This window comes from Myiozetetes cayanensis, unplaced genomic scaffold, assembly GCF_022539395.1.
Source record: "Myiozetetes cayanensis isolate MyiCay16 unplaced genomic scaffold, myiCay2020 scf5-8, whole genome shotgun sequence".
In the NCBI taxonomy this organism is placed as follows: Eukaryota; Metazoa; Chordata; class Aves; order Passeriformes; family Tyrannidae; genus Myiozetetes; species Myiozetetes cayanensis.
The window spans coordinates 88,857,838-89,002,016 of NW_026087742.1; the positions used below are offsets into that span (position 1 = coordinate 88,857,838).

At 39.9% G+C, this 144,179-nt stretch overlaps 1 protein-coding gene across 3 annotated transcripts; it reads left to right on the forward strand.

Moving 5' to 3' along the window:
* The first annotated feature begins 29,375 nt into the window (after positions 1–29,375).
* On the forward strand, positions 29,376–112,903 carry NCK2 (NCK adaptor protein 2). 3 transcript variants are annotated; one of them, XM_050333843.1, is made up of 6 exons: positions 29,376–29,664; positions 43,635–43,779; positions 61,221–61,292; positions 80,108–80,349; positions 100,712–101,433; positions 110,467–112,903. In XM_050333843.1, the coding sequence occupies exons 4-6, from the start codon at positions 80,124–80,126 to the stop codon at positions 110,659–110,661; spliced, it is 1,143 nt and encodes a 380-aa protein (XP_050189800.1). In that variant the 5' UTR covers positions 29,376–29,664; positions 43,635–43,779; positions 61,221–61,292; positions 80,108–80,123; the 3' UTR covers positions 110,662–112,903. The 3 variants fall into 3 exon arrangements, with proteins under 3 accessions (XP_050189800.1, XP_050189799.1, XP_050189801.1); XM_050333842.1 differs by lacking the exon at positions 43,635–43,779; XM_050333844.1 differs by lacking the exons at positions 29,376–29,664; positions 43,635–43,779 and adding an exon at positions 48,112–48,286.
* The last annotated feature ends 31,276 nt before the right edge of the window (positions 112,904–144,179 follow it).

Genomic DNA, 144,179 nt, shown 5'->3' on the forward strand with positions numbered 1-144,179 from the left:
TAAAGGTAGAGAAAACAGGGAAACTTTGTTAGGAAGCATTTCCTAATACAACTATGACCAGAGAAATCCTCGTGTAGATGTGAAATAAAGCCAAGCACCTGGAGGCAAAAGATGAGTGGAGGACAAATATGGGGCTATTGCAAGGCACCTTCATGCCACCTCTTGAATCACAGCAGTGTCCTTAGGGGTTACATCAGCAAATATGTCTATGTGCTTGCAAGCTCAGTTGGCAATTTAGAGCAACTCTGCAAGCTTGCTTCCAACCCAAACTCATAGATATTGGATGCTAAAGCCTGTCACATTAAATGTGTTTCTGGATGTTCTGTCCACAACGTGACCCGAAGCATTTTCTTCAGAGCGGCTGATACATTTCAGCTTGATGCTGTAGCGCTCAGTGCCGTGCTTGATTGAACAACTTGTCTCCACTATTAAAATGCAGAGAGAACTTAGACAAGCATTTAGAAGCTTTGCCATTAAATAGTTTTCTTGTCAATTGATTTATCTGGTAGGGGAAAGACAACTACTGGATCCATCAATTGCCAGCAAAAAAACTAGGAATGGGTCTTAGTCAATTAAGTGGGTAAGTATTCCTTGACAGCTCCCTTTGGGAGATGGTTCGTTTGGGGCCTGTCTATTCAGCAGGATTAGCAACTTCAAGCACCGTAAAGCTGACCTTAAAAAAAGGTGAGCTCACATCTGCAATATGTCAGTGGAGTACCACTGTGCGAAGGAGTAGCACAAATCGCCTCTACTTCCCTGCTGAGGACCAAAAAACCTTTTTTTATTCCTTTTTTCCTTCTCCCAAGAGTTTCCCACAGCCTTTGAGTGGTTTAATTGTTTCTGAAGCCTCAGTCTTTTCCCTTTCTGTTGGTTTTTTATTGTCATACATTTCGTGAGTTATGCCATTCATCTCAAACCCTGGTAGCTCTTGCTGCTCCCTGAGTGCCATGCCTTGGAGGAGCAGCAGCACATGTGGTCAGGGTGGTGCACTGAGATGGAATTGGGCACATACAGACAGCTCACTGAGTTGAAATTACTCTTCTCATTGCTGAATGAACAAAAATGACCACACACACAGTGCAAGGAGAACACCTGCTTACCTACAGCTGTGTCACACACCTTACCCAGCCATTCCCACTCCTGATATGAGTTTAAGCTTTCACTGTATACTGGTTTTTTGTACCAGCTATTCCAGATGTCCCAGGACACTTCTATGTTACCAAAACCTGATGTGGTTGTCACAGATACATCCCTGTCCCTGAAGAATGCTGCTTCTTGGGAAGCTGTTTCCATCTCCATCAGTTTTAGAAATTGCTTGTCCTGACCTTTTCTAATGGTTGTTGCTAGCAATGCTGCTAATGACCCCTCCTCAACAAAGGCTCCTAGCTCAAGAGAGGAGTACATATCTTTCACTCATTTTACATATAAAACTCCCTAAAAGTTTCTCTGTCTCTTCACTACTGAGTACCAACAACTTGGTTTCTTCATGGAATTAGCTTCTGCAGATGTTTGCAGAGTGTGTTCAGAAAAAGCCAAGTGCTGAGCAGGACTCCCTGATGCACAAATGCTTGTGGTAATATTGTCAACTCTGTCACTTTAAAGAGCTTGCTAAAATCCATTTTGCTTCTACTGCGTGAAAGTAGAGTAATTCTCCCTGCCTGAGCTACGCCCTAAATGCTCTCAGTGCACCACTACACTAATTATTACACTTTAGAAATAAAGCAGCAGAGAGTTGGATACTATACTTTAGACAAAAATCCCTGTTGAGATTGAGCCACATAATGGGAACAGCAAAATTTAAAACGCTCCCACTTTTTCAAAGCTACAAATTAGTACAAAAACTTAAATGAAGATCAATCTTATTTAGAGATGTTAAAGCTTGAGAAATCATATTTGCCACCCTCACAATCAGTTTGAGTTTCAATTAAGTAGAACCGAATCACCCAAGTATTTATTTCCATTACAGATTGAGTTCAGGTTGTAAGGTTTACATGTTCAGTTTTATTTTTCTTATGTTTTGCACTGATTCATTCTCTAGAATAATAAAAGTCTAAGAAAATAGCGTTCACACTGGATGTACTGCAATAAATTAAAGCTCTGATGTCCATAAATACAAGGAAATAGTTTGGAAAAGAAATTATCTCTGTCCTAAATTAAAACTAGATTGATAATGAAAGTTCAGATGTCTTCACTTAACGATATTGTCACAGATACCAAAGGATGTGCTTGGCCACTAATTACAGCATCGAGTTTACAGAGAGTCTGTGTGGTGCTGAGAAATGCAATGGTCACTCTGTGGAAGAAATCACTGTTGATTTACCTTTGCATTTATAGAAACTGATACCAACAAACAAAGCAAAATGCAGAATGCTTTACTGCAATCAGCAGTAAATTTGTTGCAACAATTGCAATAAATCCCCTTTCAGTTAGAGTAGCATCTTTTGACGTGTTTTTACCTCTTGCATAGCACAGCATGGCCATGTTCCAGCAGTGGGACTCCCTCAGCAATACCTGGAAGGGAGCAGCAGCTGCCAGGTGGCTGCAGCTCAAGGGATAGCTTGGCTCTCTCCCACACTGCACCTGGGGTGCTGCCAGAAGGGTCCTTCCTACCCCTTGAGGCACAGCAGGCTTTGCCCAGCATGGAAAGCTTTGCTGTGCCTCTGTTATGGACTGTCCTTTTCAGAAAGTCTCAGGTTTTAGGCTTTTCAGCTTTCCTGAGGGTAAGATTTTTTGATTTTTTGTTATTATTATTATTTTTATTATTTTTTTAATAGAAAAGAAAAGCTCAGTAGCACTGCAGTCCTCAGTCAGGAGCTCTGTTGGATGTGATTGCATCCTCTGCTTAGGGATGCCCAGAAGCCCAGTCACTGGATGCCACTGGAAGTAGAAAGTGGTCAGGCTGGGCTCAAAGTCTGAACTACAAACACTAGTGCCCCATTTTCTGCTTCCTGCTGTTGGAATGTGGATGAAGAGTGGCTTGTCACGTTTTCACCCATGGGGAGAAGTCCCCAGAGTGAACCCAGGAAAGGCAGCACCCCAGCGAGGCACTGGCTGTCAAAACCACATCAGCCCTCAAGACCCATCTCCCAGGAGCTGCAGATCCTGGTTGCTGGCAGCAGAGGACCCCCAGGGAGGCTCAGTCACAGAAACAGAAATGTTCCTGCTTCTCATTGAATGTAAAATAATTGCCTGAATCCATGTGAGGAAATCCTCTCCCTGGAGCAGCTTCGGGGATATGACAGAAGGCATGATCCACTTCTGCCAAATATAAAGCAATTTATCCTTCTTTTTGCTGTAGAAAGCCCTGAATTTCTTTCAAGACGTGACAGTGGTGTATATTAGGACATGACGAGGAAAGAAATTGCAAGAAATTGTCTGGGGTGGTTTAGTGTTTCTTTGGGTTTTTTTGGGCCACCGCGGGGCATTTTCTGTCTGCAGGGTTGTGTCAGCGATTTCAGTGACTTTATCCCCACTCTGCCGTTGTTGTTGCTGTTGGTACTGTAAATCTGCCCATAAGGTGCTGCTTGCAAAAGCAGCATATAAAGTAGAAGTTTGTCCTTTGTATTTCGAGCAAACCAGAGGCAGAAATTACATAAGCTGACTCTCCAGTTCTGTCAGACAGTCGGGAGTCTGCTTTGTTGATTTCCTCCATCTGCAAAAATTTTGATGTTGGGATAGTATCTGTATAACACATACATATGCACACATATATGTGCATTGATACAAGTATGTATGAAAATATGTATTTAGACATATATGTGTGTGTACATCTGTATGTGTATCCTCTGTGTGTGTATATTTATATATATATATATATATGAGGCAGAGGTTTCAGATATAGGACTATGTACCTATAATTATCTAGACTTCTTCAGTGAAACTCATTGTACACATTATAATCTTTATTACAGAAAGAATGACTGGGAGTGTATTTTACGTCTCTTTTTCCCCCTCTTTAATTTCTATCTTGTTTCATTTTTGTGCTTTTTTTCCTTCTTTTCCTCTCATTTTTTTCCCCCTTACTGTCTGAACATACTGGATAATAAGTAGAGACTACCTTTGCAGCAATGATTTCATGAGATCTACTTAGGGACAACAAAAATCTTTTGAGTATTTGTATGCAATAGAGATGCATTTGAATATGTACTCTGTGTCTGTCACTAGGAGTGCTCATCCCATGTCTCAGCAGTTTAATGCTTACATGATGTGCTATGGCAGTGTGGTGTGTAAGCACATGTAGAAACATACAGCTGAAAAGAATGGTGAAAATCATACAAATATTTTTTAGCATATTTAAAGTTAATGCATACAACTCAACACCAGCATGTTTTCATATGGGCATATGTGCTTTGTTCCTGCATGTATCAGCCAGACTTCCTATGAGTGCATGTGTGTGGGAGGAAAGGACATCATTATGGATTTGCATAACATCCTGCATGAAAGTAGAGTGAAACTGAAAACATGGAGGAAATTATAGAATCTATTTTTAAAGTCTACATTACTGCAAATGTTGCTTCATCAAGTTCTTATCATTGCTGATTAATTATGTAGAATGAATGAAGATGAGTTCTCACCTTATCTTCCGTCTCTGCATTGGAGAAGAAATTTAATCAGGGTGTTTTGGGACACTCACAATGAGGCATCAGCAAACAATGGAGTTAGTACCACAACCTTATTTTTTTGTCCTCTGGACGTTCTACAGATACGGGTATCTCTCCTCATGCATGAGATTATTGATCTCCACGGTGGCAATGAAAGATGAAAAGGTTAAATTTTAAATGTGAACAGTAAGGACCACTTGCTACTACAACGGTTGATATGTAGGAGACATGTGCCCTTGCCTTTTGTGAATATCTCAGTTATATCAGCAATGTTGATATACTGTGGGAAGATCTTGCTTTCCTTTCTTTTCGTCTTCATACCGCTTCTATCCAGCTCTTCTAGAACAAAACTGCTATTAGTTTTGAGAGCTCCCTGCCTCTTCATTTTCTTCTTTTCAAGCATGGGAGGCCCTTGTATTAAGCCACCTGAAGCACAGTCCCTGGCTGTGTTGGAGGTGTGTGCTTTACTGCATGGGTCCTGGAGGTGGGAACCCATCTGGAGGGCAACCCCGCCACACACACTGCAGCACCCCAGCCTCTTCTTGCAGCCCCAAGGTGGTGTCAGAAGGTGCCAGTACAAGAGAGCCGCTATGGCTGTTATTGAAGATGGGCAGTGTGGCTGCTGTCTGTGTGGGTCCAGGCTCAGCTGCAGGAGGCAGAGGTGGGACAGAGGACACTTACGTAGTTGAGTGCAATCAGATGAGGAAAAAGGGTAGCAGGGTATGGGGAGTTAGGTTATTTTATTATGGAAAATGAAGAATGGTACTGGGGATGAGAGCCTGGCAAGAGTATCTGAGCAATCCCAGTACTGAAAACCCCACAGATTGAGAATACAGGGACCGGGGTGCACCCCACCCTAATGTCTGTGCTATGGCAATTACAGCTACCACAATTACCAAGGCACTTCTGAGTTGCAGACCCAGCTGCTTCATGTTTCATATAACAGAGTGCCTCGATGTTGTCAGTCATCTTAACTTTCATGGGAACTTCCTAATAGCTGTCTTAAAACCTCACTTTTAGAGTCATTCTGTCACACAAAAATTCCTTCCTTCCTTCTTTCCTTTCTTCCTTCCTTCCAAGTTCAAGTAAGCAAACTCAAAAAGGCATTGTACAGGAGACTGCCACCAATAAGCAGAAGTTTTGCATTAGAAGTTTAGAACAGCAGGTAAGAGGTACAGAAGAACATCTGTAAAGTGTTAAGAAAACTAGTCACTACGATGCAGTGGTGTACATCAATAAACAACCCAATCAATGTGAGTTTCTAAGAAAGCTCTAAGAAACCACAATTGCAGCATGTCTGTCTACATTCCCACTACTCCCCACCCCTGAAAGATACAACAAAATAGAGGAAGTCTGTCTTTAAAAATCCTTCTTGTCAGGCCCTGCCCAAGTCCCTGAAAAGAGATAAAATTAGCAAGAAAACAGAATAAGTGAAGGGCAGTCAAAGGGGTATCAGGAAAGATGAGTGCTGTGCTAAAGAGGATGCAGATCCCCTTTTAAAGTAGGAAGTGAAATAAATTGTTACAAAATGGGAATGATGCAGAACTATATTTAAACCTTATTTCATGTAAAGAAAAATGAAGATGTAGTGCTGGTAATTAGGAAGCATTGACAACACTTTAGCTGTTGATAAAAAAAACCTTTGAGACAATATTTTGTAAATTAGCTACCCTGAATAAATTAATCCATAATATTGAAGGGATTAATATTGAATTGCATATTAATTCTCATGTCTCAGAGAAATGGAAAAACATGTTAAGATGGGGAAAGAATACAAGGGAAGACTCCGCTTGCTGACTTAAGACATCCATAAGCAGGGATGCATCTACAAATGATGGAGGTATCAAATGTCCCATTACATTTGGTGGCAATTTAGGACTTTGTTCAGTGCTTCACACATAGGCATGGCCTGATGTCCCTGGGGGATAGCAGACATGCACTGGGAACTGACAGTTGTATCACTGGAACTACAAGAAACCCACATCTCTCTGGAGCATAGGACTGGAGGCCAGGCAAGACAGGATGGGCCTTGGGCATCTCAAAATCCACCAGGCACTGATGGTTAACAGCCAAATCAGGAGCTGGGAGCAGGAGGTAGCTCCAGCTTAAGGCACCAAGTGCCCATCTCTATAATTAAGCTAGATGTAGGCCTCCTACTACATTCCTCCAGTGCAAAATAGTTCATTATAGTTATTGGCAACTAAAGATCTTGTCAGCTAATCCAAGGTATAGTACTTCGAGCAAAAGACACAGCAGACAGTGCCAGCCCAGCGGCTGGGCTGTGTGATACATGGTTACCTTCATTATCCTGGTCTAACTTCAGGCCTCTCCTTCAGAGAGGTTTATGACAGAGCAAGCTCCCTCTCCATAGCTAACAATGAGAGAGAGGCATGGAGGTGCAATCCCCCTTGGTCCAAAGCCAACCTTTAAAATAGAAGGGCTTCCCTTTCTCAAGTGCTTGTTTCTCCTGAGAGAGAGATTTTTCTCAGTGTTTAGAGCAACAAAGCCAGCTTCCTGCTGGTGTATGAGAAAGGAAAGCAGTTCCTTTTCTTCTCTGTGGCGTTTGGAAGTGATTTCTCCTGAAGATGCTAGCAGGGCTCATTGTAAATGGCAAAATCAAAGAAGAATGGTAACGCATTTCAGTTTCATCCCTGGTGAGTTGGCAGCCATGCTGAACAGAGGCCTTATGTCCCTTCCCTGCAGAGCTGGGTCCCCCACTGTCTCTGCCCCAGCTACAGCTCAGCCTGAGACTCAGAGTCCCAAGTGAAGAGGCATTCATACCCCACATGGTGCATGTGGGTCCCTGGTAACGATGCAACACCCAGGATGAGACTTACCACCTGAGTCACAGTGACAGGAACCAGGCTCAGGAAATGAGTCAATCGCTCGCCTTCACCCTCTGTAGCTTGTGCGGGTCTCATTAGTAGAGGTAGATTTTTTTAAAAATAAACCTTGCTTCCATCTGTAAATGCATCATCACTTAACACCACGGCATAGCAGACATGGCCCGTGCTTTCCTCCGCTTGCTGTCTTCTTGGGGTGAAACAAATCGCAGCTCTTTCTGGGTAAGGGCTGACAGAACACAGTCAGATTGGGTTGTCAGTCAGGAAAATGTGGGTTGGTTTTTCAGAAGGGAAGTGGAGAATACTTCCTGCTGACAGTTCTGTGCCCTCACAAAATACGGCATTGCATCTCTACCACTCCCACCCCTGAGGAGGGTAAATAAAATGTCAAGGAGGGGGAGGGGATTCCTCCAAGATATACACTTGATTCAACTGGAAGAGATTCAATTTGCAGAGATTAAGGTGAACATTAGAGCAGAAATTCCATATGGATGACGTGTACGAAATTACAGAGACCAATTTTGAAAACTGTGCTTCTTAAGCACTGAGGGGAACAACAGTACATTGTAAGGCACAGGATCTCTCACAGGTAACAGCTGCATTACAGTGATGTAGTATTCACACTATAGTTTAACATGAATCACAATGCTGACTGATGCATAAATACCATATTATTTTATATAGGCTATATATGCACTGTGTTTATGACATTATTTTTATCTGTCCCTATAATGCAGGTTTAAAACTTCCCTGAGCTAGTCCCTAGGAGTTATGTGCAGTACTGGGTAAAATCCTCATAAAGTTTAATATAAACAGTACTCAAGAAATGTACTAATTAATTTTATTTTTTGTTTTGCATTAGGGAGTAAATAAAATTCAGAAGTTCCTATTTACAGTGAGCACAGGTCTATTTTCAAATGTTTTTGGACTATAATGCAGTACTTCTAAATGCAACTCGGGAATTCCAGTAGTTATCTGATAAGTGACACAGACTAGGGTTAAGAATGTGACCATCCACTATGAATAGTTCCCACTTACAGCTTTAGTATGTGTATTTATAGAACTCCTTGTTTTAGGCTTAATGAATTTAGTGGTGGTATTACTGGAATTTTTTCTTCCTGGGCCCATTTTCCTTTTATAAAACAGCAGAGACTGCTGTCTACTTGGAGTCTGACAACAGACAGTATTCAACATTTATTGAGTTTACACCTAAAAATGAAGAAAGAGCGAGTTAGGTATCTATAGATCTAAGTATTTGCATGTCCATTTGCTAGCTGAACATTCAATAACAGAAGTTGCACAAACAAATTAGGCATACAGCTATACAAACCTAGTTTGAAAAACTGGGCCATGCGTGGGTGTGTGCATCTAAATATTTTACAAGCTGAACAATCACCCTGGAGAATTTTAGGTTAGAGATAGATAAATGATATGTCCATCCAAATTTACATCTAAGCAAAGATTCAAAGATGAATATGCATAAAATCTTTCAATTATCAGATTTGCAGGCATTCTAGATGTCCTTCCTGCAGGGCAGTGCTAGGAAGAGCTCTGTGCTTTTGAGATTTGGTTACATGACACAAAATTAGCAATAAGACTACTACTGGAGTCCAGGTTAGCTAAAAATATTTCCAATAATCTATTTCATTGCTGTAGTATAGCAGATGTTAACAATATTAACAGTGACACAGGCACTCAAAGAGGTAAAACAATGGAATGACTGGGAAAGTGAGAGGCCCAGCCCTGCCATTCAGCCGTGGTGGGAAAGACTCACTGACACGCTCAGGAATTTTGGAGGGTTTTGCTGTTCCTTCCACAGCATTACTTCAGTTCAGCCCACAGGTCTCTGTGCAGTGCCTGGAGCCCAGTGATGTGGGGCTTCCTGTGGATGGGCAGTCTAGAGCCTTGACTCTGTATCTCAAACTGCCTAGGAGCACGTAGCAACATCTTGTCCATGGTATCATCCACATTCTGGCATGGCTGGGCTTTGACTCCTCTCAGTGGCTTTACCTCCTCCTTGCTGAGGGCACAGCTCCAGCAAAGAGAGCAATGAGCCACTGCTTCACTCTCCTGAAGCGACCCTGCCAAACCAATTTCTTTCTGATTCCAGGACCTGCTTTTTGTGTTTGATGTTGTAATCACAGAATCTGAGGTACAGACCCTTGAAGTGAGTTGTCAAAGGCAAGCCTACAGCAAGTCATCAGCAGAATTTGTGGATTTGGATACAGACACTGTATCCAAATGTATGTAGACAGGCTGTTTAAGTCTTGCTGTTTAAGGGTGCTCTCAGGATTTCCCAGGTGACTAATCTTACCTTCTGGCACCAAAGGCTTCCCTGCTGTGCTTAGTCCTCATAGCCTGTACTACAAGGCTTGTATCCCTTTTCCACTTAATTATCACTGGTATTGAAACACTCCCTTTTAATTAATGGGAGGGTTGATGATCTCATATGTTTATCTGTTAGCAGTTTTGTTACTTTTTAATAACAAGAAGCCTACAATGACACAAACCCACCACATCAAACAATGGCAGCTGGTTGTCACCTTCAAGTGGTAGAGAGGGCTGTGGTTTGGGGAAATCCCCACCATTTAGGGCCATGTTCTTCCACGTGGTGTTTGGTGTACACCACCACCTAACAACTGCTCTGAGAGGTCCAGCAAGTCTCTTTGAAGGACAGGCAATGGAAGGGGAAAAAGTAAGTCAATAACAATAAAGTAGCAGCCTTTTGTGTGACACCTACAAATGAGCAATCCTCATTCCTAGGATGCAGGCAGATTCATTCTTGCAGCTGGATGGTTTGTCAAAAATTATTATTTTCTCTTCTTCCCTTCAATGAAGATATTTCTATTTTGTGTGCTGACTTGAAGAAGCATCCCAGAAATATATTTCCATTTCAGTTTCTGCTCATTTTTATCAGGATTGGGATACAAGTGAGGAGTGAAGAAGGAAAAGACAAGACAAACAACTCCCCATGTGTATTTCCTGATAGCACTGCCTGAACTGGTATACATCAAGAAACACAGAAGACAGAGCACACCCCACTTGGTTCCAAACTATTTGCCTTACCACTCTTCCAGCAGCATTTGCCAGCATTACATTTCTCTGCCCAGAAAGTCCCTGAACCACTAAGCCACATGATCTGCTTTCAGTGGGCCCTACAGGCAGCACCTGTGTGTGTACCTCTCCTCCTCCTTCCCCTGCCCTGAGATGCTGAGCATTGGTGCTCGTGGGGCGTGGGGCCCTACAGGACAGGTGCTGCAGAGGACGGTCAGCCCACTTTAGGGCATGGGAGGAATGCAGACTGTCCAGAGAAGATCCCTCCTCAACAGATTTCAGAAAGTATTTTTTCTTCATCAGTAAACAAACAATGAGTCATTGGCTGTCGCATGGGAGAAAATTAGATTACAAAGAATGTATAAGTAAATAAATTAGTTCCTGTTAGTCATGGCAACAGCTCAGTGTTTCCACCCAAATGTTTTATTCCAATTCATCTTTCTGCCTTTATTTCTGTAATATTTTACCCTTGTACTTTGGGGAACAAAATACAGTTCTTGTGTTAGACTATATTTGAAGATGAAGTCTTTATTTTTTGACATTTATGTCCGGAGATGGAGCTGTGGGAGAAGAAACAGATCTCTACCCTCCTTTGCTCTGATAGTGTTGCAGGTCTTGTGTATGGCATTTATCACAACCTGCAAAAGGAGCTCTTACCATACAGACATCTGTTGCTCATCTCCCTGCCCCAAATGTGGTGCATTATGCTTTATCTGTTTTACAGATGCCATCCAGAAGAAGAGCTCTGGAGGTTTGCTGACCTCTGTCCCCAGGCATTGGTGCCATAATATTGAAGCCCAAAGAACCAAGTCTCTCTGGGGAAATTGTCTATTTAGAAACATGTTTCTGCTCCAGTCCTTTCCCTTACATCTGAATGTTAGAGCAGTTGATGAAAATTTTTATGTTTTTCCTAGATCCTGCAGATATGGAAATCTTACAGAAGAGCTGTGTTTTCATCCTTGGTTTTAATTCTGTTCTTTCAAAACTCTTGTTTTGCTAATTGCTACTGAATTGTCTAAAAATTATATAAGATGGTTTAAATGTGTATATTCCTTAGAACTCCTATAGCCTCAGTCCATGCCAAAAGTGTGCCCTCCAAAGTAGAGGAAGCTGGAAATTTTTGGAGTCACATCTTGATTTAAATGTCACAGTTCTCATCTATAGGCACAAATGGATATTACCTTTTTCACTAAGATATGAAAAAGAGTTCAGAAACTCTTCCAGAGAACTGAATTATTTAAGTATTACCATTATTCACAGATTTCCCCAAAACTATTTTCCCACTGGTGTTGCCCCTTATTATGAGAGGTAGGAGGAATTTAAGGAGGTGGCACAAGCACCTTTTCTAATACACTCTTCAATCTTTGCAACTAAGAAAATTATTTCTTTTAAAATAATATCAAAAAGCATTACCCGTCTCCCTGACTACAACTGGTTTTATATCTGCATGGTGCTGTTACATATATCTGTTCTAAATGTAAAATTCATTTCTGCTACTCCAAGCTATAAAGGTGATGGCATTTGCTTGGTCAGGAGGACAACAGAAGTTTTCCCACAGCCAGCATTACCAATATAAATCTCTTCATGCTGTAAATCACAGAATTGCAGAATATGCTGGGCTGGAAGAGACCTGCAAGGATCATCAAGTCCAACTCCTGGCCCTGCGCAGGACCATCCCCAAGAGTCACACCATGTGCCTGAGCATCTAAACGCTTCTTGAACTCTGTCAGGCTTGATGCTGTGACCACTTCCCTGGGGAGCCTGTTCCAGTGCCCAAACATCCTCTGGGTGAAGAACTTGTCTCTAATATCCAACCTAAACCTCCCCTGACACAGCTTCAGACCATTCCCTCGGGTTTTGTCACTGGTCACCACAAATTAGCACCTGCCCCTCCTCTTCCCCTCACGAGGAAGTTGTAGACTACAACAGGTCTCCTCTCAGTCTCCTCCAGGCTGAACACACCAAGTGGCCTCAGCTGTTCCTCATACGGCTTCCCCTCAAGGCCCTTCATCATCTTCATTGCCCTCCTTCGGACATTCTCTAATGGCTTAATGTCTTTCTTATATTGTAGTGCCTAAAACTGCCATGATATTCAAGGTGAGGCAGCACCAGTGCAAAGCAGAATGAGACAATCATCTCCTTCGACCAGTGGGTGATGCTTTGCCTGATGCCTCCCATGACATGGTAAATGAATCATTTTGATTTGGATTGAATTTTCAGGTCAGTGGACCAAAAATGTACATTCCCCTTTAGTTCTGCTGTATTTCCTATATCTTCAATGACAACACTTTATTGAGACTATTGTCTTTAATTACCCAGCAGAGATGATGCATGAAGGAAGGAGAGAGAGAAAAGCAGTGGGGAAGGGAATTTAGCCCCTGTATGACCAACAGGTGTTGCAAAGTTTGTGAATGCATCAGGTAGATGGCCTGGAGCCATCTCTCCCCTACTGTTTAAGCAACGATTCTTATTTCTGGTTTTGCAAACATGTTTGAGCTGCAATAAATTTAAACTGCTCTGTCAAATTCTCAAGGCTCTCAAAACTTGGAGGTAATGTTAGTAAAAATTTAAAATAGGGGACATCACAGATTATTCATGCAGTCAACTTAAAAGGCTGTGGGATTTGTTCCAGTACAGCAGAGAACTTTCATTATCGATGGTAGTAATAATTGTAAGCTGAGGTCTGTCATTCAGTTTATGGTAGTCTTAATTTATGATGGAAGACTTTCTTTTTAACAATAAAAGTGGGGTGATAGCAAAATTCTGTTAAAGGTAATTAACTCCACAGATGCAGGACTGAAAGCTGCTCCAATGAGTGAAAAAAACCCCAAATAAATCTATACAGATGATGGGTTTTATTCTCTTTCTTCCCAGCAGGTTAACTTTAAAGTATCTTTTTTTAATTGACACTCTTAATGAAACAACTGAAATACTACAAAACTGTGTTTAGTTCTGCTTATTGTTGATGTCAAGGACATTTCTACACAAAATCTGAACAAGAACAGGTCAGGCGGAGCAATGTGTGGGTGAAAGCACTTCCTCTATGCAAAGTATAGTAAGGCAGACTGTATGTAAACAAGTACTGATTCATGGTCTTGTCTTTGAATGAAAGGAGTAAATTTGTTTCTAAATTCTCCATCTTCATTTCCTAGTGGAGAATTGATTCTTGGATGCTGGACTGAATAAATCACAGTTTGTGTTTTGCTGTTTGGGTTTTTGCTTCTATTTAGGTGCTTTTTTTCTTTCAAGGATGGAAAGTAGATCCTTATGAACCTCACAGAGAAAAAAAATAATTAATTTCTTTCAACACAATCCATCTGATTTGAGCTGTTCATTTAAGAGAGAAAAGTGAGGTCGAAAACCAACTCTCCGAAGGCCAGCTCTGGTAGAACAAGAAGGTAAGAATTTACCCACCTCAACCTGTCAAGGGCTGATGTTAATAATCCCTATGCTACTGTTTAACATTTATGTAAGGTTAGCAATTAAAAGATGGGTATTTTCATTTGTTTAGATTACAGGTAAGGTAAGAAATTGAGGGCTGAGTTTATTTTTTTCAATACTTTTGAGACATTAAAAACACGTTAAGCACAAGAATTTTAATTCTTATTTTATGAATGTAAAAGTATTTATATTTTCTTGTTGAGACAGTGGGTGGGAGCAGTGGAATCAGGAGCTTTGTGTTGAATTTCCTCTGTGATAATGAATTCCTTTTGATGAAAGGCAAGACTCCTAACAGCTGCATGCTGTAATTTCTTTGCCCTAAATGTAGCTGTATATAAAGTATACCTGCCTCATGGGATATTTCAGCAATGGAGAGAACTGCATATATTGAAAGTACGACATAATGCCAGTGTAGCTGATACTTATGTTGATACTTTACAGCCTAAATGTCTGAAACACTTTTCTCCTTACCTCGTTAGTATCTTTACTGCTTGCATGTGGCCTGACCAGGCAGAAACAATTAGACAATGACAAGGAAAGAGGCAGAGGTGTTTATAGTCAAGTCACCAAAAAGTTCTGAGATTTTTTTATTTATATATTTGAAATAATTTGCAGCCAGAGCTGGAGGGGGAGATTTGGGTTTGGCTGGTTGGTTTGTTTGTTTGTTTTTAAGATTCTAGTATTTTCAAACATTTAAAAGGGTTTTGTGGTTCTCAACTATTGTTAGCTCAGGACAATACATAATATGTAAATGTACCGGCTATTTCCTGAGATTCTTGGGAAGTCACAACATAGGTAAATGTTATTATCAGAGTCACACTGGACATGTAAAAACTAGTGTGTCACAGAGTATTTATTTAGGTAAGAAAAGTTTATGCAGCTTATGGAAGAAATACTCTGTGAGCAAATTCAATTTCAGTAGCTTTTTTATCTCATTTCCTTAGTTCCTCAGTCATCCCCTGAGCTCAACTCTTTCTTTAGGAACTTTGAGTGAGCAGGGAAAAATGTATTGAATTTAATGGTTGGCTTGGGAAAGTCTTCCTCAAAGGACTGTTTGTCCATTTTAACTGGCTGTCTACTGCATTGGTTTTATTTTGTTTTACTGACTATAAGGACGTGAGTACTTACATTTACTCTCTTTCTCAAAATATTGTGGTTTGGCTGAGCGGTTTAGACTAAACTGAAGAGTTACATCAGTACTAGAGAGGATGGTTTATTTTGGTCTTTCTACCTGTATGTTTTCAAACTCCACTTGTGCTGTAAGCATTGGACTGTGTGTGGGAGCAGCGCTACAGTGGGAGGATGCACAGGACCCCTCACCACCCATTCCTACACACACACACACACAGGGAAGTGTTTTGCCCAAATGCTCTGCTCTGTTGCAGAAGGGAATTTGGAGATGGGAGCAAGGACAGGGACCCCTGTGCTTGCTGAGCTGGGAAAGGTGGATTTCACAGGGACCTAGTACCACATCCCTCACAAGCACTGTGCAATTTAGTTGTAGGCAAGGCAGGATGACCACACTGTGATCTGCACTAATAGCATCATTTGGACTGAGCCAGAGTACAGACGGTAGTCAAAGTCAACCAGGGCTGTCCCTACAGTTGCCATGGCCTCAGCCATTGTACAGAGGATGTGCATAAACCACTCACTGCTTCTTCAGCTCAGCTGGGGTGAACTGCTGTTCCCTGAGGACCCCACACCATTTCAGCTGCAATGCCTGGCTGTGCTGCTGTTCTGCTGATCAAAAGGACAACTACGTTTCACCAGAATCCAGTCACTTTGAAAAATGGTTTTTTTTCAGAGGGACAGTCAAGATGCCTGAGACCTTGCAGCTTCCCTAGGGGCTTGGCCTCCACCTCCAGGATGTGTACCCTGGTACCCTGTCTCCTGCAGTCCTGGTGCCAGGATGCCTGCTCGCCCACGGACAGCTGGGCTCTGCGCCCAAAGAAACCTGTTCTCACTCTGGCTGCAACGAGTCCAGCAGCCTATTGCTTGCTCATTCTCTGGGAAAGACTACACTTAAGAGACCAGCAAAGCAGCCCTGAGCACGCTCCAGTCACGTGCAGAAAGGATTTGGATTACAACTCTCCAGCTGCACAGACAACCCAAGCATCCTGGCCTTGTGCAGATGCAGTGGATTTGGCCTATTGATCTATTTTTTCCCCTCCAAAGGGCTCTCATATGAGACCATTGTTCAGAAGTTAATTCATGCTGCACTAGTGATTGTATTATTATTGCTCCCATGCTGCTATGGATATAGATGACATTTTACAGGAAATCGTGAAGACTATTGTTTTGAGCAAGGCTGTAATTTAAAGTTATCCTGACAACATGACCCATGCTCGTATCCTCACCTCTGTAGTGCTGCAGCGGTACAGTACTAGTCCAGCTGATCTGACCTAAGTTTTCTACATGTCCATTTTTTTTTTTTAATTGATAGGTTTAACATTTTACACCGGGTTTGCCAACCTAAAATCTGAACTAGAGAGCACTTAAACTTGAGGCAAAATTTTCCTTATATGAATAAGAGATGCAGGAATCCAGTTTATATACTCAATGTAGAAATGCTGTCTCTCTTTACCTGCCTGGGAGGTATGGAGATGTATCTGCAGTTCATGGTTTTATTTTATAGAAGGTTTATTTCATTCCCTCCCCTCAGACTTAATGAAAATGAAGAAATCAGTAATCATATTCTATTAGTCTAAATGGCATCACCGCACTATTTGTAACAGGAGACAAGATAACTTTAAAACGTGGCAGAGTAAATTGCTTCTTGCATACATACTCTTTCTCTTATGTCTGTCCTAGTGTGAAAATATCCCCCTTGAACACTTTCCTGTATTGGACATACTGATTACACTGTTCATTTAGCAAGCAGTAAATGAATGGAAGTGCTATTAAAATACACCAAATCATTTGGATCAGAGTACATCCACTTCCTTGAAAAATTAAGGAGGCTAGGAAGAGCATGTAGGAATAACAGCAAACATGTAAAGTTAGGAGGTGCAGTTCAGTCTGGGAGCCAAAAGTGGAGGCAGTGCTCCTGTGTCTGGTTCTATCTGGGCTGACAGCAGCTGCAGGGCAGGATGAGCCAGGGCTTCTGCTCTCTAGGGCCAAGGGTGTTACTGGGAGCAAAAGGAACCGGGTGGAAGGGATAGGATTACTGTGTGCTGTCTCTCCCTACTAGAATGAGGGTCATCCACGTTCCACTGATTTATTTGTGGGAGAGGAGTTAGAGGAATTAATTTACTAATCCTACACCCAACCTCTCTCTTCCCTGGCTGCAATCTTCCAATAATTTCCCAATATAGACTCTATCTCCCTGTCTGCAGCTGTTTGTTATTTGGTATTTTTAATTACAAAATGCTATTTCCTAAGACTCAGAGACTTTTGTTTCTTCATCAAATCCACTTCCACCTAAACTACATAAAGGATTTGTACCTAATACATAAAAATCTTGTCTATACTATATCTATCTATTACCTGAACAAATTAGGCAGCTGCTCTAACAGTAAGCCAGTGTTCAAGAAAATTAGGAGAATTGGAAGGCTGATTCTTCAATTACTCATAAATCATGAAAAGGATACTTTTGAGTAGCCCTGAAATAGTTTGCAGGAATAGTTTTTAGGTGGCTAAGGATGGCTAGCCACACTCCTGCAGTTGTTCAGTGGAGACAATGTGAGGGCAGTGGCTCTACGTGACATTGCTTCAACTTTCTGATTGTATGACTGCAACTTAATGAGCTGCTTAGGAGCTACCCAATGAAAGGTTTAAGTCACTAAAAAAAGACTTATGTATTATTAAGATGCCTGTACTCAACATCACAAATCCATACCTTCCTGTTTGATTTCACAACGCTCTAAACACTGCCAGCTCTGCACCTGCACGTGCCCAGGACCATCCCTGATACTCTTGTAATGTCTGGGTGTGATTGCAACCCAAAAATGCATCACTTGTTTGCCTTAAGGGCCTGCCGTAGTAGGCTTGGCACACAACCACAGGATGGATCCACCACAGGAGGCAGCAGCGTTTATAGAACAGCTTTGACTATGAATACCCTCCACCTCTGTGGCTGAAAGTATAGGCAAAATCTATGGGGCTGGAGGAATGGTGTGTAAATACCATTTCATAACGTGTAGGGTACTCACACAGAAAGGAGGGAATCAGTAAAATCTGGAGATTTCCATCTCCTAGTCATCAAAGCAAGTTCAGGATCCCTTTATCCTGGCCAGAGGAATAGGAGTGGGATCTCTAAGAGATGTTTGTGCACCATGTCTCTTGGTGCTGGGTTGCTCCCTGCAAAAGGTGCTGGATGAGAATGTTCTTATTCTGACTCCTTTGCCCCAAGATTTGGTATCACAAGCCCCGGTGAGTCAAATAGTCAAATAACCATTTTGTGACCCCAAAACTGAAGGTCTCACCCATCTCTCACACCAGCTTTCATGCTTTGGCTTTGTATTTGAATCACCTCAGTTCAATGACCTGAAAAAAACAAACAACAGCAAAACCTACATAGCTTTACGCCACAGTAGTGAGTCAAAGGGAGGGTCCAGTCAGGGCCAGAGCAGGTATAAGCAGGATGTATGAGTGGGAAAGGAGAGAGACAAAGAGCCTCTCTTTGTCCTTAGATGAACATTTTGATGGCTGCATCCACAGGCTCCATATGTGCTCTCCAGGGAGCACTACGACCAGCTCTGGGCTTGAGTCCTGCTTGCACTTAATGACCACCTCTGCTGGTGAAAATATTAGCAAAAATCTGAGAAATTAAGATTCATTAGAAAACGATTAATTAGTATAAGCACAGATGCCTGTCCAAATTGCCACACATAACTTAAATGGTGGCTGCTGGGGATATGTTCGTAGTAGGTACATGCTCTCTTAGCTTTGAATAAATATTTTCTCCCAGAGAACAAACATTTATGATTTAATCTAATTTAGCCTTAGAGAAACCACAAATGTCTAGGATAATATTAACATATGTCACAGAAAATCAATTGTTGTTGGTCAACAAATAATTAATCTGATTTAAGGAGTTCTTAGGTGACACAGGTCAAACACACATACTTCTGCACTGCTGAACTGAAGGTAAAAAACTGAGACCAAAACACAGCTCTGAATAGGACAGGTTGCTGCATTCTTGGCATTAGCTCAGGTGATGTATATAGGCAGCAGAGACCAAACCTACCAAGACCCTTCTGCCCACCCTCCCCTGTAGAAGGCAGGGCCTTCTGCTTCTAAGCAGATCACAATTTGACCCAGAAATACATAAAAACAGTACATCATTCATCTAACTGAGAGAAACTAATAGGCAGATGTATTCCTCAAGCTGCTTTATTCTGCTTATGCAGAATGTTACATTGATTGAAGACATAAGCAGGAAGTGCCTGGGAAATTACAATTGAAAGGTGAAGTGGATTTGCTATAGGTATAAATCTTACATTATAGCAAAAAGACATACAGGCCTATTTGAGATAGAAAACCTTGCCTTTATATGTATATTATTGAAGAGAAAGGAAAAAAGAAGAGAAAGAGGAAACGAATAGGGGAAAGCTAAAAAAAGGAAAAGGAAAAGAGAAAGGAAAAGGAGATAACAAAAGTCTTTTGAGAGTTAATTCTTCAACCATTTTCCTCTTTTTTTGAGCTGGCACTCCATGACAACTTTTCCATGATATGCCATCTCTGATGTATTGCTGTAAAAGCATACAGGACTTTTCCATCGAGTGGAAAATTGGTGAGGTTGTCTTGTTTACAACTGCAAAGGTAACAACTCTGATAAAGTAGTGGACATAATTATGCCACTTTCAGCCTAATTGTGGAAAAAAAATAACTTTACGTTCCTTTAGCCTGGCCGTTGCACCTGAATGTGTTATCCTTAAAACCAACACTGATGTTGCTTGTTAAGAGCATCCCTGCTCAGAGAGGGCTGCGCACACTTGGTGACTTCCTGACTTCAACAAATCATAGTAAAAGGGTTGTCCCTGCAAGTGTAGTTTAAAGATTTTCTCAGTAATCAGTGCCCTCAATAGGCTGAGCTTTGGAAGAAAAGTGTGAGATTGACTTTATTTGTGTCCCACAGGTTAGAGGCAACAACCAAAGCTCTGGGCTAGAAGGGGTCTGGGTGGTTGTACCATCTCAGCAGACTTCCTCTGCAGTCCTTTCAGTTTCCTCTGTGGGCTGCTGCTTCTTCCCACCAACACTTGAAAAATCAAGTCAGGTTTAAGACTGAAAAATAAATGAGTAGATGCTGCACTTTTGTAGTGATCATGCCATCCCCATTATAAAGATTCATAGGCAAAGCAGTTTAGTACAAGCCCAGTTAAGAAAAATACTCTATATGGAGTTGAAAGTAGACCCAGGGTATTTATGAGCACTTAAAAAAACACAAGATGACTAATCTTTCAGTGTTTTCCCTTTGAGGTTCTCAAAGTGCTTTACGGACATTCATCAAGCCTGTGCTATAACACCTGTGAGGTGTTATAGCATTGCTACTTTCTGAAGGCTAATGCAATTTTTGGACAGCTACGTGGAGATATGTGGAAGTTTCAGAGATACTAAACACCCAGAGCTACCAGCCTAACTTGTAACCCCAAAAAAGGACTATTAAAAGTGCAGTGGCAGGCTTACTTTTATTTCCCTCCTACTAAAATAGAGCTAAGGAGTAAACATTTTCAAGTGTGCCTCTACAGCTCTGAGAGTAAGAAACTTTATTTGCTTTTTTTTTTTTTTTTTTTTTTTTTTTGCCTAAAGGAAGCTGAGACGACCTAAGCAAAGATGCAATTCAGTCAGTTTGGTCTGTAAGTAAAACAAAGCACACACCACATTGGATGACTCACAGTGAAATTGCAAGAGCAGATAAAATCAGCGGGAGCCAGGAGCTTTTCTGTGAATGATTTCAAAGTTACTGACACCAAAGCATAAGGCAGCGCAGTGTTAGGCACCTGTTAGGGGAAGATGCCATTAAAGCACACCTCATTGTGATACAATATGTTGAATGGGCAAAGAACAGTGTGGGGACAGGCACAAAGAAAGTTTTGCCACCTCTTTAGACAAACGAGAACAACAACATGTCAACATAAAGGCACATTTCATTCTCTCTGTCTTGGATACTTCCCAGGAATTCCCCTTCCAGGGGTATTGTGGTGGAGAGGGCCCAATGACTAGGAGGTTTGGGACAGGAATTGGGAGAATGCAACCACGCCCCGTTATCATTTTTCCACCCGCCCTCCCACAGCAAAGAGCTTTTCTTGCTCCCTGTACTTTCACAGGAGCTCTGAAGCAGCTGGCAAAGGGAGGCAAGCCAGCTACAGCTCTGCTGGCACAGGGCTTTGAGAGGGGCTGCAAAAGCAGTGAACCTTCTTGACCCTCTGTAGGTTTCCTGTGGTCTGCTGGGAAACTCCTATGGTAAATGAAACTGTTCTGTGGGGTGAGGGCAGAGGAAACGTTTTTTTCCTGATTGATCTAAAAAGGACCATCATGACCTACCGGTATCAACACAAAGTAAACGAGCTGCAATTAAGTTTGCCTAAACAATTTACCCTGTCAGCTAGGGACCTCACCCACCAAGTTTTAAATCCCAGGAAAGCAGCACAATACCGTAGTGATTGAGCTCTGAAGGAAGTCAAGGTATAAGTAATTTGAAACCTAGAATAGACTTGATTGTTACGTTGGGTCAAATAACTCATTACATTGGACCACTGCATTTTCACAATGCAGCTGAGCAGCACGTGGCTGCCTGCTCACCATGCCTCCTGCCTGGCATGTGTTCACAGCTATGGCAAGCAATCCCCACTCAAAAGAGGTTTGGCATTGAAAGAGCTATGATATTTTAAACTGGGAATTTGGGGAACTGTGCAGACCCTTGGTCTGGAATAGACTATTTCTTGCTGAGAGTAGAAATTGCTCCTATATTTGGCAGATGGCACTGACTCAGATGCTCATCCAGAGTACTTTGCTTCATATGCCCATTAATGTTCGCAGACTACAGATAAATATGCAGTGACTTAGGTTAGTTCGACAAAGGTGTTTGGCTAATGAGTGTCAAAACTATAAACACAATTGATCCACCCAACATCTGTTGAAGAAAAAACAGCATCTGATATGTTTCATGTGAGTTCTGCTCTTTTCAGCTAAATCAGAACTAACTTTGCTTTTGTGAGTCATAATGCTAAAATATACCACCTGTATATGATGCCCTCTGTACTTTACACCTAGTGTATATATAAAAACATATAAAAAATAGGAATACTCAACTACCAAAGCTTTACTGACTAAGCTAAAGCCATACAGCACTTGGATGACAGTGACAGATAGAAAACAAAGGCTGGGAACACTGATTTCTGAATTATTTTCCTGTCTCTAGACAATACTTGTATGTACTAGAGATCAGCTAAAAGAATGGTAGTGAAGCATATCTGAGGTTACATATGCTCTGCCATTTGCTACTGCCATGTTGCTGTCTTTGCAATAGCTGCTTAAAAAGGAACTGCTTTAAAGCTAAAATGCCCCACTCAAATACAAGAAATACCTAACTGTATTTTGAAACCTGATTGTTTTTTCCTAGATTCTTTGTCACTACTAAAAAATAAGTTTGTTCCTTAAAATACTTAATTGTAATACAGTCAATATTTAAAATAAATTTTGCTTTACCTTCTTTTAGTTAACAAACTATATTTATAATTTGTTATAGTCAAAATTTTCTTCATCTCTGATTTAAGAATTCAGTGTTTCCAGATTCTTTTATGTAATATTTGTATTTGACCAGTAACTTTTAAATTGCTGTCTGGTATTCAGTTTTTCTGTTATGTATAATTGTTCAGCAATTTCAATTATAAATGATGGAGCCACAGGAAAATTTCTCTTTTAACCATGTTAGTTCTTCACACTATTTTTCTCTCAGCTAATTCTAATTTTAATTAGTTTGAGCAGCAATTGATTGGACTGATGTACTATTCAATTAATTCCACAATGGTGGCTGAGGTTATTTGCTGAGTGACAGCAAAATACCAGAGTACACTGTATTTTACAATAATTACGCACTGGTTCTACTGGAAATGGTGGTCCATCTTCTTGTATATCCAAATGCTGATTTATTGTAGATCATGCAGATGCAGGAAAATTATCTAGTGACCACACTATTGTTATGGTCTTTTTTTGTCTTTTAATTCTGGATTGAAAGGTAAAACACAGGCTACACTTTTGTATTTTTTGAACCAGAAAAAAAAGCAGACTTGGCTATGACCTATTTAGATTGTAGATGATGTTTGATCTGCATGGATTGTACATCTGTCTAGACTGTAGCCTAAAACCTTGTGTACTGATCGGTAAGAGTCTGCATTACCCATTCAAATAGGAAATGTTGCATGAAGGTAAAATTCATGCCAGCAGATAATAGCAGAAAATTACTTACACTCTCTGACCTAATTCAGAATTGTCTACCTCAAACATTCAAAAATTCAATCAGGACACCAATCATGAAACTAATGTAAAATACTGATTCAAAAGCACATTGATTTTTCTTTTATCTACAGGTTTTTAAGTTCATAGGGATCAGGCTTCCAGACTTTCCCTGGCAGTCATGAAGGGTGAAAACACTGTTTTGAAGGTTGCGCTTTTCACATAATCTTATGCTTCTTGGAATCAGTGCTCTGAGAAATACAAAATATTTTGTGTAACAATTACAATAATTGGCAATACAGTTTTCAAAGGCAGAGCCTATGAATAGTCATCAGTCATTAGAAAAGAATTAGGAAAGCTAACAGGGAGCATTTGTTTTTTTCTCTGCAGTAAACTACAGTATTGTTAGGTTGTGAAACTCTCACACCAGCTAAACTTCTAAAGAGTGAAGTCAACTCTTACGTATGGTAATTAAGGCTATAGACATATAGTACAGAGCCAAGTAGGAACTTAAATCCAGGTCAGCGTGATCTTACAGGATTGTTGTGTTGCCTTCACTCACAACCAGCAGTTGTTTTTCCAACGTCTTGGCCTAAATCAGTGCCACCATCCCTCTGCTCCACTTGCCTGGCTCATGGGTTGAGAGGATCCACTAAGGCATCTATGGATCTGCAGCTACTCATTTTGCCCATATTTCCAGACTGTGACTGCCGTGTCAGTCCCAGGCTGGGATAGGTCAGAGAAGATGTCCTGCCCATGCACACAAATGATACAAGGTTGTGTCTGGTGGGTCCCCAAGGAAGCTGCCATGGAGCTTGGCCAGTCTGAGGGCCACAGGATGAGTTTTCCTCCATCAATAAACAACTACATATACTTCAAGAATGTTCCTCCCAAGCAAAGAAAGCCCCTGGACTTACACAAACCATAAATTGGTGATGCAGCCTATGGGATCTCCAAGTTAGAGATAACCGCCTCTGTTTCTCTTCTGTTGCCTCTCCCTGCGTGTTTTTTTCCCCCTGAGAGGGGAGTATCAGCTGGCAGTCCTGAGCAAAGTCCAGTGCAGGCAATTACATTTTGCTGACGTAACCTACCACAGCAGTGGGATGCTATGTATCCTGCACCACTGGCTCTGAACGGTTGCACGGCCCTGCCGCGTGACAGGGAGTTGTCCTCCTCTCTTGAAATGGCTGCACCTCATGGCTGAGAGATGCAATGCCTGTGTCTCTGCAGTGTGCAGCACAGCCAGCTCTGGACAGAATTTGGTATTTAAGTGCAAAATGGAGATTACACAGCAGAGCCAAAACATTTAACAGCAGTATTTTGAATTTCAAAACTGTATGGAAGATCAGTTTTAACCTTTGAATAGAGTTCAAAAGATGTCCCTCAGCACACTTCCATTTTTAAATAAACAGGAGAATCAAGGGCCCTGACATTTCCAAAGCCCAAAACACCAGTTTGTTTTCCTTACATAAATACTTTGAATCTCAGAAACTGTCTACAAAAGATAATGATAGAATTTGTCCTAGTAAAATGTGATCTGCTGATAGATTTAGCTTGCAGTTTTACAGCACCTTTGGGGAGCTTTGGCCCATTGAATAGAAGAATTTGGATGTATTTTGAGCTCTAAGGACATGTTCTTCCCCTCAACATTTTTCATAAATGTCACTGAAGATGCAGCAGCCATGCAGTAAGTGAGAAAAGCAGCTGCCTTACCGTCAGGCTGAATTAGAATCATAGTGCAAATATACTTAAGTGACTCAGCAGTAACTAAGTGAGTATTTGGGATCTATTCTCCCTGGTAGTGGTCATGTAATTCCCCTTCATCTACATGGGAATTCAGCATATGTTTTAAGCAGAAACTAGATGCGTAGTGATGTAAATCCTTTGAGAAGGAGATTTTTTTTTTTTTTTGAGAGAAAAGACACAGACACTGCTTTCAACATTTTAAAATTAACTGAGTTGTAAGATGGGAAGTTTTCTGGAAGGTATTATTAAAATGCACATTTTTTTCAGATTAGAGAGAATTAAAAATCACCTTTTTTTCCCCACGATACCCAAGGTTTCTTTACCTTTCCATTTGTTATGGCACAGTATTAACAATCCCGTGCATATAAAGGGAATTTATTAGAAAATTGATACCTTTAAAAGGCAGTTTTGAAATGCAGGAGTAGTGATTTTTAAAACAGCTTAATCACAGAATCACAAAATAAATTATGTTGGAAAAGACCTCTCAGATCATCGAGTCAAACCTATATTAATTTAGATTTAGGTGTATTTCCTCCCCAATGGGCTAACACAGATTGACCATATACCTTTACTGTCTACCTCTGAACTGGACAATGCTGTTTTCCAGATTTTCAAACAACTTACCAGTCCTTCTGTCTCACAACCCTAGTAAAATGTCTCCCAGTGGCCTATGGGAGCAGGTAGAGCTTATACTCTAGATAGAGCAGTTTAAGATAAAACCTGGAACATTTGGAGAAAAGATCAGGTATTTGTGCAGAGGGTGGAAGGAGCTGCATTCGGGAGGCGGTAGTCATCTCCTTGCCACAACACATGCAAACACATTAGTGTGGTTCGGGTCTGTAAGGCTGGGATCTCTGGTAGAGATTATGGTCGTGTGTCCATCCTGTGGAAGACACTGCTCTGGTGGCAAAACACAAGCAGCATCACACAGGGGGTCAGAAAACTAATAGTCATATAAAAAGAAAGGCAAACAAAAGCAAAAAAAAGCATGGTAAACAAAAATAAAGAAATTTAGGCCAAAAGATATGATTTTTTTAGCCTCTTGTGCAAGATATGAACATCAAGATGAATTGACTGCCATTATGTAATTGCAAAATAGGTCTGTCGCACAACTTCTGGGTTTGGTATTTGCAAGTAACCCTGTTTGAAACAGCAGTATGAGGTAGGCTGTTTCTCTGCCAAAGACACAGATGCATATTTTTATTGCTTAACCATTTTTTCTTTTATTTTTTTGCTATACAGTTATGGCCTTAGGCTGGGAAAAATATTCCTGTTCTTCTCTCCTGTGTATATATTTTCTAAGGACTGTACCGCTCTTATGCATATGCAAAAGTGCATGCTTTGCATATTTACTTTCTTTATATAAAACAGTGTGCCCGCCACATCATGTAATGCTTTCACTTCTGTACAGATTCCCCCCAATTTATCATCTTCTCATATTTAGAATGTAATTCTCACTCAAATCAGAAGCAGCCAGCTCTTCTTAATAACAGTTATTCCAGAGATAACAGCTAATTATGACACTTCAAAATTCGTACATTAATATTTCAGTAGGCTCAATGTTTTGAAATACTACTCAGGGTAACATCTTGGTCACTTTTGCTGGGAAGGATCTGTTCAGCAGATAGGCAGTTAAAATATCTTTCAATGTACAAACTCTTGAAAACCCTTTCTGTGGTGTCTTCTGCTTGTCATAAACCACAGTTTGTAAAAAATCAGTTTTAATGGATCGCTTCGTAATATTATATTTATATATAACATATATATATATAGAACAAAATATTTAACAACAATAGGCTTCAGAGTCCTTAAATTAGTCCTTTGCCTGAAGACAATGTATTAATCCAAATCCCTTCCTAAAACATTCTTCTTCTGTAAATCTTATTAGCATTAATCTGCTGAAGTTAGGTGTGCTTTATCATTTCTTTTCAGCTACCTGGAAAGCTTTGAGATCTATTGCTCACTCAGTGACTTATATTTCCAAACACTTTCGGAGGTCTGACTTAGCCTGGGAACCTTGCAGGGTTCATGTCACCTTTCCTTGGACATCCTCAACTCAACAGCGCTGTATGGAAAACAACAAAGTGGAGGGTTTACTGTAGGATGGTGTTAGCAAGAGTGTGGTAAGAAGGGACAAAACTGAGACTGAAACCTAACTGTGTATCATAAATGCAAAGGAGAGTGGGATAATTCACCTCACCTTTATCGCTCCCACGGTGCATTATGTTCCAAAAACAACAGAGACTTTTATCTGAAAGTCCTTGGATGACCGATCCCATTTAAATTCAGCCTAAGCCTCTGCAGGCTGGAGTGAGGCCTGACCATGCTGTGAGGCAGAGCCAGCAGGGACCCCAAATATTTTCCAGCTCTAAAAATGCATGGCCAGATTATTGTTTCAAAAGGAAGATTAACACCTCTCAGAATCGAAGTCAAATGCACGCACAAAATAGACAATAAAGGGCTTTCTCTTCCTCCCTGAGGTGCATTCAAGTCTTTTTTTGGAAGAAAGAAGTGGTTGCATTTCCCTTTCAGGTTTATCTCACAGACATGCGGAAGATGCTTGGGGCTTCCCAAACCATCATTTAAATGCTACGAGAATCAGTAAAAGTTAACACAGGGAAGAGGGAGTTATTTGAGGATTTCTAAGCTATTTTAAGCAGGAGCATGGAAAGATTGCCAAGCACACATTTTTTAATCATCGTATTTAGAGAGTATAAAATCTTCGTCCCAAGGTCTCTCTGATAGATTTGGCTTGGTCAGAAGAAATAAAACAGTGGGGCTGCTGACTTTAATTTGGATTTGGAAAAGGTGGTGTTGCCTAGCCTTGGCTCCCAAGCCAGGAAATGTTTCCTGAGGAGAGGCTGAAGTAGTATGGGTAATGTGCCAGCCTACTCTCCTGGGAAGCTGCCATGCTGTGAAGGGTTAATGGTTTTACAACATTTCTGAGCGGCTTCCCTGCCACCACCCCAGAGCACTGGTTTATAACCTGAACTCTCTGGGTTACTCCAGAGGGATGATCCTTTCCTTTTCCCACAGCCCAGGGACACTCCTGGAGGGGGTGGTGTGTCCCAGAGAAGGCACCGGGGCTGGCAGGCCCAGGGCCAATGGCCTGGCTGGCACGGTGGCCATTCCACTGGAGACTGAGGCCACCGTGGGATCTCCTGCCCACCCTGTTTAACCACTCATGGAGGCATGCAGGGGGCTGCCTGGAGCCATAAGGCCAGGTATGAGGCTCTGTTTTGGAAGAACAGGGATGCTTACCCGAGGGAACAAACTCAAGTTGTGCCAGTGGAGGTTTAGGTTGGATATTAGAGACAGGTTCTTCACCCAGAGGGTGACTGGGCATAGTAACAGGCTTCCCAGGTAAGTGGTCACAGCACCAAGCCTCATAGAGTTCAAGCAACATTTGGACAATGCTCTCAAGAACATGGTGTGTACTCTTTGAGACGGTCCTGTGCTGGGCCGAGTTGGACTCGATGATCCTTGTGGATCCCTTCCAACACAAGATATCCTGTGATTCTATCGCTTGGGGTGGTTGCCGTCCCCGCCGCCCTTTCCCGAGGGCATCGCACCTGGGCAGGTACATATCGAGTCCCCGGATCACCAACCACTGCCCGACCCCGTTGATACGCGGGGTGCTGAGGCTGAAACTTCGCCCCGGGGAGGGAGGGGAGAGAGAGGGCCGGGAACAGCGGGGGCTGCGGGCGCCCCGCGGCCAAGGGGCGGTGGAGGCGTCCCGATACCGCGGCTGGAAATTGCCCAGCAGCAGCAGCTCCACGCCCCGGTCCGTGGCAGCTCCGGGACCATCCTCGGCGCGGCCCCGGCCCGCACCAGGGCGCTGCCCCGGCCCAGCCAGGGGGGCGCGCACCTCCCCATCCCCGGTTCTTCGAGCGCTCGCCAGTACTTTCCGCGGACGCTTCCGCTCCCAGCGGGGCAGGGTCCCCGGGAGTGCTGAGTCTCACGGGGCTGGAGGGGGACCAGGGAGGCAGACAGGAGGTGTCAGGGCGCTCCTGCCGGGCAGGGCCCCCTTTGCCCCGCCCCGCGGTCCCGGAGTGGTCCTGCCGCAGAGGGGAAGGAGCCGCCCGGGCTGTCCCTGCCCGTCCTTCCCGCGGTGGGGAGGGGGAGCAGCGGCCCTCCCGCCGCGCGAGGGGGAGCCCGGGGAGCTCCTCCCGCGCGATCCCGGCAGCGGCAGCGGCAGGAAGGGCAGGGCGGGGGCGGGGGCTGTGCCTGTGCCGGGGGCGGGCGGTTCGCGGGGGAGGGGCCGCAGCCGCCGCCGCCGCCGGGCGCAGCAGGCAGAGGGAAGGCAGGGAGCGGAGCTGCCGCCGCCGTTGCTGCCCCCGCCGAGGGCCAGGGCCTTGGACGCGTCCGGCGAAGAGCGCAGGAGGAGGAGGAGGAACGGGAAGAGGGGGAGCCAGCCGGCCCCTCTCGGAGGACGCGGCCCGCATCCGCCCGGGGAAGGGCAGAGGGAAGCGGAGGGGGGAGCGAGCGGGCGCCACCGAGGAGACAAAGAAGCGGAGCCCGCCTGGGCTGGGAGCCTCCCCGCCACCGCCCGCCCCACTCCGCTCCCCGCCGGCCGGCAGGAGGTGAGAGCGGCCGCGGGCGGGACGGGGATGGGGCCGGGGTGGGGGCCGGGGCCCGCCGCAAACTTGTGGCGGCCGCGGGGGGCGACGCGGGGCAGGGACGCCCCGAGGGGGGGGAGGGCGGGTGTCACCTGGGCGGCCGAGGCTCCGCGGCCGCCTCGCGGAGGAGGGGGCCGGTACCTGCCGGAGGCGCCACGGGGGACCCGGAGCGGGAGGAGGTGTTTGTGTGCCACGTCCAGCTGCGGGGGGGGCCCGGGGGCGGCTCCTCCTCATCCTCCCGAGTTGCTGCTCGTGTGTGTGTGTGTGACAGCCGCTGCTTTGTGCCTCCCTCTGCTCGGCCGGGGGGCAGCGCCGGGCCGGGATACCCCCCCACCTCCACCCCCTGCGGGACTCCGGAGAATGGAGGCGGCGTATCCGGCAGCCGCGGGGGCAGTGGCGGAGGAAGGCGGGCAGCGCCTCCCGGCCGGAGCGCGGCGCAACCGGAAAGTTTCCTGGGAGGGAGCGGGAGCGCCGCCGCCCCGCACCGGGACCGGCGGGCGGGCGCCCTGCGCTGCGGCGGGGACGCGGACCCTCGTCCCGCTCTGCTTCTGTTTTCTTTCCGTACCCGACCTGCGACTTTAGTAGAGCTGAGGCCGGGGGTGTTCTCGAGGAGCGCGGTGCGCTGTGGCCCCGGTCGATGCCAGTGTAGGTAAAGGACATAAAGGTGAAATTACACTTTGTGAGATAAAATTACACCTTGTGTACCGACTGTTCAGTGAAGCGCGTCCCTGGGTGTTTTGGGAAGAAAATTACTGGAGTTCGTCCTGTTTTTTAATGAAAAATGTGCTCAGGCTAATAGCTACCCCTTGCTGGCGGGGTAGGCGCTGTGGCCCACCTGAGATCAGGTTGTCAGATCGGGATTCAGGTTTGTAATTCAGGTCTGACCTGCGACCGGCTTTTCACGAGTGCCTCTCGGCTCTAGTTCCCCTGTTAACATCACCCACGGTTGTTTTTTTACAGTGAATGTGTCCCTCTGCGTGCATCAGGGTTATTCCGTGAATTCCGTGTAGCGTTTAACTCGGAACTGCCTTGTTTTTGTAACACGAAGTGAAACGTATTGTTACTTTAGAAGTTGAATGGTGACTTAACGTCGGGAAGAATTTAAAGCGTTTCTAGCTTGAACAATGTTTCTTCTCCTTCCCGTGAAGCAATTTTTGTTTCTGAGGAACATACTGCTACTGTTCTAGGGGCTCAACGTGGGAGAATTAGACTTGCTTTTATGAAACGCGGTAGTGGCCTTTATAAAAACAAATTTTTATGGCCTAACCACGCGTAGTTCGTATCATTGGGAGTTTGGACTGGGAACTTAATATGGAGGAATTTGAAAGGGCTCACTGGGTAGGAGATTATGAAGAATTTCTGTTTGAAAGTACTTGTTTTATCACTGCTTTTTAGGAATCTGAAGCAGCCAGCACCATATAGATGATGTTTATGGCACTGTATTTTAATTTTTAGGATTTTAACCTCTGAAGTAAAGTAATGTTGTTACTTCTTAGAAATACTGATTTCACAACTCTGGAAATTGAAATCCTTTATCTCGCCAATGTCAGTTTAAGTAGTTAAGCAGATCGGTTTGTCTTTGTAACTGACTTTCTTCTTACGACTTTGACAAAAGATGTCACTTTTGGGAACAGTGAATAAATGTAGCGATAGAAGACACCTGTACCACGAAGATCAAGGCCGTAATTAGCAAATATTTTTATATAGGCCATGAAACAGATACAGATTCACGATAATGTTAGCTCTTATTGCTGTTGTTCTGTCATTACAACACTAGCTGTTGAATTTGCCTCCTAATTCTGCCAGATGACATTTCTAATTGCTGTTGTGATAGAGGGATACACAAATTCTTTTCTGCTATATTTTTCTGAAACCAACAGCAGGGCTAGTCCTTGATTGTCTACATGATTCTTGTTATTACACCCTTACTACGGAATGTATCATCAATTTAAAACTTCAACCTTTGGCTTCTAACCACAGTGGAAAGGGTACTTATTATCTATCCTTACTCTCTTTTCTTTAGTTTTCTGGCTAGTAACCTGGAAGTGTCAGGAAAGGTGTTTGTTCTCTTAAGAGTCACCTCGCATCTTCTATTAGCTAAAGAGGGACGAGGTCAGGTCTGCTTCTTTGTGCTTTGTGCCTAGTGTTGGTGCTGGTATGTTAATCCTTTACAGCGTTCATGGCTTTCCTCAGTAGAAACTATAACGAGCAACTCGAACAGTGATACCCAGATAGCTTTGTTTGTTGGTCGTGGTCTTGAACAGCGGCAAAAATACATGGAGTATCTGCATTTTTCATGCTCCTTGAGCATAAAAGCTGCTTCCAGACTCATGGAGACAGGTGCTGTATCAATTTACTTGCCGCGGGTTTGAAATCAAAACCGAGGCAACTTTGAATCCAAAGCAGTTGTTCTAGAAAAATACTTTCTGTTTGTATCAAGGGACTGGTGGTTTCTAAGACGTGGGTATTCCCAACCCCCCATCCCCACTGTGTTTTGAGGAAAGGGGATTGCTGGTGTGGATTTATTGTTCGAAGGAGTTTTTAGATAGATAAAAACAGTGAAACTATGTGCTGCCCTGTTTTGGTTAGTTTAGTCAGACCTGGTGTAAGGTGCTGGGTGCTCGTCGCTGGACACCCTGCTCCCCCGAAGTAGGTCATCTGGCGTGTTGAAGAGGCGGAGAGTTGAGGCACTCTGCAGGAGAGCTGCTTTCTGCTTCTAATGAAATAATAAACTTACAGGCAATATGCCTTCATTTATGTATTTACTAGGTATATAGAGGTGTTGCAGAACAATAGTTTTGATGGAGTGAAAGTCAGGAATTCTTATTAGTTCCTGAAGTAGAAGACCTTTGGAGAGAGCTAGGATGGTGTTTGTAGTGTAGAAAATAGCATTTTGTCTTCCTTCTTAAGCACAGAAGTGAGGCCTGCACTAATCATTTAACCCGTGCACCAATGTCCAGTCTTTTGAAAAAGCTAATACATGAGATCCTGGTACATGTTTTGAAAAATGACTTTTCTGTTTTGCTTTGCAAACTTTTCAATGTTGGTGCAGAAATCTTAGGCTTATTTCAGTTTAAGCTAGTTCCAGTTTAAATTTTTCTTGCAAATTAATCAGACCCATTAGTTTTCTCATACTAATGTAGTCATCGGTGTTCTGCCCAATTAAACTGTTGCTCCATTCAGTGGTGGGTAAAGTAATTCTTCCAAGTGTTAAGGGTTTGTGTGGTTTTTTGTTTTGTTTGGGGTTTTTTTGTTGTTGTTGTTTTTTTGTTATGTTTTCATTTTTGTTTGGTTGTTTTTTTTCTTTTCTTGGAATAGTTTTTCCCCCCCATCATAAGGATTCTTAATTGTTTTATAAATGCTAATGACATGAGTAAATTGGAGGTGCATTGAAATATGAAATACATATTTTTATATTCCATTAAATATATGTGACACAACAAATTAATTTGTTTCTCACCATTAATGAAGTGAGTTCATATTTTAAACCCAGCATAAATAATAATTTTGTGTGCAGCGAGGTGGCCTGTCAGTGTAAGTTTTTAAGCTTTAATAGAGTATTGTAAATTTTAAGAATTCAGGTGCAGAGGAATAGATCTTGATTAGAGAATAGCAACCATATTGCATTTTAAATTAATGCAGCTATGGACAAAACCCTGGTGTCACTAAAGTTTTAGAAATACTCATGCTAAGAAAAACATCTGTTCCAGTGGAAGCTCAGGTGTGCTGGTATAGCTAGTACTTGATCACAATTGTAGAAACAAAGTAGAAAAAAGCTTAGAGGCTTTTTCACTCTGTAGATTTGTTGTGCTGGTTTTGGTCCTGATTTCATTAATAAGTACTAATACGGTGATATGTAACTGCTATTGATTATTCAGTGGAGCAGACAGTGTGGTGAACATGCTGGGACTCTTGGCAGATCCCCGAATTCTCAGAAGTATTGCTTCTCTCTCACAGTCATGACAAATTACAGATGCAAAATTAAATGCCATACAGGTGTGTTTTTAATCTAGGCTGAAGAAATTTGATCCAGTTTTCCTCAACTCATCTAAGATAGTGTCTGCTGAGTACACACAACCACAGAAATAGACATGAAAACAGATAGTGAGATATACCACAGATAGAATATAGCTGAAAATTCATTAGACAAAAATTATATGTGTGGTATATTTGCAAAATCATGTAGTAACTTAGGCAATCTCCTTTTTTTTTTTTTTTTAATTAATGAAACACAAACTTTATTTCAAAGAAGATTTTTAATTAAAAAAATGGAGAAATATAGTTAGATAGTAACACTTGACTGTTGTGTTTCAGCAGGTTGTGCCATTTGGATAGGTGGGGTGCTGGTTTCCTCTGTCACTTCAGAGATATCTGTCGCACAGTGCTTGGAGGTGATGTGGATACTGTTTGCTGTACTAGAGTTGGGCTGATTAACTGAGATGGATCAACTACTAAAAATAAATGACCAGGCCTCCAGTTTATTACTTATTCGGTAGAAAAATAGTTTTTAGCCTTCTGAGCCATTTGAAGTTTCTGCATTCTAGAAATGATACAGTATTTATGAGGGCCTTAGTAAAGAGAAGTGACAGGAGTGTGAAAGTGGTACTGAAGTTTAGCAAGAAGATAGAGGCTGCAGACAGTCTTCCTGACGCAGGGTCATGTCCTCTTACAGAGTGAGAAGCTGCTTTTAGCTGATTGCTGTCTCTTGGCTGTCTTTCCCTGCAGGTTAGACTGGATCAGCTCTGTGCAAATTTGGAGCAACCATCAAACCCTGTAGGAGAACGGGAGGAAGGTTAGCAAAAGCAGGTGTTTTTTGCTTGTGCTGGGTGGCATTCTTGGTTCTGCTAGCAGAGCAGCATTTAAAAAATGTGTTTTATTTTTAAGAAAATAGAAGTAAGCTGTTGAAAAAAAAAATTAGTCCATTTCTCTTTGGATTTAAGTATATTGTTCTTATTTATATTATTTTCAAAAAGTCATTGAACAGCATCTAAAGGGGAGCCATGAGGATGGTAAAGGGCCTGGAGGGGAAGCCTTTTGAGGAGTGACTGAGGTCACTTGATTTGTGACCAAGTTTATGACAGCCTGGAAAAGAGAAGACTGAGGGAAGACCTCATTGCAGTCCTCCACATCTTCATGAGGGGAAATGGAGGCATAGGTATTGATCTTTTTATTCTTGTGACCAGTGACAGGCCTCAAGGAAACAGCAGGAAGCTGAGTCAGGGGAGGTTTACGTTAGATTTCAGGAAAAAGATTCTTCACCCAGAGGGTGGTTCAGCCGTGGAACAGACTCCCCAGGGAAGTGGTCACAGCACCAAGCCTATCTTAGTTCAGGTAGTGTTTGGACAACACTCTCAGGCACATGGTGTGATTCTTGTGGTGTCCTGTGTAGGACTTGACGATCCCTGTGGGTCCTTTCCAACTTAGCATATTCTTTGATTCTGTGACTCTTTTAGAACCTTTCCTTGAAAATAAGGTTAGACCCTTGCAGAGTAGGAAGGTTTAGAAAGGAGTGGTGGTGTTCTTTAAACCTACAAACTATAAATCAGTCATACTGGGATTTTCTAACTCATCCTACCTGAAATAATTCTTTTTGTATACCAGTTAATTACATAGTAAAATAAAGCAATTAATGAGTAGTCCCTTGTATTGGGTCTGGCTGAGCCAGAGTTCATTTCCCCGTAGCAGACCTCACAGTGCTGTGTTTTGCATTGGTAGCTAGCAGAGTGTTGATAACACACCAGTGTTTTGGCTACTGCTGAGCACAGCATCAGCACCGTAACATTCCTTCCCCCACTGAGGGCAAGATCCTGGTAGGGGACACAAGTAGGCCAGCTGACCCAAACTGACCGAAGGGATATTCTGTACCATATGACATCAGCTCAGATATAAAAGCTGAGGCAAGGAGCAGGAAGGCAGGCATTCCTTGTCTCCAGTGGCTGCACACATGCTGAATCCCTGCTTCTCAGAGGTGGCCGGACATTGCTGCTCATGGGAAGTAGAGAATAAGCCATGTTATCTTTCACTTGGCTTTTGCATGTGCAAGCTTTTGCTTTGCTTTTGCTTTAAATAAACAGATAATCCCAACCCACAAGTTGTTTTCCAGTTTACTCTCTCCCCTGTCTGGCTGGGAAGGGGAGTGGTAATGCAGCTGGGTGGGCACCTGGGATCCAGCCAAGGTCAACCCACCACATCCCTTCACAGGTGTAGGAGAGAACAGGAACACTAAATCCTGTTAAAACTTACTCTATATGTGGGGAGTTAAAGTGGTGTATTACTCTGAATTTTTTTTAGGGCATTCTGGACTAATAAAACATTTCAAGGAATAGCAATAAATTAAACCTCCTGTTTAGCAAACCCTGGCACCAATACCGGAGGAGGGGAGTTCCAAACATCGATCGTACCGACCTCTTGGTTTTAATGGAATAGGAACACCCTCAGTGTACCATGGCTGCAAGGTTTTTCCTTCCTGTTCTTACAGTAGCAGTGTATCCATCACACTTGTTTTCTCCCACGTCCGTTGTGTGTTGGACTTGGCTCCCAGTGTCATCCTGGGCTACTGCTGTTCCAAGGGAGCTGACTTCTTGGTTGACATCCTAATGATGTTTCGAATGAAGACAAGGAAAGTATTTTTCAACCTTTTAATGCTGAAGGAGAGATACGTGGCTCTATGATATGCTCTCGGGCTGAATTTTGATAGCTGTCATGACAACAAATGACACGTTCATTTCCCTGAATGGATGGTGTCCCTCCAGACACACACAGAGTGTTATCAAATTTGACAGGTCTTGAATGATGACACATCAAGGATTCTGGATTCCACCACAGGAGACTTGGGCTGCTGCAAATGCATGCTGCCACCTGTCTTAGGAAAACTTAATGTAGATTTTTTCTTGGGTTTGAGTTCAGAGTTTTTTTCAGTTTGTTTTTACAAGTTCGCTTTGGGTTTTCATTTTGAATACTCTTAATGTTGGTTGAAAATTTAATTGGCAATTTTAGATTGAAAGTTTGTTTGCCAGATGGTAGCAATAAAAAGAAAAGTTAGCTGGACTTTGTCTGGTCACTTAAAGATGTATATGTTTTAGATGCTTACGGTGTTTTTCATAAAAATTTCAGCAAAACCAGAAGGATAATTTTGGAGTATTTTTTAGATTGAAAGCAAGCACTTTATTCACTGATTTTTTTTTTTTTTTTTCATTTTGTGTTGGCGCTATCGGTCAGTAACGATACAAACACTCCATGGTAGTTCAGCTGTGGAGTGCAGGGACAGGAGCTGACACCTGTGTAATTGGGCTGTGAACAGGGGCAATGAGTGGCAGATGGTTTATTTAGTTTATTTATAACCTTAGCTGTTGTAACTTTAGAAATAAACAGTCTTAGTTGGCCAGCTGTTTCTAGTTTAAGCAGACTGAAGAAGTCCTACAAAGTTGGGCAAAAACCTGTAAATACTGATTTTTGCATGTTTTGTACTGGAATGTTGTGCTGGATTGTGGTCTATCAATATCTAGTGCTCTGGTCACTGACTCAAATGATCTGCAAAGAGCAGTTTTTCATGAGTGGAGTTGTATTTATTTATAGTTATGAATTACTTTTGTTCAATACTGTCTGGCTATACCTGTAACATAAGTGAATTAAAAATTTGTACCATTTAGGTGCTGGAAAAAAGGTACTATGTTTGTATCTTTAATTAGTCCTTCCTACCAGAACTTCAAATCCTGTGGATGTAGCAACTTTAGAAATGTAAGCTAAGAAGTGTTTTGTAAAGTCCCTGCTATTTTTACAGCATTGTGGTTTTAATTAAGAATGTTTTTGTTTGAATTGTAAAAGGAGGTTGGCTACGATACATCTTGCTTAAGTGTGCTTTCCTTTAATCATTGCATGTTGAATATAAAAATATGTAGGTTGCATTTATAGGTATAAAGATGTGTATTTTTACATCAAAAAGGAGTGTAAGCCATTTAGAGTATAAACATACTGAGCTTCACCTTTTCTGTCTTTCAGAAAAAAGATTAAAAGAGAAATGGGTGATCAATCTTCTTCCTTTACATTTTCAGGTCTGTAGGCAGTCTTTCTGCTAGTGCTGCAGGGATAATATAGAAATAATTATATTGTGGACTATTCATAAATTCACACTGTTTTGAATTCCATTTAATTCCACTAGAGAAAGAAATTAATGCTAATATCCCAAATAATTAATGCTATAGTAAAGAATCTACCTTCCACTTGACACTAAATGACTTATGTTCCATTACGTCAAAAGATTTAAATCATTTTGGGCATTCAATATTAAAATTTTAGCTCATGAATTTTAGAAATTTAATCAGATATCTCAGTAAGGACTGTGTGGATTGTATTGGGTTTAAACACTGGCAATAACAAAGCTTGTGTTTAGCAGAAATATCAAAATATGACACATCATTTTTATGACCTTCGAGGCTCTTAAGGGATGCATGGGGAATCATAATGAACTGAAATGTTATAGACTTCCTATGGCAGAAAACTGTTAAAGTCTGTGTAATGTTGTTACTGAGGCAATGTGTGTCTTCCTCTGTTAGTCCTGTCTTGTAATACTCTCAGTTGTATTTCTTAAGGATATTTTCCTATTTTGCTGACAGAAGATCCTGGATGTTTATTTTATTCAGATATTCCTTTCTCCTCTCTGCAATATGAGGAAGATGGAATGTCATAGCTTTGCCAAAATTTGTATCCCGACTTTTCCCCCTGTTGCTGTGGCCCTGTGGAAACATAAGGACATGCTTAGTACAGCTAGTATTTCTTTTCAGAGTGGATGTCTTATTTACAAAACATGAAGTTCAGCCGTAAAGTACATCTTTTCCAAGACAAGAACCACAGGTACGCTGGAGATCAACTCTCTTTTAGTTACACATTCTTTACTTGTCACAACATGTATGTAGAATTATATGTTGAACTTCTGCTGTAGTGACTCAAAGCCAGCTTATTTTTAGGGACAGACTTTGTGTCTGTACGTAGTGTATTATGACTACTCTGTCAGCAGTCCCATAAAGTTAGTGAGACAGTAGTTTAACACTGTTTAATGAATGATAATACTGAGATGTTACAGAACAAGAGTGGGTTCAGCAGTGCTCGATATATAATGCCTGCTTAAGCTGATGGAAAAGGAAGTTAGTCCCTCATGGGAAAATCAAGGAATTATTTAATTTGGTACTTAATTTTAAAATGTGAAAACCTAGAATTTAAAACAGAAAACCAAATTTTATGAAAAAAAAAAAAAAAAAGGAAAAACTAAAATGCAATACAAGAAAAGCCCTTAAATACATTGAGGGTTATAGTGCCTATTTTGGAGGAATCAAGGTTTGAAGATAAGCATATCAATGCAGATCGTTGAAATTAACAATTTTTAAAACTTTTTACCTCCCCCCCCCCCATTTTAACTATAATAGATTGTTTAATGGTGCAACTAGATCTACTTTCATCATTTTGTGATTAGTCTTTTCTGCTTGCCCTTGTGATTTGACTGTTCTGTTCTTTGAATATTTTCTTTTTCTCCTTCTTTCCGGGTGGATAATTTTAGTGGTTAAGTAGCTGGTCATTTGGATTCCTTTGAGTTAATATAAGTGATGTACTTGTGGTTAAAAGAAGATACCATACATAACTGCAATCTGAATTAATGGCCATTGACTTACTCTTCTACAGCAATGGCATACATACCATTACTGAGTGTACATAGCATTAGAAGAAGCTTAGTACATTATACTGTGCTTGCTAAGCAGGTAGTAAAATTTCAAATGCTTTGTTCTTCAAAAATAGCAATCCTGAATCTGATGTCTGTGAGTCATAAATGCAGGTGAGTCAAGGCAGAGAGCACCTTTTGCTGCATGATAAAGTCACTTCAGTGACAGAAAGTCCTGGGAGGAGTCTCTTCATCTCTAGACCATAGATCGATAAGATAACCATCAGCTAACTGCCCTGCTGTGTCTGCCTGGGCAGTGCTGACAGAGGAGACAGTGACCTCCCTCTGCCACCCCCCAGGTCAACTCTGCCTGCCTGCTGCCCGCCTGACTGGAACCCTTGGCTCATGTTTCTGTCCCATTTTCCTGCAACAGGCTTTTTGAACTTGAGGGGTGTGCCTAGCTTGCAAGTTGCCATGCCTAGTGTTAAGCAGCTGTATTTCAATGGATTGTTTCAGTTGCTGATGCTGTCCTTCTAAAATTATGGTGTTTACTAGATGTAAGAAAAACCCAAAAAACCCAACAACAATCAAAACTCCAAACCCCAGTAAGAATACTTGCACCTGGTATCAATATAATTCATAGTTTTGGTGGTTGTGCAGTTGCACCTTTAGATTTTTATTATACAGAGTCTATAAATACTTAATCTTCATTCAGGTAAAACTTTGATTTAGATTGGTGCATACCTTAATTGTTGTGCTTTCTAAACCAGTGGTGATCACCTCTGTTTCAGCTTTATTAATCTTTTCCCTCCTCCTTTTCCATGTGCAGTATTTTGTAGATAGTTAGGACATAACCATGTCCACTTGATTGTGAGTGGACATGTTTTTAGGTTGGCTATAACCCATTTATGTGGCAGAAATATTTCTGCAAAGAAAGTAAAATAGTAGATTAAACTACAAAAAAACTGTATCCTGTGTAGTGTGATTACACTCCTTTGGGAATGAGTGAGATTTGACTGAAACCTTGCACCGAAGTGATGTGCAGAAGTAGAACTGATGAGGTTTATGAAATGAGGATGCACTTGAACCCTTGCGTACAAGATTTCTGTATAATTTTTTTCAAGTTTCTTGTTACATGAATATGTTCTAGAATTGTGTTAGGGTATTGGCGCAGGCTCCCACCTTTCAGTCAACAAATACCTTTCCTTAAAAAAAAAAAAAAAAGAAATGCTTTTACATTGAGAAATGTAATGAATGAATGTTTAGCATTGTTTTTGTATCATTTTCAGTGCAGTTGTTTTAAAATACTGTAAATTTATGGAAGGCTAAAATAAATGCGAGTAATTGTCTTGTGGAGAAATCTGTACGTTCCTGCAGCTCCTGTATGCGACTGATCATCACAAGTTGTCTTAAATCGTGCAGCCCTCTGCTCTAATACCTCTTTCAAAGCATTCGAATCTGCCTCTTTCCTCCCATCCCCCTTCTGCTCTCTTTGCAGTACCAGAGGGCGCTGGTCATAGCCTCAGAAATACACATCTTCTGGTTAATGCACTCTTTCCAAGCAGCACAGGGGCTGTCAGGTAGCTGAATGGCATCCAGCTGCTGTGTTATGAAGCCCTTTGTCTAACGATCCGCTATTAAAGTTCCCGTGGAGGCTATTACTCATGTATTCTTCATGCTGGAAGAGTCTTTCCATTAAATTAACAGCTGTGAATAGGATTTGGATGGAGGTATTTTTTTGTTATTGTTTTTTGACTCACTATTCTAAACATGTAGTTGCAAAGAAATAGGGTTGTCTGTTTGCTTGTATCTGTTCAGAATGGGAGTAAGTACAGGGTGCCTTACAGGTTATTCTGTTGAATATCATGTTCTCATTTTCTAACTCTATATGTATATGCCTTCAAACTGGTATTTGAGAAATCTTAATTTTTAACTTAAAAAATTTAAATTTGAACTGGATTTATGAATACTACTGTGGTCCAAATTAAGGTAGGATTTACCAGTTGAACTGGCTTTGGACTAAGATGAATTATATAAAATTAACACTGTACTTTCCTTCACTATGAAACATCCTCCTTCTGCTTGTCCACTCTTTAGCGTGGGAGAGCTGCTGTAGCACGAACTATGTGATGAGGTTCAGCATCGGATCCCGGTGTGATAGGGTATTGGGGCAATAGCAGAAGCAATATTATTTAGGTTTTTCTGTTTTCCAATAGCTGGATACTATCTTTTTTGTAATATTTATCCAGAACATTGCTGTTATGAAAAGTCTTTGTTCTTCTGTACTGAGATGTAGCCTGGGGTTTTCAGCTTGTAGATGTGCTGTAATATACTTTCTGACAATTGCCGATTCCGGGGCTTTTATATGCATCACCAGTCTGAAACTTTTACAATTTTAAGGGTAGGCAAAGGAAAGGAAGTGGGAAAGTAGAAATCTTGAGTTTAGGGAGAATTAGACAACAGATCATGATTTACAGTTAGTAGCCTTAAATGTACATTTAAAAAAAAGTTTCATTTGGGCATACTTCCATGATTGCTTTTTAAAATTATTTTTTGTGCATATCAGCTTTTGCTGCAATAATAATAATGCATAATGCAGATTGCTGAGTCATTGACCCTTGTAACCAACAACTTATGTATCTTCAGCTTTAGCTTCCTACCAAGAATCAGTAGAAAAGTGATTTTTATATGAAATCACTAGGTGAATAAACTTGTTCACAAAGGAAGAGCTTTAATTTTTTTCTGGTATGTCTAATTTTTTATCATTATGTATGGACTTACAGAGTGTGCTCAGCTGAGATTGATCACTGGTGTGTGAAATGACCAAATTATAACAATGGAGAGTTTTCTGAGGTGGGTAATATATTTTCATATGTAGCTTCCAGCAATGAGTTTAATACACTGAAGGCCACACTTTCAATTCTTCTGTTATTGAAATGTAGTGCTCTGATCATTTTTCTGCTGAACTTCAATTTAGAGCTTCATCTGGAAAACATCCAAGCATCAAAGCAAAATAATAAGAATTTTCTTGGAATGTGGGAAGATCTTTAAGTATAGAATTAAAATATGCAGCAAGAGGTTGAAAAAGTGCACAGAACACCTTAAAGGCTAAATCTGTAAGTAAAAAGGAAAAGAGATTTACTGGCACGTACCTTGATGCTGTAATAGTTTGCTAACTTTGGGTACAAGAAGTAAACTTTTGCATTCTTCCTGTTTATAGCTTCATTTCCCATCTTGAATCTTTTGGCTTTGCTCTAGCTAAAGGATTGTTACCATTTTACTGATAGATCCTCAAGGAGTATAATACTACTTGCAGAAACCTGAATTGGTCCTCTGCTCCACTTCAAAGCCACCAGGTGAACTCTTCCAAATATTTAATCAACTGAGTTATGATACTCAAACCACTTATGAATATGTTTAGTTAACTTTTCTGAGGTTTGGATTTGGGACTTTGTCAAGAAAAGCATATATGTGAAGAAGAAAAGTATGGTTAAAAGAAGTTGAGAATCAGTTCTGACTCCTTGGCTTTTTAGGTATGACAATGTAAGGACTGCTTTTCTATATACTGTTGTCCGTATCTAGAATAGTTTTTTTGCCAGTGTAGTAGTAGTTGAGGGAGGACAGTAGAGTGCATGTGGTTTCAATAACTGTCATCTTTTCTGTTTTCTGTACCTACAATTAAGAATAGTGTAAAAGTTGAATTTCAAACTGATTTTATTTAAAAAATAACTAAAGAAGAAATTTTATCTGTATTACCTAGGAACACCTCCATCTGTCATGCTGAAGTAATTCTCTTGTTTAGGCTTCCCATGCCAGATTTTCCATCCTTTATAGTAGGTCTTAACCTGTCAAACACAGATTTGGGTAGCTCTTGAATTGTTCTGGCAGCATCAGCATGTGGTTTCAGTGCAATCTGAATTAAATATGTATATATAGGAAGTTCTGTAAAGTATAGACTTTCTAGGGCATTTGTTTGGCTTTATTCTACCTTGCAATGAATATTAAAATGTTCAGGAAATTTAGCATACTTTATTTGTCTGCTAGGCACAGTAAAATTTTGCTGTAGCATGTGGAAGCTGTGTTTGATCCTACCCGCAAGCTCAGTATACCTGAAAAACCTGGTTACTGGCTGGAGGGGGGCAGGGGAAGAGATCTGCTCATCAACTTAAATCTTAGCAGACATGGGGATTTCCTCCACCTCTTTTATTACAGGGGATTCTTTGGCTCACTGTAGTTTCTCCACTGTCTTTTCAGCTCAGCCCACACATTTTTCTTGCTTTTCTAGGAATAGCTTCCCTAGATGGCAACACCAGCGGCTGACAGCTCTGTGCTTGTTACGCCTGGGGAAAAAGCCCTGGCTTTCTCAAAGCCCACTGCCTCTAGCAGCAATGAGCAGATACACTGTCATCGTTAGGAGATGTGAGTGGCAGGTATGTGGTAGTCTTGTCTCTGCATGGCTGAAACAACTCATCAGCTGGAGCGGCTGAATGGATCCTGCTCTTGGATGAACATGATTGATTAGTGTAGTAGAACAGTGTTTGTGCTATGTTACGTATCCCAGTTGATGCTGCCATGAATTGTTTCAGGAACTTGCAAGTATTCTCTCCCAGTTAGGGTGGAAATGCTCTTGACTTTCTTCCTTATGCATAGAAGTGTTGCAGAAGGTCTGGACTGCAGATGGTCTGATTGCAGAATCCCCTGCACTTTCTTGCCATCTTTTCCAAGTCATATCCCCATTCTGGACAAATAGTATACGTACACTGTATCCTAAGCAAATTTTGCTATGGAAAATGCAAAATGGGAAATGGGAAGTTTGTTAAAGACTATAGGATCCACCCCTCTTGAGTAAGATTATTTTCTTGATTTCTGTGTGTATTTAAAAACAAAGTATCACACCCAAAGCAGGTCTTCTCAATAGTTACTTCTTGCTGTTAATTGTCATCCTTGGGGTGAAAAGATGTGTGTTAAGATAACCTTAATTGCCTCTTGAAATTAAGGTTAAAAGATAATAAGGTAAAACTGAGTGTACCAGCAGAAAAACCTAAATGATTCCCTGTTTCTCTGTATCTAAGTCAGAAAATAACACAATCTGGGATTCCATTCTTGAAAGGAAAAAGAAAGGAGGAAATTTGTTCTGGTCATGTGATGTTCGATTTCAGCTTTCTAATTTGAGTTTTCTGTCTTAGAAAAGAAAGATCATTTCATCTCAGATTGCAAATAGGGGAAAATAGACATATCTGGAAAGTAAAAATTATCGTAGAAGGATGAATTAGTTGCTTTCTACCTAGAGCATAGGACTTGCTCATTTTGGCAACAGCAAGATGTTTAGTTCAGCTCCGCCAATTTTTTTTGAAATTTCACTCTAATTTGCTGAGCTTGGAGGCTCTGTGATTATTTCAACCAGCAGGGGAGCCTTATTTCTTTTTCAGGTTTAAAAGAAATCTGTTCGCTAATTCTTTTGGTGTTGTTTTTTTTTTTTTGTTTTTTTTTGTTTTGTTTTGTTTTTTTTGGGGGGGAGTGGTTTTTGAATGTTACTTCATCATGTGCATTAAATTTTGTATGCAGCAATGGGAATAAGTAATTATTTCTTCTTCAGTTGGTTCACACTGGAATAGCCATAAAACTCTTGATCCTGATTCTTCTGCTGTTTTGCAACTTGTAAATCATTTACTTTGTGCTTCAAGTGCAATGTGTTTGTAAAATTCTACTATTGATGTTGATGTATCATTTCTACTTCAGTCTCACTTAAGGCAAGTGTAAATAACTTTACAGAGTTGCAAAACAGTAGGGAAATAAGCCTCCACAAGCTAAGGCATCAGATTTATTTTCTGGGGCAAATGAAGAGGTTCTTTGAAGCCTGATCAAAGCCCAGGCTCTCCAGTTGTGTGCAGTATAAAGCTGGTGGCGTTTGAGCAGAATTTGTTGGCTTCAGGAGTTTTGGTTTTGTTTTGTTTTTCTTTATTTTTTATTAGGACTTTATATCTCTGGAACCCATATTCAACATATTTCTGGAAATGACAAGTGTACTGCCATATGGTATGCCAGATTTCAAGGCACTCTGAGGTGCATGTGTGAATTTTAGAGTGCCTGGAAGAAATGAATGAAAACCACATTCTGAATTTTATCTCTTGTCGAGCTCTGTAGGCAGAGGAGGGGGGAGGCTTTGAAGTACATTCTGCTGGAGGGATTGTGTGCTTACTTCTGAACCACCATGCTAATGCAGCAAGGTGTAGGTGTAATTTATGTTTCAAAATATGCACTAATTTCAGCTGGACTGTCAGTTTTTTCTGGGAGATGGTAAGAAATACTGAGCATCCTTTTGCTGCTGGCAACTGTTATCATTTTCAGTTCTTCATTTCCAACCCTTTTTCTGCCTAAACCTCTCTTTCAGACTTTAATGCCTGAACTGAATTCCTATGTATTGTTGAACTGGTTTTTTATATACATGCTGTGTCTTCTTAAAAGGTTCTGTATTGATTGTACTTTGAGTATATTTCTTAAGCTTTTGTTGGTTAGTAAAAACTGAGGAAGCATTACTGAAGACATTTGAGCCAGGGTTGTTTTTAATCCCAGAGACTTTATGAAAACTTTTTAAATGCAGAAAAGATGTTTGGAGAAATTGTGTCAGGTTTTAGTTAGAAAAAGCATCTCCTCCTTGCAGAGGGCAAACTCATAAAGTTTATTACGATCACTTGTGTTCATGTAAGCTTACACAAATTCTGTGAATTTTCTTCAGAATCAAGGATGATTGATTTTGAAATTTTCGTTATATAGAAAGAGGGGGAACCTACTTGTGAAGTAAGTAATTTGAATGATTAGTATTTTGCCACAGTAGTTGCTTAGCTGGTAGAATTTGTTAAAATTAATTCTCTCTTCCTGTAGCAATAAGAGAGTGTTCACAGGGGAAATCATGTTACTCTACTAAATCCTTTCCCCAGTTTTTTCTTTTAAAAAGTGTTGTATCTGGATACAGTAATTGTTCCTAACCACTTCTAACCCACAGCCCTTATGCTCTTGTATGAAACTCCAAGGCTTTTGATAAGATTCTGAGTTTCTTCCTTGTTAGATCATCTCCATGGTTCAATTTAACTTGCTGGTGGTATTTAATTGCCATTTCTGACCTTGAATGAAAGCATATGTTTGTGTGCTCCAGTTGTAACAAAAATGTGATGGCAAAGGAGCGGTCTTCAATGATGTAAAGCAGCAGTTTTTACATGTGTGTATAATTACCAGCATTTCTGATGTTCTCACACAGCCTTCTGGTGGAAAAATGTTTTCCTTCTTACTGGAAAATACTGACACGTTAGGTCTGTGTTAATTGATCAATCGGTTTGATGAGGATGGATCTTCTTGTGAGAGTCAAGGAGCAGGAACTCTGATTCTTGCAGGTGGCAGGCAGGAGGGCCAGGAGCTGCACTGTGGGATCTGTGTGTGCACCACCCTGCTCCAGGCCACGGGGCAGCTCTTCTGATCAGAGACATGGTCGGGGCATGAATGGATGCAGGGTGGGAGCTTTGTGATGCTGATAGCATGTCCTTTTGTGGGGGGCAGTGGGCAGCTGTTGGAAAATTCATGGAGTTTTAAAGGAGCTGAAAACTATATCCTTTCCTTCTGAATGTTGGTTTTGGGGGTTTTTTTTCTTGGTGTGTGAAATGATTCTTATGACCTTATTCTTTCTGAGACAAAGAATTCTTTCAAAATAATTTCAGCAAACTTTTTTTTATACAAAACCTCAGTTCATATCTGTATTCCACTTAAAGACTTCCGGAGTATAAATAAAACACTCCACAATAATAATAAGTCATTGTTCTTTGCTTTTGAGATTCTGTAACACTGTATGCAACATTAAGCATGAATTCAGTGTAATGTTTATTTGAGATCAGGAATTTGACATTTCTGAAATGCAATTTCTGTGTGTTTTGGTAGGAATAAAATAAGACATTTTAGAGTTTTTAGCTTTGCCTGTTTTACACACAATCTTGAAGCATAAGGTTCTGTGTCAGAAGGGTAATACACTTCTCAAATTGCCATCCATATAGAAACTGATTTTGAAATGGTTTAAGAGAAGTATTCATACACTTTATTTGTTACTCCTCTTTCTTCACACATTTGTTTGGAATCTCTCCTTCCACTTTCTCTAGAAATCTTGTGTGTATTCAGAGAAACTTAAATAAGAAACAGTCACAAAATGGAACACATAGCGAACCATTTGAAAAATCGCTGCATGCTAAACCTTTTCATCATATGTCTCTGACTTGGATCTGAATTAGCAACAAACATTTCCCCAGTTCTTCCCTCTGAAAGACTGGCTTGAATTCATTAGTATTTCGTCTTTCAGGATTACAGTTTAAGCTGTCAAATGCAAAACCCTAGCTAAAACCTGAGATCTTTTAGTGTAAAACTTAGTGTAGATGGAATGTGTTTCCTTTATTGTGGATAAATTTTCTTGAATGTATTATCTCTGCAATTTCAGTGCATCAAAAACAATGTCTGCACCGAAGCTATTACTACCTAACCCTTATTTTCTGTCAAATTGCTTTGAATACTGTAATAATTGATGGTTGTTTGTCATCCAGCTTAAGAAAACAAAACTCTGCAAAGCTCTTCTGTGTATTTTTCCTTCCCTGTCTGTGCAGGGAATTTCTAATTGCATAAAAACTTTCTGCATCTCTTTCAGTTTTGTTCCTTTTACATTTCAGCTGTTCTTGTCCTGTTTCTTCCTCTACTTTTGACTGCTCAACCTGCTCCTGTGAGTTGTCACACCACTCTCCCATTCTGTATTGTCCACAAGGCATGGAGTCTTTACCACCCCTTTCTAAAAGACATCTGCTGCCCAAGCTCTCACTTTGAAGACACCAGCAAGGAGCAATGTGGCAGATCCCTCTGAAATGAAATTGTGATTTCATGTCCATCGAAACTTTAAGCTAGATATTGCAGGTAATGGCACTAATGAAGATGTGATAGCATGGTCTAGAGATCAAAACATATCCCTGGTAGATTTGTACTCTTGTTTACCTGTTGGTACTGTTTGGAGAAGCTCTGTAGACCTGAAGCAGAACTCTTGCTGCCCTTAGGCCATCAATTTACACATACTTCTAGTTCTGCAAGTTTTCTTTGAAACCATAGACACATGTGGTTGGATTTTTTTGTTTTGGGTTGGTTCTTTTTTAGTGAAGGATTATTTTGTAACATTTGGTGGTAATTAGCCTGAGTCAGTTGTGCAGCTGTGGGGGAAGTCCTGCCCTGCTGAGAATCACAGAAGTCTTGTGATTGATTTTTGAGGACTTCATGATCTCATTTCATTTTTCAGTAAAGCTTTTGTATAGGTACGCAAGATGTCTTTCAAAGTTTGTGGATGTGTGTGTCTGATGGCTTGTTCTTTAATTTGACATCATAAACTTGACAGAGTAACATGTGCCAGTAACTTTTTAAAGCTGGTGTTTATGTTGGGATTACCTACTCTACTGCTTGCCCGTGTAAGTTGTCTTCAAATAGCAGGTCCAGATAGTCCTTCTGCCTCTTTGCTCCAAGGAGAGCATTGATAGGAAGCAGAAGGTTTCTTGCCTGGGGGTACACTGAAAGGCTGGACAAAGAAACAATATCACCCTCCTCTGAGGTGATTCTTCCTTTGAGAATCTGAGGCTTCATTGAAATAGGAGACGTTTTTGCTCTGTGACAGCTTTGAGTTTGGTTCTCAGGCCCAGTGTGCTAGTTTGAAACTCCCATCAGGTTGTATTCTGCAGAAAAGGGAAGTCACCTTTCTGTGGTGAAGCCAGTCAGCTTTTTTAGATGGCAAAGCTGAAACAAAGGGTGTAACATTTATTCTTACAGTTTATAAGTGTGACACTATCTTGTTTAAAACTTTGTTACTGATCAGCTATAGGTATAGAAGCACATGCTAGAAATTTTGGTGGGTGTGTACTCTGGAGGGTGGGTTTTTTCTGTCCTCTCATTCCTTTGTATTTCACTGAGTGAGATAGTAATATGTCTTTAAGAAAAACAAATAGGCCCGAGTTGCTTTGTTTCAGGTATATTTTGGAATGTTAAATATTGGTTGAACTTTCCTGAGCTGATTAATGCCTGCCATCAGCAGGAAGCATAAGGGTAATTCTAGCTGAACAACTAAGGTTGCACTTATAAAGTTACTACAAGTTAATAAAGCATAAGGTGAGAATAATTTTTTTTTTGGCAAAGGAATGAGTGGTACACCCCATTTATGGGGATAGAACCAGTACTAGATGATGCATCAGACTTTTTGTCTTTCATATTGTTTCACTGGGGTATGTTTACTTCTGACTGTTGGACCATCACCAGAATTTTGAATCCTGTTTGCACAGGATGTCTGTTCCTGCAGTGATTTTTTTTTTTTTGCCACCATATGTCAAATGTGCTAAGAATGTGAAGCTTGTTGTACTGCTTTCTTAAGGTATCTAGTGCTTCTAAAAATACAGTAGCTATAATTTCAGCACTTGCTATGTTCATAGTCTGTATGATTCTATTTATGAAAACACTTAATTTTACTGGGAACTGTTACTTTATATTTCTCAAGAAGAAAGCACTCGTGGCATCTGTGCTGATCTAAATGAAAGGTTGCTATAACTGATTTGTTTGAAGAAAAATTGTGTGTATGCTTTAGCAATTGACAGTGAGTTTCTGAGATTGTTACTCTTAGGCTTCATGGCAATAGACTTTGGGTTCTCAGGCATGTGGGATGTTTGTGCTCTTTTGCAGTTTGAGAGGTATAACTTCCCTAGAGGATGCGTTCTTGTTAAAGGACCCATATTTACCATTGTAGCCTATTGAAAGGAATGTTTAAACTACAATGAAAACAAATCTAATTAACATGCTGCAGAAAGGAGGAGATATCATTCTGCCTCCTTTAAAGTTAACCATGATTTAGAAGTACAATTTTCAGATCTTTATTAGTTTTAAAAAACTGAGATGATACTCTTAGCTTCATTTCTAGGCAGGCATTTGGATTGTGAAGCTGGTATCTTCATATTTCTGTTAGTGAGGTTTCTGTTCCTTAAGGTCCTTAAAGACATTTTAAAGAGCGTGCAGAAAAAAACCTATGGAAATACACCAGAAAAGCTCATGTTAGTAATATGCATGGGAAAAGACCTCCCTCTTTTGTTTCCTTTTGTAGTAGAAAGGAAAAAAAAAAAATCAATGTTGTTGTCTTTATGATCTCCTCCACACAGAGAAAGCTCTCGCCCAGATCTTCCAATTTTAATTGTGGAATTGGAGTATGAACCTCGGAATTGCTTAATTGCCCTCCTTTCCTCCATCAGTATCCTCTCTCCCTCAGCCTGGAATTTACCTGTTTCTCAGGTTGTCAGTAGGCATGTAAAGGACAAAATTTAATAAAATTCTAACTAAAATTGCTTAATGAAATGACTGAACTATTTTAAAATCTATTCTTGAAACTTTGAACCTTTCTGTCCTAGAAACAGTGTTTGGGAGTATGTTTGAAAGTGGACAGCATATATTTTCCTGGCTTTTGTTTTTTAACAACAGATCATGTGTTTAAATGTCATCATGACATTTTGATTTCTAGCCTGAATGAGGAAGATGATTTAGTCAGGTCAGCTATTAAGAAAGGAGCTATTCAGCAAGGCTTTTGTGTATCCTTCAGGGAGAGCTTTGTCTGTGGCGAGTGCTAACTACAAATGAGGAATTTTTTTATTTGTTTTCTTTGAGTTATTTATTCCCATAAGGAAGGACAGACCTGGACATCTATAAACATTAGTGCTTGGGTAGTGTGATGAACTTTGTAAAGATTGTAATGAAGGTAGAGGGACACATGATTATTACATATCCATAAATGAAGTGCACTGAAGTGGTGAAGCATTCAGAGCTTCTGAAAGTTGTGCAGATTTACTTTGCAATATTTAGCAATGATAGTTTTTTACACTCAGACAGAATAAGAGCTTGTTTTTAAAAATACCATCATCTTTTCAGTATCCTTCAGATTGGTGGGGTTTTGTTTTGATCTCCCCTCTCTACTTTCCAATCTGGTGTCATCCTCTGTCAAAGGATTCCTTACCCAGGAAATCTTTGAAAAACAACAAACAAACAAAAGAAAAACAGAGCCTAACAAACAAGAAAACAACAACTGGAACACCATTGGAATAAACGTTGAATTTGCTTGGTGGTTATTAGTAGGGTTTACATACATTTTGAGCATTGAGACAGGAAAACTTCTGTGCCACAAGCAGAAGGCAGCGGTGTTTGAGAACCATGAAACAGCAAGGCCAACTGGCTTCTTCAAGCGATGGTGGGAAGAAGAGGCATTTCCCAAGTCTCTCTGAAATGCCTGAAGGAGAAAGAAAATTCAGAGCTACCTTTCTTGTAAATGAAATTTTATTAAGCTGTGATGGCTAGCTATGTCATACTGTAAAGATGGTTGAAAAACGTGCTGATGCTCATTTTGTTCAGTTTATTGTCCTACTGTAGGGATTTAAATGAGACCTAATAGAGTCATAATTGGATTTGCAGTGCCTATGTGACATGAAGGAGGATTCATGGTACTGTACTCAGTGTTGTGCTAGAGAGGAAATGCAAAAATGAAATCTCACATAATAAAGATCTGGAAACAAATAGATTCTTTGTATATATCCTTAAACTTCAAAAAAGTGCAAAATTGTAGCTCAAGAATTTTGTTCTAGGCTTTGTCAAAATGTTTGACAACCTCATTGACTGCATGATTCAGTTGGAAACTATTTTAAATAAACTATTATTTTCATTGTAAGTAAATACAGTAAAGTATATTAATAACAAGTTTAGTTAAAATTACTGTTTGATATTGGGAGTTATACTTTAACAGCAGAAAACATGATGGGTTACTGATTTGAATTTGGTCCAAATTGGTAATATCCAAAACTACTGCCTTGCAAAGGGGTCTCTGTGAATACCTCGGAAAAGGATTTTGAGATTTAAGTGCCCTGAGCAGGTGGGCACTTAATGTGAAGTGAAGGTGAAGATGGTAGCTGCTCTTCATTGGCACTGATTTTGAACTAAGGCTATCTTGAGCTCTGGAGTGCAACCCTGCATTTGTGTATTATCTGGAGGGGGGTTAAGTTTCTTTTTTAATTAGTTGTACACTCTAGAACATACCACATTTTGAGCAAAAAGAGTTCTTTTTTTTCTGAGTTTCCTTCATGACTGTGGTCAGGAAAAAAACCCAATCAAACAGCAACAGAAAACACCCACCTCTAACTGTGTGAGTCTTGGTGAAAGAAGCACAAGCCTGGAGTAATCCTAAATATAGGCCCATTCATAATGAATGCTTGACATTCTCTTGAATTTTATATCATGTTGATAGCAGAAGCACTTATGATATATGTGAAGTGAGTTATATCCTTACCTTTGAAAGCATTCTCCATTCTGCAGACATATCAGGATTAGAATCTTTGTCTAATCAGAGTCTGCTATGTTTCATCATCATTCATTTATAATATATTTATATTTATGTAAAGGTTTATTCATAATAGAGATATGTTTCTAGGTAGAATGTATTTACCAACCAATATATATTGCTCCAGTTACTTGGCATATGCAGTTTTTTCTTTAGTTTCATAGCACTCCCTTGAATAGTTTAATTTAAAAAACAGATAAACTTATGTTCATCTGTAGTTTCAAGAACAGTTATTTTAATATGCTTGCAAAGAAAGAAAAAGTCCTTGTATCTTTTTTCTTAGTTGAATTAAAAGGCTGTTTCCACCCCTCTTCTGCCTTGATCCTTGTCTGCTTTAAAACAACAAATAAACAGAATCTTATGGCATGGTTCAGCAAACTGAATTTGCCACATAATTAAGCACTAACTTCCAAGGTGAAAGGGAAATCAGCAGTTGAAATGGCTTAAGGAAAGTAGCAAAGTCAGTGAGATATCATATTCTTGAATTAAAAGCCCTGAATACCCTTTGTCAAAAAGAGGGAGAATATTACTTTCTTTTATGTATATTTTAGATAAATTTATTTCATACTTCTTGGAAGTTGGCATGTTATACTACTGCTGTTAATGTTTTATTGGGAAATAGAAGTTTTGAAACAAAATGATAGTGGAGGATGTAGAAGTAAGCAGAAATATTTGTAATTACTTTGAGTCAATATGTCTTTTTTCAAAGTGAACCTGGAAGTTATTATCTTGGGGGGCAAATTTGGACAAGGTAATTGGCTTTGACCTTTTGCCAGATGTCTAACAGCTCTTTTTTCCCTCTCCCTTGTGTCCAGATAAATGTCATGCCTTTAGGATTTGGGTCTCTTGTTCTGGTTTCAAGAGTGGAGCTGCTTATGTAGCTAATCTGCGCTTAAAATTATTTCCACTTCTAACCCCAGTAGGACTCTCTTTTGGAGTATTCAGACAGAATTGACATAATTGGATTTCTGCCCAGATACTGTACTTAGATAGCTTTGGAGATGTCATTAGTTTGACAGCTGCCATAGGAAATCTTTGTTTTGACTATTGTTACAGGGCCTTCAATGTTTCTATTGCATTTTCATTTGTAATCTGCCACTGAATTGGCATGATTAAAATAAGTAGAATAAGACACCATCAAATGAGTATGAGACATGAAAGGGAGAAAATCACTGCTAAAAACCTCAGAAGGTGGACTGTTGCCAAATTTTATTTGGGTATGGTGAGATTTTGGAATACCTAGTTATCTTTCAAACAGCAATAATAGCAGAGCCTGCGGCTAGAGCTGCTGTGTGCTGTGGTGAAACCAAAGCTGTATTAATGTTTTTCTTCTTGTTGTCAACCTAAAGCAAAATTTCTGGTGGTTCAGGCAAAAACTGCTTCAACTGCTTTTCTGATGGTTAACTTGGAAGAAAAAAATCAGGTGTTTTGGGGAACTGTGTTCTTGGGAAGTAGTGATCCTACCAACTCAGGCGTTTCTTGGGACTAAGGAAGAATGAATAATTTGCCAGAACAGGAACTCTAATAAGGACTGCAGTCAACCTTTAACTTTGAATTGCCAGTGGGCTGAGTCTGCCTTACTTCACTGTCTGTAGGCCCTGCTACAGTCCGTTTTCTGTTACATCTCGAACCAAAGCAAGTCTTCTCAAACTGTGTGAGATTTATTTGCTTATTTTAAACTTAGTTGTCTTAGCCATGAGTGGTAACCAACTCTTTCTCCCTAGTGTTTCTCTGATGCTGAGTTAGTGTTACATCCTTCTGTGGCAGTTAATTCATTGGAGTACGTGGTTTTCACTTCTCCAAAAGGCATCTGTGAATGGCTTTTTCCAGTGGAGGCGTGCATTTTCGGTAAATTACATGTGCAGATAACTAGATTACTGTAAAGAGTATATTAAGATGCTTTTTGTTGTCATCTTTCACAGTCCTAAAATCCGAAGAATCAAATTGAAAGCTCAAAGTTGAGTAGAGAGGTTTGGGAGGACTGGTATGATTCAGTGGGTCTTATATGTCTTTGCCATTAAAATGTTTTACATAAAGATGCAATAGGAAAAATAGATTTGGGAAGGAGCTGCTTGGGCTGATGAGTTGTTAACCACTGAGGTCATCCTCAAAGACTCTGAACTAGTTTTATATTTATTGGAAAAGACTGTCGTTGTGTAGTTTTCACAAACAAAGCCTTAAATTATCAATCAGGAAAAGGCTGAAGTTCAAATGGAACCAATTATTAGAATGTATGTACAAAATACTAGTTTATAAAATTCTGAAGAAACAGCAATTAGCTATAGATGCTAAGATGTTGCTGAAAATGAAATCTGTAATTTGAATAATAAAGTATCCTATTAAGGAAACCAAAATAATTATCTCATGCTTAAACCATGGCCTGAGAAGCATGCTTAGTTAAGTATTACCTAAGGCTGAAGCCTAATCCTTACCTTTCCCTAGAGATGCTCAGAGTTTATGAACAGCCTTGGTACATATAGTTTGGTTTCTGCTTATCTATTTGGCAGTTATAATTGGTAATGTAGGTCTTTCAGGATACATTTTCAAGGGTTTTTGAGCTGGTTAGAGCCACCCTAAGCATAAATCAAGACCTTTGTTGCTTCTCCTATGTGGGCTTTAGGAATATTTATACTTATATTTACATAGCCAGCTTCTAAACCCTTAAATAAAGAGAACAAGAAAGATTTTGAGATCCGTTTCCATACTATCATGCAAAAGGAAAAATCAGAAAATTGATATAAACCAGAGTTTGAGTACTTCACTTTTCACATGTGGTTCTTGAATAGGAATGCTTAAAAAACATGGGGCTATCTTGGTGTCATAGTACCTTTGTTGTGAGCTTCCTTCAGCTTGCAGAGTGTGACTGGACACAACTTGCACTTATTTTGGTGCTTAATTATCAGTCTGAACAATAATGTTGGGTTTCTGGTCAGGTTAAGGGTTGTTTGAGTTTGAGACTGCAGTATTATGTGTCCTCTCAAAGAGTTTGTAGCCCTCCTGGGCAGGAAGCTTCCTGGCCTCTTATTCGTGATTTATCTACTCTACTTTGTGGGGTTTTTCTTTTTCTCAGGCAGGGGTTGCCCTGGAAGTTTGCAGCTCAGCATAATCAAATATGAATTAGATCAATATCAGCAAGTATCAAGATCGAAAATCCTGCTTAGCCCAGGAATTAAAAAAATTGCATATTACAGTGATTTTAGGTAGTAATTTGGTATCAACATCAGCTGATACCAAATAGCTTTTAATAGCTTTTTAATAGCTCAGACTTTTAGGGGAGAGCTGAAAGAATGTAAGAGGTATGTGATTCCTCTTAAAATAATGTGGATTTCTACAAATATATGTTGTAGAATTCTTAGTAGGTGCAGTCATTAACAGATGTAACCCTCCTCATTTCTTTCCAGTTTAAAAAGGTGGTAGTCATTGATATATTTGGAGGATATATGTACAAGTCATCTGACACTGGGAGTATTTATTTTAAATACTGATATTATATAGACAACCAACTACTTGTGTTTGCATGAAAACATGTCGTGCATGCACCAGTCTGTAGAGAATATGCATTTGACTGCAGGAGTTACATGAGAATATAGGTCAGTGTAGGCTCTTTGGTTGTATGTGATGTGTGAGACAAGCATGTTTTCTCTAGCTGCGTTTCTCTTCATACCACCACCCCCCCAAAAATAAAATAGTTGTTTGAATGACCAATGATACCTGTCCAACTGCTTCGTCTTTGTTGCAAACAGCACGGCTGGGAGGTGTGCTGCAGCTCCGGTGTGGCAGGTAGTAGCACAGAGAAGGTGCATAACCTCCTGCACTGTTCAGAAGAGACACAAATTTCTCAGGCTGAACTGTGCAGCCTCTGGTGATGGCTCCAAATCTGGACTGCTTAAAAAAGCCCATTTAAACACAGAAATTTGTCTTTACTTCAAGGGCTAGTCTCATTTTTGCAGCTGGCATACAAGTTCAGATATTTTCCAGTGTTCTAAGTATCTGGCAGTCTTTTCTGCATGCAAGGCAGTGAACCTATTCTCGTGCCTCATTTCACTTGCTCCTTTTGCTGTTAAGGAACCACAATCTTAAGAGAAGAAAAGCTTAGTTGTGTAGAGTACATAGTATAAAAGGATTTTAATGTTTTTGGTTGTTTGACACGTATTATAATGAAGCGTTGCAATTTGCTGCCTTTCTGAAACCTTAAATATGATTTGAATCCAGTCTTCCTTTCTGTTTTCTCCCTGTGTTTCATAGTGAGTCTGTAACTGTAGTATTATTTTAATATTACCATTTTCTTAGCTTTAGAATAAGGTAATATTAAATGAGTTTTGAAAGGATATATATGACTAGAAGGTTTAAAATACTGAGCATATAGTAGAGTCTTAAATAAATTTGGCATGTTTCTTTTCCCTTTAAGCAAATTCAGGCAAATTTGAGCTTTTGAGTACTTAGGCTGATCTGTCTGCTGTTCCATGAAACTGGATTGTGCTTGCCCAATTTTCTGCATAGTTAAAATATTTTGAACATAGCCTATTTTGATGTAACTTCATTTGAAATATCTGCCTAATGGAGAAGTCTTAATGGAATACTTTAATAGCCCAAAGTGGTTACCTGCAAATGCTCCAGTGTATTTCAGTCAATTACAAAGAAAGGCAATATTTAATGTTGGAGTGAAGCTAGATGGTGTAATGAACTGGCAGATTGCCAGCTTGATCTTCTCCACAGGAGAATTTGTATTAATGTGATGCTTTTCATTTGTTCTCCAGAAGGTCAGCAGTAATACGTCAATTGGAGTTAAAATTTCCACTCTGTGCAGTACAGGTTTATGGTCAGATCATTCTTGTGTATTAGCATATAAAGTATCAAAGAGATTATTTTAGCGATTTCATGTCAAGAATAAATAGGAGGTGGGTTGGTATTGGGAAGAGAGCCTGAGAGAATTGTCATCGAAATAGGCCCTGTAAGGCTGAATCTGGATTTCAGCCACGGAGATAAAGAAAATGGGGCACATTAGAGCTATTAGTGAAAGGAGAGGTGGTTAATAACTGTGGATGTTACTTGTAGTGCATTCATTACAAGGGCCCTAGATTATTCTTTAGGTTGTCATCTTTAAAGATTACACAGTAAAATATAAGGTGCTTAGATGTTCCTGATATTTACCTTTGGTGCTTGTTCGCAAGCCTCACGTTCAAACTTTTATTTCTGACTATTGAAAGGGGCTTTTTACAGTGGGATTTGTATAGTTCTTGTATTCAGAAGACCTTCATCTAGAAAACAAATGAGTCACTGAGGTTACTGTTAAGGTGTGGACAAATTTGTCTTTCTTCCTTGCATGTTTGTAATCGTGTGTTCCTCCAATTCCTATACTCTGCTGTTTCTGTTCCTTATCACTGTCTTCTGTTCATCTGCTCTGGGCCTCAAGTAAAGCGAGGATACGAAGGCAGGCATGAGTGGTAAGGAGCTGTGGCACTTTGCATGCAGTAGGGCCGACATTACTGCAGTAGTATATATGTTGAGTGAGGTGTTACAAACGGGCATCATGATAAATGGTACAGACGTGAGGGGCACTGGGGATGCCATGGAACATGACTGCCAAACTCTGTGCCTCTGTTTGCTGCCATTCAAAGAAAGCTGTTGACTTGATTTCCCAAGGTTTCTAATGCTGTGTCACTTTGTCTTTTGGGTGGACGGTGTTGAGAAGAAAGGTCTTGAACTTCTGTAACTGAAAGATTGTTTCAAGCAACATATTTAAAATATAAGTGAATATTTGAGGTCCAAGTTTCCATCCTGAATTTGAGTCACTTGGCAAGTCACAATGTTTTAGGTGAAGTTTTGGTCTGTGGAGGTGTGTGCTGGAAATTGGCTACGATTCTGGGGAAGTGACTGTTAGTGTGACTCATAACAGAAAACTTCCTATAGCTCTACCAAAGCAAAGTGAAGATTTTTATCAGGAGAAAACCAGAAATGGAGGTCACAATACAACAAAATTGAGCCCAGAGAAGACAGAGACCAGTCTCCATCTTGTGTGTCTTTTAGATTAAAAGAACTTTATTTCAATCAAAGTGTTGGTAGGAACGAGGTTTGCTTGTGCATCTTCTTTTGACTCTGTCCACTGTAACCATTAACATTCTGAGCTACTTTTAGTGTGTGTTAATTGAGCTGCAATAATTGAACCATTCTTGCTGTACGGAAGGAAGTTAGCATTGTTACATTGAGATAAACATGATTCATTCTTTTCTTATATGTTTAGATGAAATTTGGACTCTTTTTCTTTTCCCCAACTGTACTTCCTCTCTATTTAACTAATAAATACAAGATTAGTTTTTCAAGTATTGCTGATGAACAGCATTGTTTTCCGACTCACTTTCAAACACGCATTCTACATACAAATGTGCATTTGTGAAGGTGAAAATAGTAATTTAGAGAGTGTTGGGTTTTTCTTTAAGGAACAAAACAAAACAACAAAAAAAAACTCCAACAAAAATATCAGAGGCTTGGTATAGCTTTTCAGTGATAGATAGTAATGGGCAGTAGATAACTCTTGAGGTAAGGAAAAAAAAGGTAGTACTATTCAGAAGATCTTTACCAAAAAATGAAGATTTTTTTTTTTTTTAACTTTTCCCCATTAATATTAAAAATGTCCTTGTATTATTGACAGGAGAAAAACATGTACTACAAAATATTCAACCAGCAGGAAAATACATTTGCTCTGCCTCCAGGTTTTACTGTTCCATCATTTATTAAAGTATCTTTCCAAGTTGATATCTGCCCTATAATTTCAGTAGACCAGTTTTCAGTGAGAACACAGTTAAGGTCTATAATCAGTTAGAAAAACTGATATAGCAAAGTGTGGTTACCTGCAGTCTGTCTGCAGAAAGCAGAAAACACAGGTGGAGTGGCAGGTATTCCAGCCACCGCCTGGCAGAGGAGAAAGGATTGGTCACCGTCCAGTCCTGTCTGCTTTCTGCTGTCACAGGCATATCTTCATTCAGGTGCTGAACTGGATTAGGACGCTCTTCTGCTGAAATAACACTTCCTCATTATTTGCTACCCTCCATTACTGTTTTGATGGGTTTTGTTTGGGGTTTTTTAATCTTGTGTTTTTCAGGAGGGTTGGAAATGCTTTGTCTCCCCTTGCAGCTGCTGGGGAACAGGGAGTGAGCTGCCAGGAGCTGAGAGGCAGAGAGTTTCTTGTGCTTTACCTCTTAACATATGTTTATGCTTAAATATCTGCCAAACTGGGGCTTTAATAGTTCTCTTACTCCACTTATTAACGAGTGTGGAAGTCTAAATCTCACTTTTAAACATCTTGCGTAAGGTATTTATAGTACCTTTGTTAATACTTTTTATTCTTCCCTTGCTTCTCTATGACGCATGGGATCATTGGATGAATTGCTACTTTAAGTTTAATTTCTTCATAGGGTGCTTTTGTAGAGTGACAACTGGTTGGAATCTGTTCAGAAAAGACTTTGAACAGAAACATTTGTGCATGAGTGGCCTCAGGTTGTGTAGGAGTTGTAACACATCCTCCTTATGAGGTAGAGGCTGCAGCACAGGAAGTTGCTCAGAATTTTTTTCTTCTTTTTCAATTGCATCTTAATGGATTTATGCTGCCTGAATTTGTCAGACACCCTATGGAGTTAGAAGGGTCATTAAAAAGCAGAAAATAAATGTTTAAATGCTCTGAAGTCTCTTCTGAACAGCAACTTTTGTGGCATGAAACACTTAAAACAACAATGGAGGCCAGGAGGGACCTCTGGAGGTTCCGTCCAGCTCCTGGAAGGGCTGAGGCTGCAGCTGGGGCCATGTCCAGTAGAATTTGAGGCATGGGAAGAAGGCCCATCACTTTTCAGGGGGCATGTGGGCATGTGGCTGTACTTAGCAACCCCCGTGGCATCTTTGCATCCAGCCAGAATTTCCCTCAGCGAAGTTCTCCAACCCTACAAGCAGCTTTGCCACCTCTGTCAGAGCTCACTTTTGTTGGGTCACTTTCTCTTGTGGCAGAGGGTCCCAAACCACATGTGGTACTAATCCATCTGGATTACACATCCCAGTGTGTGTGAGTGCCTCCTGGGTGGAAATACTCAGATGCCCCACAAAATTGCTGACTGTACTTTTGCTGGTGCACGTTCTTTCCACATGTAATGGCATTTCCCTTCTCTTAGGAAATACAGACAAGTTAAACTGACTAATATGAAAGTGAAGATAATGGTGCTTTGTAAAATGTAATCTTTCTAAAACTAGGGAAAATTTTTAATTCCACTTCTTGACTGATTTTTCTCAGTATTATGAAGGCTGAGTTTCTAGGTGGTTTGGATAGTTTGTGGTTAAAATGATCTTGTATTGGTTGAGAGCTCTTTAGCATCTCATAGGAGATTTTGATAGCATGAAAACTAAATTACCTAGTTGCAGGTCTTCTAAGTTTAGTGCTAGAACTAAAATATGTATTGTTTATTGTTTCAGACGGTGGTGTATATAACTTTGTCGGAGAGTTTTGCCTTTCACTGCCTGGATCCTTTTAACAGTGTGCCAAAGGTGAGTGATTCAAGTTCAGTGGTTATTTTCGAAACTAAAGATAACAAGCAAACTGGGTGTATTGCTTGGTTTTGGGTCTTATATGGCGGTGTAGTTGTGATTTTTTTTTTTTTTTTTGGCTGCTGGGTGAATGATTAAATTGACGATACCCCAACACTAAATAGCAAGTCTTTTTCTGTCAGTGATCTGGGACAAATCAGTTCTAGCTCTTACTTCAGAAAAAAAAAAAGGCAAACAAGAAAAAATTATAGGCTCAGACTATTAATTAAGCACTAGATATTGTTTTATGGCTCCTGTCTCCTGCTACCTACTGCTTTGACTTGGGACATTTTCCCCCATGTGCCATGGTGGTGTGGGAAGTATGTAGGAGTAGCAGCCAGACATAGTCTGTGGTGGAACAGGCATAATATTACTCCTTGATTGAATTCTAAAAACTAGGTAATAACTTTGAGAGTATTGAGAGTAAAGTATTGAGTACTGAAGGTATGGAAAAGGGTTTTTGTGTTTTCTGTGGGAACAGAACAGAATGGCATTCAATTTATAGAGAGTATCTTAGGCTGGTGCTGAAGACCTGAAGTGGCCTAGTAAAGCTGATGTTCCCATAGTATTCTTTGTGTTAATCTGGCTATCTTCTTTCTGTTAATTTGTGTAAATTTCTAGTAACTGTACTTGATCTCTGTGGCTTCATAGTGATTTATCAACAGAAACTCATTACAACTGTACTGAAACATAAAAGCAAAATGGCAGAACACTGAATGAATGTCCAGCATTGTAGTGGCTGCAGCATGGAGCAGAAAAGTCAGAATCTTAACTTCATTCATTACTGTACCAGGTGGATTTATTATTTCTTACTCAAATTCTCTGTTTATAAAATAAAAGTAATGTTACCTTCTTCAGCGGGAAGTTGTGGTCTAATTATTGACGTTTTGGAACCTTCAAATAAAAAGGAATATATGAAGTCCTTGTGTGCCTTGATAGTTGTTGTGAGTTCTGTTAAATACTTGTTCAGTGAAGTGTTATGAGATGTTGAAATTAGACTTAATTTGTTCAATAAAGTGCAGGTGAACCAGTTAGAATTAAAAACACAATCCAGTCTTAACTATAATGTCTCCGTTTTTGGAAATGATTCAGTTTCCTTCAAACTGAAAAAGAAATTCTGAAGTACTAGGGTAGAATCTCTGAGATAATGGGCTTTTGTGCTATATTTTCAAATTATCTGATATATGTCTTTAAATGTATTAAAAAATTTTATAACCCTGGCTTTTCTAACTAGTCAGAGTGTAGGTATTTTTCTGTGATTCAATATGTTTGTAGTTGTTAATTTTTGACGTTTTTAAATTCAAGGAAAGCAATACCTATTCTAAGTGTTTGATATGAGTTAGTTATGGGAAACTTTGATTCTGACAGTTATGAAGAGAATGAAAGGTATGTGCTGAGTAGATGTCTGGATTCCTTTCCCTTAAAAAAAATTAATCTTCTGTAATTATGCCAATTATCCCAGGTGCTTAAAATGTTGATTTTTAAGCCTTTGAATGGAACTTTAGTATTACTTAAATATATTTACAAACATTTAGTATGATAAATGAATTTGTAGAATGCTTCTCATTATGTTATGCTAGCGGCATAGCCTGTAATTGTGGACAGTAGAGAAGAGCACTCTCAGCCCACTCCTACAGTTCCATAACCACAGGTATACACCCCAAATAAACTGATCTTCCCTGAATTATGTCCTTTTATTACTTTCTGGTTTAACCTTTTCTTTACTCAATTTTTCTGTTTCTCTTTGTAGTAATTATAGTTCTTTGCTTGAAATACAGTCATGTTTTAATTTACTAATAATATGAAAATTGATTGAGAATCAATTGTCTATTTTTTCCAGCTTTGATAGCTTCAGTTGCAACTCATGGTTGTAAGTTATCAACAGTACGTTACAACCCACAAATGGCCTTTGCAGTGTGCTTAAACTGCAGTCCATATGGATTCCTCGTCAGAGAACACTGCACAGCTTTCATCAATATGTGAAAATTCATTTCAATTAAAATAAAACAATGACCACGTTTTTCCTGGTGGAAGTAGTTTTATGGTATGATAACCAGTATGGACTTTGGCTGTCTTGTTATCCAGAGTGTCTCTTTTTCTAAGCCAAAAATACTTTGCCTGCTGGAAAGAATCTAGCATGTTTCTCATGAATATAGCTGAGTTAATGTATGTAAAATAGTTACACTTGGGTACGAATTAGCTCGCTCATGTATATTAGTGAACTGAGTATAAAACAGTCAGTGACCAACCTTGGTGTCTTAACCAGTGTTCAGAGGAATGCCACTGACAGAACAGGTTATTGAGCCCCTGTTTCTGTGGTTTCTAAATAAATATATCCAGGTGTTCCACCAGTTTCTGTTAGAAGATTTAAGTATGCACTGCACTTTTGAGGGACAACTGATGTGACTTAGAATATGATCTTGAAAAACACTTAAAAATAGCTTAAGCAGTTAAGCTACATCACAGGGAGGGTGTCCTGAGATGCTGAACGTGTTTGTGACTTCGGTGAGTTACATAGAGTCAAATGTTGGGGCAAGTTGTCTTGATGCTTTTGGGATGTGGGGTCCAGGAGCAGTCCTTGTGCCAGCACAGTGTAGTTCCATAGGGCTGTATCGGTGCAGGGGGAGGGGTGGTCATCCCAAGCCCTCCTGAAGGAAGAAGCAGATTAGCAGCTGAGGCCACTGAGTTATTCCAAGGTGTGACTGCCCCATAAAGAAGCATTTGTCATCTGCATGAGTGTAACATTCCATATTCAAATGATATGTATTGCCTCAAATCTATTATGATATTAAAAACAGTTGGGCTTGTAATGAATGTGAAGAAACTGTTCGTGTAGTTAGTCTTGATCAGTATCTGGTGAATGGTTTTGTGTGTGTTATCTAGTGGGACACTCTGGGTAACTGCTGAAATCGGTGAATTTCACAGAACAGAAAAATACTTAAAGGTTAGTGTGGGATATTTCTTGTGGAATTCTGTTTCTAATAACTTGGTTAACTAATCTTGGATTACAATTAATGTTTGCACTGTAGTAACAAAGCTCCAATTGTACTAAGCAGAGAGGACTGAGAAAATGAACTTGTCCTGTTGTTTATTTTTTAAGCCGACAGCAACATGAAGTATAGAATAAATAATATGCGTACCGATACAAACCTTTTACGGTATATTTTTCTTTCCCTGATTTTAAGTTTGAGAGTCTCATTTGAAGATATCACAGGTTCCTTGCAGTCTTTTGGGTTTAATCCCCGCTTTGCTTTGTGCTATCTCTTCCAACCCTTTTGTTTCAGGGATCACCTGCAGCAATCATCCCTCCTTATTTTGGAGACTGTTGTCTTCCTTAGCTGCTTGTAGTTGTTCCACATAATAGAGCCTCTGTGCAGCTTTTTTTCTACCTGCTCCATCATCCTCTTTTATCACCCCTCCTTTCTTTTAAGTGATCCTTCTGCTTTTTGATTCAGCAGCTGTATGCATAATGCTTCCAGCAGGTCCCCTGCTACTGTCATTGCTACTCACATGGGGGTTTTTTCCTCACTACTTTGAGTCCTCACATTTTTTTAGCACATCTTTTTCTTGTGACAGCTTGTTTCACTTCTTCCTACTAACAATTTAAAATTTACCTCTAGCCTGATTTTTTTTTCTGGTGTACAATACTGATGTTTTAGCAGACGTGTTCCTATGTGCAAGTAGCTAAAGCAGGTGATATCGGAGAGATCATTTCCCAGTAGGAAGTTGGGGGATCCAGATTTTCCCAAAAGGCTGATTTTGAATTCTCTATCTTGCACTAAAATCTGTAGCTCTTAGCACATTCCCTGATAAGCTCAGTTGTCTCATACCATTAGTTCTCAGGTTATCACATACCAGCCCAAAAAATGCTGTTGAATGAGGGTTAGACATTTCTTCATATTTGATCTCTGAATTTGTTTTTCAAGATTAAACAGTCAGAGGATTAGTTTTCCTTTCTTAGTTCTCCCTGAAGATTACTGAATGGTATTTTCTGCCAGCCCTGGATTTGCATAGGATCTGGAAAGGTCTGTCCCATTATTGCTAGGGAGAGTACTGGTTCATTATGATGAAAACCAGCGTGCTCGGTAAACTAAAGCATTTATCTCAAAACAAAAGGGTGTGACATCCTTGAGTTTACTTGAATGTTTTGACTAGAACTACAAACCTTGTGTGTGTGTGTGTATGTTTATAAAACTGATTTTGAAACTAGCTCTCATAAGCAAGGCTTTGACAGTTGTGCTCCTTAGAAATCAAATTTATCGTCCAAGGGATAATGGAAACTTGCAATTGCAGCTGCTGACTTGTGCTTCAGGCACTCTTTAGGTGCATGGCTGCTGTAACACACTTTCTGACTGCAGTAAATTACTGAGACTTCCTGAAGTCTTGGCCTGTGAGCTGTAGGCCTTCCATGTAACTGCTAACACACCATTTTGTGGCCAAAATGGGGGTGTATCATTTGTGTGCTGGGTTTATGTCCATTGTGTGAGGAGAAGCTGCTGCTTCATATTCTTAGGGAAAAAAAGTGGCAGCAGAGAGATCAGAAGCCTGCTGGTTGTTGTGACCTGTTCCCTGCCTGTAGTTTAGCAGAAGTGAAGGAAAATGACAACTCACAGGTCAGACTAAGGATTCTGGCCTGTAGGTGGTGGTTGGACATCTCCACATCCTGAGTCAGTACCCTAAGTAATCATGCAGAATTCTTAAAAATAAGAGAAACAAAAACTGAGGGCAGATTTTGATGCAATGACATAATGCTGCTTACCTTTATGGACTGTGGCTTGGTTTCAAGGTTGAGTTTCTTGAACCCAAATGTATTTATTACACACTAGAGGAGCAGGAACAAGGCATCAAATAACACTTCAGACCAAGACCTGTTCCTCAGAGCTTAATGTTCAACAAGAAGCTTAAGAACAAGAACAAATAAAATAAAAATTCTTGGTATTAGTCACTTGAAGTATTCAGAGGTTCTGTGGTGCAGGAAAGGAGAAGGGATCTCTCTTCTGTAAGTTCTCCCTGAGGTCCAGGGAGGGAGGGGATACCTGTACCTTCCCACTTCTCCCTATTCTCTTTACTTTTTGTTTCTCTATTTTCTATTTTATTCTGTATTATGTTGAGGTGATTTGAGAATTTTTATCTTCTACTTCCAGTGCGGTAAGAGATTGTAACTTGCTGCTCCTTTAATATATTGCTCCATGGCTCCTAATATTTGTGTATGAATTTTCTTTTAAAAACCATTTTCATTGCGACCTGATGCAGATTTGATAACACTGTTGACCTCTCTCAGTAAGGTCTGAGGTAAGGAAGAAATTGTCTAATTCTGTTGTAATATTACTTAGAACAGGGTTGTGGTGTGTTGCTCTTGGATATTGACTACAGGTAAGACAAGAAGCTGTCAAGTGTTTTATATGGCTCTCAGCTAAACTGGTGTATGGGACGGATGGCATAGTCATTTTTATTGAAAATTGATAGCAATATAAAATTCATAATATGTATTAATTTAGAAGGAATGAGAACTCTGTGGCTATACTTCCACATTTCAGACCTGTGGTTTTGAGCCTGATTTTCCTTTATGTGATCTTTGTTCTAGTACAGTTTCTCTCCATGTCTGGAAATTATTTGGCTGCTATTATTTTCCCTTCATATTTGTTGATGCATTTTATTGTTATCTGGTGGGAGTAAGGAAGAAAATGTGTCTGTAAGCATGTCAGGATGCAACATCAGTGTAAGAGTGCATAATATTTCTGGATGAAAGGGAATTTGATGTAGCAGCCAAAGGAAAATGTTTAATTTTGAACCAATTTACTGCACGGAGATTTTATTCAGAAAAAGTAAGCTGTGGAGGAATTTCTGACAGAAGATAAAAACACTAAAAGTTTTAAAGGAGTTTGGAAACACTCAGTTTTGTTAAAGCACTGGAGATGAGAGGAGGAATAAAGGAAGATGAGAGTCCAGTGTGTCACCAGGCTATGTTGGTCCCTGTTGAATGTATATTTTGCTCTGAGAAATTTAGATTTAATTGCTTATTCTTGGTTTTGGGTATCTGTTTCTATGAAAAAAGTCAGATATTTCTGCAGTAAAAATTTAGTTTCAGAATGCCTTATCCTTTTGAGCAGCAGTGCTGGTGCAGTGGAAAATCGTGTTGAGATAATAGCAGTGGAACAACTTTTTAGATTGTCTGTGTAAGCTGTCTTAGAGCAGCTGGCACCTGAACGTAAGAGTTCAGAATAGGGAGCATCTTCCTAACACGCTTACAGCAGCCTGTGTTCTCTGGAGAATGCCTGGCAGAAGGGTTTCAGAAAATCCTCTTTCATCCTTTCCCCCTTTGGTGAATGGTGCTTCCCTCTTGGCTTCGTGTCCCTCCCCATCGACTGAGGAATTAACAATAGCTAGCTGCTGTAATTGTGTGGCAGAGCATTCACAAGTACAATTTTTGGAAGAGGACCTCATTTGAACTGGAGGAAGATAGGTTTGATTGAGATAATGAATGCTGCCAACATTCAGGACCAAAAATGTTGTCTTGATTTTAAATTTAAAGCATTTTTGAAGAGTTATAGGGTAAGTAATTTTGAAACCTGTTTTATTTGGGCAAGTGTGGGGGATAGTGTTTCCTCTGCACTTGTGTTTTGGGAGCAATGAGAGGATTCCTGCCTTGACTCTGAAGTTCTGTTAGAATAAATATCTCTGGGGGAAGACTGGGATTGTTGTTTCTTGCCTGGGCTTATACTGTCTTGGTTGTATAGCATTAGCACGCGGTCAGTGTGATGGTCAAGAGACTTATGAAGCTACAGCATTCACTGTCATTTCATGCAAGATCCAAGTGTTTCTTTATTTAAATTGTACTTTCTCTTGATAAATATCCTAGCAGGAAATTAAAAGCGTAGCTTTCTGAGTAACTATCTCATAGTCCAGTCTTCTTCAGGAACATGTACAGATTTATACAGGAATAAATTCAATGGTATTAGCTGTTTCTTAATGAAATCTAACCTTGTATCTCTCAAGCTGCCTCTTTAGTTACATACATAAGAACAGAATCAAGAATGGTATCTTACATCTAGTGATTATTTTTAGTTGTACTATTCAAAAACCCTGTTTCTAGAAAGTAGCTTTTTGCCTGAGAAGCTCTCCAAGCTCATTTACCCCAAATTCAGGTAAAAATCTATGGAACTTTACCTTGAGATTTAAATTATCTTGAGAAGCATCTAATTTTTTTTTTTTTTCACTGCTACAACGGAGATTTTTATATTGGATAAAAATTCTGGTGTGGGTGACTTGCTAATAAAAAATCCAAAAGTCTAAGAATTGATTCAATATTTGAAATTACAGTAAACTGAAAAGCTCACAGGAGGAGAGTCTGAACAGGGCCCTTAAATTACTTAGTACTGTATAAGTTAAAAAGTTTAAAATTGTTTTAATAAATGTATTTTTCACATTTTCCTACTGTTATGAGGTAGATTGAATGAGGGTTTTTGAAAAGCAGTTCATAAATTGCTTAAGACTATAAAGTGAACATTGTCTAGAAATGGACAATGTACTCTTTTTTTTTTTTTCTTTTTTTTTTTTTTTCCTTAAACAACTTTGGAAATAAATGGGTTTTTGAACTGAACAAACATCTCTTCCTCTTTCTAGTTAAAAAGTGAATGTATGATTTTTCCATTGGGGAACAGAAGGTCAGCAGTTCAATTTTATTTTCAGCATTTTATAGACAGTTTAAAGTGAAATCCCTTGAAAAGTAGGTAGCGGTGTTTCAAGGGATTAGCAGTAAAACTTAGCAATCCACACTGATTCTGAGCTTTGTCCTTCTGTGCAAGATCAAGGTTAAACTTCTTATGTCTGAGGACTGTTCTTTGTTTATACAATACATAAGTGTACTAACACTTCCAGTGAAAAATAACTCCTGCAGACCATTGAATGGTTGAGTTATGGGAAAAGAAGGAGCAATGGAAGCAAATCATTCAAATATTATTTGTAATCTTGAAAGAAATTCAAGGGTGTCTTCTTTACAAAATCTCAAGGTGTTCACCATGTCCTGAGTGCCTGGCTGCTTTAATTTTGAGGAGAGAAGGAAGATTTATTGATAGTGAGGATGAAAGTGCATGAACAGAGGTACACCTTATTTGTTCTTTCACAGAGCGTGTTTCACTAGTTTGTCATATAGATAATATTACCTAAATGTCCTCTCAGAAGAACCTCTGGTTTTTTTCCTGATCTTGTGTGCTTGACTTCCTCCTACCCCATTTTTGTAAGGGACTGTGGAAAGGTTGTTAGGTGTGAAATGGTTTGTAATTTTGTCTTGTGTAGGCACCTAAGATATGTTATATTCCTCCTGGACTTTCCCTTCTCTTTTATCTTGTTTGTTTTTGTTTTCATGTGTTTCTGAATAGAGAGGTAAACTTAAATGCTGTCTGCTGGGAGGAATGGAGAAAGCCATCCAGAACACCATCAGCAAACATTAAGTTTATCTGTGTCTCTGATTTAGATGTCTCTGACATCTGCAAAGACGTGACCATTAGTCACTGCTACTGTTTTAGAGGCGAGATGAGGTCTCTTTTCCAAAAGCTTCCTTTAGTGCAGATGAGTTGCTTATTAGCTACATGTTTTTTTCTGAAACTGCTTTTAAATGAATTCAGGAAAAGGTGAGCTGATGCTCTTTTCTGACTCTCTCGCTGTATTTAAATGTGAGACAGTTTGGGATTCTGTTTTATTTACTCTGTAGCCAAGAAACATAGTCCAGAAAAGTTGCCACCTCCCTGTTCGTCTCATGTTGTTTGCAACCAAAGGGTCTGAAGATGTCCTCAGTGGGGGTTTTCCCCATTCTTGTCTAGAATGTACCGTCACTCTTGATGGCAGTGCCTTCAAAATAAAGCAAGAAAAATCTTTTTGCACTAATAGTGGAAAAAAATCACCTCAGGTTGGGTCACCCACTGTAGCTGCACCTGTGTAGGTTTCTGATGGAGGCACAATCAAAAACTTCCAGCTGCTGCCAGCATCTTCCTGAGCCCTGCCTGCTGCTGGGGATTGCAACAACAGGAAAGGAAGGTTGAGAGCAGATGGCACGAGCACGTGGGGGCTAAAGGCTGGAGGGAGGGGTTCCTAGGAAAGGATGTTAGCTGACTCTCTGCCGTTGGAGTTGCTTTATATTCAGACATTTATTGTTTTTTCTCATCTTTCAACAAATTAAAACCAGCAAAATGATAACTCATGTTCCTCGTGTTTTCTGGTAAGAAGGGCATGAAAAGAATTTTGTATAGCCTTCAAGATATGGGGAAATACTTTCTACCAAAAATATTGTCTGGGTGAGGTGAAGTAGGAATAAAATCATCTAACTACAAAAATCCTTTCTCTTAGTCTTTTTTTGCTTGATCTCTAGCAGATTGCCAGTACTGTCTGTTAATCTTTGTCCTGTTTTCTGAATGACATAAAAATATATATTCCTTAAAAACAACATCCCCTCCACATAACACAAAACACACCTTCCAAACAAGCTGAAATATATTTGTTTGGGTTTTTTAATCTCTTAAGTTCTTATCCCATGTTTATGGAAAGACTTGAGGTAGGTTTTTCTTATAAGCCCTTTGCCCTGTCTGCAACCATACTCAGTCTCCACTTAGTAGTTAAAGACCTATTAGTGTTTTTTCTGTAACTATTATTACTATTATTATCTATCTTTTAAGCATAGATATGTTATAAGGCTCACAGTTAGTGCTGTGAAACTTTAACGTGAGTTGCTATAATACCATCTTGTTCCTGTAAAAATACCAGCCTTTTGTCCTTTGAAATAGAATTTTAAATTTAAATCATCTGTGAGACGCTAAAAACGAACACTGCCTACTTTATATAATAGGCATGCTGTTCCAAAAAGGCTATAGAAATATCCTTTTCAAGTAAAATATCAAAAGATTTTTAAAAACTTAGCTTCCTGAAACAGCGGAGTGCTTATCACAAAAATAGAAAAGATAGTACTTCGTATTACATGTCTTAAAGACTTTCACACTCATTAAGCATTTGTACCTTGAATTGCCCCAGATGAGGAAATTCTGTGGCATAGCAGTATTACTAACAAAATTTTTTAAAATATGGAATTGAGAGACTTAGATTGTGTGAAGGTCACAGCATGAAACGAGTGAATAGCATATGAAATTAGGGTGGTATTGCAAGATTAATAGAAACCCAGAACTCAGATTTGTGTTCTACTGATGCTGCAGCAGCCTACCTGGAAGGCTTTCTCTTTCCACCACTAAAGTTGGCAGGCTAAAGTATCTTTTGCTTTCATAGAATCATAAAATATTAAGGGTTGGAAGAGACCTTTAAAGATCATCTAGTCCAACAACCCCTGCAGTGAGCAGGAACATCTTCTAGTAGATCAGATTGCTCAGAGCCCTATATCTAGCCTGACCGTGCATGTTTCTAGGGAAGGGGCATCTACCTCCTCTCTGGGCAACCTGTTCCAATGTTTCACTACAGTCATTGTAAAAAATTTCTTCCTTATATCTAGTCTAAATCTACCCTCTTATTTTAAAGTCATCACCCCTTGTCCTGTACCAATAGGCCCTGCTAAAAAGTCTGTTCCCATCTTTATGGGGGTGCCCTTTACGTACTGGAAGGTGCTGTAAGGTCTTATCTTCTCCAAGCTAAACAACCCCAAGTCTCTCAGGCTGTCTTCATAGAAGAGGTGCTCCAGCCCACTGATCACCTTTGTGGCCCTCATTTGGACCACTCCAACAGGTCCATGTCTTTCCTGTGCTGAGGGCTCCAGAGATGAGCACGGTACTCCAGGTGGGGTCTCACCAGAGCAGAGTAGAGGGGCAGAATTACCTTCTTTGACCTGCTGGCCACACTGCTTTTGGTATAGCCCAGGATGCAGTTGGCTTTCTGGACTGCAAGTGGACATTGGTGGGCCATCCAGCCTTTCATCTACCAGTACTCCACAGTCCTTCTCCATGGGGCTGCTCTCAATTCCTTCATCCCTGAGCTTGTACCAATACCAGGTGTTGCTCTGACCCAGCTGCAGCACCTTGTACTTGGCCCTCATGAGGTGTCCACAGGCCCACTTCTCAAGCTTGTCCAGGTCCCTCTGGATGGCATCCCATCCTTCAGTTATGTTGATCGTACCACACTTAGTTTGGTGTTGTCTACCAAACAGACTTGCTGAGGGTGCACTCAATCCCGCTGTCTATATCGCTGATGAAGACATGAACAGTACTGGGCCAAGTATTTTTAGAGATCATTTGAAGCACTCCCTGCTTCATTTGGGCAGACTTATTTGTGTGACAGGATTAATGAAAACATTGGGAAGGAAGTTTTTTTACAAACTACTTTCAGTACATTCTTATATAAACACACGAAGATTTAATTTTTGTTGAATGATAAAATGCTGTACTGACTCCTTTGCAGGAAGGATGTATTTCTGGGTGTTTCTAATATGTATTCTCATTTTTCTTTGTGTCTTTTAAAAAGACTTCTAAGCCACTTAAAAGACAAAAAACAAGCTTAAGTTCTGTGCTCTATTGGAGCTTAGCAGAAATTCGTTACCACTAAACTAGTCTTGAGGTTTCCTGTTTGTAGTTCTTCTGCAATGCAAGGTGCTGGCATGAAGCTGCAGATGTATTAGAGATTGGGGTATCAGATACCTTGTGGGGCCAAGAGAGGCAAACATTGTTTAGCAGCTGTCAAAGGCATCCGGCTGCAGAAACAAACCCCAAACCTAGCAGCACTGGGCCCGCTAACAGTGTCAGGCCACACAGAGGGGAAGAGGTCTGAGGTGTGTGTGGGCAGGCAGCAAGGTCAAGTTATGTAGTTAGTACAGCTCTAAAATTACTGCTTAATTAGGGCTCATCCTTCACTTTTTCGAAGGTGTACACCCCCCTTATGTATCATGTAAAAACTTTGCACTTGCAGTGCCCACAGAAGTGGACCATGGCAGGGCTGTCTGGCCTGGGTGCACCAGCTGTAGTGCCTCTGATTAACGTTTCCACCTGGCTGTATCGCCCTCACTCTTTCATCTTAATTATGCCTTTCTGGTTTGACTTCCCCCTCTCCCCCCTCAGGTGACTTGAAAGGAAACCAAGTACTTTTTGCACCTAAGAAGAAACGTCCTGGTTACTGTCAGAAAGGCTCATTGTGCCTGCTAAGCCTCCCTTTGAAGTCACTCCTGCAATGCAGCTGGGGCTGTCCCTCAGCTGGTTGTTAAATATGTCCAGCTTGGGTAGATGGATAGACTTAAACAAAAAATAAGTGAAAAATGTACAATTTAATTTGTTCATGCCTCTCTTTCTTAAAACCTTTTTTAATAAGTTGCACATCCATAATCTTCTGGTATGCTGTATAGGGTTTTGGAGGGGTCCTTTGTCTCTTTATTGTTCTTTAGGGTTAGAGTTTGTCTGACTACTTAGCAGTGTTATCAAGGATGGTCCAGTTTATGCTTTCAAATTAGTGGTGCAACTGTAACTCCACAGAACAACTTCATTGCTCCATGTTTTCCTCAGAGTGGATGCAAACATTGTGGTAACTTTGTGGATGGTTTTGATATCTTGGGGTGTATTTGAAAGTATTTAACCTATTACTTTTATATGCTAGTTAATGGCAGAGAAGAAAATGGTTGTTATTGTAAAATAATCCAATAGTGTAGAAATAAGTATTAAACATTTTTTCTCCTACATCCACCTAATGTTCTATCCAACTCTTTACTTACTCTTTCGCTAATAATTAATTTATTCCAGTGTAAGTTAATACCTTTTTTGTAGTTCTTGATGAGCTGAACTACACTTCTTTTGATTCTTTTACTTTGCCTTTCGTGCCTTGAGCTTGTTGCTATCAGTTTTTCCTTTTCAAAGAAAGGACCAGGGAGAGGGGACACAAAAAACCTCTAGAGCTTTTTTCCTCACTTTTTGAACAGGTTATTATTTTAACCATATAATACTACTTTCATAAATACTAAATTGTCAGCATAGGTTGGAAATTGTAGTAAAACGTTTCTCCTTCTCAGTGGATTCATTTGTTTACATCTTTGTTCACGTTTATTTTTTACAACTTCCACTCATCTTTGCTTTCAGCTTTGGAAAACTGACCCTCCTAAAGCACCGACAGCAGCATCTATTGATTGTGACTGTGCCTTCAGTCTGCACATCAAAGCAAACTAGATAATAATTACTTTCACTAACTCAGCTATCACTTTTAGTTCTCTAATCAATGCATCCAAATAAGACCTAATAGTGAAATACCCCAAATTAATTGTCAAGCTTGTGTTAAAACAGTCAGCAATTTTAGGCTGCCCAGGTGTGTGGGAATTTTTTGATCAGGTAGTGGTTTGACACCTTAGAACTGCATAGCTGGATGATGAATGTTTGGTCACTGCAGCTATAGTCAACTTTCTTTAAAAGAGGAGTGGAGTAGTCTTACAATAATTTTTGTCTCTGTGACCTCTTTCCAAAGAAACACGTCCCTTGGGGCATACATTATATGCAGAAGTGTTAAACTGCAGAAGAGCAGTTAGACAAGTTGGCCTTTGTGATCCATCTCTATTTGTCCAAGCATCAGCAAACAGCTCAAGAAACAGAGCATGGGAAGGATTTTACTGGTTTTAACAAAGACCTGTGATTTGCCATAATTTGGGGCAGTTTGTTTACTCTTTTTAAACCTCTGCATTGTGAGATTTTCTTGTAGTAATCATTAGAAATATATCTTCCTTGATTTAGGCTAACTTTGGCCTTTGAATGAAAGAGATTATATTTTCCTGTTTTTTTCAAATGTATGCCACTGGAAATAGCTAAAAGTATGTCCAAGAGGTGTGTTCTTTTTCACAAGTGTTTATTTGAATTGACATTTCTGTTCTTTTAAATGCCTTCTGAGTTCTGTCTTTGTGTTTGGTGTTTTACTGATCCCCAAGAACTGAGTGAAAAATTTTCAAAGGTAGAGATGTGCTTTTTTGAAATCTCTCTATATGTCAAAACTGTTCATCCAGGCTGATTTAAAAAAATAACCACACACCCACAGACACAATAAAAAAACCAACTGTAAGTGAAAACAAAGCTGCAAACTTCCTGAAACACTAGGCAGGCTAACCAGAGATTGCATCATCATAAATAAGAAGGCTTCAGATTTAGAGTGTACTTCAGATTAAGTGATCTAATACAAGTTATTAATTGTAGAATACAGTAAGTACACCTGTTTACTATGAAGGAGGCCTCATTGAAAAGGAAATTTTTTAAATTTTCTGCAATTGTGCTACCTTAGAGGACCAAATCTTGTCTATTTTCTATAGCTTATGAAAGATCAACCAGGTGGACACCAGATAGCAGGCCTGCCTGGAGCACATACTGCAGGGTTCAAAACCTGTTTTGCTTTTCAGAGTTTGGGGGCAGGAAAAGAAGAGGTTGTTCAGCCTTCAAAATCTTAAGAGAAAACTGTATGTCATCAGCTAGCTTTTTGTTCTTGCAATGCAATTAACTAAATATCATACAGTAATTATGTCTTATTTAATATTGTATAGCAATTATGTGTTTCGTGTACATTGGTGTCACGTAAAAGCCTCTGTATCAATTTTGTCTCTTTCTTTCAGTGTGTCTTAGGAAGACGTTCAATTCCAGAGCAGTCTATTATATCAATTGGCACTGCCTATTTATAGAATTTTTTCTTGTTCCCTTGGTGAGGGATTAAATTTCAAGCATTACTGTCAGTAATTTTTCAGTCATGTTCCTTTTTGCAAAACAAATTGTGAACAAGGAGAGCAACTACTTCCTTCCTCACTGCATCTTTAAAACTCGAACATACCTCCTGTTTGCACTAACCTAACTAATTCTGACACAACCTTGAGCCTTCCTCCTGAGGGCAAAGTAAAAAGTGCTGCCTTTCTACCCATTGGGCCAGGGCATTAATCTAGTCGTAACGTTAACTTTTGTAAGTCTATAGGCAAAGATTCTGCTTCAGGTGGCATGCTGATATGGATCCTTTCTTTTTCATTTTTTGTGGGAGAAACACATTAGTCCTATATGTGGAGGGGGAGAGCAGTGTGGTGAAATCCTGGTTTGGTAAGAGAATGAGATCTGTGTAATAATTATATGTATTCAGATATTTAAAATTACACCAGCTAAGCAGATCTTTCACATGAAAAATCACTAGTAGATTTACAAGTTTTTCAGAGCAAATTCTCTTAACTACCTCTACATTTAAGTTTCCATAATCTCCAATATTGCCTGCATGGTTCAGTTTTAAGCATTGCTTCAAAATGGCATAGGTGGGGTTTTGTCTGTTTGGTTTTTTTCCCTGGCATTGCTAAACTGTTGAATCATTGATAGTTTATTAAACATAAACTTTTTCTTTCTGGACTTTCTTCTGATAAAGTCTATACCAGAGCTACAGTACTAGATATTCCACTGATGTCTGCCTTTATTCTGCCACAGGGTTAGTTGATGTTCCTGACCTGTGTGAGCAAGCTTTTGGTACAGTCATAACTGACTTGACTTTGCGCTGGGTTTTTGTTCACTGCCTTCCCAGCCAGGCAGATTTTTCAGTTTTCCCCTTTCTCCCAAGGGTGATTCTGTGTAGGAAAGTTTTCATGTGTGCTTCTGCAGTAGGGCAGCTGCCACTGAAGACAGGACTCCTCTTGTAACAAAATCTAAACTGGAGGGAAGAAACAAAATGGCTGAAAATACCTGAGCTCAATCTAAACTATATTAATTGTAATATTTCAGCAACTACAATGTCAGTAAAATGAATTAATTGGAAATCTTAGCTCTGCAAATGTGACAGGAAGAACCATATTGTCCTTGATGAAGAGAGCCTAGTGATGTAACCATGAGAAAATAATTTTAAGAATTTTAATGTATTTCCCTACATCTAAAAAAAAAAACCCCAATAAAATAAAATACCCCCAGCAAACAACCCTCCCAAAATTCAAAACAAACATCCCCCCCCCCAAAAAAAACCCCAAACTAAAAAAATAAAAACCCGACACAACTAAACTCCACACACATACATACAGTTTTAAATAGAGAGATGTTTAGCTGCAATTAACACTATGTATCTTGACTCTAAATCCTGTCCCCACTTGGAAAGAAAAACTTGTGCCATTGAGCATCTGGTAAAACCTGGACTACTTTACTGAAATGGGTTCTGTGTGAGCATGACATGAAACCTGGCTTCTTTATCCATCTGCCAAAATTGCATTGTGCAAGGGATCTGCTTGTGAAATGACATAATTTCTCAGACGTAGTGAAAGTTTTACACATCTACAATAACAGGAATTTAAGCAATCAAGTAGCTTTGAGCAACTTGTCCTGAGTGAATTTCACAGGACTGCAGTTGGTGTTGTCAGCCTTGATATGTTGTCTCTTCCTGTGCTTCTCTCCTCACCCAGCACCCTGGGGAAAGACTTGACAATCCCTCCAATAAGGGTAAATTTTTTATTTCTTTTTCTTCAGAAGTATAGGAAGAGTTTAATAGTTTTCCATCAGTCACTAGTCACATATTATTCCTAATGTGGTTTTTTATTATTAATATACTGTAATATTGTTAGATCATTTTAACTTTCCTGTGTTGTGAAAATAGCTTTTTTTAGAAGGGGAGCCTACTTAGTATCAACATCAACCAACTGCACTGATGATGTCCTATTTTTTTATGTTCTTCATGTCCCCAGGAATAGTAAGAATTGACCATTTTACAATTGCTGAGATAAAATAAACTAATCTAAATTGGAGAGATGGATTATATTGACAATGCCAGACTTTAGAACACGCTTGATTGCAGTCCCCCTGTGGCTACATCAGCTTATCGACCTGTAGGCTCTCTGTCCATTTTATGTCAGTCAGAAGGCAGAACAGTTTATTGGAGACTGAGGTCCAAAGCTCGGGTTCTCCTCTGTCATTGCCAGATGAGATTATTATTTTAGGGGAAAAAATCAGTTGAATAGTATAGTGACTTATTTCTTGTAAAAGCATCAATTCCACATGCATAAGTCACATCCTGTTTGAACTGTTTCTTCTCAATTATTCAAAGCATCGTAACTCCTTTTTAAATTCATCTTGCTGTTTGAATAATGTTTTAATTGTTGTATATTCTTTCTGTTTTTTCTGATTGGAAAATGAAAACTTAAACCTGTTGATCTCAGCTTCAGATTTGCAAAAATTATGTCCTGCTTTGGCCATGAGGGGTGGCATTGCTGGTACTTGCTAGAGCTTTGCTGTCAAATGCTTTAGCAATCATAGCTCAACCCTATATGATGTTCTCCTGGAAAGAAAATTGATAAGAGGAGGCTATTAAATTATAATGTAGTCCACTATCATGTTTTATGATTATAGATTAACTTTAACTAAGGAAAGCATTTATTTTTCTTAGAGTAGACAAGCTAGGTTGTCTACCATGGAGTTTTCACAGCTTGTACTGTAGCTCAAGGGGTAGAGTGAGTGTGTGTGTGCATGTGTGTGTGTTACAGACTGCAGAAGGAACCCTTCCAGAATATAGGTGATATAACTTACATTCTGAGCAGAATCTCTGAATGAGGTTTGGTTTTTAATTAGCTTTCTGTCACAGAAACTATTAGGTGTCAGTACATGTAAGACCTAGGCAACAAGGTCAAATCATGTTACAAAGATCCTCGGACGTTAATAGTTTGAAGTACTCTGAGACCTTTTCCTACCAATCAGGTTTGAAGGAAATTACACCTTTAAAAAAAAAAAAAAATCTGCTACATTGATTTTCAAATATGTTCTCACCTCCCACTCTATCCCATCCTCCTCCACTTTCCTCCACCCACCCCATCCTGGCAGCGATTAGAACATTTTAACTGACTTCTCAGAATTTAGGAGATAAATTCAACATGTTTTGGTTGGCATTGTAATATGTTTGAATGTCACCGGTACTAGCATGGGATTTTTCTCTTCCTTGCACACTATTGTGCTCCCTCACATTGTTCCTGGTAATTGCTGGGATGCATAGGAAAATATGGAGGCATACAGCTCTCTTTATGCAGCTGATAAATAGCTTTGAAAAAGATCAGCGTTCTTACAGGTAATTGAAAGAAGTACAACTCATTCAGTATTAATGGAACTCTGGATAGGCTTCAGGTAGGGAAGAAATGAAATGCAGTGGGTATTCTTCTCTACCCTGCTGACTAATGCCCAGTGCAGGACTGTGCTGAGCTGGAATCTCCCTGAGAACAAATGTGGGAGTGAAGGCTTCTCCTAAAATGCCATTGTGTGCCGCCTGCATAAAACATGGCAAACAAAGGCTTACTAAAGACAGTACCCTCTTCTTGATGTCACGTTTCTCTGTGAGTTACATCACTTCTTGAAGTGTTTCTTGACTTTCTACTAAAAAAAGATGGACAACCTTGTTAATTGCAGAAAACTTAACATATATATATGTTAGTAAGAGGAACTGGGACAGAAGGAAAATATATTTTTTGAATGCTGCAATTTTTTTTCCCTTCTCAGATCAGAACTTCAAATGCCAGGTGAGGGGTAGTTTTATGATGCTATATGCAAAAATTAAATGAATTGTATAAATTATTTTCTGTTAATGTATCTGGCTGGTATTTTATATACATTCAGAGAAAGTGAATGTAATACATTATGACTAGAATGTACTGTGAAGGTGGTGTCATATTTTAGTGGCAGAAAAAACAAGGCCAGTATGACTTCCCTTATTTTTAAAGGAAGTTTTTCTCTGTAGGACCTTCTTATTTTTCTCGAACCTCTTTGTGCTTATTTCAGAGGAATTCAAAGAAAAAAAGATGAGAATTATATGACATAATTTACTGATGGTTGTCGTTTAATATTTTGTTGCAGAAGGACTCCATGAAAGATGACAGAAGAAGTTATTGTTATTGCAAAGTGGGATTACACTGCACAGCAGGACCAAGAACTTGACATCAAGAAAAATGAGCGTCTTTGGCTATTAGATGATTCTAAGACATGGTGGAGGGTAAGAAACGCGGCCAACAAAACGGGATATGTGCCATCAAATTATGTGGAGAGAAAAAACAGCTTGAAGAAAGGTTCTCTGGTTAAAAATCTAAAAGACACACTGGGTAAGTCCTTTTGTATTTTGGAAGAAGTTTAGTAGACTTGATGGGTATCAGTCTGGGAGTGTAAAATGCATATAAATATGTTTTTAATGTGCCTGTTTGGATTTTCTTAATCCTTAGTTTGAGGTGACATGGTGGATGATTGAAGGACAGAGAGAAAGAGAGAGAGTGGGGGTTTGTGAAGAATCACTTGTAAAAATCTGTAACAGGTTTTCTTGCATCACATCCAGGAGAAAAAGATATTATTTTTTGTTCCAGTTTGTCAGAAGTTGTGTATTTTCAGTGGCTGAAGAACTGTGTTTTCACAGAGATGCCAACTGCTGAATCTTCTCCTCTCATGCCAAGTCCTCTCACTTAGAAATAGAAGGATGTAAACTGGATTGTTCAGCATGGCTATCATAGCCAAAGCTATGAATGAAAGCTTTATGAATGGGATTATACAATGTGGCTATGTACAAAGTCCAGGGTTAAGTTTCTGTGGTCTGAGATATTTCTTCTGTTTCCAAGTACTTAGTATGTATTCTGTTTTATGCCTGCACATAAATTCTTCACAGCAGAGTATCATACAAATAAAATAATCTAGCGTTAATAAATGTTTATTTTGAAGAAATGTATTTGAAAGTCAGGTTAAATTAATTTTTCTCTATCACTTTTAATGACTGATTAGAAAAGGTTTTGTATATGGCTAGAAAAGGTTGAACATAGAGATAAGTGATCATTTTACATATGGAGGCCAAAAAAAACCTACTATAGTGGTATTTTAGGATGTAATGAATAAAACAGAAAAACAGGTACATGGAAGTGTTTTGAGAGATGTTTGTGCTTGTGTTTTGTTTTTCTGTCTGTGTCTTGCGAAGTCTTACATATGGAAAACTTGTTGCAGACTGCTGTACGAAATGACTCTTCAACAGCAAAATTACAATTTGGGATTGGACTGTTTTAGAAAGCTAAAAGGTTCACTTAAAAATGAAATTACTATAGCTCATGTAGGTTTATCCTGTGTCAGTGTTGTGTCTAATAGGTTCAGTTTCTTAGTCACTTTCTTCATTACTGTGTCCTTTACTGCTGAGCTACCATGAAGTACATGAAAATGACAAAAAGGTTATCATAAGATTTACCAAGGTAATATTTAAAACCATAGTCCTTTCTACAAATATTGTTGGAATATACTCATTACAGTGCCAGCAAATGTGATTATGCCTTTCTAAAGACCTGTATAAAGAGCAAGCTCCAACATCAATTAACTGGTTAAAATCAAAATCACTAGGTGTGACTTTAAGCTCCTTTATATGAATTTATATTGTTTTAAAAAATGAATATATATATATATAGTCTGAAAGCTATTTTATTAACAGATTGCAGTTCTGTTGTGGTAATATATCAAGTGTTCATGTAAAATGGGGGCAGTTTTGACATGATGTAAACATAATTCAGAAATGTTTAAGTGGAGGAACAGAGTTGTGCCCGTTTACTTTTTCAGTCTTAACAAAGCTGCATGCTGCAGGGTGCATCTCTTTGCTATGTGGTGAGCTGTGAAATGGTGTGAGAAAAAAGCTTGATGGTTTCATGGCTGAGCCTTCACTATTGTCACATCTTTCAAATCTCAGCCCTTTGCATGTACGAGTTTTTAATTTCTGAAGCGCTGTTACGACAATCTACTGATTCCCTGTGCCTTTTTAAATGGTTTTCTCTGTGTGTTTGTTCAACTGAGGCTGAAAGTACGTTGTGGTGGAGCCTGGCTTTTTCTTTTGCTGTGACCATACCTAACCTGCTAAGCATCCATGGTTTAAAGCACCTCTCATGCTCTTTTCTGCTCATATATCCTATGAGAGTAAGAAACTGCCTAAGCTATACCAAACTCACAAATTAACTCAGGATATTCTTGACATCCCTTCAAAAGAGATGATGCTTAAGGGTGCTCTTTTTTTTTATAGTAAGGGCTGTGAATTCCTTAGCATAATGAAACATATCTGCACTGTGCACCATGTATCTGTGCAATTTTCTTTTTACCTTTCCTGAATTGGAGTCCTCAACTAAACTATATTCTCTAAGCCTTGCTTGTCTTGCCGTACAGTAATTTCCCATTCAGAACAAGCAGAGCATGTGTCCTTCCTTAGAGGATCCATTGTTCTGAGAGGCCATCGAAAATGCACTCCTTCTTTTTAAACAAAGGCTTGCAAATTGCAAGACTGATGCTTCATCTAGTGAAACAGCTTTTGAAAGTTTTTCTTCACCCAGTGAAGCAAGTTCTTAAGTTCTCTTTATACAAATATGTCTGTCTCATCAAACCTGCCTCTCCAAGGATCACAAGAATATTCTTATTAAAATACCTGCTAACCTAACACAGTGGAATAGTTGGTCATCAGTATTAGTCCTTAAACCAAAATATGTTTCCAACTTTGATCTTGAAGCTAGTGCCAAAATATCAGGTACTGAACTTAAGTATTTTTTTTTAAAAGTCATTTAATAATCAATAATTAATCATGAGTCTTGTGAAATCTCAGGAAAGAAACATCAGGTTCTTAGCTGCTTCCAGTGGCAAGGCTACCAGGCTCTAGAGAGACCTTCTGACTTACAGGGACCCATTTCTCATACTTACATCACTGCAGCAAATGGTTGCTCCCATGGAGATGTACTTTTCTCTACCTCTTCCTTAATACACTAAATTTCCTTGTGTTCAAACATTTCATCTGAAAGCATTGTTATTTTGCAAGTGATGTAATGTGTTGTCTGTGTGATTACCTGTAGCTATCTGCCACTCTTATGCTTATCCACAGTAATTACCAGTGGTTGATTTATACTTTTGTCAGATATTCAATAAATATGGAAAGTGCCAACCATAGTTCAAATTGTGGCAGACCCCACAAGAGCTATAGCTATTAAATTAATAGTTCTCCTAGCTGGCTGTTGAAGATGCATCATCTGAATAGTTCATCATCCTTGCAGTCTGTGTTCTAATGAAATTTTATGGCACCAGTTACATTGGTGTCTTGTGCGTAAAAACTCAAGTGCACCACGAAAGTTTACTATCTTTCTGAAGTTGCCTTTATCAGGAAAACTTTTAATCTCATCAGAGAATGAAGTCATGCCTGTTTGATGATAAAAACTAATTTCCCCAGAACTGTTGACTGTCATAAATTAAATCTCAACCCTTGAATACTTTATTAATAGAATCCCATCAGCTTTACTGTTGTTTGGCTTGTGGTTGGTGGAAGGTTAATGGGCATGTGGGTACCTAGAGCATACAGCTTGATGGTTTAAAATATCAGCCTATTTTCAGCAATGTCTTAAGACTACTTAAATTTCCACTATATTTTCAGCATTTTTTGAAAATAACAGAAATAAAATATGTTCAGAGACAGCTCTTTTAAATGTATTGAGTGCTTATTAAAATGCTGATGAACACTTGTTTAGCGTATGTTCATTAAACGTGTTACTTGTGGAATGAAAAACAGCTCACCTCAAATCCCAGATGACCTCCACCTCTACCCCACTGCACACCCGAGTCACCGTACAACTTCGTATAAAACAATGGCCTTTTCTGCATCATTCACTTTGACATTCTAAGACCTTACTCTGTTTTACTGTGTCTTCTTTTAGTCATGTCACCAGGGAATTTTTCCAAAACTTAACTTTCTTTAAATGACTTGCAGACATTTCGAGTCTTGTAATTTTTCTATTGATGGCGGTTTGTTTGTTGTCATTCTTCCATTTGATATACATGTCCTCTATGTTCTTAAATCTTTATCTCAAGTGAAGTCTAATGGTTATGTAGCTACAATGGCACAGTTTTTATTATGGAAATGTAGCATATAGGCCACTTATTGAGTATTTTAAATGATTTATCTTTTCATTCCCTTTTTTGTCTTAACTGAGTGATAACAATGAGTAAAAAGTAATGGCAATTTGGCCATTTCAAATTGCTGTCTTCTGTTTGCTCATATTGAATGAAATCTGGTAATTATTACTATTCTTAGGCAAAAGCCAGCTTCCAGGCCTGTAATTAAAATTTCATCTTATTTCGTTATAATGAAATTTAAAATAGTTTCCTTGTACAGTATTTCTTTTGCGGGCAGGGTATTTTTCATACATTTTGAGTAAGTCTTGCTAAGCAAGAGACCTCCAGCATGCATCTTCCAAACTGTAATTTTCTGTAATATAATTCTTTACATGCACTGGGGGGTGGAAAGGAATTCCCATACCCATTTGGTTGGAGTGGGTGTTTGCCAGCACTAGCCTCAGAGCTGCCTCTGAGCGCGACTCCACGGGTTTCCCCTTCTGCAGCAAAGATGATCTATGCCTGCTGGCTCATCTCTGTCATGCTGAACATAAATCTTATCTGAAGGAAGCCAAAATAATTGAAAAGGCAGTTGTTTGTGTACTCAAAATAAAACTTCTGCATTTTTTCCATCCCTCTGTAAGTCATTTTCCTGGCACCAGCATAGCTCCCCAGACAGCAATGTGCCACAAGTGACTGATGCGTGTGATCCAGCAGAAGGGTGCTGTTTTCATGGGAATCCATGATTTTCTGAATGCTACTGCTTTTTCAAAACCAGCATTGAATGTAGGGTTTTCTTACAGGTTTCTGGTCTTGTTACCTTTAGTGAACAACCAAATAAGAAGCCTTGAAGATGTTTCCCCTTGGCTCTTGGTGTCGGTTTTTGAACAGATGCCCATTAAAAGAAAGAAGGTTTATTAAAAGGTATTGAAAGAGAGATTGGACACTAAGAATACAGGAGATGTGTTTGCAAATCCATAGGAACAATAGAAACGCTAGGTGAGTGTTAGCAGTGATGGCAAATACCAGTCACATGGATAATGTTTCACAGAGATGTTTGAGTTGCACGAGAGACTCTTCAAATCACTTCTTTATTAAGCTTGTGTAAGTCTGAAAAGTTTTCAGTAGCTTTTTAGTTTTAATTCACGCCACGTACCAGATTTTCATGTGGAAAATAAGAATTGCCAAGTGAGATGTAATGTATGGAAACTAGTCCTTACTTATATCAGTATTTCCAGTATGTTGTTTCAGAAGTGTTATGAGTGTCCAGAAGTATTTCCTGAGTTCATCAACCACCATGGTGTGTGTTTTCCTGGGTCAATCTGCAGATCTGTGCAGCAGTCCCTGAAGTACTATATATATATAGTTGCTTACAGGAATCAAGTTTTCTGCCTCTCCCCTTCTCTCCTCATTATTTTTGTGAAAAGGGGGGTGGGTTTCACATTTATGACTTCACATTTTTACACTATTTAATACCACTTTCTCCATGCCTTTTTGGAAATTGATGGGGAAGTTAGCTCTTTTTTTCATTGGAGAGTCACTGATTAATAAGAAACATAATTCAGTAATTGGTCATTCTTTAATGCAATATTTTCTTTAACAATGGAAAACATTGGTTAAGAGGTTTGGTGTACTTCCTTTTTAGATATAAATAATTCAACTCAAATTTAAACAATAACCATCATAGTTTTGCATAACATAGTTATGAAATATCATTCTCCAAATAAGTCATCAACCTTTACTTCTGGTGTGTGTGTTAGTGGGCCTTATTTTTTTTTATTGGTTTTGAGGATTTCTTGTTTTTAAAAATATCTTAGTGGGCCAATTTTAGTAGTTCTGATGTGGTATGTCTAGTAAATTTAATTGTACAAGATGGTATTTTGGCATTCATCAGATTGTTTCTAGATCTCAAGAATTAAAATTTGATTACTAAGGACTTTCACTATTGAAAGTTACTGATGTGATTTTAATGGTTGTGGTTTTGAACTGAACATTATCCACTTTTTCAGCACTAGTTTAAAAAAATGTAATCATGAGACGTATACACAGTATTTTTAGCACAGTTATAGCTGTAAGTTAAGTCCTCCATACACCCTTCTTGATAAATTTGTTTGTTTATCAGTGAACTGCCTTAACCGTATGAGCTGCAAGATCACAGAAAACACATTACATTGGTAATATGACAAAGTACCAGTTTGAAAATATTTCTGTTAGTTCTTAATTACTTATTTCCAATTGTAGTCTTCTCTGGACACCATAAGAGTGGAAAATTTACTACAGAATGAAAGAATGGTGGAAATAAAAATAAATATGGTATCACTGTATAATAAGTACACTGTTGTATAGCACAACCTCTTAAGCTTGTAGAGCTCATGTTAAAAAAACAGAACTGCCTTATAGGACAAACAGAAATCATTGTAATTTCTTTAGAACTTTGAGTTCCCCATGTGTTTTTGGACTTCCTGGTCACAGACCTGTAAGAAATGCTAGTCTTTCCATTCAAAATCAGGCATTTAATAAATTTTATTTTAAAACATAGCTTCCTATGGTATATAGCTACTTGTCAAATTATTGAATATAAAGATTCCTAAGAAGGAGTGATATTAAGCTTTCTGTTTAGCTGAACATCTCTATTGAAATTAGCAGTAAAATCAGTCCTCTTTTAGGAATTCAGCACAATTTTTTCCTGTATCTCTTAATGTTGCTTTGAAGCTTTCTAGCTTGCCAGAAAATGTGGGCATAACAGTAGTGGAATGTCTGTTGTGCCTCTTGGAGGACTGGATGAGCGTAAGTTGTCTGTATTTACACTTTTAAGCAGTCAATATACAGGAATTTAAGTTCCTCTTTAGGGAGAGGAAGTAGTCGAGGTGTTTATATACAGCACCAATTCTTGCTCTGTTTCCTAGAATCTGTGTTAAAGTAGCTCATTCCCTGGTTGAATTTGCTCAGTAAAAGCACTTTCTCTGCTGTGTCCCACCCTGCTTTGTTGCTGTGTTGCTCAAAGCAACCATGTTTGTTTGTGGGACAGGGTGGCAAAAGTGGTAACTCTTCACCAGTGATGAAATTGAGGAACTGATGGGAACTTGCTTTAGGTGTGGTGTCTTCAGTGGTTTAAGAGGAAAAAAAAAAAGCTGGAACAATTGCGTTTCTTCCATATTCTCAGTAATAATAGATCAGGCTGGTTGCATAGATTGCTGAGAAAGGAGAAATGGGAGGTGATCACAATGGTTTCAGACAGGGAAGAGATTACTTCCATTCCTGTCTAGAGCATGTGGAGTTAGGAGCTGGCAGTGCTGATGCCACTGGAGTGTTAGCAGATTAATTGCATAATAAAGAATTCAAACACTTTGCTACTTTCTGGAAACATGTGCCTCACAATCATCATTCAAACCTAGACTTAGCTTGAGTGGCCATTTCCACTTCATTGATGATCTTTGAAGATCTAGACATATTCAATAGCAGTAGCTCTGCATATGGGAAATTATACAAGAAGATACTGCTGACAGGGTAGGGTCTACTCTTTCACCATCAGTTAGATACATACATAATGGCAAAAGAATATATTATTTTTGAATTAGTGTTACCATTATACATGTTAAAATAGTTATCCAGAATATGAAACAAACTCACAAATGTATGGGTTTGGACCTATTGGACACCTGTAAATATTTAAATAACTTTAATATGGATATCAACAGTGTCCACTGAAAGTAGCATTAAAGGAATTCAAGTCTCTGCTTTGTAGAATTAAAAGCAAACTTTCTAAAAAATACTGTTATAGTTTCTAAACAAATGTGGCTAAGAAGGAAAAAAATCTGAAACTGTAGAGCAAACTAATGCAAAAACAAAATTTTAAAACCAACCATTCAACCAAAAACAAGCAAAACCCCAAACCAACAAACAAAAAACCAACAGGAAACACAAACTTCATGCTTTTTAGAGAGTTGAAAGCAAAGAAAATTAGTAAATATTCTGGAGAACTCAGGGTACAGAGTAATGCTTCTTTTATCACTAAAGAAGAGTTTCTCTGCTGCACATATGCATCAGGCCCTTTATCTGCTCCAAGGTGAAAAGCCAAAAGCAGCAGTGAATGCAGAACCTACAACTTATTGCAGTGCTAGCTTGTGATGGGAGCAGAAGTTTGGTTTTTTTCAGTTCATAATTGTATTCTGCTGAGATTTTGTCTTGCATACATTATTTATTGGGGTAGATTATTTAAAGGATGTGCTGCTTCAAGAGTTTAAAACAAACACGTAATGGAAACCATGATGTGTACTACCTTTCAACAGATTTATCTACTGTGAGGATTCCAGTAAAATGTTGCAAGGCTGAAGGTGTAAAGAAATCTTCCTAGTTTTAGTCTGTATTGAGAGAATAAATGTCTTCTTTGCACTGTATTAGAAGTTTATGTAGTAGATACTTTTCTCCCCCCTCCCCATGCAGTGTGTGTGTGTGCTTGGAGGTACATTGACATTTACAGATTGAAGAACGAGCCTTTATTTTAGTCGTAATTATGTGTGAAAAGATAAAAGGATCATCCTAGCTCAGTGTGGCTGTGTGTACTGATGCCTTTGGTATTATTTCCCTCAACTGTCACCTTGGAGGACCCTGCTTTTGCCCCTCTCTGAGCCAGTTATGTTTCAGCCTGTAATTGTTTGGCCTTAGAGCAAGCCCAAAAATTAGCTCCCAAGGTAGTTTCACAGTTCCCTATTAAAGGAAGTCACCCCATTGCCAGTAGCTATTCCTACACTCTCTTCCAGCCACGGAGGCAGAACCTTTTACTCTCTTAGCATTAAAAGTTAGTGTCTGAACCCTCAACTCTTTTGATGTTTAATTTTTTCCATAGAATAAAATCCTTTAAGCAATCTGCTAATTATCTCTCTTCTTCTGAGCCAGTGATAATAGAGTACTTTTATTCTCAAGTGGTGTCTTGTACTGGATTCCTTGCATTATGTTCCCTTCTGTCGCCCTTTCCCTCAGGTTCCTGGGAGGACTGAAGTTCGCTGAGGCAGCAGAACTGGGGCTGCAGTGTGGGTCACTGCATTACACCCAGCTGCCCGGGTTGGACTCTTCCCATAAACCTGCATTTATGGGGGTACACATACTTGTGTGCCCTGTGTACTGTCCTCCCCTTTGGCTTCATGTCCTAGCACACGAAGAGAGAAGAAACATGTAGCTGACAGTAGCTCATTTTGATGTATTGCATATACCTTTTTTGGTGTGTGTATAGTTGGGTCACCCTTCTAAAGACCAAGCTAAGGCAGCGGGCAAAAATCAATAGCATGTGTATGTACTCTTCTGGACACCATTCTCCAAGGAATACCAGTGACTCAAAGGACAAGTGATTTTTCCATATAGAAGAGACAGTGTCTGCACTTCCTACCATTTAGAATCATTGGGGAATTCTTCTCCTTCAGATATGGCTATTTACTTCAATATTCAACCCTAAGCAATTCTTTCAATATTGTTGTATCTCTCTTTTTGAGGCCGTGGGCTGTCTTAATTTTAATCCTTCATGGTCTTTTGAAGTATTAATTTGCTGGTTTTTCTCTGTTTCCACTTGGGTTCCATTGCTTTCTGTTTCTGGGGTTTTTTTTTAAACGTCTTAGCAATAGGTAGCTATTCTGTGATGTGCTTTCCTACCACACAAACGAAATTTCTAAATTAGTATTCACACCAGAAAAGCTGGGCTTTGTCTCAGAATGTGCAAGGGAAGGTTTCCTTCCATTTTCTGAGTCTCAAAAATGTTTTCTTTTGTGGAGTGTGTCTGTAAAGCAAGAATTGAGATGTGTGCAATGCATGCAGAAATCAAGCATAAAGCTGCTGTGTGAGAGAGAATGCCCACCTCTGTTGTTTTTGAGGGGGAGAGTTCCAGCAGAGATGGCTTTCTTTGAGAGTCACTTCAGTGGTCACCGTGATTGTTTAGTGACAGTTCATTTTTGTGGTCTCAGCAAATGCATTTGGACAGATACTGCTCTTAATGGGAATGACTGGCCAGGTTAGCCAGGTTGACATTTAGGGGTGTTCTTTCTAATAGATTACTATTTGTAGGTGTATTTTGCACTAGAAAATTGATTTCAGACTTAGGCTGTAAACTATCTAAATTGTATGCGATCATTGCCATCACACCTGTTTAGCAGTCTTTGGGACTTTGTAAATGAAAGAAAATGAGAAGTGAAAGAAAAAAGAAAGAGAAAATGTATTTTGATATGGTGAAAATGTCATTCTTCTTGTATATGGGTTCTATCAATTTACTAACCTAGAAGATACTTTTGTAATTGTTCATTCTGGAAATTGTCCTCCAGAACAGGAGATAAATTTATTACTCTAGTAAGTGCTAGTTAATTATTGAGTTTTAATCTAGCAAAGAAATTGTTTTGGTTTGTATGTGAGTTGTGGGGTTTTGTTTTTTGGCTGCAAGGGCTAAACCTCAGAGGAGACAGGCTGTTTTGTTAAGTAAACCATTTCCCCATTACTTCCCCTTCAGAGGCGGAGAGGTCTGGTTTTATGTATATAACTGCAAATAACCTGAGAGCCCTTGATTAATGAAGATATGTGCCTTGAAATTCAGAGAATAAGTTAGTAAACAAAAGGTGGTATTTGGTTTGTTTTCGCTTTCCTAAAAGGAACTTTGAATAAAATGGTATTGTATCTATGACAGGCTTCTAAGGAGGTCTGAGAATTTTAAAGAGAACAATTTAATAAATACCTTGGATTTTCTTTTCTTGTAATGTGGAATTTAATGTTTAAAGGCATTAGGATTGGGTAGCATAGGCATTCTGACCTTATGGTAGAATTTCTAAGGCTTTACATCATGCCTGGTGTTGGTATGGGCTAAATGGAATAAAACGCAGTAACCTCAAAGAGTAGACAACCATGGTATATTCAGGAGGGACTACCTTGAGCTTTTTGACGCTGAGATACTTCCCTTTATTCAATATTTACATCATTGTCTTCTAATGCATTTCTTTGAGTTGAGATTATAAACAGTTTTAATTACTGCTTTGTAGTTTATCTGTTCAGATTTGGGCTTGATGATCTGAACTTCAATCTCTATTTGTAACATCTATTAAAGCTTTGATTTTCATATACAAAATTGAGAGCAAATTTGAGCAAATAAGAAAAGACTAAGTTAGTACTATAGTCACATGTGTCTAAAACAGAATGATTCCATCTCAGTTATTTGGAAAGTCTTTAAATTGGAGGACCATCATCTTGTGTTCAGGGTAGTCTACTTTGTACTTGCTGTTTTTGGTTGGGGGTTTTTTTTGGGTGTTTTTTGGGTTTTTTTTTGTTTGGTTGGTTTTTTTTGAGTGGGTTCATGTTAGGAAGTTAGATTTGTATCCTGAGCTGCCCTGTGCACCTCTTTTACCTCATATAAGTGTGAGATAGATAGCTAAATATAAATCCTCTTTCCATCAGATACTGGAGGAGGAGAGTGCACGTAATGAGGGACAGGAGTATGTACTGAGGTAGACAGTTTGGAGCACCTCACGCATATTAGGGATTTCTTTGTCAATATTCTGTTGGTTTTCATTAAGAAGAGGCAAAATGGTGTAGCTTTCCTTCTCTACATCAAGGGAACAGAAAACATCGGGAAGTCCTACGGGGCTACTGTGCCTTCTCCACATATCTTATAAATCTGTTCTTAGAATTATGGGTCTGGTAGTTCTGGTTGTTTTCTCTTATCAGGACATCCTACAAAACCAAGAGTGCATCATTTATAAGATTATAAAGTAGGTGGAAATATCTTTTTGTATTTGAACTCACAGAGACTTCTGCTTCAATTTAAATAAGTAGACGGAAATTGGAAACATAGGTCTTGAGAAAACCCATTCATTTTATATGTCCTCTATCTGAGACCAAGAGCAGTGTTCCTTCTCCACAGAGGACTCAAATCCCAAGACCATTTAAATTTGCCTAGTAGGAATTCTACTTCATTTTGCTACTGGCATAAAAAAATACATGAGACAGTTTATGAAAACCTTAAAATCGTGTGTTTGTCCACATATGTTCCTCTATTACATCTTTCATTTTAACCTTTTGCTCTAAAATGCTCTGGGTACAGGAAACTCAGTATCTGATATTGGTATATGAATGTACCTTTCCTGACAACAGATAGGCATATTTAACACAGTGTAAAATACAAGAATTAATGCTGTAGTTGTTTTTAATATGGTTGTTGAGTTGATTTCTTACGGAAGCCTCCATACCAAATAATGTTTGATGCATGGAAAACTTTTACACTACTTTTTCCTGTATTGGAAAAACAGTGATAAAGCAGCCTGGTTGTCGAAATGTCAGAATTTTACTTTGACATTTAGAGAAGAGTTTCCACTTTTTAATTTGTTCTAGTGTGGCTTTTTTTGATATTGAGCTTCTTAAAGATAATACAAAAAGTCATTCATAAATCTGTAAGGATTCGTTTCTGTATCACAAATGCAGCTGAAGATTTCTGGAATTTATAGCAATGTCCTTTAAAGAATACTGTTGATGGATATGTTGCTTCTAAAATACTGACTATCCCATATGGATCTTGGCTTTTGAACATTTGCTTGGAAACTGGACGTGTAGGTGGAGGGGGAGAAAAAGGAGTGGGAGGTTGCAGTCTGAAAATGTGCAGAAAGGTTTGGTTTTTCTTTCTGTGTAACAGAAGAAACTTTAGTCTGCTGAATTCCTTAGTAATAAAGAAGCAAACCCAAGTTAACTTAAAATGACAAAAATAAAAATAAATAACACAAAGCTAAATGCATGTTTGATCGGGACATTCCAGCTGTCAGGAAGTTATGTGTTTATCTCTTTACTGGGTGGATGAATTACTTAATTTACATTGCATTACAGTGGGGTTTTTTCCTGAAGAGTTTTCCTGAAAAGTTAATTACTTCTTTCTTAAAACAATTTTTAGTTTGCTATGAAAAAGACACTGTACACTTTGCATACTTATTAACTGTATGCATTAATATGCAATACACTTCAGAGCCTTAGTATTCAGAGATGAATAACTTACTTGGTAAAAAAGGATCATTGTTTTAAAGTGTATCTGTATAAAGTCAGAATTATAATTTCATTAGAATGCACAAGAAAATAATGATATTAAGTATCATAAATAAAAATTGGTTAAAATGTTGAATAAATGCTACCTCTAAATAAAAATGAGTTTTGAGAAACTTGCTTGTTTCTGCTGCATCTTACAGAAAACACTTGATTAGTAAATTGAATGAAAATTTCTCCTTGCTTTGTCTTTGAAGATTTTTAGAACTAGGAGAGCTGTTCTGTAGAATTTGTTTTTATATTTGGAGGAACTAAAACATGTTCACATTTCAGCTGAAATTTATTAGTTTTTATATATGTCTCTGAGCTTAGCAGAAATTATTGTAAAAATATTTTTTCTAGCGCTTTCAGCTATTACAAGCATTATTTAGTATTTTAACACACTCTTGCTCTAGGTATTTATACTGGGAGTTCTCCTAGCTTGTTTGTTTGACTTCCTTAAATTTATCAACCTCAAACTTGTTTTGCTGCAATGTTTCAGCTGTTTAATGGAAGTTGTTGTTTTAATAGATTATAATAATGTTAAATTTTTCAGCACTTTGGAGTGCTTTGTTTCAATTTAAATTTTGATGGAGTTGTTTTAAAGAACAAACCCCATTATTTAAAAAAACGGGTTAAAATGAAAAAATGCACTGTACTCACGCTCTTTGTGGTGGCTTCTGTGATTTTTTAAGGATTTTTTAACCATAAAGCAAATTGTACAGTTAAAAGCATTTTACTCTAGAGAGAGAGTACATAAATTGAAATGTAGTAAACTTCCTATGAAAAAATTTACAGGTAACTGTAAATTGGGTGTGTGTGGCGGGTGTGGTTTTGGTTTTTTTTGTTGTTGTTGTTGTTCTGTTTTCTTGTTTTGTTTTTGTTTTTTAATTCAGACAAGAATGGCCAGTAATATAAAGCAATTCAATTACTGGGTAATTCATATTGCCAATGAAAGCTCCTTTTAAAAATTCTTCTTTTTTACAGAAATAATTTTTCAAATACTCATTCATGTTCTGTTTAAAACCCATGCTTTGACAGACTGTGTGAGGGTTGTGGCAGCATGGATAAGATTTAATGCCGAAGCTGAAAGAACCATCTCCCAGAATTTTCTCCCTTTTTCCTTCTCTTTTTAATACATTTGTTTTTATATGCTAGTTTGATAGCTGATAGCTGTGAACTCAAGTGCTGAAGTTGAGCATCATGCTGAGAGGCATTGCCTTTGAGTGTGAACAGGGAAGTTGGATGAGGGTGTTACCCATGGAAGGAGGGAGGTGCTCCAACCCTCCAAAGAACGACCCCAGCACTGCAGTCAGCAGGGACACCATGGTGGTCTTGCTGACACACCAAAATCATCCTGGTATTGCATTTGACTCAGTAAAATCATGCCAATTAGTCAGATTTTCATAAAACTGTGCTTCCTGGATTGATTTTTGGGTACTAACCTGAATGCACAGCAAGTCTGTTTGGGGAGGGCATGGCTGGTGTGGGCAATTTGGGGCTGACGGGAAGGTGGGGATCCTGGCTAGCCCTGCCCACCATTCCAAGTGGGCAGAACATCACCTGTCACTTTCTGGAGAATTTAAAAAAATAAAACATCTACAGAATTCAGTTTAGAGAGGTAAAAATTAAATATACCATTTTTTACCCGCATTTAGGGTTGGCTGTACATGTGTCCTGTTCAACTCTAGTATCAGGTCCTGTGTTTTGACTAACTGAAAGAGTGTAATTTAGTTTTTAATTGAGTAAAAGCTTGTTGTATTTGTAAATAGACTACAAAAGAAAGTACCTGTTAGTATTTTATGCACTATTAATTCAAGATATCTATTTGATGACCCTTACCTTGCTCAAGTTAATTTTTGACAATTTATAGCTTTGTAACAATGTACAATAGCCGATGGAAATCTAATTTCAAGCATAAAAGGTTGAATACACTATACAAAAAATCAGTTCTGACTTGGTATGAAAAAATCTATTAAGATATGTAACTATAGCAATAGATGAAAATGTACAAAAAGTTCATTTTCTAATTGCCATGGGGAGAGCTAACAGCTTTATTCAGCAGCATTCATTTTCATATTTCCAGATGCATATTTAGACTTAAAATTGGCTTCTCCAACATTGATACAGGATATTTGAAGGACACCATTTCGTAGAACTCTAGTCCCTTAAAGAGGAAGTAGTTTCCAAGAACTCAGTTGTATTGAGACACTTTTGTTGTTGCTTTTGCAGTAGATTTTATAGTTTAAAGGTCTCTTTTGGAGAAGGATGTCCTTCCTTAATTGCTTTTAATATTTAAATAAGAATTTGTTGGAAGCTTCTTAAGGAGTTGTATCTATTGTGTTTAGTCTTATGGCCTTTTTCATTGAATTCTGAATTGAGAAATTCTGCTCTGGAAATTTAGTGTTACATTTATGATTTCTCAAAGGAATACAGTTTTCTTGTATTGCAACATTTTCTGAAGGGGCTTTTTTTTTTTCTGTGAATTTGATATGTGGGTAAGCTGCTGAAAATATTTGCTCATAAAATTACAGAAGGTTTTAGAAAAATAGATTGGGAGAATTCAGATGACACTAGTTTCGCTTGCCAACTATTTTTCAGAATTTGGCTTTTGGTATTGCATGACCTTTTTTTAATACTGACTTTTCCATTCTTCCACCTTCTCTAATCTAAGGTATCAGATCAACTTAAAATCCCTTTGGAAAAGAAATGCAGCTATATTTAGTCTATTTAAAGTTTAACTACGTACGAGATGTTACAAATTTAGAGAGCAGTCTTGGGAAGAGATTGCTAGACAATTTGACTGCAGATACCTTCAGTGTTTAATTCATGTTATTCTTAATCAGAACTTAAAAAAAATAACCGTGAATACTGATGCTGCGGAAATTTATTATACAGCCACATCAGTGAGTTTGTTCTGGGGATGAGCAAAAGCAGTTAAAATACAAAATGTGGTCACTCACCAGTTTCAGGCAAGGATGCCCATTCACAGGAACATGGAAAGACTCATCAAATGAGCCTTCCTAAAATGAGGAAATTGTCTTTTTTGTAAATAGGTTTTTTCAAGTAAAGATAGTATGGAATGTTAGACCATCATTGCCAAATGGAATCCAAATTTTTCTTAGTGGCAGATCTGGGCAGTCAGGACACCTGTGCTGTCTGACAGGTGGCCAAGCTTTGGGCCAGGAGCGTGGCCAGCAAGGCAGGAGACACAGGCAGGGGAGGGGAAGTGGCACTACCTCAGCACTAGGCCAAAGAAGAGCAACCAGAAGGAAATTCCACCACTTTGAGGTTTGGGGGTGCTCAAGGCATTTCTGAGGGATGTCTAAAGAGCACGAGATGGGAAGGCTGGAAGCACTGTGGGGAGAGGGCATTGAGAGAGGTGGGAGAGCTGGAGGACCTTATGGGTACAGTGGGAAGGCCATTGCAGCAACAAGATGGTAACGAAAGGGTGCTAAGCTGGGCCTTGCACAATGGAAACTTAAGAGACAGGAAGCAAATTCATAGGAAACTTGTCTTCAGCCTGCTGCTCAAAAAATAAGCTATTCTTTAGAGCCACAACTGAACTAGGAAAGGAAGCAGGAACATAGTGATGCAACTGGCATGTTTCTGAATTCCCTAGGACTAAACTTGGGGCCAGAAGATTTCTTTCACTGCAGAGAAAAGGAGGGTTTACAGTGAATCCCTTCTCTGGAAATGATGCTAACTACTTGATTTTTTCTTTATCTCAGCAATATCTTGGCCTAAAAATTAAACATGTTTACATCACTTGGCAACGTGTCTGCAAAAGTGAAAATGAACACGTTTATTGTAGGTTAGTTGTAGACTGTTACTTCCTATGAATTGCAGGAACATAAAACAGGCTTTCTGCTGCTTTGCAATACTTTTTTTGTTCCCACCCTTGTCCCATCCCTTGAAAGCTGATCTCTTGCTTTAAGTTTCTCCTTCATAACAACTATTTGGTACAAAGGTTTATGGCTTCAGGTGAACTGTAACCAATGAGTCATAATGGGAAAAATTCAGTTGTATTTCATTAGTAGGTAAGTTTTCATTAGAACAAAGGCAATAAAAGATGCCAAAATTATGACTGCAATTGCAAATATATTTGACTTTTCTAAATATGACTCCCGAAGTGCTTGAATTTTTTTTTCCATTAAATTCTTTATATGGATTTCATTCCATTCGAACATAAGAATAGGGATACCCTTAGAAATATTAGTAAGTGAACATTTCTGTTAGTAGTGAGTAATAGTGGTGTTTACTCTTTTTAGAGATGACTCATATAGACTGTACTTTTTTTTAAATGGAGTTGTGAGTTTTGTCATATATGCATATATAAAGTTTAATTTAATCCTAACTCTATTCTTGCTTAGCTATGACCAGCTCTCCTGTTAAATTATATTTTTAGACTTGTTTCCTAAGGAAATGAAGCTTACACTAGTCATGCTGTCATAGTCAGCTGTCATCGTCCGTCCATCTGTCCACCCCTGATAACTCAGCCAATTTTAGGCAAACTTGACAGACTGGCAGAGATAAACTAACTAGTTTTCTCTAACTCTGTGCCTGGGAGGCACACTGCTGGTATCCTCACTGGAGGAGAAGCCAGAACAATCCCAGCTCTTTGCTGAGTCCAGGCAAGGCTGAAAGGCAACGGTGTGCCAGGCATTGTGCTTGGCTGGCCAGCCCAGCAAAGGTAGGGAGGAGGGCAGCACCAGGGGAGATCAAGTATGCTTTGAGGGCAGTTTGGAGATGGCAGTAGGGAGCTGGAGATATGAGAAAGACCTGGGGATGTGAAGGCAGTCATATGGTAGGGGGGCTTATTGTAAATCCTGCCGGAGATGGAGGAGGCAGAGGAGGAATAGTGCGGCAGGAGGTATAAGGAGAAAAACAGGAACAGATTTCCTTCATTCTGCTCATGGAACAACTTGTTTCCTCTTCAGTCATAAATGCAGTTATGAGTATTGTAACCTTACAGAAAAAATGATTGTTAGATAATTAGCATGCCTTTCACTGTGCTTGACTGCAGCCAGGTCTCTGCATAGTTAGTTACTTGGTCAATCCAACTGGAAACATACTCGTTAGTGCTCGTTGCTGCTGTTGCAAAAGGTTAATCATTAGCATGCTGTCAGCCTTAAAACGTTTGTTCACATGAAATGTTAAGCTTAAACTGAAGAACTCCAGCTGCCTTTATTGGTAAAAAAAAAAAAAAAAAACCACAAAAAAACACCATAGCGAAGTCTCTAATTTTTATTTTCCCAAAGTTGTAATGATTTGTGTTGAATGGGGAGGTTAGGAAGGAACATTTGGAATGTCAGATGCACAATTGGAAGGTGTGTGAAAAAAGATGAAATTTATGAAACTCCAAGGGAAAGAAAGTTCTTGAATTATAACCTTTTGCTAAATATTTAGATATCTTTATCAGACTTCAGAGTTGTTTTTTTTTAGAAACTTGGTTTTTTTCACCTGTTTGTCAGCTTTTTCTCTAGATACTTCAGTTTATGGCATTCTCTTATCACACTGCATCCTCATCTCTCACAGTTCTCTCTCTGTGATCTGATTTTCGACTAGTTTTCTCCTGGCCAACTACTTCATCATCTACTTGGGGTTTTATGTTTTATTAGTTCTTCTGCTGCAATTCCAAGTGGTGCTGCATAAATTCATTAGAGAGCATATAAAAGCCTTAGCTTTTAATCTGCAAGGTTCAGTCTCAGTGGAGGGCTTTGTGTAGAGTGAATCTGTTGAAATACAGTAGCTTGTTTTCCATGAAGTTACAATAAGTAATTTCCCTTCTTTCTTAACAGAACAACCCTTAAGTTGTGTTTGTTTATATCACTGTAATTTAAAGCTCGTTAGTTCTGATACATTCTTGTCTTTTGGTTAAAAATGATTTCTAAACTGATAAAAATTTCCAGTCTTGGCAGAGATCAGAGCCTAACCAGCTTCCGATTAGTGCTCGCTTGGACACTCTTTTCCTGTGATTGTCTCCCCTAGTACAATAAGCTGCTTTCCCTCATTTTGCCTGAAAGTGCAGCTGCCAGCTCTTGGCTGAAATGATGTAGTTTAGAATGACATTAGGATGTAGCTGGCTCCAGCAGGAAGCAAGGAGCTGCTGGGGCAGGTCAGGAAACACTTTAGGATGATCGGAATTTTCTGCCATCTTCTGAGACCATAAAACTGTATTAGTTAATGTATTTAACCCTCCTGGTCAGCGATTCCTGTATGGTTGTGTGTGTACTATTTGTCTGTGCTGTACAGATAAACCTACGAAATAAGCAAAGAAATTTTGTATTGAACAAACAACTTTACTGAAGATGCTCATAGTATATGCAAGTACATATATATCCATATATATTACACATTTTGGCAGTGGTGAGACTGAATAGCATTGAATTGTTAAAAATGAAATACTATGCATCTCCTTATTTCAGATGACTTGAAGAAACAAAACCAAAGTACCTTTTTTTTGTTTCCCTTCCATTCAATCTTCCATAACCGGTGTGTGTGCTCTTGTGTCTCAACTAAATATCTTGCCTGTCAGCCAGGCTCTAGGATCGTGGAGAAAAGTACAAATGCTCCCATTTCAGTATTGCTTTTGCTTTCTGCCCCATGTTTGACATTTTGGGTGTTGCTTGGTTTGTGCTATACTGAGACTTTGTCTTTTGTTTTCAGAACTTCTGTAAGGGAATTTTACAGGAGAGGGCTGCTTGTACCCTTTATTGTTTTGCTTATATATAAGCTAAAGCAGTCCTTGCTGCAAAAGTTTGAAAATACACTGTGTTGTGCAGTTTTTCTTCAATATTTAAACAGTCATTAGCATGGTTCCTCTAATTAAGAAAAAAAAAATTGCATGTTTAATGTTGCTACTTCTGTGCATTTTATTTCACACTGTAATTAAAGCTGTGACAGATTATCAGAATTTACAGATTATAGGGACACATATGCAAATGGTCTTCCTCACTGTCAGGTTTATGCTATTATAGTACATGATGAAATGTAGATGAAAGAAGTGTGGATTTCAGAAGGGGGCTTGCAGTTGGAAGGAGTTGCAGCTGTACCTGCTTGGGACTGCCTTAGGAACAAAAAGAGTAAAACATAAATCTGCAGAGAAACTTTTGGTTTTATTTCTGTGCTTGCTAATTTTTGTAGATTTTCTTCCACTTTTTGTTTGAGCCAAATCAAAGTCATCGCTAAAATTAAAGGGCATGGTCATTTGACTGGATTTTTAAGATACCTAAGGGCAAACTCTGAAACGTCTCAGTGACTAGCTCTTCTCCTAGTGAAGAAACCACTGTGTTTAAGTGGGTTTAAAGTCTGGTACTTCGGAGAAGAGAATAGAAGTCGTTATAACACAGATTGCTCCATACCTAATGGTGCATCAGCTGGATGTTAATGAGAATCTCTTAGAGGTGTTGCTATTTCCTGACTATGTAGTGTTACAGAAGAGATCTCCATTTAGAAGTGTTGTTGAAGTGATGGAGCAGCATGTCACCAAATCCAGTGTTTGCAGTCTGGGGACAAGCATTCCGAGTGACCACTTTACATTTCTGTCGTTAACAGGCTTGGGAAAAACCAAGAGAAAGACGAGCGCGAGAGACGCCTCACCCACTCCCAGCACAGATGCAGAATACCCATCCAACGGCAGCAGCGCCGACCGGATCTACGATCTTAACATTCCAGCCTACGTGAAATTTGCCTATGTTGCAGAGAGGGAGGATGAACTGTCCCTCGTTAAAGGATCCCGAGTGATTGTCATGGAGAAGTGCAGCGACGGCTGGTGGAGAGGTAGCTACAACGGACAGATCGGCTGGTTTCCTTCGAACTATGTGGTAGAGGAGGTTGAGGAGGCAACTGCAGATTCACCCAGCTTTCTCAGCCTAAGGAAAGGCGCTTCCATGAGTAACGGCCAGGGCACCAAAGTACTCCACATTGTTCAGACACTGTATCCATTCAGCTCAGTCACAGAAGAAGAGCTCAACTTTGAGAAAGGGGAAACGATGGAAGTCATTGAAAAGCCTGAAAATGACCCAGAATGGTGGAAATGTAAAAATTCCAGAGGGCAAATTGGTCTTGTTCCTAAAAACTATGTAGTAATCATTAGTGATGGTCCTACCATTAACACTTCCCATCCACCTCAGATAAGCTACACAGGACCATCTTCTACCGGACGGTTTGCTGGAAGAGAATGGTATTACGGGAACGTTACCCGACACCAAGCAGAATGTGCCCTGAACGAAAGGGGAGTGGAAGGAGATTTCCTTGTTAGAGACAGTGAATCTTCGGTAAGTGGTGCTCAGCCCAGCAGGTTTGTAATGCCCCGTGCGAGGGGTACCAGCATGGCAGTGAATAGATCCCCTGTCTTTTCACCCTTAAAGAAGCAAACAAGTCTTCCAAGCTACCAACCGATACATTTACTGCTTGTGAGGATCAGTCTGTTAGTGAAATGCAGTGGCATTTACACTGAAATTTCACAGCTGTCATCTGTATTATCCAGGGGTTTTTTTTAATTACTGGACAAGCAAGTAATGAATTTCAAGTTTCCATTTGACTTTTCTTGTGTTTCTCATGCAATCCTCAAATTTACAGTGCTAGAAGATAAAATAATCCTAGCTAATTGAAAATTTGGTCATTAATTTGATCTTAAAACTAATTTCAAATAGTCTTTGAATTGGTCCATTTTGGTTTTTTAATTAAATAACTACATAGGTTCTTTATTGGTTAAAGTCCCATTTTAATGTATTTCTGATCTACTTAGATCATTTAAGATGTAATAAGGTAAAGTCATTATTGTATCTAGGTAAGAATATGATATACAACAGAGAGAGTCAAGTCAGCAGCTCATATGCCTTGTAAATTGAGCCTTGATGACATCAGAGGGATATAAGTAATGCTGATTATTGTTCACTGTAATTCTGAAAGTTCAAATTTAAAATTCATCTGAAAGGACTTTAATGTATGCTGAGGCCAGAGAATTCACAGTTAAAGCACTCAATATTTAATTATCCCTTGACTGTGATTTTGAAAAGGTGACAGATTTTAATCTTTACATCAAATGTATCATTGACAAAATTGGCGATGTACAACTCTGTAACAGTCCCAGATATTTTTATCTGAATACACTAGTGTCTGATTAAATTTCAGACGTCTTTCCTTGCTCTGCAGAAGACATGACAGCTATCAAGCTACCCTTTCTTTGAAACTCTCTGTCATTGAATTCCTATTTCTGCTTAATTGTAATCACTAAACAAAGGCAAATGAAAATAAACCACAGCAGAACAGGAAGACAAATAGAGATTAAATAAAAATAAACCAGAGAAGGACAGGAAGAAAAATAGAAATTTAGAAATCATGACTGATTTAGAGAGGCTGTTTAGTCAACAGAAGAAAAGACTGATGTGGGACATATGGTCTTCTAAAATGTAGAAAGCCACTGGAGGATTATGGTAGTCATTAAATTGCAGTAGTTCAGCTGTCTCTTTAAGGCAACATCTTGTCTGATAGGGGCAGGCAGAATACTGGATGCAGTGTACTGTCTGTGTCTGTCTAGCAGGTAGAAGCTCACTTTCAGATCTGGATGCTGCGCTCTGATTTACCTTGAGACTGTAGCTATCAATTTTCTTCTGCCTTTTGGGAAAGTACCAGAAGAACAGTTTGAAGTACATTACTTAAAAAACAGGAACCACCATGCTATGGCTTGTTTTTTTTGCTCTTAGGAATCTACCTCTCATCTCTGGAGTAAGTGAATTTCCTTAAAAGAGCACAATAACCTTTTAGTGTAATATGATGTCATAACAGTAAATGCTAGAACACAATAACCTTTTAGTTTAATATGATGTCATGATACTGAATGCTTGTATTCAAAGCAGTTTCAAATTTGCTGCCTGCATTGTTGCTGGAGAGATCATTGCTTGTGGAGCACAAAAAGATTAATTCAGGATGTGGTCTTGAAACTGTTTCCGGTATCTAACACTTACTGGAATCCTAGAGAATTTACTGAACTCGTATTACAGCAAGGTTTTTGCACACTCACAAAAAAAATGCTGAATTATGGAACTTACCTTTTTTCCTGACTTTTCTACTCTTGATCAGGTCTTGCAAATCCTGTATTTGGGGGTTGTTTTAGCAATGAGAATACTGTAGTTATACACGTAAATGCCCCCTTCGTCTTAGTACTGTTTGAGAGTTTTAGTTTTTATTAGGTTTAAAGGAATAATTTATGGCATCTCAAACTTTTGTCTGCTGTAATCTTTATGTATCATACCGTCATACAGTTTGTTTATGTATGTGAATTATAGAACACCGGGGATTGCTAGTTTTTTCCCTGAAGTGCCAGGAGTGATATAAGTGAATGGGCATACTTGATAGCATTGAGAAAAAGATCATAAAAAAATCTATTTCAAGCTTATTATGTATGGAATTAAGGAAGAGTTTAGCAATAACTCTTGAATTCCTAAAGGTTGCTGTATTTCACACGCATGACTACAAAGGGTGTTCATGCTGTGGCTTAAAGTCACCAAGAGTGTCTGCACAATCCAAACAAAAGATCTTGATTAGAGAGACCAGAATGAACAGAGCCAAGTTGTCAGCTCTCTGGTTTGCTCTTTCCACCAGACAGCACTTCCCATTACATTGTGTTGTGAACCCACCTATGAAAGCTGTGGCTGCTTTCTCCTTTCTGCCAAGGCCCATAGATAAAACTGTGAATCATCCTGTTAATTCTGTGCCTGATTTTTGACCTCTTTTAGGGTTTTCTGTAGCCTTCCATCACCATAGTTACAAAAATTCATCTGTATAAAAGTTTTCCTTAGTTTTTTTGAGTTTTGTTCTTGTTTTTGAGTTATGAAAAGCTCTCCTTGTATAGAGGAAGGTTTGTATTATTCTGTATTCTCTTGATGAGACTGTCACGTTTTTCCGTTTTAAGTGTTAGTAGTTGCAAGATTTTACAATGTTTCTCTAGGTTTAACTTACCAGATGTTTGTTTTTTTTTGCCAAAAATATTCTCCTCAGTTACACTTACATCTGAGGCATGCTGCCATAGTGGAGAATATCCTGAGATGAACTCTGTAAGATAGCTAGGAGCCTGATAATCTTCATTAATTACGACATACTATTATTAGAACCATAAACTGTTTGAACCATTTAAGACTATGGTTTATGTAACAGGCACAGTTACCTACTGATAACATTTTTGCCTCTGTTACACCTAGGTAATGTCACCTTAGTTTTGGAGACCTAAAAGAACTGGCCCATGACTAGTTAGAAATACTGCCTGATTTGTTCTTGCTGTTGCAGGCTGCTAGGTTGATGAAGTTTATTGTCTTGTTTAAGTAGCAGTCTTCAACAAAAAATGTAGATTTAACCTATGCAGTCTCTGTACAGCACCTTCTTACCCGTTTTGAATTGCAGGCTCTTCAGTGGTCAGATTTTTATTCTCTCTGTGTAGTTCCCGACACAAGACAAACAGGTCTTGGCTGACACTTGTGGCCTGAGCTGGGTGGGTGATCATCATGCTTTGAAGATCTCAGATTTCACTAAGTAGAGAAGCAAATTTGGGTAGAAGAGGATTGTTTTGTTCAGATTCACCCTGGGAAACAAGTAGGCTTGCTAGTGCTGTAGCTAACAGGAAGCAGTAGTGTGTCAGCTCTCGCTTCTGAGCAGAGCCTTTGCTGCAGACACCCTTAGGCTTCAAAGGGAGCTTCTGTAAGAACTTGTGGGCCCCTTGCCCTCCACTGTGGGTGGGTGCAAAACTGGTGATTAGACAAACATCGGTGCTTTGTAGTCCTATGAGGTCTTCTCATGAAGCAGAGAAGGTGTTATTTTTCTCAGACTAGTTCTGTTTATTAGCATGAATGAGCTATGCAAATTTTGTTATGATTTCAGGAGCAGTTTTTCATTAGGAAGTAATGGCTACCTTCTATCATCACAGCTATCAAATTATAGTAACCCATCCTAAATGGAGTTTCAGGGTATAGTTTTAAGATGATACTGACAACTGTAGGTGTATTAAGATGATACTGAGGATTGTAGGTGTGACTCGATTTGTGTCAATTCTTTGAGATCATATTCAGCTTCTGTGTTCTTTGTCCAGCAACAGTGACAATAGAGGGAGGAGGCACAGGTTGAGAGTTCAAATGTTTTTTTAAGGTGCTAATTCTGTAGCATTCAGGGTCCCATTTTTTTCCTGGGGTTTTAATCCTGCAACTGTTGGATAGAAGCAGTGAAATGGGACAACTGTTTAAAAATCGAACATTGGTCATATTCTGTGACATGCAGTGATTGATGAGTGCAATGGACATGAGGAGAAAGTTTTTCTTTGAAAACAGGCATAAGGAAATATCCTAGTTGTTTATTTTAAATGGAAGAACAGAAATCTATTAGAGCTATATTTGAAGATCGATGGAAGCAATTCATGTTTCTGACCTGTGTAATAATGATTTCAGAACATGACAAACATTACATAGGGGGGAGAAGAGTATTTGGTTATATCTAAATGAGGTAGAATTGGTAGAAAAAGGAACTAACCCTCCCAGATGGCTCTTTCCAGACTAACCTTAGATCTTTGGGGTATGACTTGGGATTTTTGGCTGGGTGACTAAGAAGGAGGAGGAGTAAGGGAAAACCTGGGTATGGAAGTGGAAGGAGTTGTGGAACCCCAGGGCAGGCTTACAGATGGGAGTTCAAAGGGTCTAGAATAGTTTGAGAAATAAGTGCATGAGAATATCTTCCTTGGAGAAAGGGCATTGCCAAATGGAATTGGACTGAAAGAAAAAAATTGAAAGAAGTTATAGGATCAGTAAAAGGCTTTCAGAGGGAGCTATTTGTCACAACCTTGCCATTTATGACAAAATTATTGTTTAATTCTCAGAGATTGTGAAGAGGGAACTCTCTTTTCCTGTTTCACTTGTTCTCTCTCTTATGTTGCTTTATAACTTATTTTCATGATAGAGTTTTCCATTGTGGGGGTTTTTTTGTTGTTGTTGTTGTTTAAAGATAATGAAGTTCCTGGCCAAAGAAATAAAATTAAAGGAACATCTTCCTACCTGCTGTTTTCCATATGCTGTAGGCACCAGCTAGCTTATGGTTATCTTAGTTATAGGTGAGAGTTAAAATAAAGGAATCAGAAACAAGTCAAAATAGTACTACACCTGGACTGCAGGGCTGCAGGTATATTACAGTTAATCTTTAATTTTCTCTTTTAGGAATTGATTTAACTTCAGGTTTAGGTCTTTCCAATTATGATGGTGCAGAAATATTCACAGGTTCTCTGTCACAAAGATATGCTCTGTAAATCTGTTGCAGAATCATCAACTCTTCTATAGATTTCAGGGATTAAATCTTACTTCTGATGTGCCTTTATTTAATGTGTGTCTTTTATTCCTGGAAAAGTTAGTGTACAAACATCCAAATGTAGCAATTAATTTAAGACAAAAAAGGAAGAAAAACTGGCCAGCAGTTGAAACAAAATAGCTTAAACAGTAAATAAAATAAACAGACTTGAAGCAAATCCAAGGAGGTCAGCAGGGAACCAATTTAAACTGCATCAAACTAGCATAGTTTGAATTGGCAATGTTAAGAGCAATAGTTTATTTAGAGATTTTTTTTTAATAGTCTTTTTAATGAATGTGCGTGTTTGTTAGGGTGGGAAGGAACCAAAATAAAAACAGATACAAGTCCAATTGCTTTTGCTGTTCATACTTGAATCCTGTAGAAGTTACTACTCTGAGACCAATAAAGGGTTTCAGGATTTTTGCAACAGCTGTTCAAGCTCTTCCATCTCCTTGCACCGGATGATGACTCTCAAAAGAGTTAGATCAGCCCTTCCGCTTTTTAAAGATTTTTTTAAATTAAATCAGATCATGTAAAGAATAAACTTTGTAACATATTCTGCAGAAAATAAGTCATGATAATGTCTTCTATTTATGTATCAATCTAATTAGCAGCTCCAGGGCTGGGGAGAATAGACAATAGTTCAGGAGAATGTTCATTCATTAAAGTTATAATTAAAATGGCAGGAATAGTATTTAGTGTATTGTGTAGATCATTTTGTGAAGATCTAAGTCTGACCAGTGCCTGTGTCCTAGGAGAGTAGATCAGAGGTCTAAAAGCTATTCCAGCCCATCTCCGTGTGTCCTTAGCATATCCTTTCTGGTCTAAAGATAGTGATCCTTAACAGATACAAGGAGCTTTGGAAGCTCATAATTTTGACATGCTGAAAACAACTGGTTCCTCAGAAAATATTAAAACCTTGTTGAGTGCAAAGTGATTATTTCACTTACTTTTAAACTTTTGTTGTAACTTCTTTCCCTGTTCCTAAAACAACAAAAAAAATGTTTAGTTCAGATTATGAACTTCCCATTTGTAAATTCTTCTGTTTTAAATGAGGACCTTTTGGTTACTGTTTTTTGTTTGCCGTAGATATCACCCATAGAATTAGCAGAACTTAGTCAACAAGACTTGTTCTTGTTTTTTAAATCATAAACAGTGAGTCTGCTGTAAGTGCCACCCTCAGTGCTGCCCTTGGGGAGACCTTACAGACCTGCCTGGTAGCCCGTGTTCAGAGCTCAGTGATCAGTCTGCTGCCTGGAGCCTGTGTCCTAAATTTCTCTTCTGTGAGCCCAGAGTCCCAGAGCTCCTGCAGAACTTCATTTGTGCAGGCCTGTGCTTTGTTACTGTTTAATGGCTTCTGCTTGGGGCTATGGAGATGCCCACTGGAACAGGTCCTAGTCCTATGTGGTTATGGCTGCCAGAGGATTTGTCCACACTGTATTTGGGGCCTTAACCACAGCACAGTGTTGGTACAGCTGGGTTAACTTTAACCAGGGGGGGAAGTGCTGAAAATAGGCCAGTCTTAGTGTGAGCTCTGTACAGGCTTGTTTGTGATGCTCCTGAAGTAGGGGTTTAATATCAGTGATAGCTGGCTTAAAATAGCAGTTTTCAAAGTTGGAGTTAGAGATGGATGGAATGTAGAAGAGAGTTAGTCCAGAGATGTGGGGAGCTTGTCTGCCTTGAGCAGTATAAGAGGGGAAGAGCTGCTGAACAAAGCCAAGGTGTGAGTCTGAGTAGTTGGACCAGAGCCAGATCAATAGGCACACAGGAGCTTTGTTTTCTCTCGGCAGGGCACATGGAGTCAGAGGGAAGGCAGAGAAAGCATTAGAACTAAAACAGGTGAGGGGGGAGATACAAGGGATGAGATTGGGGATAAGGCAGAACGTGACGGATGTGTAGGGCAGACACACATTATTGCAGAAGCAAAGACAGCATGCATGAGAAAATGCTGTCCTACACCTTATTTGGGTATGTACTTAGTGTGTATCTGACCCCTGCACATGCCGTGTAGAGGACTCAGTGGCTGTGGTTTTGTGAGCCAAAGTCTGGTGACAGCAGTAACATGGAAGGGCTCCTGAGCCCCCTGCTCTGCCCTCTGTGGTGCCACAGCTGTGCTCAGGGTGTTTCCTCAGGTGATGCCATGAACCAGATGGTCCCCTGTGGGTTTTGTTTAGCATGGGCAAGTTCAGGTGTGCAGTGCTGGCCCAGCCGGAGCAGCAGTGTGGCAGGGGGTTGTATCTGAAGCCTGGCATGTGCCTTCAATGGTTTGTGCCTGAAGCTGCGCCTTCAGTGGGCTGAGAACCTGCAGCAGCACCTCCACAGTCACATCAGGCATTACTTACCTCCATTAAGTGCTTATTACAACTCTAGTGTGTGCTTTTTATGTTTTCCTGGTGGCCTCCATCCGCCTATCACAAGGCATACACATACTCCCATCTGTCACATCCCAGTCCTATGTGGAAAGGACAACCCAAAATTCATAGATGGCTGTCATTGAAAAAGGAATTTAAAACCAGAAGGATCAAAAAAAACCTCATGAAGTTTTATTAGCAAACTACACACTCAGCATAGAAATTCATGTATGTTTTCCCCCCTGCCTTCTAATAGGAAGAGAAATAATAAAAGATATGAAGAGAAAGAGAAAGTGAAAGGGAGATCAGATAGGGGAAGAAAGGAGATCACTAGTCCTGGGTCCAGTGTCAGTCCAGCCAACAGGGTGTCCAGGATCCAGGGGGTGCATCACCAAAGGCTTTGTGGGAGTGCCTTATTCTAAGTAAGTTTTCCCCACCCTGGAATTAGATTTCTTGCTCTTCATATAAATGAGTTAGCATGTGTAATCTGTTCTTCTGGACCTTTCTGGAAATGGGTTGGGGGAGGAAGTGGGGGTCTTTGAGGGTCTTTTGGTGGTCTTGATCCCCCTCTACTGGACTTGCCTGCTCCTTGACCCATTCCTTCGCCTGCACTGTTCTGTGTTGTGCTGTCTCCAGGGACCAAAACAGGGAAGTCGGCCACAGAAATGTTCTGCCCTGCCTCTGTACATCCCCATTTTCCGGCCACATTCTGTTCTAATGTGCTTGCTTGAATGGTCATCGGTATTAGAGGCACAGCAACACATTAAATCCTTACTGCCCAGGCTTCTACACTATCTCTGTGACCAGCCAGAAGTGGTTGCTGGCTAGAGATGGAGTTCAGCTGGAAGTGAGGGACAGTGTGTCCTATGGTGGCATGTGAAGCAGAAAGTGGAATGGTCCCATCCTGACTGTTGGGATGACAGCGCTCTCTTTGTTAAAGCAATTGATTGCCAAGACAGAGAGATTTATCATGAAAAATTGTTCTGAATAACTTAATTAGAGCTTAAATTTTGTCTTGTGTGGGTGGTGGTGTGATGGTGAGACTTGTACTGTGTTTTTATTCTATAGTTTTATCTTTTTTACAAAGAAGGTGTACTCAGTGGAAGAAATGATTCCCTGCACATGTGTTAATGAAGATAAAAGGTGAATGTGTTTCTATCTTTTGCAATGCAAAGCAAGAACAGCCCTCTAGTGGTCACTGCTCTAAAAAAAAGTGATACAGGGAATTTTCTTCATCTCACCCAAGCAATATTGCGATAATTGCTTTCTTCACGGCACTCTGGCAAGGAAGGCTTACATGATGAAAGTTTTTCCCTTCTCTTTGACATTCTTGTGCTTCTAGATTGAGTAACTAAGATAATATTTGCAATTTAGTCATGTAATTGGCAACTTCAAACTGCATCTGGGGAGCTTTCACTTAACTGACTTAACTGCGCACGTTAATAACAATGGCAATTATTTATTGAATAATAGGCTATTGGGTTTCTTAAGTAGCTAAAGCACTGAGCTGTGGAACAAAGACTAACAAATTACCGTCAACTGTATGACACAGTTCTTTCTTGAAACCACAAAATTACACCTTCATTTTGTTCGCTTTTATATAACTATTTTTTTTTCTTTTTGAATTCTTCTCAACAGCCCAGTGACTTCTCGGTATCTCTAAAGGCGTCGGGGAAGAACAAACATTTCAAGGTGCAGCTCGTGGACAATGTCTATTGTATTGGGCAGCGACGCTTTAATACTATGGATGAGTTGGTGGAACACTACAAAAAGGCTCCCATCTTCACCAGTGAACACGGGGAAAAGCTATATCTTGTGAAAGCACTTCAGTGACGTTGAAGATGGACTTGGCCACCTGGGCCTCTTATAACTTACAAGCCTTAGGTCCTAAATTCACTTTTATAGAGCAGAGCAATATCTGAAGCAGGCTTAAGGAATAGGCTCTTTCTAAGGTGTTTGCTCTGTCAGTTGCTGTTTGTCTTTTTTTTCTTTTTTTTTTCTTTTTTTTTTTTTTTTTTTGCCTCTTTTTGTGTTCCAGTTCTGTTAATCTCCGACCACCTCTCTTCAGGTTGAGAGTTTCCCTTGGGTGGCCATGGTGAGCACTCACTTTCCCGGCTGAGTTCAAAACTCCCCTCTCTTGTGTACGTTTACATAGTTAGCTCAGATCAAGGAGGGGTGTTTTCAATTCAAACCAGTGTTAATCTGTTCAGATTTGCTCACACAGGCAGAACTCTCCGTTCAGAGACATCGGGCACAGTTTGAATGCACTGAAGCTGCAGCTGCTTAAGTGAGAGAGAGTAGACATAACAGTTGTGGCTGTGAGTTCTGTAGCTATATCGCTTACTGAGTAGGATATTACAAAAATTCCTAGTTCCTAGAAGCACTCTTTACACTGTACTCTGCTATTACATTGCCTCTCTGACTCTTTGTGAAGAGTACACTAATTAAAAGCATTTTGTAATAGTACTTCTTAAACTACTATGGTAAGATTGTAGTAAAAGAAAACTATCTAGTGTATTTTGGTCTGTAATTGCAACAAAGAGAAATTTTATTTGAAAGTTGATTACTAGAGAAAGAATAAATGAATCGTAAAGACTGAATGTTTTGGTAATCTACAACCAAATGTGCCATCCACATAATGCTTTTTCCTCTTGCCCTTCTGCTTGTTTGAATTAAACGATTATGTATTTAATTCTCAAAGTAATATGTATCTGTAGCTGATTGTTGACACTAATACAGAAGATTAATAAAAACTGATCTTGGAACAGGGTGGGGCGGGCTACCAACACTATATATATATTTGCTTTACAGAAAGAAATCTTCGGGTTTTACAGAGGATGATGTGGTTGGTAGGAAGAGACACACAGAATGTTTATGAAGAAAATGCATTTTTCTCTTTTCTTTACATTTAAAGTCCTTTATGGTTTAAATATACAGTCTTTAGATGGCACATTCCTGAGATTGAAGAAGGGATCATGAGATCTCAAAATCTTGCATACTCAGTTTTTTGGATATTGTAATAAAAAAGGTATTACGTCATGATGGAGTACTGGATTTATCCTTGGGTGGTAGTCCTGGTGTTACTTTGTCAAGGTGAAATAGCGTGAATAATTAATTTGTTTGTCTTGGAATTTGTGTGGCCTAAAAAGGAAACGTCTGTGACTGCAGAGGACAGTTTTGATATGAGGCAGTATCTAATGGGCTCTGTCTTTCTAGTTTCTGTGATAATTAAGTCTGTTGATAGCTTTAATGAAAACTGCAATATGGACCTGTTTCCTGGTACCTTTTTGCTGTTAAACCTTTTGCTGTTAAAACACATTCCTTACCTATTCTGTATTTCAGCCAGTAGTAGTACAACTACCTCTGTGCATAACTCCAGTGCAGGTTAAGCAGACAACAGCACTGTCTGACTTGCTTTGGGGTTAATCATGACACTGCCAGGAGACTGCACTGTACTTCTGTGAATGAATTGCAGTCTTGCTCAGATCCAAGAGGGAAGTACAATTTTTGAAGTTCTACACATCTACTATTCTCCCACCACTCTTGAAATCTTATTTCTGTAAGGTTTTCTGAATTGACAACTGTATTTGAATTAAAAATGATATTTTTCTGTCTGTGCATTAGCTGAAATCTGGGCAGTGGTACTTGTGCTTGGTAAAGCTTAATGAAGGAAAGCAGTGATTCAGAGCAATCCAAAATGATCATGCATTATCCTGAAGAGCACCTATCCGTGACTGTCTTCTAAGAAGATAGAAGTTTTCCTTAGGAAGTTGATGAGAAGTACCAGTTGTTTACAATCTACCTACAGAGGGACTCCACAATGGGCTGTTTCTTAAACGTCATGAGTGAATTCTGCAGAGAATGTAGGGTTTTGCCTTCTAATACCTAGTTTTTAATTAGGTGAATCTAAGCATGTACCGGGTATGGCAATGACATTAAGAAAGTCAACTATATGTTGTATAAGCATTTTCAGGTTTCAGTGAAATGCTTTTCAGTCTCATTGTCTCTTTGTAGTATTTGGAAAAATTATATATGGGAATGGTTTACCTTTTCAGTAAACTGATTATGCTAATTACTCTTTCATGCCCCCTGTTCATTTTTTTCTGAAATATTCCCTAGTTTCCTGTCCAGCCTTTGTATTCCTCTTGCAGTCTTTTTTCACTTTTTTCTACAGTCCCTTTTTACAAGCTCTCTTAGTTCCTAACCCCTTTCTAGTCTTAGTAGCTTAGAACTAAATCAAGTACATATAAATGAAGATTATATACATATAATATTTTAATGCTTTGTCAAATTTTGTTCGGATTTTTTACCTCATTCTCTGTAAACAGCTTCTGTGTCTTAAAGTGTGAATTCTTAAAATATTTTTTTTGGAAGCTGTTAGTTAATTTATGACACAGTGCTGTAAATGACTAGCTCAAATAATGTTTTTCTTTTAAATAAGTCTCACCTGGGTTTTGCCCATACTGTATTTAATCAGCATGCTTTCAACAGGCTCATTAATAGTTCTTCAGTTGTTCCTGTCTTTACTAACTGAGATATATTCATGCAAGTTTTGCTGGTTTTGCTGCCCTTTTGACCTTTTCTGTTGGATTTGGCCCAAGCATTAACAATCTTCAGTACTAACTGCTCAATAAAGGGGCAGTAGACAAGGATTTTATTTTTATTTTCCTATCTTATATGTACCTTTCAATTGTTTGACAAAACTTCACCCTTATTTTTTAACTATTTATATCCTCTTTGTCAAAGCTGGGGGAGGGGTGGTTTTTTTTTTAATATGAGTGGAGTCATGGTGACCTGAGTTTCTTTGCCTGCAGTACTCATTAAAAGCTCAAATAATTTCTGATGGAGTAGAAGTGGTGATTTTTCTTTATCATGTTCAGTCTGGCTTTTCCCATCATAGCTGGTTTGTACAGGTCTGTAAGTTGTACCTCTAAGTATTATTCCTGTGCAGCTGTTAGTGTTTTGTTGCCTTGTTTGTGACTTAACAGGAATATGAAAGAGTTGTCTGAATCCATAGTAATTACTGTATTTTCCACGTGATGTCAGGAATTTGAGATCCATGTCTTTGATTTTAGCTCTGGGAGCTTGTTGACAAGTTCTCACTTGAAGTTATCTTGACTGTGGTATCACCCCTTTTTGGTATCACATATTATGTGGGGACAAATTAGTAAAAGATTCATCTAAGAGTGAACTGAGAGCGTGCCAAGCAAACTCACGTGGATCTAGTGTATTATAAAAGCAAAGGATTTGCTTAGTCTTTGCTTTTGGGGAGAGGAAAAAAGAGGCAATAAAGATGTTCAGTTGGTATTTAACATGAATGTGGACTACATGAAAGAACTGTAAAGTCCCACACTTGAATGATTCTGCTTAGTGGTCTCTATTCAAATATTTTTGTCTCATAAATTTATATTAAATCCTTAAAGTTTATAGCTGTTCTTCCAAGCCTTTATTGTAGCTTTTCTGGTACTATAAAGTTTGGTCTGGTTTAATGGTTTTACTATGAGGAAATAGAGATCTTCCACACTTAGAATGGTAACTTTTGTTATAACACAAAGTTGAAGTACTTTCAAAATGCCATCATACGATTTCACCTATAAAAATGAGTCAGATTTTTGCCTAAATTATGAATCAAAAGTTAGAAAATGGATCACAGTTCTATTTAATTAGGTCTGGAAATTTACTTAGCAAAAGCTACTAAATAATTGTAAGGGCTTTTGTTTCTTCTTGGTCTTAAAACTAGTTTAAGTCTGTGCTTTAGAGGTAAATTAAACTTGTGCAATCTTGAGAATCTCAATCTGACAAGTTCTGTTTTCTTACTCCAGTGGGATGGGATGACTCATTTTTAAATGGAAACTCGTTAACATATTTATAATGGTAAATTGTGAAAGTTGTATTGCTAAAGCAACTCTGAATTCTTAAAATGCGTTAGTAACCCTGAATCTTCCTTTCTCTTCAGTACATTCAAAATTCAGTGTTGTTTTTTATAAAGTGGGAAAGTGCAAACCAGCAAGAGCACAGGATGCACAGTCCTGAAAGAGTGTTACCGGTCACACCTGGACCACGTGAATGAAAGTTTGTAGAGTAAAAGGAGAATGCGAGTAAATGTTGCCGTTCACTCGCTATTTGCACGTAGGTGGAATAAGCTTTTGAGTAACAGGTAAATCAGTTTTGCAATACTATTTTAGAAAGTATACTGCAATTGCAACCTAAATGTGCAGCAGCTTTAGTATGTGCTAACAATGCCTAATGTGTGTATGTTCCTTTGCCAGTGTCTTGTGAAAGTAGTAGCTTACTTTTTCTCTCTCTTAGGTGGGTATTCATACCTGTAGCTGTTGTACATAGTTATAGTTCGTTGGAAAATCCAACACACAGAATGGTTTTTGACCTAAAGTGACTTCACATGTAAAATGACCTATATGTAATATACTTAAAACTGTAGTATTTTCTGGTCCTTTGCATGCTGCTGGGACCATATGCTCTTTCTGTGTTTCAAAACACAAGTTTTTTCTGGCATATTCTTAGTGTTTCTTTTCTTGATAGAAAATAGGTTGTCTCCCCTGTTGTTACTTACAAAATCCACTCAAGCTGATGCAGAAGCTGACTAATAGAAGTGGCATGTAACCATTGACAGATTCGGCAAGTTTTTCCTTGCATTTTCTTTCCCATGTGGTAATATTAAACCTTTTAAGAGTGGGAGGTTAAACAAAAAGAAAAAAAAAGAAGACTCTTTAACTTGTCAGGGTATCTTCAGCAGTGGGAGTTCACAGTTATGAGAAAAAAGTAGCAGGTAAGAAATGTTCTTTTCTATTTTCTTAAATGGATTTAGTTTGAAATTTAGCTTGACATATATGGCACTAGAACGTGAAGTATTACAAAGGTTAAAAAATTAATGCTGATTTAGTCCATCTTACTGAAGGATTGGATGAATAACATTGTTAATCTCAATGTCCTACTCTAGAAAATAGTAGTTATCTTAAAAAGGGGAGAACCGGGGTTTGGGGGACTTTTTTGTTGGTGGTGGGATTTTTTTGTTTGGATTTTTGAGGGATGACTTCAAAAGTGGTGTCTTGTTCCAGTTTTCAAGCCAGATTTTGCTTCTGAGCTTCTTCCCAAAAAACATCTCTTGGGTGTGAGCCAGGCCACAGAGAATATGTTAACTGGAATTACTCTCCTAACTGTAATTGAAACTGGTGGTGAATAATGGGTAACTTTTTTTTTTTTTTTTTTTAATTTTGATCTCCATTAGATTGGATACATACATCTATATGGTAATTAATTAGTGGCTTCTGTGGGTTACTGACTTAGTTTTTCATCTGGGTTCAACTCTCTCAAGTTAAAATAAGCTTGATGATTTTTTCTTTTAATTCCTCTTTACGTCACAGAACCAGTAGTGCATTCAGTGCAATTATAATTGGTAATGCAAAGAAGCCCTTCAGTTGTGGGCAGCTGGTATGTTTGGAATACTAAATCCATAGATGATGATGATGATAATACAACCATAAAGAATTGCAGGTAATGACACCAGCAGACAGTCAGAGAGAACAGGCTCCTGGGATCATTAAGCAAGTATCTTGATGGTTTCTCTTTGGCGGATTAGGATGTTTATTTTCATTTGAATATAGATAGCTAATTTGTAAAAGTGAAACTTAACCCTTTTGTTGGTGTACAGTGGGTTTATACATAAATAAATTCCAGGAATTAACACTGCAGGAGGAAATCTGAATGTTGACTCTCCAAGAAAATGAAGGGTACTGGTATTTGTGGCAACTTTTCCTACTGAAGACCCTTTTAGGTTTACATCCCAGTGAAAAGTGGAGTACTCCTTCTTGTTACTTGGTTTTGCACTGACATTGGCCTGACTTTGCGCTGCCATAACCTGTCTCCATCAAAGACAGGGGAACTGTTGTTATGTTAGAAGAGATTTTCATAATTTCAGGGCTCTTACGCAACTGCCTTGGGCTAAGCATAGAGTGCAATGTGGAAGAGAAAAACAAGATGTTGAAGAACCCACCAGAAATGGGTGGGTGCCATGGAGAACTCATTAAATCCAGTTATTTTTGTCCTTTGACCTTACTAATTCAACAGCGAGTGCTGACGTTATCAGTGTTTGATGTTCTGTGTTAATAAAACTCAAGAGTTGTTTCTTGTGCTAGCAGGTAACTTTGATCAGGTGTGCCCCTTCTCTGGATTGTCTCTGTGAACTCTGTGAAATCATTCTGCTATGAAATTCAAAATGGTTTAAGAGAAATTGTGTCTTCTATTTAGCCTGCATTTCTGATGCACCTATATTGTCAGCCTTCTCATGCTGTTTAGTATTACCTCTTCTGTAAAAATGAGAAGTCTGAGATGTTTCAAAAGTTAGCAACCTCAGCTCAGTCCTTTGTCATGCAGTGAGCATGAGATTACCAGTCATGGGCCCCTTGATGGCAATCTCCTGGGTTGTTTAACAGTGCTCTTGGAGAGTTGTCTCCCTAAATGAACATCAGATTTGTCTTTTTTTTTTTTTTTTTTTTTTTTTTTGTCCTTTGCTGGTTTTTTTTTTCTCTCTACTTTTTCCTGAGAAATAGACATGCATCTGTCTTTGACAGTCCTGTTACTTCCTAGAAAGTCTCCTTGTCCTTGGCTGCTCTTCTGGAACTGCATGGATCATTTGGAACAATGGTGTTTCCATCCAATATTGGCTTATTGGGAAATAATACTCTTCTTTATGATGATCCTATGGTGGGGAAAATAAGAGCCAAAGGTGCTTTCCTACTTTATGCTATTTCTGGGAGGCACTTTATGCCGGTAAAATGAATTCTGGACGTTCTTGAGAAAAGAAACAAAAAAAGTAGGTAACACGTAAGAGTTCTGGATTAAATAAAAGAGCTTTGCAAATGCTTGCAAATCATTCTAAAAGTGTAAAGAATGGAGGAGCTCATTATATAGTGCAATGTCAGGAGCTACTTTAGTTACTGATGAAAGGAGGAGATGGCTTTCCTCAGCATTAGCAGGACACTAATTCTGCAGTAGTCTTGGAATTTTTGAAAAACAAACCCAACCACCTTCAGGAACATATCTGAAAGCAACCTGTGCATACTACAGTTCTGAACCTTTGAGGGTAAGACTGCACAGGCATCTAGCTTGAATTTTTGTTATTTTACTGTTAGCTGCAATGATTTTACTTTTATGATGACTCAGATGAATCATTTTTCCTGTGTTTTTTTTCTAGTACTGTTACACATGATCTGGCATTGTAATTGTTCAAGCTGGTTGAGCTTCCAGAAATCCTGCTTGTCCTGTGCTTTGTTTAACAGCTCTGCCTTCCTACTCTGTTTGCACCTGGTTTCCTACTGTATCTTTTTCTCTTCTCACCAGTTTCCTCTTGTGCCCTAAAGCTTCTTCAGTTTTTCAGCTCCTTCTTCTTGTCTTCAATTATTTCTACTCTCCCTCCATTTTTAGTCTTTAATATTTAGAGCCTACTTAATGAACAGGAAACATTGTTGTATTCCACACTTCTCCCTTATACACCCAGGTTGCAGAGAAGCTGGCCCAGTTCAGAGTGTGGAGCTGTATTTCTGCTGTGGGAACATCAAGGAACAGGCTGTCAAGCAACTTCATTGCTTGAGCAAGCCTGTTGTTATTCACAGAGATGGTTATTGGACAGTATAATCCCTGCTTGAATCGGCAGCTTGACTTTTGGGCTTCAGTGCATGTGATCTCACTGTGGCAGGCTTGGTGCTCAAACAGGCTATGCAGCTGCAATTCTGAAATGGGGAGTGGAAAATTACATGGTCAATATTTCTGCATATTTACCTGAAATGCCACACAACATGCTCATCAAAACAGAGGCAGTGAAATTCTTATGTTGGGAGCGATTGCCCATCCCTCCTTTCTTGCTGAAGTTTCTTCATCCTGACCTACTGAAAGATATTTTCCAGTACTGAACAGAGAGAATAGCAAGGATTCCTCCAAGAGAGTTGCAATTCAGCAGTAGCAGTTTTATTGTGAGATCTGATTTGCTTGAATTGCATGGATGCATATTTAGGCTGATATAGTGGAGTTGTTACACTGGCATATAACCACACCACTGTGTTATAGCTGTAAATGCCAGTTTGTGCTGTTTATTGGGGCTGTTATAATTATGGTGTGTGCTATAAAGTCTTCATTCAAAACCTAATATAAACAAAGCTCTTTAATATAAAGAGAAAAGGCCCTCAGCCCACATACAAAAGGAAGGAACGGCTCAAACTGAATAGAGCAGCCAAAATAATTGTTCTGTACTGTACAGTGATGATGGAGAGCGGACAAAGAGCATACACCGAGGAGCCATGGAAATGAAGCCTCATAAAGAGACTGGCAACAGCACTATTAGGAGTGTGCTCACCCACACGAATGGAGTGATGCATATGTTGGCACCAGTGAGCAAGAGAGGAGTTCAAAATGACCGCATGAGGCATTTGCTGAGGGACTGGGCTCAGTGGGCCCAGGCCAGAGGAACTTCAGTTTTGTTCTAAAGGAGTTCATGCCTTTTCTCCCAAGATGCAGACAGGATATAAATAGCAGTAGTCTTGAATAAGCAGTCAGCCTCTTTATCTGCAGCAGGAAATGAAGACATCTAAGAAATCCCCTTTGTCCTAATTAGATGCGTGTTGTGTGCACTTGTTTACTTTCTCTCCATTTAAAAGACTTCTTCAAGTTTGATTTGATCCAGAACTAACTTGCTTCTTCAGAAGCTGATTCAGAATCAGTGCACAGCAGAGTGATCGCTGGGGAAAGGTTTGATTATATTGGAACATGAGTGCAGTCTTAAAATTCAAGTTATGTGATCTAGGCAGTTAGAGATTTTCATGCTTATCTAAGATGATAGATAGGCAGGTACTGAAAAACACTAAGAGTTAATGAAGAGTTAATTTCTTTCTCTGAATGTCTTCATCCTTCCTGTAAGCCTTTCCAGCTAGTAGGGAAGTTTGACAATACTTCCTCCCCTCGGAATTTCTTGCCCTAAAACTCAGGAAACTGGCCAGTCTTGGTACTGTCTTCTGGTAAATGCTTACAATTTACACTCGTCACGTGTTGAATATACAGGCTTGTTAACATATTTCAGCAAGATTCTTGTATAATTATGCAAGCACAAACACAAATCGCTGCACCTCAGTGATGCTGCCTGTACTGATAACTGCACGTGTACCTTCTCTGGCAGCCTGATTGGTAGTTTGATAATGCTTTGGTTTTTAATGGGCAGTGGCCATGAACTGAGATGCAGAAAAAGGAAATGATTTGCAAAGAACCTTGCGATATTATGCAATAACCACAAAGAGCCTCAACATTTACTTTACAGGTTTTCGAAGGGCTTATACCAAGGCAGGCTGAAATTTAATGAAAAGATCAAAATGACTAGACTTGGCTTTGGATCAAACTCTAATACAGTTCATTTCTTACTGACTTTTGTTTGATATCAGAAAATATTAAGATACTTGCCCTTATGATTTCAAGAGGCCTAGTTTCAGAGGATATAGGGGATCAGAAATGTTAATTTCCATTCCAGAGCAGCTAACTGAATTATACATTTCTGTTTTCTAAACTATCATAGGCAAGGCACATTTACTTTACCAATCTTGCAAAAAGGATAAAAAGTGGAAATGGTGCCAAGTCTGCAAAGAAAATGTCATATGAAAGTGGATTTCATGCTTACTTTGGTATGAACTATTGCACTGTTCTTTAACTGAACCTGACTTCCCAAGTTTTCTGCTATAGAATTTGGCTTTTCTCAAATTTTCTGGTTATTAAAATTCATCCCTCCAATTTCAGAGCTCCCTTTCCTAATGTTATTTGATCCTAACTAGAGAAAAGTAGTTTAAATGATAGATATATTTTGAATGGACAAAACCTTAACAGTAAGAATTTAAAGAATCAAGAGAATCACAGAATATGCTGAGCTGGAAGGGACCCACAAGAATCATCAAGTCCAACCCTTAGCCCTGTACAGGACCATCCCCAAGAGTCACACCATGTGCCTGAGAGTATCCTCCAAACACTTCTTGAGCTCTGTCAGGCTTGATGCCACGACCACTTCCCTGGAGAGCCTTTTCCAGTGCCCAACCACCGTCTGGGTGAAAAACCTCTTTCTAATATCCAACCTAAACCTCCCTTGACACAATTTCAGGCCATTCCCTCAGGTTCTGTCACTGGTCACCACAGAGAAGAGATCAGGGCCTGCCACTTCACTTCCTATCACATGGAAGTTGTAGACTGCAACAAAGTGTCCCCTCAGTCTCCTCCAGGCTGAGCAGACCAAGTGCCCTCAGCTGCTCCTCATATGACTTCCCCTCAAAACCCTTCACCATCTCCTCTACCTTCCTTTAGATGCTCTCTAATAGCTTAATGTCTTTCTTATATTGTCGTGCCCAAAACTGGCACAATATTCAAGGTGAGGTCACACCAATGCAGAATAGGGCAATCACCTTCCTCGACCAGCTGGCAGTGCTGTGCCTGATGCCCCCCAGGTCCCTTTCCATGGCACTGCTTTCCAGCATCTCATTCCCAAGCCTGTATGTGTATCCAGGGTTGCCCCATCCCAGGTGCAGAATTCTGCACTTTCCCTTGTTGAACTTCATATGGTTGGTGATTGCCCAGTCCTCAGGTTTTTAGGGTCTCTCTGCAGGACCTCATTGCCTTCAAGGAAGTCAACAGTTCCTCTGACTTTTGTGTCATCTGCAAACTTGCTTAGTATCCCTTCCAGTTCTGCATCCAAGTCATTTATGAAGATGTTGAAGAGCCCTGTGGAACCCATATTAGACTTCTTCTGGACTTAAAAACCTCAAGTTGGAGAGGAAAATAATGCTATTGTTTTCTTATTTTATTTGTTTTATTTCACCTTTCTATTAATGTTCCAGCTCTCCAAGGAATACTGTGCACTTGGAACTTATGTTTCCATCCCAATTTTGCAAGTTTTCTTCATCTACAGTAAGTCAGTATTAAAATATACATTTTGGATGCCTCATAGAATCACCAAATGGTTTTGGTTGGAAGGGACCTTAAAGATCATGTAGTTTCAACCCCCCTTTCATGGGCAGGGACACCTTCCATTAGATTAGATTGCTCAAAACCCCATCCAGTCTGGCCTTAGACACTTCTGGGGCAGAAGTGAGGCAGCCTGTTCCAGTGCCTCACTACCCTCATAGTAAAGAATTTCTTCCTAATGTCTAATCTAACCCTACCCTCTTTAAGTTTAAAGCCATTCCCCCTTGTCTTATTGCTACACACTCTTGTGAAAAGGCCTCGTCCAGCTCTCTTGTAGCTCCTTAAGGTACTGAAAGGCTGCTGTAAGTTCTCCCAAGAGCTTTCTCTTCTCCAGGCTGAACAAACCTAACTCTCTCAGCCTGTTTTCATAGTAGTGTTCCAACCCCCTCATCATTCTCAGGGCCCTCCTCTGGACTAGCTCCAGCAGGTCTGTGCCTTTCCAGTGCTGGGCCACCAGAACTGGATGCAGAACTCCAGATGGGGTCTCACCAGAGCAGACTAGAGGGGCAGAATCACCTTCTTTGACCTGCTGACCACACTGCTTTTGGTGCAGCCCAGGACATGGCTGGCTTTCTGAGCTGCAAGCACATATTGCCAGCTCATGTCTAGCTTTTGTTTCACCAAAGTACTCCAGAGTTCTTCTCCTCAGGGCTGCTCTCAATCAATTCTCTGCCCAGCTGGGCTCTGTGTAGAAACATACAATCCTTCAGTCTTTTGGAATTACAGAGGAGACAGTATCCTGCATCCTCCCAGTTTTGGGACTTGTCTTTGGAATAGTCACTTGTTTCACCATTGTAGTGAAAAATTTATCAATATGTGAATGAGCTCAAAAGGTAAGTTATGAATGGTTGTTTATCTCGTGGGTTTTGATGTTCATCTTTGTGATGGTATAGCAATACAATACAAACCATAGCTAAAGGTTGGCTCTTTGTTCTTCTTGGGTTCTCTTTCTTTCAGCTTCTCAGTCCTCGCTGCTTAGTGATGTTCCTTTCTTCTCTACTGGGTGGAATTGGCTGGATTCACAAGCTTAATGTTGCAGTCATTACTCTGGAATTCATTATAAGATGTTTAGTGTTGGAGATTGAATACTTAAAAGAGCAGCACATTTCCAGGCAGGGATCAGGTTCTGATGACTGCTTGCAGAAGGATTTAGTGAGGTTACACCTCTTTATCTTCTTCAAGATGGTCTTTTTTTCTTGCTGCCATTTTCCCACGTCTTCAGTGATTCACAGCCTCCTACACTGTGGTCCACTGGGACTGCCAGAGATGACTTTGTTATTAGTTGATGTTTCTTGGATGACCCAAGTTTTCCTAGTAATCTGATTCTATTAAGGGGATGGTGTTAGGCCTCTGGGATTTTCAGGAATTACTTGCCTTGCACACGGTTTGAACAAGTGACCTAAAAACTTTAAAGTCTCGGAGGAATTACCAGTTTTCAGTTCTGGCCTCGAAAACATGACTTCCTGAAATGCCTGTGTTCTTTTGGATGAGTATGCTTGCTTCATGCTAAACTCTTCTGCTTTCCTTTTCTCTAATCCTAAATTCCTCTGTGCAGGCAAGGTCACAATCCTGTGTGGACATGGGGCACCCATGTCAAATGATCCCCCTTGTCTATGTAACCCAACTGTTGTGCCTTCCTCTTGTATGTGTGTGCTTGGTATGTGAGATTTCTCGATCACACATAAAACTGAAAGCACAGCCTTGGGCCCTGCTTATGAGACACCATTAAAAAGGGCCTCTACACACTTCTGCTTGTCTTGGATGTGTGAAAGTCCACCCTTTTGACAGAGTGGTACGTGATAATAAATCACAAAATATCACAAGATTACTTCTGTACGCTATGTACATTCTTTGTATATTCCCCCCAAAATACAGGAAATTGAAAAAGGAACTATAAAAATAAGTGGTACTTTGTATTTTCTGCCAATGGCTTAGACCTCCTGTTTCTTTCACGTGCTTTGCAACACAGAAGCATAAACACAGCTAGTCTCTTCCTTTTTCAGCACTGCTTAACCAGTGAATCCCTCTGCTACTAGAATTCCTTGCCAGAGTTGCCAAGTGGTAAATCACATGGATTCATCACGAGTGGATGTTCATTCACATGAAATGGCTTGGTGCTGCAAAACTTTTCTATAGGTCACTGATTTGCCGTCATTCAGGTGATCAGCAATGTTATTCATCATTTCTTTTTGCTGTTGATCTGAGCTACACTTTAGTCTGTGAAGAAGGGTGCAGAAGCATATTCAGTAAAAATCTTAAGGTACATGTCACAAAGACACCAGAGAATTACTTCCCTTGCTGTTTCTGCCACAAATGGGATTTTATGTAAGCCAAGAAACTTCAGCTGATGTTCCATGTTTTATTGAATGTCAGGCAAGCCTGGAAACTTTCTCCATGAGGGCTGTGCATGCTCTTGACTGATGAAATATTTCACCCTCTTCAACAGTGGAAGATTGTTTAATTAAAGGAAATAGGTAGCGTATACTATATCAAACATTTTAATACTGAAAACTTGGAAATGAGAATTAATAAATTCATGCAGAAGCATGCTTACAGGGAATTAATGACAGTTGTTAAGCTGGTGATTATTCATTTCCATTTGGAATACATTGGTCTGAGAATAGTGTTAGGATCAAAAAACAATTAAAAATGGAGATATGGGGACTTGAAGACAGGAAGTCCAGGACTGAAATGTTTCTCCCTCCAGTGACACAGCATTAAAACCCACTGGCTGAGGCTTCAGGTAACTGTGACTGTCATTTGAGCTGTGCATGTGGTCCTGGGGACTTTTTGTTTAGTTTTCAAGCATGCCATAATGCTGGAGATAAGGCTTAAAGAGAGCTGAAAATAAAGGGGTGAAATAATAAGGAAAGCCCAAGTTCATGCCAGTGGCTGGGGGAAGCACAGTGAAGGTTTGCATGATGTTCACAGCGGCTTTGGTGTCACCCTTCTCTCACTGACATCCAGAGTCCTCCAGCAGGCTCTGAGACTTGAATCAGACTTGGTTTGCCTGGATTATCAGTGCAACCTCTTTTCTCCCATCTTGCTTCTTCCAGAATAAAAGAAACTGCCTCCCAGTTCTAGGACTGGGATTTAAAACACATGGGCAGTATGAAGATATATAAGTAAGCCCTTTATAAGAAGGTGCCCCGTGGAATGATATTTGAAATAAAACTGAACAAGAGAAAGCTGAGGTACCAAAGTGTGAGTTTTTCATGCAGCAAGCATGGTGGTGCGGGGAGGTGACAAGGAAGATCAGGATGAGGAACAAATCTCCACCGATACTCACACAGGAAAGGAAGAGTTTTAAATCAAATCTATTGATTGGCATTAGTACAAAAGTAATACTTTTCTCTTAAACACAACTCTGCTGTCACAGCTGTTTGTTACTGATGTCTCTTCCCAACAAAAGACATTACCTTAATACAGAGAGGTCACTTTGAGCTTCAGGAATAACTGAGACTGTGACATATTCTCAAGCACAGTTATGCAGACAATTTTTTCTAGTGCATTTTTACATATGTGTTTTTATCTCCTAAATGGTTGTTGGTAGTCAGACTTCCTCAATAGTTACTGCTCACATTAAGTGACAGGAGGAGGGAAGAGTAAAAACCCGAATGTTTATGATGGTAGGCTTCTTTCCCTCACTGTTGCAAAATTGTTATTGGCAGCAACTGACATCAACATGAGGGATTAGAGAAACACAAAAATAGCACATGAGGGATTAAAAAGACAGTGTAAGTGGCTGTAGAACAACATCTTGCCTCTCCCAAACATAATTTTCTCATCCAGTAACTCATCTATCTCAGCCCTCATTAAAGTTAGTGGGAGCCTTTCCATTAGAAGGATATTGGATCAACCCCAGATCCTCCATGCTGGGTGTAACGGGCACAGTCATTAAGCTCAGAGGTGAGCGGAAAGAATTTTATGACTGAAGACTCTGTGTGAAATTTCAACCCTCTTGAATCCAGTGGTGAAACTCCCATTAACTTCATTAGCACTGGGATTTTGCCACTAGGCTCAGCATGAAGTGAAATCAATGTGGCAAGAGTCAGCAGGGTGTTTGACAACAGAGGTGCTAGCTGTGTTTTACCCACGGCTGGAATGCCAAAGTGTAAACTGTTTTCACTGTCGAAGTTTCATACTGCCATTTCAGTGGCAATAGGGGTGAGTTGAGCTCAACTGCAGCTGCCTGTCTGGTATGGAGAGAAATTCTGGCAGGGCACCTGACATGGGCTTTCCTTCCAAAATCCTCTCTTGGGAGCTTTCCAGTATATCTAGAGGTGGCTGTATCTAATATGCAGCATATAACTGGAATATAGCACACTTCCATCCAGCAGCAGAGACCATGCCCATAATCCCTACCCAGGGGTAAGAAAGCATAAGTGAAGAGTTCAAATCAAAATAAGGAATTTTGAAGAAAAGAAGCTTCTAAGAAAGTGATGAGCTATACCCATCCAGCTGTGCTATCTGCAGGGAAATGATGTATTTTTGAATTGGAAAGAGATGCATGTGTGTAAGAAGGAGGAAAAAATGATTGAAAACACATGAGAATGGAAAGGATTTTTACCACCCTCTCCCCCAGTTTGAAAAAAAGCTGTCCATTATAATAATTGCAGTGTAAGTTCCAGAAATGTTTTGCAGTGTGAGGCCAGATCCATCCCTGGAGGGCTTGCAGGCAGAGATGAATATAAAAAGGCACAGGAGTTCAGGGATAGGTCAATATGATGATTTCAGTTTTTAAGCAACTAGTACTGGGTTTTCTAGAAAGAGCTGGAAATCTCTTTCCCTTAAGTGGTTGGAGTTGAACTCCAAAACTCAAATGCTCTTAAAACTCCAGTTGTTTTCTGAAATATTTGTGGTTATCAATATCTAATCCTAGCCTGTTTCCCAGCCTTGGGCTGACTTTGAAGTACTGTTGAACTACTCTGCACTCCTTCTCTGCCCTAGCCTGCTCCCTAAGCAGCCTCCAAAATGAAAGGGTTTGTTGTTGTTTGTTTGCAACATGTAAAACCATGTTGTAAACACACGGTTCACCTTTTATTTCTGCATGTTGTTGACTGGTATTAGCAGTACCTTGCTTAAAACAGATGAGGATAATAACAAGGTAATGCTTAATTGAGGTCCCTGAAATAAGAAACCACTGGCTTTAGGCTCCCCCATCCATTTCTCTTTCTGGAGTGTTCAGAGTGCATGACTTCATCTGCTTGATTATCTTGAGCCCTGGGAATGCTGACTTTGTCTCTGAAACCACCAGAATGTGCTGAGCAAACACCACTCCTAGTCAGGCTGCATCAGGGCTGGTGGCTAAAGCCTCCTATGCAAGAAAACTTGCTAGGAGCTGCTTTTCAATGAGATCATCTTTAACGATAGGGGGTTGTCTTATTTTGGTGAATTAGACTGAACACGAGGGCAGTATCAAGGCCAAAATAAAAGAGCTGTTGTTTCTGAATGTTTTTGTAGCTTTCTAGGATTGCGGTTTTGCACAGAAGCGGGCATTCATTCTTTGGTACGTTGCAGTTTCATCTTTCATACTGACAACGTGGTTTCTGTCATTGATAGGGCCTGTAAAATCTACAGTGGATTTTTAAAATGTAATTGGGGAGAGATTGGGTTTTCTCTGAGGGGGCTGGGCAGCCATATCTCTGACTTCCTAAGAAGAACTGTGTTGTTCACTCAAGTCAGTCTGACTATAGACCATTGTTGTTCTTGTGCATCAAGCATCTTGTGCATGGAATAAGCTGAAGCAACGGAAAGGGAAGGATGGCTAACAGGTATCTAATGGGGGCCATTTCACAGGAACTCCTGCAACGGGAGTACAGGAGCACTCTGTGCAACATCTCCAACTTGTTGAGGGGTATATTTGCTGCCACAGCTGTTCTGATGAGCCATCTCATGAAAGAAACAACAGGAAATTAGAATGGGTTAGATCTTACCAGGATAGGAGGAAGAGTATTATGTTTCCATATTAGCTGATAATATCTAGGCTATGCAAATGCAATCTTTATGGTCTGCAGATATCTCCTTCTGCCCTCCATGAGGAAGATAAGTTTTTACAGCTTGCTCAGAACTTCACAGAACATCAAGCTGTGGCATGATATTGTCAGAAGTGATCCAAAAGCAGGGAGGTAGTGCGTGAAAAAACCTGATGATTTGAGTTGCATACCCTGGCCCCCAATCTGCAAGGGGCAAGCACATCTTGATATCTTGAGTTTTTTCCTTGAATGTTCAAAAAATGTGGGCCTGCTACTGTTGGTACACTGCAGAGGCAAATAATGCAAATAGCAATTACAACCACTACTTGAATCTTAGTCAAGCATGTGCTTATTAGTCTGAACACTGTCAAGGTCCTAGATTTCTCCCTCCCAGGCAGTCCAACCCCTGCAGGTTTAGGAGCTGCCAGTGCATGTGAGGACATTTGCTGTTTTCTGTCACTGTTCTCATATGTATATGAAGTTGAGCGTTACCCTGGTGTTACAGTGATTACTTCCAGCACAGCTTTTTGGGTGACATAAATCAGTCCAGTCAAATTAGGAAGTGAGCCAAGATATTCCTAGTAACCCAAATTAAGTAGAACAAAGCTTTTATTTTATTCTGGTTTAGAGAAGGTTTAACTCTTTGGCGTGAAGCCCTTTATACTCTCTCCTAGTCCATCACACAAGCATCAAAGAAATTGCTATAGCTTGGCCTGAAATTCTTAAAGATGTTCTAGAAAAGAGATTATTCTCACCAAACTGAGAGGATGAGCTTATGCAGAGCTGAAACTGGCTTCCAGGAGCTTTCAGATGAAAGCTTTGAATGTCCCACCTGGAGACTGGCTCAGCTGTGATTGTTTCTATTGAGATTGGTGCTCAAGCCAGTGCTAATGCAGTTGTGCATGGCCTAGCACATAGAAGATGTAGCTCTATCACAGATTATGAAATTGAAGTCTTTTCTATTGACACAGAAGCTAGAGAAGGTTACTCAGGACAACTGCTTTCTGAACGTTTTAGAATTCTTACGTCTAAGAAATTTGTATCTGTGAAATTTTAAAGACCTGGGGGGTGGGAGCTCTGTTGACCCATTTATGTTGCTTTCAAGGCAGTGAGTGGAAAAAAGTGTACTGCTAACAGGGTATGAAAGTTGAATGCTGGTGGTAAGAATACGTTGGTCAGCTTGATGCTGATCCAAAGCAAAATAAACAGAACAGACAGAACAACTGAAATAGGAGTCCTTAAATAACAAATTAAGGAAGCAGTACTTTGTTAGTATCTATCTACCTGAGCCTAAGGAAAATGAATCTTGTCGAATCAGCTTGATGTAGTTTACCAAGGTTACAAGCTTGCTTGATAAAAGTTGCAGAAGTCTTCTCAGTGTGTCTCCTCTGCATCTTGATCCAGAGAGAAAAAGACAATGTCCAACAGAAAGTGGTTTTGATGCTGACGGAACTCTGAATGGAGATGGATGGAGGGAATCATCTCTGAGCTGTTTGTGTATACAGCAGGCTTCCTCAGGGATCGTTTACTTGATTTCACTATTTAACACTTGTGTCAGTAGCTTGCTAGAAAGCATAAAATCATTACTGCTAGTGTTTGCAGATGTGCATGCAGACTGGAGACAAATGGGGGAATAACTAATTCAGCTCACTGTAAGAGCCACCCACACTATTTGATAAACTATGAGAATGTAAGAAATGCTCATTTATTATTTGCCTGGTGCATGGGCTATTTAAAGCTCAGGACAGCGGGTCTTGTGAGGGCCAGAGGCTTTGATCCTGCAGAGCAGCAACCAAGAGGCCCTGACGTATGGAAAAGGGAGTATAAATCCTGACACTCTGCCAGGGTGTGGGGTTTGATAAGGCACCATTGTGGATGTGGAAGGAAACATTAGAAAAATAAACTCAGTATTGGTAAAAAGGAAGTGGGTTGTTTACAAAGTCACTGTATGTTGGATAAAATCCACTTTTGTGCAAAGGGCTAGCACAGATGATATCAAGGTTTGGAATGAGATTTTCATCTTGGGCTGCCTTTCAATGCAGGAGTGGAGTTTACCCTTCAAGCCTCGGTGTGTAGTTGTCCTACATCAGGATTTAAATTTCTTATTTACTGGTTTCTGGCAAACATTTAGGTAAATGGTGCATTAAGTAGACATTTCTTTTTAATAACATTGACATTTCTCTTGCTTTTCTCCTGACATTTTTAGCATCTTCACAGATACCTGCATAGCTACTTCTGTTCTAAAATTTGCAGTAATTAATTGCTTTTCTGTGTATCTGTGGGAGCAGCTATCAGCAAAGAGAAAGGGAGGTACTGCAGTTTCACATCCTTTGATTAAAGGTGAATTGAAATAATTAAAGATGTGGTATTTAACGTAGAGGCTTTAGGGCTAAAAACCAACATCCTGATACCTGCTGAGAAATACCTTTCACCACAAATAATCTCTGTTCTGTAACTTCTGCCATGGCTAAGGCTAGCATTGGAATGTGGCCTGCAATAATTACTGTTCTGAGACAAAGGGGAAGCTTTCTGTTCACCCAGAAATAAATCACTTTGGTTGCTTTTCTCCTATGGCAGAGCAATGTATGTATAATTTAGGTTGTACAGTGCACCAGTGGCGCCTTTTAGAACTGCATCATCCCACTGGCCAGCAGTAAGAAAGCTGATGCAAGCGATAGGTGAGCAGATGAACACTAACAATTTTGGGAGTTGACTGGTGTCGGGGATTCTACACAGTACTTGGGCAGCTAAGAGCGCCCTCCATCTTCTGGTCACCAGTATCAGTCTGTCTGGAGGTGAGACCATGCAGGAATGTCTCAGGATTGGTCTTTGGGGGATTGCCTGAGCACTGAGTGGAGCTGCAGTTGTGTCAAGAAAACCAGTCCATCGTGTCAAGTGCTAATAACAGGAATTAAGTCATTCTGTGAGCACATGTTGGAAGTATAAACAAGAGTATTGTTTGGTGTCTCTTAACAAGCTGGTTATGCGTGTCCGTGTAATGACTCTGAAGAGCCTTGCAATAGCTTTTGGAGTGGGAGGCAACGGAGGGCATCCCTTTTGGGAGGGTATTTGCTGAAAGTGTAGGGTTTTCTTGTAGCTGTGAGTGGAGCCATTCCATGCACAGTCTGACCTCACGAATGCAGGGTTGTTTGTTGAAGTATTAACCATCTACTTGGGGAGGGTTTCTAAAAACATCTCTTTTTTATTATTTGTCAAGCACTTAAAAAAAAATTGCTGATGTGGTTGTATCAATTTTCTTTTGATGATTGTCTGTTCTTTCTTTACTTTGGTGTATGAGATGCTTTGAGAAGCCTGGGATCTTCCTCCCTCTCTTCGTGACCCCAGCTCCTCTCCAGGCTGTGCGGTCAACCTCAATCTCTCTGTCTCTCATCCTGCTGTGAAATCTTCAAACCTTTAACCAATGCTGTAGTTAAACAGCCCCTTCTCCCAGTGCTGCAAAGGCACATCTCACTCTGTATGCCCTGAGTTTCTGTACTGGAGTCATGGCAAGAACTGGAGGAGCAGCCTCTGCCAGCAGCCACCCACCTCTTCCAGGGCTTTCCACCCGAGCAGGCAGCTCTTGGTGCTTGGTATCATCCTTGCTGTGGCTGAGAGGAGAGGTGAACAGCAAGCACCAAGGTTGTGGTGTCACAGAGCATCTGATGAGATGGCATCAGGCAATGTTAGCGAACATGGGCTTGATACCATGTTTTTTCTTCCGGCTCAGCTGAAAGGCTGACTAAAATCGGGAATTTTAGTAAAACATGTTAAGCAGGCACCCGGCACCTGCCACAGACAAGATTGTTTCATTGTTTTGCATGTGTTCATTTGAAAAAGCAAATATATGTAGTTTTCATGTCTAATGCAACCAGAAGAGACAGAAAAAGAAAAAAAAAATGTTTTTCTGTTTCATTTCTAGAACCATTCTACTTTTGTGTAAAATCAGTATTGTGATGAGGCATTCTTATTATAATTTTGCAGATACTTGTTTGTAATGGGAGGCATTGCCATGTGGTATTAATTTTTTTTCCCTGTCCTTTATGAAATTTTATTATTTCAGTTCTGAGTAAATTAAAGGTTTCAGATTGGCTGCTCCAGGTGTTCCATGCTATCTGTTCATAAAGCAGGTGCTGTACAGTAATAGAATTAAACTGCCAGTTTGGTTGCACTTGAGCACCTCTGGTTTGATCCAAAGAAACCCTCATGCCAGCAGAGAAAGTTACCAATTTTGTTTTCAGAGCAAGCATGAACTTCCATGATGCAGAACTCTTATGATGCAGAAGCTGTGCAGCTGACTGAAGTAAACTGACTGGTGATACTGCTGCTCTTCCATGCCTGTCCTCACTTACTGGTTATAAACCCCTGCCTCTTTAGCCCCCTGTTCACAGCAGGTTTCTTACTTTCTGTATCTGCTGCACTTCAGTAACATGTTTGCTGAGAAAAACTCCTGTTTTCTAGTCTTGAGCCTTGTGTGTTTTTATGCATTTTCTTTTTATTTGCATTAAAAGAAAAAAGGGGGGGGAGGGACAGAACTTGGATCCTAATGAGAGGTTAATTAAGTAGTGGGTGCAACTTGGAGGCTAAACGAAAGCTTTTCCTTTTGAATCACTCTGTGGGTGGTGCTGCTTTTGTACAAGCACAGGGTGCCCTCAGTACCTTTGTAATTAAAAGTCGTTTCCAGCAATATGAGTGCAGATGGAGCCAACCAAGGGACTTATTTCTAGGCTCCTTCTAATTTCTCATGGAGAAAAAAAGTCTTTCTGATGCTCTTTTGAAGCTGAAAATGATGCAAAAATCAGGCAGACCTTTCATCTTTCCAGCTTCTCTGTTGAAACACGGGAACATGAGTCTAGCACATGGATAAAGTCTCCTGTACACAGGGCTGGAGACAGACCACGACCGTCTCTTCTGTACAGGAGCCCAAGAAGGTGCTCATCCCAGCCCCAGCCTACGGAACAAACAGTTTCATGAGGGTCTGTGCCCAGCCCTATTGCAGGACTGGATCCTCATCTCACTCCAGGCAGGAGCTGGGGCGGGCTGTCCTCCCGTGGGGACAATATTCAGTGCTGGGGTGAATGGCCCTTGCCAGCACCTGTTGCTGTTCAAACCTGTGGGAGGTTCCTTTCTCAGAATCCTAATGGGATATGTTTCCATCTTTTCTAATTTCTACAAAGCAAAATGCTGTTTGAAAATCAGTGTTCTTTTATATGTAGATCTCTTTCACCTCTCTCATCATGATCAAGGTACAGAGCTGAATTACAAGCCCTACAACATCTGCGTAATGACTGATAACAGCGTACATTTGCAAGGGGACGGAGATTGGTCTAGACTGGGGAGCTGGCATAGAGAAAACCACCTCCTTTAAGGATATCTGGCAGCTCAAACAGACTGGTACAGTTTTTCTGCCACTCATCCAGACCATGGTTAGTTACTGGGCTGGCACGTTGGTGGAATACTCTCCACATCCATCCTTTCTCTGCAATGCACAATCTATGCCTCTGTGCTAACCACTGGAAAAGCATGTAGGAGTTATTGTACAAAGATCTGCCTGTGCAGCTGGCGAAGTGAGAAGAGCTTGCTCTTGGATACAAACTACAACAACTTTTTATTTTTTAACCAAATTATTTATTTGAGTAGATTAGGTGGTAAATGTGCACTGTCTTCAGAGTCATTTAAAACCAAATTAATGCTGTGCACTTGTAAGCCGAGGCATAGGGAGGCAAGTAAATCCTTCCCAAGTCTCAGGGGAGTTGCTATTTCTCTGCAGCAACTTCCCTGCAGGAAGTGTTCATGCATGCTTAAAATGCCATGTGTCAGTTACAGAGACTCTGCTGCTGCTCAAATGACACCACTGGTAAGCACAGAGTTTTCTTCCCTCTCGACATAGTAATGTGTGTACCCTCTCGTCATCATCCCCCATTTTATATTAATAGGGAGCAGCCTACACCACCAGCATAACGATTTGTTCCATGAGGGCTTATCCTCACCTAGGGATCATCTTTAGGAAAAGGCTGGGGTTCGACTGACACATGGAAAATTATTACACTAAACCTAGATTGCATGGGGAGATCTGTATTCAAAGCTCATGCTGTTCTTGCTTTTGTAGGATTTTTAGGATGGCAGAAATTCAGGCTGGGTGCAGCAATGCTGCTCCTTGCAGCTGTAGGTGCAGGGAGAGGTTTGTGCTCCATTATGTACCGTCATGGGCTGTTGGGTTGCTGGAGAAGATGGCAGGTTGCTGAGATAACTACCTGGGTGGGGTATTTTTGAGTAACTGCTTCTGGGATTGTCCTCAACCCAAAGACCTGTTAAAATTAGAGATTGTCTGCTGAACAGGGATTTCTGCTCATTGTCATAAAGGCTAAAATGACTGGATGGAAAAAGCTATCAGTTTCCAGTTCTCCTTGAGCAGATGTTTCTATCCAGGATACCTCCCTTCCAGGGGTGGGGAATGAATGAAAACTATAGGGAGTTCCAAGGGAAGGCAAAAATAAAAGCAATTTAATAATAAGGTAAATGTTGCAGAAATAATTAATGGGTTTTGAGCAATAAAGATTTTAGGACATAAAATAGGGAAATGAATATTTTATGCATGGAAAAAATTTTGGTAGATTCTTAATACTAGATTTTTTGCTGGACTAAATCTGTACTATTAGTTCTGTGCAGGAAATTGAGATTTTTTTTTTTTTTTTTGTAAGAGAAACAGTAGCAGAATTGTCTCATGGAGAGACATGATGAAAGAAGGGCTTTCTTTCACCCTACATTTACATCCAGAAAATTTTGCTTTTTTCCTGTTAGTATCTTGACGAAAATCCCAAACATTTTTAATGCATACTCTGAATACTGCTTTGCCCTGTACTGCACAGACTAGGGGCAGCTAACTGAAACAGACTGATGGGAAAGCACAAAAATTATTGTACAAGGAGAGATTGTTTATATATCTTTATTTAGCAAGTGAAGTACACTGCCAATAGGAAGGAGAAAAATGGAGACTCAGCTGTGTTTACCAAGGCAACAGAAATTTTCCTGAAGTCAGGCCAACTTTGATATGAGCTATTAATTTTCCTTGATTTTTGCAGGGCTAATTCTGAATAGGGCTTGAATGTTATGTTTTTGTGCGAGGGCATAAACAACTTGCTTTCAGTTCATGTTAGTTTTGCATCTGTGCTTCTAAACACTGACGCCTGCTCTGGCACTTGCAGACCTGTGTTGTGGCTGAGAAACAGGTTGTGCCCTGTGCTCTTCTGGGAAGGGTTGGGATTCTAGTGGCACCAAAACAGGTTCTTGAAGGAATGCCAAGTTCATTGTGTTAATCTTGTATTTTTTGCCCTTCTCTTCTTCCATCTCAGCAAAGGTTTTCCTTGTGGCCTCGATCCAACAAGCCGTTTAACTGTGTGCAGGTGCAGGCATATGATGGGACCTCCGGGTATGTCTCACTGTGTGCTAAACTGTATTTTCAATGAAAGACAAGACAGCTTCTGCACCCACCTACCCCTGCCAGCTGTAACCTTTGTTAGTGATGAGTACAAACATCTTTCCAGCACACCAGTGTACAAAGGTACAAGTCCCTTGTCACGTTCTGACCATCAAATATGGGTACAGCTGCTGGGATCTACCTGCAGCATTTTGGCTTTATCCACGAGAGCAGTTTTGCTGGGCAGTGCAGTAAGCTGTGCCTGGGCCTCATTGCTCCCTGGATGCAGTTGTCTGAGCACAGGTTGGCTGGTCATGCAAGGCCACCCACAACTCTTGCACCATCAGTGATCCACATTGTGCCAGTTGTCAGTGGCAGGCACAGGTGGTGGTGTCCTCGAGGTTGCCATCCATGAAACACTAGAGGAGGGTGAACATTTTTCTTCAGGGTTTCCTATGAATCACATTTTTTCCCATTCCCTAGGTGTGGCTATTAGTTGGTGGCTTCAATACCTGCAAACCTGTGTGAGATGTCAAATCTATTTCTGCTTCTGTCCTGCCTCAGATAAAGTGCCAGTCATGAGTGCCAGTACATGAATGTCCTCTCTCATCCCACAAGGCCACTCGTGTTCCTGACCCATCGACCATTAGCTCGAGAGTCTTGTTCGTTGGCCCTTTTTCTACTGCAGATGTAGGTAAGAAGTAGCTCCCACCCGCTCTAATAACTACCTTATCCCATTAGCAGGAACACTTGGCATTCTCTTTCCCCACTGATACCTTTCCTCACAATTTCACCCTATTGTTCCCCCCTTTCTCCTTAATCCAAACTTTTCTGCCAAGAATTGGTTTAGGTTCAAGTGATTTCTTTGATTTCTCACTGTGCTCAAATCGCAGTGCCTCAGAGTGAGCCCTGCCCCTCTTCATCACCTTCTTAGTAGAGCCAGATTGTAAGAGTATACCATTATTACTTCCTTCCACTCCCTGGATTAAGAGCACATTTAGTAGGTATTGTTCAGGTTTTGGGGTTAGTGAACACTTCTGATTCTGTTGAGCAGAAGAGAAAAATTGGAGGCCAGAAATTTTCTTGGCCTGACCAAGCATGCGAACTCTGACCCATTTGGCTGAACCTCTTGCACGTGTGACTGCCCCCTGAAGAGCTCCATTGTTGTGGCACTACACTGCTGAATTGGCCATATCCTAGTAGGGAATTATTTGGTGCTACTAAAGTGGAAATGTCAACAGGTTTGCAAGTATGAAGTTATGACCAAAATCTGCTTATGTGCAGTAGATAGACCTTAAGAAAATGATGGATTTGTCTGTAGCTCGTATCTCCTGGCTTGCACAACTGAGAAGAGTCAGTCTCATGGAGTTATTTACGGTGTTTGCCTGTCACCAATATTTTCCTCCTTTTGAACACTGTAAGCAATCACTGGGTACAGTCAAGTTTGTAAGATTTGGGTGGGAGTTTTATTTCAAAGGACTTCTATGTAATATCTAAAATAAGATTTGATTTGAACCCTGAGGAGGAATATACAACTAATGGGCATGACCCAATTCCTCCTTACTTAGAAAAAAATCTACTAACGTTGTTTGACAAATGGACTTGAATGAGGCTTAACCAAGGACCCTAAGCTGTGGGCCTAGATAAAGAGGTTCCCAGAGAAGTCTTTATGCAGCTTGTCCTTTCCTTTGGCAGCCCCAGGCTGATGGAAGCTCTAAACTTTTTTCCTTTCCCAACCCAAATCCTAACCCTAGGCACAAGCTAAACTCTTTTCCAAGGACCACAAGCTGCAGCAGAAATCAAGAAGCTTGCAGGGGAGAAATAGTTTTACAGCCTCCCTTGTCAGCCACAACACAACTTGAGTTGAAGGATTTTCCCTCTCCTGACCTTAAACACTGGCCATGGCTGGACTATCACAAGCCACACCGATGACAAAATTTTCAGAGACAAAATCCTAATGAATCCTATCTCTCCCTCTGAGGGAGCTCCTTGGCAGCTCTACATCACATGCAGCTTTAGGCTTTGACGTTCTCCTGAACCTAATCCTAAACCCCGTGTGTGAGCTGAGCATTTGCCAAAAAGACTAAACCATGGTTGAGATAAAGAACTTTTGATGGAAGAAAGCTCTTTGCCACCTCTTCTTTCCCTTTGGCTGTGCATTAACAACCCCATGCCAGCTGGAGATATAGAACCTGTAAGTGCCCTCACTGTGACCTTAAGCCAAGGTGTAGGCTGCTTGATAGGTAAAAACACTCAGCCATGGCTGAGATGAAAAATACATCAAGAGGTTAAGTTTTTTACTGTTCATTCCATCCTTTTCCAAACCCTTTGCAGACCCATGCCAGCTGGAGCTCTAGGCATTTTCCCTCTTCCACCCTTAGCCCTAAAGGCTAAGTCCCTGAGGACAGCTGATCCTTAGACAGGCACACAGAGCAGTGGTCCAGATGAAAATGCAATAAGAAGAGAAATCCTTCTGTGGCCTGCAATTTCCTTCAGAAGTCTCTTACCAGTGCCATGCTAACTGGTGCTCCCTTTCCCAGCACTAAACTCAACTCTTAAGACTGCTCAGGGGATGAACCCTTTGCTGAGGACCCAAAGCCCAAATCAAGCAGCTGTCAAACCTTCTAGGAGACTGTTGCTTCTTTTGGTAGCCTGTGGGAAATGAAACATCTACTGAAGCTTCTGGATTTCTCTCCTTCGTAAAGCAAAAGCCTGACCTTGAGTTAACTATAGCTAGGGATAACCTGCCATGGTCCCAATGAAGATATTAAATGAACAACCTTTCAGATAACCCATACCTTAATCCTAACATTAAGTGTAGCATGAGCCCTGGGTCATCATTTAAATGAAAAAGTTGTAGGGAAAACCCATTTTTGCTGCCTCCCCCTTACTTTGGAAGCTCCTTGGCAACGCCATGGCAACTGGAGTTCCTGTCCCAACTTTCTCCCTGTTCCTGTCCCATCCCTAACTCTACCCCAGACTCTCAACTCAGCTCTTCTATAGCCAAGGGAAAAAGGTTGTCAGGGTGTTATTTTTTGTCAGCCTACACATTGCTTTAGCAGTCCAATGCCAGCTGGAGCTTTAGGCTTTGTCCCATTCCCAAACATTAATGTTACTGTTACTTGAATTTTAACCCTATCCCAAAACTGAGCTATTCAAGAGATAACCAAGAGGTTACTTGAGTGCTGAAATGCTGACAATCTCTATCCTTCCTTCTGCCTATAGTGACTCACTTTTACTCTTTAAGGCCTGTGTTCCTTTTAACTCTTTTCTTAGTGCCACAGCTAGGTGCAGCACAATTAAAGATTATTAACAGAGTTGTGTTGCTAGTGTGTTTGTGAGACCTATTTAGAGTTCTTCCTCTCTAATGAAAAAAAAACACCTCTGCCAGGTAGCACTGTTGTGTCTGTGATTAATTACGGGGCAGATTGAGATCAGATGACATCCTCATGAAATGAGCACATTTGTCCACTAACCTGCATGAACTGTGTGATGAAGTGTTGGTGGCAAGGGCTCCAGACACCACGTATCTTCCTGCCTGTTCTGGTACAGGCCAAGCATGCCCCCATCCTGAAGACTTTCCCTTGGCATTCAGCTGAGCAAAACAGAAGGGTCAAAGCAGCTCCCTGTTCTTTTGCATCCGTCTCTTGCTGTTCCTGCCAGTGGAGCCGAGAGGAAGACCACATGTTCGTTTTCATGTCGTTTCTCCCACCCGTCAGCTGGAGCAAGCCATGGATCCCTGCCATCTAAATCCTGCAAGTGTTTCCTTTACCCTCCCGCCCCCTTCAAATATGTGTGCCCATGCTGGAAAGTCACTTAATAATAAAATAAAAGGCTTCCCATATTAGGAATTATTATTTTCTGTAACTTCTGGTACAACATGTTCCAATATTCTCAAGGACCTCTGCATGTCTTTTATTACACTTTAATGCTCTGAAGGCTGGGGCATCCACTCCCAGGGCAGGTATGGAAACCTCAGCACCCATCTGCCTCAGATGTCTCCCATGTCCACATGGGAGGGCTCACAGAATGGTCATTCTCAAACACGCACACAGATCGTCCCCATGCCCATCAGTAATGGGGCTGTGCAGGAATTAAAGTGGAGCACTGGTAGGCAGGAGCTGTCAGGCCCAGCAGGTCTGCTCAGGAGTTGTCATCCCCACCAGCTCATAAGACTGCTGCTTTCCTCAACAATCAGAGAGCTCCTCTCCTGTGCAAACAAATCACAAAATCTTACACAACTCTGCAATGTCGTGTATTTCCAGGCTCAAACTCTGGGAACGTGAGGGGATACCTATCATACTGAGCAAAGTGTCCCAGAGAAAAGGTGTTGGGTAGCCAATAGAAGAAAACAAGCAGTATAACAAGTGTTTTCCATCAGGAAAAGGAATAAGCCACGTGTCTGGAAAATGCAACAGTGAATGTTAACAGATCCTCACCCTGAGGTGTGCCCTCTGGTGATGTTTCAGATGGCTGCAAATGAGGGTTATCTCCTATAACTTCTCAGATCCTTAGCAAAAGAATGAAACTTGCTCTTGAGATCAGCCCAGCTGCATCTAAGGCTGTGACTGTATCGAAGCTCAGAGCTATAGGGTTGAATTTAGACTAGTGCAATGGAAATCGAGGTAAACATGCATCATGTTCAGAGACCTTGAGGGTTTGAGGCCAGGAAGGGAGGATGACTCTGAAAGTTGGAAGGAAAATGGAAAGAACCACTAATATGAAAGAAAATTGCTGTATTAGGTATTTCTGTTAGCTAATACCAGGTTACGTGCTGATGAATGGTAACTGCATGAGCATCATTCATGGGTTATTGCAGGATGGATAATAAAACTAGATTATTATTCAGCTGGGAGAGCCCTGGTGCATTTTCATGTGGTACACAAGGGCTTACCTACATGGTAACTCCATCTGTAGCAATTAAATCAGGACATCCCTCTGGCATGGATGCAGTCAGATGGATTGGACCAGACTCCCACACATGAAGTAGGGAAGGCTACATGGATGCAAACAACTCCAAGCTGATATAGCCACCACCTGCACAAAAGTTTGTAGCATTGGGATGACACAGTATAAATCATAACTCTGTACCCAAAAGTAGAGTGAATCACTAAAACAAACAAACAAAAACCCACAAAAACCAAACCAAATCCATGTGACATAATTTTAAGAAAAGAAAAGACAAGCTTTGTTTGGCTGCATATTCATCCTTGACACCACAGGCCAGATAGATGGATCCACAGGCAGCAGCAGAGGGGAGAGGCAGGGTGAGCTAAGGGTGAGGAGCTGCCCTGGCACAGCACAATGAAGCCGTGCTGTAACTACTGCAGGGCTGTTGTTGTGCAGTGTAACAGGCAGCCTGACAGAAACAGGGTCCGAGGGAGGGTTTGATGAGGCTGAATTTGCCAAAGGGCTCTCCAGCTGTGGGAAACAGAGATGGGGAGGGTGCTTAGGGGAAGAATGAATGGAGGGGAGGGTGCAAGGGTAAAGCAGTTGGCAGGGTATTGGAAAGCCATAAATCTTCAGTCCTGGCACATATCTGACCATTTCATGTGCTTGCTAGGTCAGTGAAAAAGGCTTATTATCATGTTGTATCCTGAAATGTGCTGCATTTTAGTAGAAATAATACTTTGAAGCAAGATATATTATTTATTCCTGACCTTTTCACCTCAGCCAGAACACTTTTTCATATGATTTAACTGAATTAACAAGTAGTCTGTGATCTGATGAAGCAGTGAATTCTGCAGAGGTGCTATCAGATCAGAGCAGCAGCTACGGCAAAAAAAATCAAAAAGAACTTAAAAACCATTTCTTTTTGTTGGGTGTTGAGGTGGTGTGAATGGGCAGACTCGGGTGAAGGCTTCAGCTGGTCTTGCCGTGATGTTTTCAAGCCTGAGCCAGCACCTGGGCAAAGCAGAGGAAGCAGCAGAAATAACAGTTTGCCAAGAGCTGTTGTGATGTGTTTTGGTTAATGCTGTTTGCAAAAGTTTACAAAAGATCGCAACCTGCTCATAGGGCGAAATTAAGCTGAGGAACATTTTATTTAGATTTGAAAAGAGACTGAATTTATTTGATAATATATCCACAACAAAAACAAGTTAATTCTCAGTACAGAAATCAGGAAGTGCTCTTCCAGCAGGAGGCATGAAGGACATGCATGACCACCACTGATGTAGCAAGCTGAAAACATGCTTTTAAATGATGTTCCTCTCTGGTCCCAGCATTTGGAGTGACATTTAGAGAACCAAAGGAAATCTTGTGAGCCTCCATGGAGATGGATTTTCTTCTTCCAGGAGTGACTACTGCTTCCCATGGTTACTCTGAGCGGGGCTTGTGTTTGGTGTCGGGACAGTGCCTTGGTGCACACTCAGTTCCCCAGCTCAGGGTCCCTTTGCTCGAGGGGGATGAAATGTGTTTACTAAGTCTTTCTCAAAAAGTACAGCAGGAGGAGGAAGAAAGTTCTCTTCTCTCAAAAAGTGCCAGCATTAGTGCAGGATGTGGTAGATGGGGATTAGCTTCCTCCTCACTCCCTCAGGCTCCCTGGGCTCATCTCTCACACCTTCCTGTTGAAGCTGCTTCACTTTTTTTCTAGTAGTTATTTGGCTAGAGAAAAAAAGAGCAAACACAAGGCAATTGCAATAATAATAGTAGCACTAGTAGTAGTAGTAATAATAAAATGTAATAATAACAATACTAATAATTTACTGCTGACAGCTGCATGGATCACATTGGGTTCTGACCATTTTTCTGATCAGTGTGTCCTCTTGCACCTGTGAAAGGGCAGATGTGCTGGCCATGGTCTCCATAGGTGAGTCAGAAGGACACTGAGGAGGCAAATCTGAATCACTGGAGTTGCTGTCTCTGCCCTTCAATACTCTTCTTACTCTCCAACAAACCACGAATGCAGGGTTACAGCCTGCTCACCTCTGACTGGGAGAGAATACAACTGATCCTCAGAAATCAGGGTGAATAATTCCTTTTGCACAAGAAAAAAAATAAAGTGTAAGGAAATGAGCAGAAGGAAAGAATAAAAAAAACATGCTGAAAATTAATTTTATTGGCAGATGCAGAGTTTGCCTAATCAGGAAGGTAAATGGCTGGGGCACTGCTGAGGCTGAGCTTGAATGTGAATATTTTTCTAGCCTTGCACATCACCACTCTGAATTTAAGGAGGTATCAGCTGGGGAAGAACTTGCAGTAGTGATTGTCATGTCCAAAAGCAAAGTCAAAACAGACCTCTTACAAAAGCTAAATCTTGATCCCCATCCCCCCTTTACTGCCATTCTCAGATCACCAACCACTGGTTGCAGCTACTCCAGGCTCAAAGGGGAAAATGCTGAACCAGGGCAACTCTTCCTCCTCCAGGACATTTATTAAACTAACACCTTTATTATTCAAAATATTTGAACAAGTGGTAGCAGGGTTACCTCCCTCTTTCAGAGGTCTGCTGACGCCAGCCCTAACACAGCAGAACAAAGCAGAGACTTTTGCTCAGCACACCATTTCTCCTCTCTCTGGGTCCCCCTGCACGAACTGACCCCTGATGAAGGGCAGGCGAAGGCCTGAGCTTTAGAACAGATTATTTTGTTCACCCTTGGAATTGAAAGCAAACACTCTCAATTCTCCTTTGATGCCAGCTGACCTGAATCAAAGCTCGCAGACCCCTGGCTGATAATGTTTACCAGATGCAGCAGTGAAGAAGGGTTTCTAATCTAATGTCTCGCTTGCTAGGCATCCATACTGAAAATTAAGTACATGGCTAGGAGTTTGGCATCAGACTGATGTGAGAGAGGGCTTGCAGAAGAGAAAAGGTAAACAGAAGATGAAGTGATGATCTTTCTTCATATCCCAGTTCATTCAGGTACTTGACTAATAGCTTGTGATAATCCAGGTGAGTGCAAAAGGCCCCATTACAGGTTCTGCAGTGCTGGGTTTTGCTGGCAGCTGGATCTGTACTAACATTTGGGAGAGCAGGGGGAGTCCTGTGTGGTAAATATACATTGGCAGAAAGGCAGAACCAAGCGAAGGGAAGGAGCAACAAAAGAAGCATTAATGGTTTTGCTGGCAAAACCAGAAGAAAATGGAAAGTATCATCTGAGGGACTCTCAGTGTCAGATACAGATACTGGTAGGGCCTGATGGTGCTGGGCATACAGATACCTCTGTCACCTGCCGCCAAGAGAGAGAGATAGTGACAGGTACCTGATCACCACTTGTCAAATAAGACAATGATGTGATGCAGGTATTACTTCATAACCTGCAATCATTGTCTTGGAGAGTCAATCCTGCCAAGACCTCAGGAATGACAAAGCCAGGGTGCTTCGGTACAGAAGGAGGAATGAAGTTGTCTTAGGAGAAAGGCAAAGAAAGTCTCACAAATGCTCAACTTCCAGAGGCATAATCTATTACGTGAGCACTTCAGCTGAGCCTATTGAGAAGGGGAGAAGGAGAAGGAAGGGGGAAATGTATGCATTCATATTTCGGAGGCCCAGCTGCCCAAAGCAAACCCAAACAAAAGACACTGTTGTCCCATTGCTGGAAATAACAGCAAGATCCGGCTTTGGGGCAGCAGGAGAGAACTAAGCATCACATGACAGGACATGTCCACCCTTGTGATGGCCTTTGTGCTGTCTTTATAGCTTTGTATATTATACAGAAAAATACTAAACAAAAGAAGACTATCCAGGCCCCACAACTCACTGGGGCTGTGTCTGTACTCCCAGGATACAGCTCTCCAGCCATAACGTCACATCAATTCCCTGGGGCTCCTGGGAATGTGCTGGCCATCCTGGGGAATGGATCCTCCTTTCAGAAACTGCCTTAAAAAGCAGCAGCTGGCTGGGGGCAGGGAAAGCAGCCAAAGGATGTAACCTTGTGCATGAAACAAAGGCTGGTGAGCATGGTTTGCATGGGGAGGCACTTGTCTGGGGTTCAGGGCAGTGGCAGGAGATGTGGCATGTC

What these genes read in the sequence shown, in the direction of transcription:
- NCK2 (XM_050333843.1), top strand. Translation starts at nt 80,124, where the DNA reads ATGACAGAAGAAGTTATTGTTATTGCAAAGTGGGATTACACTGCACAG. An exon ending in AAATCTAAAAGACACACTGG is followed by an intron (nt 80,350 to 100,711) that starts GTAAGTCCTTTT and finishes TGTCGTTAACAG; the next exon opens with GCTTGGGAAAAACCAAGAGA. An exon ending in TTAGAGACAGTGAATCTTCG is followed by an intron (nt 101,434 to 110,466) that starts GTAAGTGGTGCT and finishes TCTTCTCAACAG; the next exon opens with CCCAGTGACTTCTCGGTATC.